We start from the raw sequence: 144,179 nt of genomic DNA, 5'->3' as shown, positions 1-144,179 counted from the left end.
CTGGTCCCCAAACTCAAGTACACACATTCAATATGGTCTGATACCCTAAAAGGGACCCTGGTAGGGGACATGTTATCCTTATAGGCCACAGCCACTCCACCTCCCTGCCCACGTTCCCTCACCTGCTCCTCTACAAAGTGTCCTCTGTATCAACGGGTTTACCGTTGCCAGCTCCCATGCAGTATGACATGATGCCTTTCAGCATCTTCCTATATTGCTACTGCCCAATCTAGGTGTCTGGGAAACATACCAGTGGAGATTCAAACTGGCAATCTCTTGCTCCATAGGCAAGTTACTTCCCTGCTGTGCCATTAGGTGGCTATCTCAATACATTCATTTTATTCCTTTCCTTATTTCCCTGTCTTCTCCACCCTGCTTTTCCACAAACCTCTTCCTCTACTGAAACATTACACTGTTCATGCATGCAGTGTCATCTTTTTGTGTGTATATGCATTCATTTTTTAAAAAATGATTGTGGGTACAGGACTCCAAACTGCCCATTTCAGGTGATTTGTTTACGAAATGAATCATCCTCCCACCCGCAAAATGTTTTGGACCCAAAATGAATCACCCCCATTTCAGCTCTGAATTATTTGTAGTTTCGGCCCTCAAATTTGTGGCCAATAAAGTGCTTCTTCTTCCTCCTCCATTTTGAGTTCTGCCGTCTACTTGAATTTCCCGCCCTTTTGCCTCCCATTGACTTCAATGCAAAAAGGTCCGATCTGACGTCTACTTGAATTTTGGGTCCCATGGCCAAAAGAGTGGGCTGGGGTGGTAGTGCCTAATGGGTGGAGGCTACTACCCAAATTTCAGAGGAATTGGGCAAAGGGCTGCTTTTTGGTGAATTGTTGAAGTTTAAGTGTTTGGGGGGGCAGATTTGGGGCATAAAGTGGGATCTGGGGTGGAAGACTGGGGTGAGGTGGTAGTGCCTAATGGTTGGAGGCTACCACCCAAATTGCAGAGGGATTGGGCAAAGGGCTGATTTTTAAGTGATTTTAGAAGTTTTCACGTCATTAAGGTTTTTCCCCCCATAAGGTCAAAAGGCCCAGAGTGAGTGGCAGTGTAGTGCAGAGAGGGTGCCAACCACCCCCATGGGTTTCTAACCCATGGGGTACAGGGTTCTGTTGTTTCTGAGGTGTTCTGAGTGTAGATTCTCTGGTAGCAAATGAGATTTTCAATACAAACCATGAATCCACTCTCATTTGCCCAGCAGTGATTTATACTGTCTTCTTGCATCCTTTATAATCTGGTTACACTCAGATGATGGATCACTCCTATGGTGAATAAAAAATATCAGTTAACTCCCTCTTTGTAGGGCAACATTCAAAGTCAAACCATCCTTTGGATCTGAATCTGTTCTGTGGTGACTTAGATGTCCTTCTCATAACGAATACCTGCAACTTTTCAATCAAGGTTTCATAGACATCCAAGGTAGAACCCAAAGGAGGGTCTGCTTCAGTATTCACTGATGCTAAATGCAGTGAGGAACCCTCCTCTGCGTTCAACCAACTGCTCACCAGTTGGCTAATTTGTCCACACCACCTAATTCTAAGGGGCCCCCCTTCCTCTAAAGCATTAAACTGTTGATTGTAAGTAGCTTGGAGTGCACTGGAAAGTTGGACTGACTTGTCATTATTTCTTATAGACTGGGTTATGCAAATCATGTTTCCACTCTTCCTTCAACTTTGAGAACTGCTAGTATTAAATAGGCTCAAAGGTTGCTCAACCCTGAAACTGTTGGAACAGAAGAGCCACCCACAGAAATCCTCTGAGCAGCATCATGGAGTTTGGATTAAAGCTCTTGTTCATCATTGCAATACTTAGAGGTGATTTTGCTCTCTGCCAACAATTAGGGTGCGAGGGATGGCTAACTTTTTTTAATCCCCACAGTCCAATTCCAACAGGTCTCCAAGTGTGGTTTGTCTTTCAGGTGTCCAGATGCAGGTTCAGCTGGTGGAGTCAGGAGGAGGCAGCCGAGAGCCAGGAGAATCCCTCCGCCTCTCCTGTAAAGGCTCTGGCTACACCTTTGGGAGCTTTGTGATGAGCTGGATCTGACAAGCTCCCCAGAAGGGGCTAGAGTGGGTTGCCTATATTGATGTCACTACTATATACTATGCTGACTCAGTCAAGGGTCGATTCACCATCTCCAGGGACAATTCCATCAGCACGCTCTACCTGCAGATGAATGGCCTGAAAGGGGAAGACACGGGTATCTACTACTGTGCCAGACACACAGTGACTGAAAAGCCAGCTACCCTGTTTCCCCAAAAGTAAGACCTACCCCGAAAGTAAGACCTAGCAGTAATTTCTGATGTACCGCTAATATGCCCTAGTGCATTTTAGGGGGCTAAAATTAATATAAGACACTGTCTTATTTTCAGGGAAACACGGTATGAAGAGACAAAAACATGAAACTGCAAGATTGCACTTCTCCCGAGCATGGCAAGGGGGCAGCAAATGCACAGGCAAAAATAATGGGCAACAGAAACAATTCCTGAAGCAGAGCTTGGCATAAAAAACAAGTGTCATCTTATGAGGCAGCATAATCGGTAGATAAATCTGTAGCAGAGAAATGTAGGGCAAGATACCCTTTCTGAACTGCTGGATCTCCCCTGAAAAGTGCTCCCAGCAGACCATCACGACCCACTGTGACTTCTTCCTAGTCCTGGGAGCCTGGAAAAGGTATATAAAAAGCAATTAAATATCCCTGATCCCTGAGGGGTCTTTGCAAAGGAGAAACAGTGAGGAGAACTGGAATTCAGCATAAGAACAGCCCTGCTGGATCAGGTCCAAGGCCTATCTAGCCGATCTAGTTTAACCCAAACCCTAACTAAAACTTTTTTAAAAAATCATGTAAAAACAAATTCAAATTATTATCAATAAATCTTTAAAACACCATAAATGAAAAGCCTGATCAAACAGGTATGTTTGCAAAAGTCATTTACAAACAACCAGAGATTCAGATTTCAGTTCACTCAGGTTTCGTTTGCGAGTGTGTTCCAGAGCTTCTCCAGGGCAACCCTTGCGAAGGCCCAATTTGGGGTTGCCACCAACTAGCCAGTAACTGCAAAAGGACCTTCCTCGATTATCTTAATAGGTGGTGGGGTTTATGAAGAAGAAGGCACTCTCTTAAATGAAGAAGGAACTCTCCTTATGATTTTGTCTGACTCAGAGCTGTTCTATTTTGAATTCAAAATAGTCATCTTAGGCAGTTTAGGGACATTTTGGCTCCTTTTAAAAATCACCCAGGTGCCCTAATTGGTCAAAAAAGGCAACAAAATAGATCAAATTGATTCAAATCCAAATCAAAGCAAAGCAAATTTGAATCAAATTGGCCGGTTCAGGCCTGTATAAGTGTAAATAGCCACACTATTTGTGGGAATCCCACCTTCCATGAACTCAAAATCCTCTTTTTCTTTTAGCTTGTCCTCTCCATATGTAGTGTTAGTAGTCCCACATTCAGAGCTGTGGCGTCGCCTGCGAGTCAGTGTAAAGATAAAGATGTTACTTCTATTTTAGAAAAGAGCCCTTCTACAGCAAAGATCCTTCTACATGACTTGTTGTTTAAGAGACAATCTGCCTTCCTATGGGATATGGTCTCTCAGGAAGTGTTCCTTGGGACTTGCTTCTTTGAGACCTGCTTCCATTTTCTGTGCACTAAGGTGCTTTCCAGATTGCCCGGGAGGAAGTGGTGTAAAATCCAAAGCCCTAACATTTTGAAGTCAGTTAGAATTAGTTGCATTAGATTCTACATCATCTCCTCCCATGCTGAGGCTTTTAGGGGAGGGAGAGAGAGAGAGAGAGAGAGAGAGAGGAGGGTGTGGGTAGCTGATGGCTTTCCCTCCCCTCCTTTTTTGCTTGGTTCCTTCTCAGTGAATTTGCACAAGGGCAAAGGACTCTTGCCAAAAAAAGAAAAGAAAATGAAAATGGGCGATTGACACACACACACAAACCTCTAAAAGCAAGCCACACTTCTACAGCTGCAATCCTATGTACTCTTACTTAAGAGGAAGCCTATTGAATTAAATTATTTCCTTCTGAGTAATCCCAGCAACCCTGAAAACAGTTCTCAAAACTCAGAAAAACTGCCACTATTTCAGGATGCACATACAACCTGTTAAGCCTGAAACATCAAGATAAGATCCAAAACAGGCTGTGGCTGTGTGAAGGGCACCCTATGCAAGATGGTGTCAAAACCCAGATCATATGAATATAGCAAAGCAATTTCAAGGTGCCATCTGGAAAGTCCCTTGCAGGAAAAGTCCATAGGGTATAGCAACCAGTTGGCTGCAGGAGAGAGGAACAAGCACAATCAAGGACATTGATCCCAATAAGTGTGAAAGTAGTGGTGCTGTTAGATTTACAGGCCCCAGAACATATGTGAGTTAATAAGTTATCCTTAATTTCCCCAGGTTCTTGTTTAACCCCCCACCCAACAAAAACTAAATATTGTGCTAAAGTTTAGATCAAGAGTAACAGAGGCTCTCTCTCTTTTCCTTTCTCCAAGTGTTGTTTCTTAAACCAAACAAATAGAATGCAGTCCAGTAATAGAAAGGCCTAGAATCCCTAATTCCTGCTTCATTCCTCCACCTAGATCTTGTCAGCAATTGAATGAGGTTTCCAAACATCTACACTGCTCTTTTATGCTGATGGATATGTAAATTCTGGGAGAGTTCCTTTTAAATTCCATCTTTTGTTGTCACTGCCCAGTAGCAACCAGAGACAGGTTCCGGTATTTCTGTGCTCACATTTCTGGCAAGCTGCAAGGCTGAAATGATGTTTTGGTGTCAATTTCTTTTCTTTTTAGTAGCCTTCAGAGGTAGTTTTCCTTCTCTCAAACAAAGTGGACTGGCACGTTGAAGGTGTTAGTATTCAAGCCTTTTAAAAATTACTTTCTTTCCAGGTGCCCAGTCAGACGTGCAGCTGTTAGAGTCTGGAGGAGACGTGAAAAGGCCCGGAGAATCCCTCCGCCTCTCCTGCCAAGCCTCCGGGTTCAGCTTCAGAAACTATGCAATGAACTGGGTGAGAGAAGCACCTGAAAAACGTTGGGAATGGGTGGCGGGCATTAGTGCTGATTCATCTACCATTTACTACTTGAATTCAGTGAAGGGCCAATTCACCGTCTCCAGGGACAATTCCAACAGCCAGCTGTATTTGCAAATGAGCGGCCTGAAAGCTGAGGACACTGCTGTGTATTATTGCGTGAGATGCACAGTGTGAGGAAGTGACTCTGAAGCCTGGCAAAAACCTCCCTTTGCTGACTGCAGCTCTCGATTCAGTTGCAACTAGGGATGTGCACAAATCGATATTTTTTATTCAATTTGTGCCTTTAAAAAAATCATCCCCGATTTGTTTTGTGTCCAAATCGACCCTCCCAAATCACCCCAGATTCAATTTGTATTTGCTTCAATTTGATTTGGATTCTGACTGATTCAGACCACTGAGCAAGGTCCTAGGTGCACAATACAATATTGAACTGACCTGGTTCAAGGGCTCAACCTTGAGCTAAACCCGGCCCGGTTCAGTTCAGCTTGAGATTGAGCTGAACAGCCCTGGGCCAGTTTGGGGCAGGAATGTTATTATTATTATTATTTTTGGTGGGGGAAGGGTGGTTTAACACTGCTGAGGACTCCCACATACTCAGGAGTGTGTGGCTGCAGCTGTGGGAGGTCTCCAGTGGTTTCCCCTCCTCCCGTTGGCCTCCCCCTGCTCTCATGGCCCGTGCTCATATGTGGCAGCCTCCAAAATGGCGGCTGCATGCTCAGAGAAACGAGCCCAAAATTGGAGACTATGGGGAGACCAGGGGAGACCAGGGGGTGGGGGAGGAACTGCCAGAGCCCCCACTGTCCCACAGCCTCAGGAACACTCCCAAAGGCCGTGGAAGCCCTCAGCAGCAGTTATTTCACCACCACCCCCAACTGAAAAATTAAAATCCCTGGCACCCTCAAACTGGACCCAAATTCTGAACTGGGTTCAAATTTAAATTGAGCGGGGTTGCTCATTTGAGGATGCCAAAACCGAACATGCCTGGGCCTGTTTGTGACTGGTTTGGACTCAAACTGAACTGGTAAAATCAGTTATGTGCACATCCTTAGTTACTAGTTACTAGTCCCAACCGCAGTTCTGCTCACTCACCCAACCTCCCATTGAGTTCTCGGTTGTAAGTTTCACATACCGAACCAAGGATCCGGAGGCTACATTAAGACAGACATCCTTAAATGGAGTTAAGGGAGGAATCTCCTCCTGCTGCTGGAATCCCATTGGCTGGCATAGCTTTTCTTTATGGGTTGGAGGAAGACCGCACAGCCACCAGTCCCTCCCCACTTTGCAGTCTCCCAGAATGCAAATCATGATTGTTTAGGAGTCTGCCAGTGACAATGAGGGAAACTGCAGCTCCATTGGACCTGTGGCTTGAAGGTACATCCAAAGGTAGCCAATTTGTTTACAAGGCACCAGAAGACTCGTTGTTGTTGTTGTTGTTGTTGTTGTTGTTGTTGTTGTTGTTATTTTATTTTAATGGGGAAGTCAGAGACACACATTTTGGGAAAGTGATTTCTCTGTTATTGTCAATAGCAGGGATTCTTCCCCAACAGATTTGAGACTTCATGATGTTTGAGCAGCTTAATGTATCTTTGATTTTAGTGTATGGAAATGATATCTCCTTATTACAGCAATCAGAATACAAGTCACTATATTCACATGGTTTGTGGAGGATATTCTATACCAAGAAAAGCCTCCCGCATGGACACATTTATGAAGAGAATACTTCAACATTAATGTTGTGCTGCACATCACTAAAAGGAAACTTGCCTTTTAGATAGGCTAATTTTCCTTTAACCTGTTATCCTTCTGGAACATAGGAACACAGGAAGATGCCTTCTACCGAGTCAGACCATTGGTCCATCTATCTCAGGACTGTCTAAACAGACTGGTAGCAGCTCCTCCAAGGATGCAGGCAGAAGTCTCTCCCAGTCCTTTCTTGGAGATGACAGGGAGGGCAAGCATGCAGATGCTCTTCCCATATGATGTAATTATTTTTATAAAAACCAAACAACAGAATGATGAGATATTTGAGAAAATGAATAAAGGAGGGAGTATAAGGCTGACCATGGAAGAACCAGATAATCAAGGGTGGTTACCTTTCCTAGAGACAGAAATCTGCCTCGGGATGGGCTAAATGGTATAGGAAACAGACTAAATGGTATAGGAAATCAGCCAAAAAATATTTAATTATAAACAGTAAAATCTGCACACCGACAAACAAATAAAATACAAACTGTGAAAAATATTGTTAAAGGGGCAGCTGAAGTTTCTTCTCAGGAATATAGATGGCAGGCCATAGAAAGAGTGGGAAACCTGGCTCAGGTTAATGAGTATAAATTCCCCTTAAGCCTAGGCGACAGGGTCTCTTTCCCCATGTTACTCCTGCTGTGCTGCAGAGCAGAGTACTAGAAGGCAGGAAAGACAAAACTTGAACAAACAGCTGACCCTCCTGATTTTCAGCACAATGCCAAATGACTAAGTCAACTAGTTGCCTAGGCGACCACTTATCAACTACTTTCTCTCTCTCTCCATGAGATGCAGAGATGACTCAGTTTATTATCCAGCCCCTTCACAGATATAGCAGAAACATGTAGAGAGAAAGTTCAAGTCACTTCAGTGGTTCTTTCCTTGACAGCATGGTTGGTGTGCTGGACTAGGACCAGGGAGACGCAAGTTCAAATCCCCATGCGGCCATGAAACTCACTGGAATGACTCTCGGTGAGACACTTTTCTCTCAGAATAACCTATCTCATGGGATAATTGTAAGGACAATGCACACCACTCTTCCACCTTGGAGGAAGGGTGGGATATAAATAAAATAAACACTTGGACCTCTTCATGCCAGTAAAACTAGCACCTCCTTGTTCTGGGGATAGGGGTTTCTCATGTGAATCCCAAACATGGGAGTAAAATGTGGGATGGCATCACTTCAGAATAATCAGGCTTCTGAACTCTCTGCCTGCTTCTCACATGAGGGCAGAGTAGTGTGAAAATGAACAGAAAACAAAATGGTCTGTTCTGCTTCCATAGGGCCCATACGCCCCCTGGGAATGACGGCATAAACAGAGTCTGCCCTGTTTGCATTTGAATGGGAGACTACATGTGAGCACTGTAAGAAATTCCCCTTAGGGAAGGGGTGGGGAAGCTTGGCCCTCCAGCTGTTTTTGAACTACAACTCCCATCACCCCCAGCCACAATTATTGTAGTTGTAGCTCAAAAACAACTGGAGGGCCTGCCTTAGGGGATGGAGCCACTCTGGGAAGTGAAGAAGATTCCAAGTTCCCTCCCTGGCTTCTCCAGGGAGGGAACTCCTGCCTGCAACCTTAGAGAAGCTGCTGCCAGTCTGTGAAGACAATACTGAGCTAGATAGACCTATGGTCTGACTCAGTAAAAGGCAGCTTCCTATGTTCCTAAGGCATTCTCTTAAGTACCCTGGGCCCAAGCCATTAAGGGCTTTATAGGTAATAACCTGCAATTTGTATTTCACTCAGAAACATATCAGTAGCCAGTACAGTTCTTTTAAAATCGGTATTATACGGTCCCTTCAGATTGACCCAGAGACCAGTCTGGCTGCCACATTCTGTACCAATTGTAGTTTCCAGACTATATACAAAGGCAGCCCCACGGAGAGTGCATTACAGAGTCAAGCTTTGAGGTTACCAGCATATGCACCACTGTTTTAAGGACATTTACCTCCAGAAATGGGTGTAGCTGACTGTGGAGGAATGAGGACTAGACCTCTTGGTTTTTGTAAAACAAACCCTTGAATTGTAAATGAATTGAGTTGATATTCCCAAACCTATTTCTGTTGTAAATAAGCCCTTGTATTATTCCATTGATATTCCTAAAACACTTCCTATTGTAAACTAGCTGGGCCGGGTGCAGGGCATCTGCACCTCTAGTTTGCCACAGCTGTTTTTTCTCTCCCACCCACCCACCCACCACCAGCACTTATTTCCTTGGTCAGGAAGCCACCCAGCCACCCGCCCTCACATCAGCTTCCTCAGCCTGCTGGCCTGCCACCTCCTCCCACCGACCGGCCGACCAGCCCAGCCCCTCCGGCTGGCAGCTACCTCTTCTTGCCTGCTGGCCAGCCCACAACTTCCTCCCTGTGGCTGGCCTGCCACTTCCTCCCACCGGCCGGAATGCCACTTTCTGCTGCTGACCGGCCGGCCCGCCTGCCTCCTCCTCCGGCCTGTCACCGGCCGCCATAGCTATTTTCTTCCCTGTCACTAGCTGGACAGCTGCTCGCGAACTCTCGTGAGAGCTGCCACACATGGGATTAGCCACGGGTATGTCTTAGCGAATTATATATAAAGATAGTATGTATAAAACTCTTGCAAAGTCCCTATGTGGCAAAGAATGCTGGCGGGCTTAAGAGTTCATGCCTGCTTCGTTTTACTTTCACTTTGAGAAATAATTGTTTGAAAGTTTAATTTTGGAGGGAAGAGTCATTTTGAAAAATGGAGGGAACTTTCAAATGGATTGGATTGTTTGAAAAGAACTGTTGGAATAATTTGTGTACAAAAGGAGATTGTTTTTAAAAGAGTTCAGTGGAGTTTGGGAAGTCAGCAGTGAGAGTTCAGTTTTGGAAGTCAGAGTTGAAGAAGAGAGTCCAAGAGTTGAAGTTTGAGTCCTGGAGAAAGTCAGAGACAGAATCAGAGTCAAGAAGAACCAAGGAGGAGGAGGCATGGAGAAAGTCGGTGTGCCATTTTGGAAACGAGAGACAAGAGTCTCTCTGAGGACAAAGCTGGAGAATCAGAGTTGAAGAAGTAAATGTTGGTGAGTCCAGTCCAAGTGGAGGAGAGAAGGCCAGTGAAAGTTGAAGAATTGCTAGCCCAGGCTGAGAGAATCAGTGCTCTGGCTGTAGCAAGAGCTGAAATCACAAAGAACTGGGCTGGATTGAACCCCAGGCCTGTACTGTGACCAGGACAAGAGAATGAACAAGCCAGAGTTGCTAAAGTTGTTCATCAAGGACTCTAGGTTAGGGCTCAGTAAGAGTCAGGTTAGTGGATGTGTTTTGACCACATTATGAGGCTATTCTCATGATTGACAGCCTGCTTTCCATTGATCGTGGGAACCACCAGGCTTGCGGGCAAGCCCAGTGCTACCAAGGTGTCTAGCCCTCCTAGAACACCTTCCCCTTAAATTAGCTTAATAGAGTGAGCACTCTGTTAACCTCATTTCTCTGCTCGTGTGTCACCACGGTGCATGGTGACAGACAAGTAAACCCCTGACCAGGAGGCTTCAGCCAACCTCCTGGGCTTGGGGGTCTATCCAGGATGCCACACGCACTCACATGGGGCATCCTGGGACTTCTGGGAGCTGCGCAGCCGCCGATCCCTGCAGCCCCCACCAGCTCAGTGATGGAGACGGCAGTCGTGTGGGTGGCTGATCCGGCCACCCCAGGGCTGCCTTTTGATCGTCTGTGGGGAGAGCAGACTAAGCTCACTCTCCCCATAGACCCGACAGAAGCTCTTCTCATGGATCATGAGAAGAGCTTTTTTGTTTGATCCCTTTGCTGTTTTGGTTAATGGTTTTTAATACTAAACTTGTGAAGCAACATTTGATTTAAAATTAAACTATTTATTTACAATTAAAATTGAACTATTTGCAAAGTAAAATTACTTGTTTATCTTTCAAAGAGAAATTGTAACTTCTGTTTCTCCACTTCATGCCTATAGGCCTTACCACTCTACCAAGGTTTGTTTTGGCAACAGAAGCTTAAAAGGCTGTTGTGGTAGGCTCAGCCTAAAACACAAAAGTCTACTTAGTGGCAATGATTAAACCTGAACTATTGTCAGGGAGATCCATGTCTCATGGTAGAACACATGGTGGAAAGTGGTGGGATAGACAGCTGTCCCCCCACACTGACATATTAGCACAAGCTGATAAAAAGCTTTTGAGGCGAGTTTCACGATCCGTGAGACCTGCCTTTTTCCAAAACTATGGGGAGAGCAGGCTAAGCCCGCTCTCCCCGCAGACAATCAAAAGGCAGCCCTGGGGTGGCCGGATCAGCCACTCATATAACTGCCATCTCCATCATGGAGCTGGTGGGGGCAGCAGGGCAGGAGCCCTGGGTGGCCGTATCAGCCGGACACATGATTACTGGCTCCATGACGGAGCCGGCGGGGCCTGGGGGGAGCAGGGGCAAGTGCGCAGGGCATACTGGTGAGACCCCCGGAGCCGGGAGGCAGCTTTTCGCCTCCCCTCCGGGGTTTCCTCGTGAGAAGCTGCATCGCGGAGCCGCGTTGCAGAGCCGCATCGCGGCTACTCACGATCCAATAGCCTGGGTTCGCAGAGCCCTCACTCCACAAACCTGGGCTAAGGGGCGGGCTACTTGAGCAGGTTAGCCGCTCAAGAACCACCAGGCTCGGCTGCGAGCCCGGTGGTTCTTACGATTAGCAAAGATTGGGCTAGGCTCTCCTGGTATGATTTTTGCTAATCGTGTGAATAGCCCCTTTATCTGGCAGGAATTTCAAGCAGCAAATGAGACACCAGCCTCAGTGATTGAAATTACTGCCAGAGTGTGTGTAATTGAAACTGTGAACCATATAAGCAGGTGATCCACAGAACAACTAGGAACAACACTCAGGCTGTCAGGTGACGCCAAAACATCTGTTTTTATTATGCTTTTAACAACATTTTAAACAACTTTTAAACAAGTTTTTATCATCGGTTTTTACGCAATAAATTTGAGTTATTCTAACTAAATTCACCAAAGCGGTTAAGAAAACACATAAGTGATGGGAATTCTATGAATTATAATTAATAACAACAACAACAATAACAATATAATAATAAAACCAATCACCATAAAATCAAAGATTTTATTCTCCACTCTTTGGTATTAATTTGTCAAATAATGTCCATATTTGCTTTTCATATGTTATTAGAATTGAGTAGGTTATTAGAATTGATTCAAATATATATGATAATCTAAGCTGATTCCTTGAATATGGCCATTGTACTATAAGCCTGAAAGGTAACTGGACATGTAGACTGTTTAATTCTTCCTCCTTATTAGCAATTCTCTGTTGTTCAGCTCAGGCCTCATCATTATAATGTAGCATTTCGGGAAAAAGATACAACCCAGTAATCCAGCACTGGAGGCTAAAATAGAGAAGATCTCCATAGCCACCATGGATTTTCCCTTGGTGCTCAGGTAGGTTGGAACAAAACACAACCAGACACTGCAAAACATCAGCATGCTGAAAGTGATGAATTTGGCTTCATTAAAACTGTCTGGCAACTTCCTGGCAAAGAAAGCCACAGTGAAGCTGATGATGGATAGAAGTCCCATGTAGCCCAGGGCAAAATAAAACATGGTGGTGGAGCCTTGGTTACATTCTGCTATAATCTCTTCAGTTAGTGACTGCATGTCCAAATCTGGAAATGGGGGAGATATTCCTAGCCACACAGTACAAATTACTGCTTGAATAAGGGAGCAGGAAAATACAACCGAGTTGGCCAGTCTTTTCCCCACCCACTTCCTCATGCTGGACCCTGGTTTGGTGGCCATGAAAGCTACAACCACAGTGATGGTTTTGGCCAACACACACGAAACAGCCAGTGAGAAAATGATGCTGAAAGTAGATTGTTGGAGAATGCAGGTCACCTTTGTAGGTTGTCCAAGGAATAGCAAAGAACAGAGGAAGCAGAGGAGAAGGCAGACAAGGAGAGCGTAGGTGAGATTTCGGTTGTTGGCTTTGACAATGGGGGTATCTTTGTGCTTAATAAATGTTCTGAGGACCAGGAGTGTGATTAGAGAAAGTGAAACAGCAAACAAAGCTAAACTGATGCCTAAAGGCTCTTCATACGACAGTAAGCTTATTGTCTTGGGAATGCATTGATCTTGAATCTTGCTTGGATACTGATCTCCTGGGCATCTGAAACAGTCATTCATATCTGAAAAGAGAAAGGGAGTGCCAGTTCATACATTAAAACTGGGTTGATTCGCATGATTACCTTCGACTTTGCAATTGCTGCTCATGCTGGCCTGTACCTGCTGCTTCTGATTGTGGTCTTATGAAAGGTTTTGTATAACTATGGCTTCTGCTGATGCTTTATATTATTTGGTTTCTATCTGTGTTCTTACTTTTATTTAAAGTTTTTTGAATTGTTTGTGTGTGTGTGTGTAAATAAACACACACACACATACACATTTATTTATTTATTTATTTATTTATTTATTTATGTTTACCATAAGGCATAATCATATATGCTTTTCTTTTGAGCATGTACAAGGAAGCTTATTAACATTTTTAAAGTGAATCGCTAAATACACGGGAAGGCTGACAACACTTAGAGAATTCTGCACACATTGATTTATTATGTCACTCCATGGAGGGGTCTATGAGATGTACTAATATCATGGCACAGATCAAAATGAGAAGACTGCTTGCAACCACTCATAGGCACAGAGTTGGCAATCCAATTTCTGGCTGCCATGCTGGATACAATAATAATAAGCAACCCAGTTTTGAAATAATAGAGACAGTTTCTCTAGATACAGGGAGATGAGTCATTGGAAGAGGGGGGAAAAACCAATTTCAGATTCAGTGACAGAATCAGTGAATCAAGTCTGCCTTGGTAGGGATGTGCACAAATTGATTTTTGGGATTCAATTTGTACCTGAATTGAATCACCCCCAATTTGTTTGGGGTCTGAATTTAGCCAGCTGGCACAGGGGTGATGATTTGTCCACAAATCTCCCAAAACAGGTAGATTTGGGTACAAATAGTTTTGTACCCAAATCAGTGCGCACAGACAGCTAGAGCAGACAGTGATTATCTCAGCAGCAGGAAGGGGGCGGAACAAATTCTCTTCTCTTCTCTCTCTCTCTCTTCCCCCCTTTAATTAAACTTTATTAGAAGAAAAATTACAATGCGTAACAGAATTAATCCAAACACAAATGGCAAAACATCATACAACAAACCCCAATTCAAACAAACCCCAATTCAGCTACCCATCCATATTCATTAAACACATCACAGCAGGTAACTGATGACTCCAAATTCTGATTCAAGGAAGGCAGGGCACATACTAGCCCCCTCACGACCCTGACAACTCCACTGGATGAGAACTCACAGATGCAATACGGACAGAAAAGAACTGCTTCTTTGCCACACGTATCACATCTTTAAATGTGCTCTATGTCATCATCTGTTGGATTTGAGTCGAGTCTTTCTCCACTTGCACTCCAGTCACCTACCTTGCCACTTCTGCCCCCGTAGATCTTCCATATACCAAGGGGCTAATTTAGAAGTGGTTTGGGGCAATCGTGTCTTTTGCCCTAGTGAGCATGTTGTTCCAGTTCTCCACCAGGGCATCAACAGGATCACCAGCAGAGCCAACATTAAAACCCTCCAAGGTTTTTTGGAAGCCTATTGGTTCCAATAACCTCTTTGGGTGGACCATTCTAACCTCTGCAGAGGTGGGAAGTGGTTGTAAGTCCAACCTTAACCAGATGGTGGTCCGTCCATGACAATGGGGAAATCACAGGAGTCCCCACCCATGGAACACCACCCTGATCAGAGTAAAAGACCAAATCAAGCATGTGACCTGCAGCGTGCATCAGTCCAGAGACCACTTGGGATGTGCCCATAGTTGTCATGGCCACTATGAGCTCCTGAGCTGCCCCAGAAAAGTTGGCCCCGAAATGAACATTGAAGTCCCCCAGCACCACAAACCTGGGAGACTCCAACACAAGTTCTACGACCAAGTCTGTGACCTCAGAAAGGGATTCTGTTGGGCAGCGGGGCGATCAGTACACCAACAGAAGTCCCAGTTTATCTCTGATCCCCAAACTCAAGCACACACATTCAATATGGTCAGATATCCCAACAGGGACCCTGGTAAGGGAGATGCTATCCTTATAGACCACAGCCACTCCACCTCCCCACCCACGTCCCCTCACCTGCTCCTCTACAGAATACCCTGGAGGGAGAAGCTGGGACCAGACTGGGCCACTAGCCTCCCTCAACCAAGTCTCGATGAAGCACAACAGGTTGGCCCCTTCACCCACAATCACATCATGGATGAGTTCGGGTTTATTTTGGACTGACCTGGCATTGCAGAGGAGCAAGGTGAAGCTATGCAGGCTGTTGGCCACGTTCCCTGAGGTCAAAGAACTGGCAGGACAACCAGAGGGGAAGATAGCTATTACATGTCTGACTGCCCTTCCCCTGAAACAGCCTGCTGACCTGTCAACATTACTTCTATTCCCCACCACTACCAGAATAGCTGCCTCTGTCCTCTGGTGCCCTCTGTCTCCCCATCTCTAGATAAACCCACACACATTAGCAATAGCAACCAACTTCAACCAAGTCTCAATAACAAAGCTGCCAAACCAGCTTTTGCAGCTCCTAGAACAGCAAAATAATAATAATAATAATAAAATAGTATGCCTCAGCCCTCAGCTGATGGCAGCTGGCTTCAGCAGTTGCCTGTAGGCCAGCTGCTCCACCTGCCACAGCCCCCTTCCTTAAAAAGCCTCAAGAGTCCCTCCTCTCACAATCGACTCTGGGCAAGGCTGGTGTAATCAGTGCCTGCACGTGATAAAAGTCCGGCACGTGGAGGACGGGAGGTTCCCGGTCAAGGCAGCAGGGCTGTGCTGGTCTTAGCTGTTCCTCAGCAAATGAAGGGTGACAGGGGAGGCAGCTATAAATCTCCCAGCCATCCGGCAGCAGAGACTTGATGGCAAAAGTCAAAGCTCCCCCCACACTGGTCTTCTCAGATGTTCTAGAGCAACAAAGTGACAGGCACTGAGCTAGTGCAAAACTGTTGTATTAGCTAGTTGTGCTAAGTCTGGAGGATGTTGTGCTATCTCAAGGATGCTTGCAGTTGCCCAACAGTTGTTCAATGTACAGCATATCTCATTTCTTTTACCAGGGACTTTTAAGTGCACCATAACACAATTCTTCAAATTCCCATGTTAGTGTAACTAAACTCTATTACTCTGGTTGTCAGCTAGCGACCCACACGATGTGCCAAAGTACCCAGAGAAATTGCATCCATCTTCTGGAGATACTCTTTTGACTTCTCTTGGAAATGCTGAGATGTTACAGACCATTGGCCTTGCGCAGGAATTGCGGACACATCAAAAATGGTCCTCATAATAATCCTGTATTCCAGAATATTTGGTATACTAATATTCATCACTTACCCCTCTTGTCTGAAATCTTTCCTTTTGGACACGGACTACAATCATAGCAGCAAAATGCCTCCCTTTCCTTCTTTTTCTTCTGGTAGCCAGCACGGCAGGAGTCACTGCACACAGAAAGGGGAAGCACCTACCCATAAATATGGAAACAGATTAGGACAGATGACATTTTCTTAAAAACATTCTTCATACATTAATGAACAAAGAAACAAGATATAGTTCTGGAAAGTGATGCATGGCATTGACTTCCAAATGCCATTGAAAATCACGAAGCCTAGTCACCTAGTCATTACAAAGCCTAGTCACCCAGGAAAGGGCCAGTTCATGCAGTGAAGGAATCTTCTTTCCCCAGATCAAACCTTCTGATAATGTAGTGACTCCATAGATCCAAACCTGGTTAAAACGCCTGTGCCACACAATCTTATCCTCATGAATGATGAGTTGATTTCCTGCATTGGGATCCAGCCTTCCAACTTTCACTTGAGTGAAGGAATTGTTTGGAAACATTACCATGTTCATTATATCAAAACCAGCTCCCTTTCCCTTTTTATCGTCAAAAGATACTCTTTCTCCAGCTGTGTTGTTAAATGAAATGCCTTGAAGAACTGGGTGGAGCTAGTTGGGGAGAAAAAAAAAGATAACCCAATATACTGGAAAAGAATGTGTCAAAATGTAAAAACACATTTCATTGCTGATTTAAAAAAATGCATTTGCATATTGCAAATAATGGCTGTGCAATTCCTGGATAGTCTGTTGAGACTGAGCTTCAGTTAATTTGATCTTGGAGGAGAAAGTTGGCTGCTGCTTCACCTTGTACAAATGTGTTCATGACAATAAAGTGATTCCATTATGACATTACCTGCCAGGGCTGAAGATCTTGAAGTTCAGGTCCTTTTTTCCCAACCACCTGTCTGTGGCTAAATCTTGGTGAGGACATGACATGCAAAGCATATGCCACAACATAGACAGCATTATAGATGCTGTAGCTGTGCCCAGTCATGCGCATTTCAAAAACAGCCCCAGGAAGGCTCTCTAGTCTCTCCTCACCAGTGCATGTGTTATCAACAGCTGGAACCCTATGACTCGGAAATGAACAGTTGAAAGCTTGCTCCCAGAAGTCCTTCAGAAAACCATCTTCTGCTGTCCAGTAATGCCTTATGTTCTGAAGGTATGTCCTGAATCCTAGAGGCTCGTTTGAGTGAATTGCAAAGAACATTGTGCCTTCAAACATTTCAAAATCCCAACCCCTTATAAAGGCAGTTACTGCAAAATCAATCTGGGCTGTCATAATCCATACCTTTCCAACAGATGTATTTTCCTTATATTCAGGCTCTGCTACAACAATCAAAGCAATCAGCCACAGAACAGTCATTGTTTCGCCATAGATAACAAATGTTCTAGCTTTCTGATCCATGAAAGGTTGATAAATAATATGTGCCATGTCATTAAGTTCCTCAAAGCCATGGAAATGGCCTTGATTTGGGAGTCTTTCTGTGAATGCTGAGCAAACCCCGTACTGAGAAAGCAATGGCTCCAGGATCTGCAAAAAATGGTCTCCACTGTCATCATCCACAGCAAGGAGCCCAACCCAAATCCATCCAAAATACTGAAGTAAATGGATAATTCCCATATACTGATGGGTTTCATCGGGGACCATGCGATAAAAGGAAGGAGCCTGCATTGTGTCATTCTTTTCTGGGGCAAATGAGCCATATGTGAGCTAAAAGGAAATCAACAGATATTGTAAATAAAGGTTAGGAGGAGTATGTGAATGCACATGTAAGCCATTTTATGCAATGATATTGTGAAAGAGGAATAAAATTTTGCTTGAATTTCCAGCTTAGCTTAAGGTAAACAGTGACCCTGTTCTGATGTAATGAGGAACTACGGATCCAATGGACCCATGATTTCATGCCACTCTCCCATTGGCATTTGGCCGTTGGGGAGAGCTGTCTCTCTGCAGTCGGAGAGACTGTAGAGAGGCAGGGGAGCTGGTTGTGCAGGCTTCCTTCCTGGCAGAAGGACAGCCCATACAGCCAATCTGGCTGGATGGAGTGAGGAGCTTCCTCCCTCAAATCCAGTTCCGTGGGGCTGAAACTGTGGTGCCAGTGTTTGGCTGTAAACTCAATTTCCGCAAATTCAGATGTGCAGGTGAGGAAACCAGAGATGAAGAGACCTCCAGTTTCCTGTTACATCTGAATTCAGTGAGTGTTACATTTAATGACTCTTTGAATGAAATAGGGAAATTTGAATCAATGCCTGCCAGAAGGCTGACAAACAAATCTCCTAGATATTCTGGAAACTTCCCTGTGCTTCTCTGTGTGTCTAAAGCAACTATCAATTTGGCATTGTTCTTTAAACATCCAACAAAACTTTGTTATCAGACTTTCATACATTTCCCTTTTTCTGCAGCACATATTTCCCACAGCATGAAAATGTGTGAATTGTTAATGTGATCTCCAATGATCTCCTATGCAAATATGCCCTCATGCACAGAACATACCTGTGGAATCTTGTAGAGACTTAAGACATCTGCCATATGGAAGGAGATATCAGAGGCAAGTCCTCCAATAATGGCTATGAGGTTTTTCTGGGTGCCACATTCATAATTGGGGACAAATCCATGAAGTTTGAAGAGCAGATCCAGAGTAGTACGATAGGTCATTCTTTCATGGTAGTAGCTGTCATAGATGTGGAACCCAAGTGTAGTATTGGGCAAGATCCTGGGATTCTTATTGATCTCCTTAACGGCAAATGCCAAGGCCAGGACATGCTGATAGAACTTTGTCACCATACTGCAAATAGAGTTAGATGCTCTTTCACAACTGAATTCTACAATGCATGGACGTCTTTTATGACAGCGATAGACTATTCTGCCTTTAAACAAGGCAGTCTAACTTCTGAAGCATTCCTGTGCACACACAATGAGCTTTCACCATTGTTTGATGGAAGGAGAAAAACAATCATGATGGCTGTGAATGATGGGAGCTGGAAAGGTGTACAGAGACAGAAGGCAAGTGGGAACATTAAAGGCAAGAAGAAACAAGGAAGCAGGAAATTTCAGAAGTATAACTGGAAAAAGGCAGATCCTAGAAATCATAAATGTGGCACAGTAAAAGAGTTCTGCATTCTGCATCCAATTACTGATAGTAGTAAACAGGATCTTTCACAAACTTGGGACTTTAGAATCTCTGCACTTTTTTATTCTAGTGCATTCCTTCCCTTGATCTTCAGTCATCCAACTCTGTCATCTCCAGCCCTTCAGAGGTCTCCCATTCCTTCAAGTGACTCTTCCCTTTTCCCCATTCTGTCACTTATGCTTCAAACTACCTCTATGACACAGCCTCTCTTGCTTTCTTCAAAAATCTGTCTAGAACTCACCTTTTTGGTAAAGCCTTTGGCCCAGGCCCTTTCTGCCCACATTTTACTATATCCTACTATCCTCAATTTGACCTTGTGCTTCTTGATCGATGATTTCAAAGCTTGTGTGGCATGGGAGGGAGAGACCGGGGAGAAAGGCAAGGGTCCCCTTTGCTAACCAGGGAAAGTACATGTGAGCACTGTAAGATAGATATTCCCCTTCAGGAATGGGGCTGCTCTGGGAAGAAGACCTGCATGCATGCATTCAGAAGGTTCCAAGTTCTGAGGAAAGCATCTGTATGCTTGCATGCAGAAGGTTCCAGGTTCCCTCCCTGGCATCTCCAAGAAAGGGCTGAGAGAGACTCCTGCCTGCAGCCCTGGAGAAGCCACTGCCCATCTGTGTAGACAGTACTGATCTAGAAGGGCCAGTGGTCTTACTCAGTAGAAGGAAGCTTCCTATGTTCATGTGTAAAATAAAAGAAATCCTTACACTGGAAGATCAAAGCCTGGTCCCCGAGAAGGGTGTTCATTAAAGGCAACTTGGAAGAAAACAAAAAGAATCTGAGAGGTAATCCCGCCAATGAGGCAATCCCCAGGCTGGTACCACTCATGAGGAACTGGCAGGGGATCATTTCCAGGACATTTCATAGACTCGGTTTTGCATGCCATGGGGGACAACAGAAGCAACAGTATCACTAAAGCTGCCATCTGATGAGAAAGCTTCTTTAAGGATGCAGATATTGTTGTGTCCATCTGCAGCCTTCTTGTCCAGTTTTAAGAAGCTACACTGGATGGCAGTGGACACTGCTGATATCCTTCATGCAGAGAAGCATTGGCTTTAAGAGTGACAAGGTTAGAAAAGCAAGGCATACTGATTTGAAGACAAAGCTATAAAAGGAAATGGTGGAAGTACTAGAGTTCAAACTCCCCAAGTCTTACTGCCTGCTTTTTGCTCCTAATTCCAGCTCTCAGTGGCACAAGGGAAGGGGAAGACCCATAGAGACTGGTAAATAGGGTGCAATGCAGATAGGCTGCAAGTCAGTGGTACAGCATGTGCTTTGCTTGCAGAAGATCCCAGGTTCGGTCCCTGGCAGACTCCTGCCTGAAAATCGGATCGGTCCTTGGCAGACTCCTGCCTGAAATGAAAAGACTCCTGCCTGAAATCTTGTAAAGTCATGGCCAGTTGATGTCGACAATACTGATCTAGATGGACAAATGGTCTGTCAGTATAAATCAGCTTCCTATATAAGTACAGGAATTTATAAGCACATTCCACCTTGCTTATGCATTGTTTTCTGACTACCTCCCAGTGAGCTGCTGGAGATTGTCATGGAGAATCAGTTACTTTGGATAATTGCAGGGGAGATAATTAATCTTTGTAAAGTCTGGGTGGAACCATTTGAAGTAAATATTTTTTCCTCCATGCAAGCTGCGTTCACATGAACATTAACAGGAGAAATAAGTCCTTGGAGGAAACCAGAAGTACGGAAGACAACTTGGATCAGAGATGGCAAAAACAAAGATGGTCTCCTCCTTTACATTTATTATAAGATAGCAGGCGTCAACAGAAGTCCTTCCCTCTCTCCCTCCCTTCCTTTCATACCTCCTTTATTCCAAATGGAGTTAGGGTTAATTTGACATTTAGTTTAGTTAGTAGGGTTAATATTTTGCTTTAAAACAGATGTGATGTCAAGTGCTGATACTTCATGGTGTCTGTTCTTCAGGGGTCCCAACCCCATACCTGCCAACTTCTGTTTTCCATTCAGGTGAATAGGAAAATAGGGATATCTTGGCAGGTATGCATGCAACCCCTAAGAACTCTCTGCCATGCCTTTCTTGAAATCTGAAGTAGTGTTACTACTCAGGTTGCCATTATGTCAAGAAACAGAGAATGAATTGACTCCTTGAGGTTGTTCACATGACCGGGGGGGGGATGAGCAGGGGGGGAGGCTAGTAAAACTCACCTTCCCCCCAGACAATGGCTACAAAGTTGCTGGGAATACAGACTGCACTGCATGCAGCACGCAGCTCCAGAGGCCCCCTGGGAATCCCACAATGCACTGAATGATATGTGTGATGCATTGGGGGATTCTCTCAAGAGACAGGCACTCTAGGTGCCTGTCTCTGTGTCCACTGTGGCTAAACATAGCCCCAGTGAATACACAATCCAGTAGCCCAGATTAAGAGAGCATTCACTCTTTTAACCTTGGGTAACAGCCAGGCTAAAAAGCCAGGCTAGGCGGCACTGGCTTTCTGGGATTGGACTGAATCCTGGCAGTTCACACACACAGCTTAACCCAGGCTGGGCATCCCTAGCTTGGGTTAGGTTGCGTGTGAGAACAGTCTCCTTTATTTAGTCTACTTTCCAGTTGGCTTGGGGGATCACTGGGCATTCTGTGTGTCCGTGTGTGTGCGTGTGTCCACCCCATCAACTTCACAATGTCTGGACCAATATGAACCAAATCGGGAACACATAGGGATGCCGCGATGGCGTAGATTGTGATGATGTCATCCACCCTGATTCAAGATGGCAAATGTGTACATATTTGAGGAACACATGGGCTAACTTGTGAACCGTCTAACCCATTTAAACCAAATTTGCTACAGTTATAGTGAGGGAGACACAAGGACACCTCAGGGGTATAGTATGTGATGATGTCATCCATCCTGATCCAAGATGGCAGATGTGTAAGCATTTGAGGTGCAAGTGGGCTAACTTGTGAACCGTCTATCCAATCTGAACCAAATTTCTACAGCTGTAGGGACACATAGGAACACCTCAATGGTGTAGTTTGTATTGATGTCATCCACCCTGCCCCAAGATGGCAGATGCATGTACGTTTGAGGCACAAGAGGGCTAACTTGTGTTTCGCCTAACCAATTTGAACCAAATTTGGTACAGTTGAAATGAGTGATACACAGGGACACCTCAACGGCATGGTTTCCATTGAGGTCATCCAACCCAGTTCAAGATGGCAGACACATGAACATTTGAGTCATGATTGGGCTAACTTGTGAACTGCCTAACGGATTTGAGCCATATTTGCTACAGGTGTAAGTACACATAGAGATGGCTCAAAGGTATAGTTTGTAGTGATGGCAGGCATGTGAAGGGATTGGACGAAGATGATATACAGGTGATGATATCACCTTTCCTTGCGAAGGTTTTAGAGAAGGTTGTATGTGCCCACCTTGAGAGAGCTCTGGATGAAGCTGATTTCCTAGATCCTTGTCAGTCGGGTTTCAGGCCACGGCATAGAATGGAAATGGCATTGGTCGCTCTGGTTGATGACTTGTATCATGACCTTGATGAGAGTAGTGCCCCTCTCTTGGTCTTTTTAGATCTCTCAGCGGCTTTCGATACCATCAACCATGGTATCCTTCTGGAGCGCCTGCGCGGGTTGGGTATAGGGGGCACTGCTTTGCAGTGGTTCTGTCCTTCATTAGTGGGCACTTTCAGTCAGTGCACAGTGGTGGTGAGTGCTCTGCAGTGTGTCCACTCCTTTGTGGGGTGCCTCGGGGCTTTGTTCTCACACCCATTCTTTTTAACATTTACATGAAACCACTGGGGCAGGTCATCTGTTGGTTTGGGGTGATATTCCATCAATGTGCCGATGATACTCAGTTGTATATTGCCACCCCAGGCCACTCCAGAGATGCTGTTTTTGTGCTTCCCAGTGTCTGGAGGCTGTCAGGGTCTGGATGGGCCAAAACAAGCTCAGACTTAATCCCTCCAAGACTGAGCTGCTTTTGTTTATTCCTTGATCTGGCCAATTGCCGAATCAGAGTATCTCCCTGGACAGGGTTATACTGCCCCAGAAGGAGGTTGTCCATGACTTGGACTCATGTCTCCTGCTCAAGCAGCAGGTGGTGGCCGTGGCCAGAGGTGCATTTGCCCAGCTTCGGCTGGTCCACCAGTTGCAGCCCTATCTTGCCTGGCAGACCCTGGCAACAGTAACTCATGCCCTCATCACCTCTCATCTGGATTACTGTAATGCACTCTACCCGGGGTTGCCTTTGAAGATGACCCAGAAGCTTCAGTTGGTCCAGAATGCGGCAGACCACTTGGCACTAGGAGATAAGATAGTGTGACACCTCTCTTGTGGTTGCTGCACTGGTTACCTATTTGCTTCTGGGTCCAATTAAAAGTGCTGGTTCTCACCTTTAAAATCCTTCAGGGCTTAGCACCTACTTACCTGCAGGACAGCTTCTATCAGCCAATCCTGTTCCATCCTGTGAGATCTTCTCAGGTTGCCCTTCTTTCGGTCCCTGGTCTCCATAGTACTAGGGCCTGTGGAAGGGCTTTCTCTGTTGCTGCCCCTTCACTTTGGAATTCTCTCCCCCCGCCCCCAGATTTATATTTATTTTATTTATTTATTTATTTTTGCATTTATATACCGCCTTTCGTTAAAAAGATAACCCCAAGGCGGTTTACAAAAGTTAAAAACATACAATAAAAAGACAATAAAAACATCATGTTAAAAATATAAAAACATATAAAACAGGCATAAAAACAATACAACAAATACAACAAATAAAAACACAAAGAAGCTGCAGTAGAAAACGATCATGTAAAAGCCTGAGTAAAAAGCCAAGTCTTTAAAAGCTTTCTAAAAGCCGTGATGGAGTCCGAGGAACGAATGGCCACTGGGAGAGCATTCCAGAGTCTGGGGGCAGCAACAGAGAAGGCCCTGTCCCGAGTGCACGACAGCCGGGCCTCCCTCACTGTCGGCACCCGGAGCAGGGCCCCCTCAGATGTCCTTGTCAAGCGGGCAGCAACCCTTGGGAGCAGGTGGTCCCTCAGATACCCCGGGCCCAAACCGTCATCTACTACAGAGATGAAAGTTTGGGCGGTATATAAATGTGATGAATACATGCATACATACATACATACATACATACATACATACATACATACATACTATGAATATTTATATAGCACTCCTCGAGAAAAGTTCCCAAATCAGTTTACATAGAGAAATAAAATAATAATAAATAAAGCTGGATCCCTCTCCCCAAAGGGCTCACAATCTAAAAAGAATTGTAAGGTAGACACCAGCAACAGCCACTGGAATCCTTCCTGGATTCCCCTTTACAAGCATCTCAAAGTGGTCTAAACGGAGCTGAACTTGTTTGTTCTAAAATGGACTCAGTTTGGTTTGAACTCAGATTGGCCCAGTCCTTGAAATGCTTGAAATGGTCCATCTGGGCCAGTTCTGATGAGTTCTGGGCCAGTTCGAATTGAACCAAGTTAGATTCAAACTGATTCACACACCCCTAACCCATAATTCCATCCTGTGTTATTCTATTTCATAGATATAGTAAGCAATTGTTCACCAGCTCCCAAGTCATGTGTACTGTGAATGCAGAAAGAGAGAGAGGCTGCTGAAGAGCTGGTCTGTTCTTTTATCCTGAACTGTATGTAAATTCAGGGAGAACTCCCTGCTTAAATCACTCAAATGCTCCCTTTAAGAAGACACAAAGACAAGACTCCTGTATGATTGTGGCCATTTTCAAAGCAATTCCTCTAAAAGCAAGAGAAGGGGAGAAATGAGCTTGTGGCTTCGGTTGGTTTTCTTTTCAGTAGCCATCAGAGGTAATTATTTTGCTCATAAGCAGAAGATGATTATGTTCTAGGGATTAACATATGAATGAATGAATGAATGAATGAATTTATGGATCTTTTATTTTGATCACAGACCAGAGAAATAATTTAAAAGGAGCTTAAGGAGATCTCTTTATTTCCAGGTGTCCAATCAAGTGCCCAGCTGGTGGAATCTGGAGGGGCCTTAAAAAAAACCTGGAGAGTCCCTCCAACTCTCTTGTCAAGGTTCTGGGTTCACCTTTGGTGACTATGGAATGCAGTGGGTGAGACAGACTGCTGGGAAGGGTCTGTAATGGATCGCCCGGATATACACTGATGGGAGCCAACAATTTTATGCAGACACTGTGAAAGGGCGCTTCACTATCACTAGGAATAATCCATCAAACATGCTGTATCTGCAAATAAACAACCTGAAACTCGAGGATTCTGCCCGGTATTGTGTGAGGCAGCCACACAGTGAGAGGAAGTGACTCTGAAGCCAGACAAAAACCCTCAATGAATTTTTTTAAAAATCCAGGCTGACTTGGGTGCAACAGAAATTAGGAGAAGAGAGGTGGATAGCCCAGTCCTGTTGGGCTACATTTTTGAAATTGAGTCGACTTGGCCTAAGGGAGTTAAATGCAACATTATCACTTTCAGTGCATGGACTCTGTTCACTGTTATACTTTCTGCACATGTCAAATGGAGGCAGGCTCTCAAGGCAGTCCTACTGGGATTATTTTCCTTTCCGTGAGAGCAGGTTCTAGGTAGTCACCTAGGTCAGGGCTTCCCAACCTGTGGTCCTCCAGATGTTGCTAAACTACAACTCCCATCATCCCCAGCCACAATACATTGTAGTTTGGGATGATGGGAGCTATAGTTCAGCAACATCTGGAGGACTACAGGTTGGGAACCTCTGACCTAGAGCACAAAATCTTGGGGGGTGTAGGTGCCGTTGCCTAGGAGTGCACATGGAACCAGCTGGTCTGGTTCTGTTCGAGTCTGAACTGGACCCAAACTGGACCAGGCCAGTTTGGTCCAGCATCCAGTTTTGTCCACGCGCCACCCCCCTCCCCGGTCCGGTCCAGTCTGGGGGGGAGGTGCGTGAGCTTCTTAAAAAAACTCTAAAAAATAATTAGCCCCTCTGGGGGAGTTGCGAGGGGTCTGAAGAGGTTCCCCCACCCCTCCAACAGCCTCCCTTTGGCTGGTTTTTGGCCTCCCCCCACCAGCATAGTGGCCATTTCAGAGGCCACCACGCCTGCACAATGGGCATCTGTGTGGCCTGGATCTTGCAAATTTATGGACTAAAGTAAGCCAGCGGGGGGAGGGGGAACCTCCACGGAATCCCACACACACAGAGACCACCTCGGAGGGGGTAAGTGTTTTTTTTTTTCAAAAAAAAAAATTAAAAGCAAAAACTTGCGAACCCCCAGCAGGGTTTGATTCAAGGTTGGACTGAACAGGGTGTGGTTTGGTTAGACCCTGAACAGTCAAACCGAATCTGTTTGTACATCCCAGCCTCTGCCTGCACCATGAATAGCAGATCAAAGAGGCACCTGGGGAAATGGGAGCTGTGAGGGAGCAGATTATGCCTTTGAAGCTTGTTACGGTGTCCTGCTATTGCTGCCCACTCCACTTGCCACTGCCCTGTGCTTCATGGAGTACTGAGAGTTCATGCCTGGTGGTTCTGTTCGGACTAGGATAAGTCTGCTGACTTCACTAACTTGTGGTTCACTAACTTCTGTATATCAAAACCTTTTGAAAGTAAATGTTTTGTTCCTCCCCCTCCTTGCTAACTAGGCAAAGAAGCTCCATTGCAAGTGGTGGCTGCCTAATTTCTAGCAGGGGGAGATCAACTGCCCCCATTCAACGCATCTCTCCATAGGCTGTTGGTGGTGTCTACCAGATGGTCCCACTGAATACCCCACAGCTGCTGCTCAACTGGCCGATCACCATGTGTGGTGGCCATTTGCAGGGCCAGCCCAGTAAAAAGCATTGCTGGACTGACCCTTCAAATGGCTGCCAGGTGAGGATGGGGTGTGCAGACTCTTTACGATGATGGGCAGCAGTGCCGGATAGAAGCGATGAGAGGTCTTCCAAAACTGTATATATATATTTAAGAATAATAAAGGTATAATATGCTTATTCATCACTCCCTTTTCCCAGCCTAAATTTATATTTTGTATGGTACAGGATATAATTTTAACAGCATGTGGGGGGCACATTCTGCAGGAGAACGAAAGGGTGCCTGGAGGCGTCACTCAAACTTCACAGTGGACAAAAATATATCGCTTGTTAATTTAATGAACAGTGGTTGAGAGAGGAAGTGGTTGGCAGCTATTTTAAAGCATAAGGAAAACAGGAAGCAGGCACATACATCCCCAATAGACACACACAATAGACACACACACTCAGTCAACTGTAACAGCAAGTAAAAGGAGCAATGCAAAACTATCAGAACACAAGAATAGCCCTGCTGGATCAGGTTCAAGGCCTAGCTAGTCCAGCACACAGTAGCCCTCCAGATGCCTCCGCGGAGCCCATAGGCAAGAGGTGAGGGCCACCTGTACTTGTAGGCCAGTCTCACAGTATTTTCTGAGCTAATCCCAGTGTCTAATGCCCCACTGGTTCTACTATGATGCTTGGGGCTGGTTTCTAGCAAGGAGTCTGAGGAACACCATTCCTGAGAGTGAATAAGTGTCCCATATGCAGATGAAGCCACAGACCACAAGAGAGGGCAGGTAAACCATGGACGAAAGTCCACAGAGGATATCACTGCAGACAAGGGTAGCTCCAGAGAGAAGGGCAAGCACCCCCTAAAACAAGTAGTGTGCTCTCAGCTGCCTCCCCATTTCTGTTTCAGAAATCTAATATGTTCAACACAGCTCACTCACATATAAATGCACTTCTGCGCCTCCCTTCAATTGCCTTTCTGTTGCTGCCTCTGACAGATTACTCAAGCCAGTGAGCCAAGCCATACATCACAGGCAAAATGTCAAGACACATTTGTTCACCCAGGCTTTTAATTAGATACTGTTTTAATAGTTTGATGATTTTAAAAATAGTTTTAGCATTTTAAAAATTTAAATCATTGTACTGTTTTAACCTTTTTATTTGTTGTTTTTCTTGTTTTGTTGTAAACCGCCCAGAGACTTGTGTTTTGGGCGGTATACAAATATGAGAGATAGATAGATAGATAGATAGATAGATAGATAGATAGATAGATAGATAGATAGATAGACAGACAGACAAACTGGATTTCCTTTCTTTATCTTGGTGTCTGAGATTCTTGATTCTCAATTGTGTTGATCCCATCATAATACAATTTCCTCTTATGCTGAATTATTACAGTGATGCAAATAATTACAGTGGGAGATAATGACCTCTGCAGACTTTTGGCTCAAGGTAGCCCGATTGCTAGCATCCAAGTAGCATAGCTTGGATTACTGTAGAATGTCTGGCAGCCCAACCAACTCCTAAATTAGGCTCACTGTCTCATTTCCACAGATACCACAGGAGAAATACATACAATAAGAATCTGTAATTCTTTCTCCTTATTAGCTGTTCCCTTCTGTTCAGCTCTGGTCTCAGCACAATAATGTAGCATTTGGGGGAAAAGATGCAACTCAGTAATCCAGCGCTGGAGGCTAAGATAGAGAAGATCTCCACAGCTACCATGGCTCTCCCCTTGGTGCTCAGGTAGGTTGGAACAAAACACAGCCAAACACTACAAAACATCAGCATACTGAAGGTGATGAACTTGGCTTCGTTAAAACTGTCTGGCAACTTCCTAGCTAAGAAAGCCACAGTGAAGCTGATGGTGGACAGAAGTCCCATGTAACCTAGGACAAGATAAAACATGATGACTGAACCTACGTTACATTCTGCTATGATTTCTTCAGGCAATGATTGCATGTCCAAACCTGGAAATGGGGGAGAGGTTCCTAGCCATACTGCACACATGCATGCTTGAATAAGGGAGCAGGAGAATGCAATGGAGTTGGCCAGTCTTTTCCCCACCCACTTCCTCATGCTGGACCCTGGCTTGGTGGCCATGAAAGCTACAATCACTGTGATGGTTTTGGCCAACACACATGAGACAGCCACTGAGAAGATTATGCCAAATGCAGACTGCTGGAGAAAGCAAGTCACCTTGCTGGGTCGTCCCAGGAACAGCAAAGCGCAGAGGAAACAGAGCAGGAGGGAGACAAGGAGAGCATAGGTGAGATCCTGGTTATTGGCTTTTACAATTGGGGTATCTTTATGCTTAATAAAAGTACTAAGTACCAAAGCTGTGATCAGGGAAAAAGAAACAGCAACTGAAGTCAAGCTGATCCCTAAAGGTTCCCCATAGGAGAGAAAGGTTATAACTTTGGGGATGCATTGATCTTTCTTCTTGCTTGGATACTGATCTTCTGGGCATTGGGAACAATCATCCATGTCTGAAAATAAATGGAATAAGGTACATCAGAGTGCCAGTTCAAATGAAACACGAGGACAATTCTCACACCTATTTTTGAAAATGGAACTGCTGATTATACTAACTTCTACTCACTGCTTTCATATGTGGCTTTTCTTATGAAAAGGATGTTAGTGTTCCGTAATTATGAACCTGTCCATTGTAGTTGTGGAATTATTATTTGGGGGCTGTGCTTATATTCTTCATAATTGTATTCAAGTATTTTTTTAAAAAGACATCCTCACCTTTTTTTTTTTTAAGGAAGGCCCTCATTCATATTTATGAATGTAGCTTTTCTTTATATATAGTATAGGAAAAGCCAATAATAAAATGACCACCCACCCCAGTTTTGTGCCCCAAGGTGCTCTACATAGGGAAGAATGGGCCGGTTTGTGTCCCTATTATACCCTATTGCAAAAATGCTAAATAAATAAATAAATAGGCATTAAATATCACAGGAGTGTCCAATTGCTTTGGAGTTTGGGTGTAAGTTAGCATCCATGGGTGCCTACCACCCCAACCCAGATTTGGAAGCTCAAAGCTTCGAACTGGTTCAAATAGAACCAAGCTCTGTTTGGTTTGAACTTAGACCATCATTGCCAATTCAATGCTGTTTGGTTCAAGTTCAAACCATCGAACCAAAATGGTTTGAATTCCAACCAGTTTGAATTAGAACCTTTTTTCACATCCCTACTCCACACTTATCTTTGAGGCTCAAATCAAGATGGAGAGGATCGGGTTCCTGGCACCAGCAAAGATGTCCCATGTTGTCCTGGTCCTATACTGCCGTAGGAAGCATCTGACACTTATTTCAGGAGTTTTCAAACTTGCCACCAGATGTTAAACTATAACACCCATCATCTCTATCTATTACCTTGCTATAATCTACTGGAAAACTCATTGCTATTCAATCACACATCCATCCCCAGGATGGGAAGGGCAGCAAGGGGGAAAGAAGAGATGAACCTACTTCCTGTCCAGACCATTGATAGTGTACTGTGTGGAGCAAGGCTCACACTCCCTGGGGTGACTCTAGTGAGGATGTGGGGCTGGGGGCAAATCAGCATGTTCAGGGCCTCCTTAACTTTTCATATCATTACAGAACTATACTGATTGATAGCATACAGTATAAATAGTGCGAGTGAGGTTTTGGGACATGTCCAACCAGCTTGGATATATAATGCATTTCTAAAGAAATAGAAATAAAAAGCACAACACATGCTTCACAGTTCTCAGACCTTCTGGGTTGCAAATCAACTTGATCATAGTGCATTCATAAATAAATACATATATATTATATATTGTTTGTTCCAGGAGTTTTTGTAATTTTCTGCCATGCAACAAGCCACTTATAGCACTTTTTGGATGGGTTCATTTTAAAACAAAACCCAACAATTTGTCCAATCAACTTCAATTTAAATATACATATTCCTCCCACCCTGACCTACATCTCTGCTCAATACCAAAGCCATTCCAGGACCAATACCAAGTCATTCCAGGACAGGTGATCTAAAGGCTGGGGAAGAAAGGGGGGTGTTTTACCCTTTTTTATGAAGGCAAAGGGCATATTCTTCTATATGGGGGTGGAATAATGGGCGTGGGGGTGGGGCTTCAGTTCCAGACATTTTTATAATTTTCTGCCATGATGCAAGCCACTTATAGGACTTTTTGGATGGAGTTTTTTAAATTAAAGGGGGGGGGGGATTAAAAAGCAACAATTTGTCCAATCCACTTCAATTTAAATATACGTATTCCTCCCACCCTGCCCTACATCTCTGCTCACTAAAATGCAAGCCAATCTCTAAATATTCAAGAGGGGGGTAGATAACCACAAAAAGGGGATCACATCATACCTCCATTGCTTGGGCTGGGCTGGGCAGAGGGTCTGCAGAGAGCTCTGGTGTTGGACACTCTCTGCCTGCCTGCCTGCTTTTTCCTGACCTTCAGGGAGGCTTGCATGGAGGCCTCTCTGGAAGCCCTGCTCACCCACCGAACAGCTGAGAAGTGGGACAGGTGGCGCTCTAGCAGTTTGCCTGGGAGCCTTTCTAGCTGCACATAGGCACAAAAGATTGGCTCCGGCTGGACTGTGAGGAAAGATAGGAACATAGGAAGCTGCCATATACTGAGTCAGACCATTGGTCTATTTAGCTCAGTATTGTCCTCACTGAGTAGCTGGGACTGGGGGAGAGAGGAGGGCAGGCTGCACTGCAGTGTGCCCAGAGTGGGGCCTGTGCCAGCGCTGGGCTTGGGGCAATTGCCCCAGTCGCCCCAACCTAAGGATGGCCCTGCTCACACATGATCTGTGCTGTTTAAAAAGGTGTAGCTCTCTGGGAGCCTCGAAATAGAGTCCCAGCCTCTGGATATTCCACAATGTACCATATGACAAGTGTGGAGCATTGGGGAAAATCCCCTGTGAGTCAGGTGCTCAAGTAGCCCAAGCACACACACACACACACACACAATCCCAGCCCCAAGGCGTAGGGCTTGCTTGCATCCTCCAACCCAAGGAAAAGCCTGGGTAAAAAAACTTGAACTTGGGGCTGAGGCAGTGCTGGGATCAGGCTCAATCCTGGTGGTGCACATGAGCTTTGCTACTCATGTGCATAGCCTCAACATGTTACATTCCCAGATTCAGAGTAAGAAACTTCAACTCTCACAGTTCGGAATGATCTCCTTCCTTGGCTTTCCAATCTGGTATGGAATTCCAGCAAAACAGCCACTGGTTTACCAAATGATCATTCATGTGATTATTTACCATTGCAAACAATCTCTTGAGTTAGTTCTCTATGTTGGAATATTTAAATATAGCCAGTTCAACTATTTCACCTACCCTTTCGGCTAGAAACCTTCCCTTCTGGGCATGGAGCACAATCATAGCAGCAAAATTTCTCTCTTTCCTTTTTCCTCTTCTGATAACCAGCAGAGCAGGAGTCACTACACACAGAAAGTGGCAGGACCTACCCATAAACATGGAAATAGTTTTAGGATGGGAGACATGGAGACATAACAACTATGTTTTTATTATGCCTATGCAGTCAGATAGGGCCAATAGGCATATCGGACCGATAATGGCCATCGGGCTGAGAGCCCTAGATGAAAGTTTACTATGCTTCTGCAGGGGATACTGGCCATACCCCAATAGAGGAAAGTGAATATCCCCCATTTTGAGGGAGATATTCACTTTCCTCTATTGGGGTATGGCCAGTATCCCCTGCAGAAGCATAGTAAACTTTCATCTAGGCCCTCCAGAACTACTTGTCTTAGTAACCCACAGAAAAATGCTAGACACAATTGTTCAGTTAATGATATAGATGTACTTTAATACACTTACCACTGGTCAAGATGAATATAATCCTTTTTAGTGACCAGACCTTGGAGAGTTAACATGGTTTTATCTGGAGAACTGGCAACACCGCCCATCCTTTCCCTAGCCCTTATACCAATTTTCCCACAACAAAACCCTTAGAACACATTACCTGTGACCTTTAATTGTTTATCATAATATTGATTAACTAGAACCTTTATCCCATGACCTTCCCCTTATTCCTTGACCTTCCATATGAGTGGACATATGTACGTCAGTTGTGGGTACCTGTGCAAAGAATATATTTTGATGTAGTTGAACATCTCTTCTGTTATGAGCTAAATCTTTCTTGAACACACCTAGTTGGACACTATTGATAGGACAACTGAAAGCTCAGGGTTGAGCCAGAAGTTATGAACTTAGACTTTTTGTTAGAAGATGAGCTTGCTCAGAACCACGGAACATGAACATGTGTGGAAAATGGAACTTTAGGCATAGATGATAAGACTCTTACCTTTTGCAAATATATAGTTCAGAGGTTATACTGCTCTTTTAAAGTTTAAAAACCATACTCAAGCCAAGATAATACCTCACTTATGTGTGCTATTATTACTGATCGATTAATCCTAATAATATGCTCTATCGATAGAAAATATCAATATCAGATTGTACACCTGGTTAAATTGCCTGTGCCACACAATGATATCTTCATTAATGATGAATCTATTTCCTTTGTTGGGATCCACACTTCCAACCTTAGTTTTACGGAAGGAGTTGTTTTGGAAGATCACCATATTCATTATATCAACTCCAGCTAAAACTTCCCTGTCACCATTAAAAGACACTGTTTCTCCAGCAGAGTTGTTAAATGAAATGTCCTGAAGAAAAAAGTGGAGCTGTTGGAAAGAGAAAAAGGAAGAAAGAGATAAAAACACATTGGAGTCTACATATACATTTCCTTGTATTCGGAGGTCCTGCTCCAAGTGCCCCTGTAAACGAGGCAAGGAAGGTGGCTACTAGAGAGAGGGTCTTTTTGGTGGTTGCACCTTCTTTATGGGATAGCCTCTCCAGTAGGGTTCACCTGCCTTCATCACTTTGTTCTTTTAAATGCCAGGTAAAGACCTCTTTGTTCACTCAGGCCTTTTAAGTTTTGATTTTTAAATTTGATTTTAAAACTGTTAAGGGAACTGCCCTAGGGTGTTTAGTCAGCACCCCAATAATTGGGCTGTGAGGGGGGAGTTAGCTCTAAAAGTGGGGTAGCTCCACATCAGTTTTAATTTGTGCAAATGTTTGGATTCCAGAAATGACTGGACAGAGACAAGGTTATAGTTTCAAAATTAAAGGGAAGGATTTATTGTGGGAGGGGGTATAGACAAGAGAATTATGTGATTAAGGCAATCCTATCAAAAATACATTTCTAAATAGATCAACTACAATGAGGCTTTTTAGCTTAGAATTCTAATTGTGCAAGTCCCCAGGAGGGCAAGAGAAAGAGGCTTGAGAGAGAGATGGAAGGTAGCTTTAATCTAAGAAAGGGATAGAGTGAGCCCGGATGCAGGGCAAACTTGTGATATCACTTGTTCTGGATGAGGAGACCTCAAGAATCTTGCTCCTCAGGGACAGTGTGGTTGGAAACAGGAAGGTTGCAGGGGTTAGAGGAGAAAAAGGTGCCCATGAGGAGCAGAGGCGTAACTAGGGAAAATGGCGCCAAGGGCAAGCACTGAAATTGTGCCACTGTCCAAGCAGGAATGATGGGACTTGTAGTCAGCAATATCTGGAAATCCCCGATAAAAGGAACACTGTACCATCTAGACATGGTTGTTGATCAAAACCTGAAAACATGAGCCATCTCTGTAAAAGACTTAGAACAACAGTCAGGAGTTATGCGAGGATTCCAAGTGTCATTTTCTCTGTCTCATCTCATTCTTTTTAAAAAACATGACTTTGTCCTAGAGGATCACCTGCCCAAATAGCCACTAGCAAAATAAGGGAAGAAGAAGGTGGTGGTGGGGTGTATGTGTCTATAAACCAGTGAATGATTCCTGCCAGCCTTTGTCTTATGATAACTGTTGGCTCATGATGGGGTATATGTGCATTCACCACACTAGTGCTTACTTTGACACCAAGAGGGAGGAGGATACATTAGTTTGCCACACTAGACAGAGGAATTTGCAACAGGAGCAGATAGCCAAGTTCTTCCAGGGCCAAAACCAGCCCCTGCCAAACTAAGAAATCATTGTAATTTGCCCCTTCCTGTCACAAGCAGTGTGCTGTTCTTTTATTATTGACTCTAACTCTCAGATATCCCAGTCATGGATGGAAAATTCAGGGTCAATTTACAAGAGACACATTTTCTACATGGAAGTTTCTTCTGTGCAGGTGCTGTGCAGAAACCCATGTGTAGTGATCAATACCGCCAGGGGCATATTCCGCCAGGGGCATAGCAAGGTTGGAATGGGTCCAGAGACAGGATTTCAAAATGGCGCCCCAGACCCTCAAAGTCCAGGGCCTCCACACACCCCAGGCCCCCAAGGATTTAAGTCTGATATTTCAAAATAAGTATGCTACCTGGAAATACATTTCACTGAATACACGCATGCACACTTCACAGTATATAGTGATATACATTGAGTACTAATATATATTTGTGCTACTTTTAATGCCTAGAACACACTAGCAATGCTAATTATTAAAATGGACCCCTTGCTGCAGATTAGCAAATGATACTTTCAACCATGCAGGGTGAGCCTATGTTTGTTTTCTCAGAATTCTGAACAAATTCAGTAAAGTTTGATTGCAGGAGTCTTTTCACACCAGGCTTTTAAAGCCCTTTAACACACATCTCCTCTGGAATAGAGGTGCTGCATTCACACGTTAGCCAGATTTACCCTGAAGTCCTGCAAGTTATTGGGGAGCAGTTCACACACAATAAAAATAAAATAAAATAAAATAAAATCACAACACATGCTTCACAGTTCTCACTCAGACCTTCTGGATTGCAAAACAACTTGAACATAAGTGCATTTATGAATGAATGAATGAATGAATGAAAATAAATAAAATGTACTTGTTCCAGAAGTGTTTGTAATTTTCTGACATGAAACAAGCCACCTATAGGCCTTTTAAGATAGTTTTTGTTTTTAAAGCCAGCACATTTTCCAGTCTGTTTTAAATTAAATATTCAGAGACTTCTCAGTCTCGCCCCACCCCGCCATATCAAAGCCCTATGGCAAGCAGATCCCTATATATGGGGGTAACCACAAAAAAGAATTCACAGCCTACCTAGCAATAGCTGTTCTGGATGGTCTGGTCTGGGCAGAGGGTCTGCTGCCTGCTTCCTCCTTCCTTCCTTGCTTGGGGCCTACTTGAGTTCAGGCTTCAGGGAGGCCTACTCGGAGGCCTCTCTGGAGGCCCCACCTACCCGCCGATCAGCTGAGGGGGGGAGAGAAGAACTCTGCAGTTTGCAGGCCTTGCCGATCCTAGGCCTCTTTGCCGATCAGCCAGAGCTGGAGGCAAGTGGCTGAGGGGCCCTGGGGCTGGGCAGGTGGGCAATGGGGTGGGGGTGGCAGGGGCTGGTATGGCACCCCCACCTCAATGGCACCCGGGGCACGTGCCCCCCCTGCCCGCCCCAGTTACGCCTATGAGGAGGAGGCTTCCTCCGTACGTCCAGCTTCCCATGGTTGCAGGGAAGGCTGAATGGATGGGCAAAAGGACCGATCTGAAAAGGGGTGTGAAAAGCTTTTTTTTTTTCCAAATTCAATTTTTATTAATTTTAACAATAATAATATTGTCATTGATTACAAATAGACAAAAGTGGACTTCCCGCACACATCTCTTCGTGAATCATCAGCTATAAAGTTTACCTTTGCTATAATAATAATAATAATAATAATAATAATAATAATAATAATAATAATAATAATAATAATAGCAATAATAGCAAGGTGTGAAAAGCTGGACATTGCCTGGCATAATGGCCTGTGAGCAGCAGGTCACCCACATGGATTGTGACTCCAATGTGTGTCTAGGATAGATGGGATCCAAAGAGTGGGAGCAGGAGCACAGTGGCTCATGACAGTAGGAATATTTATATCCAGATTCATAACCTGGGGCAGAATTCTGCAGCTAGTGCAAAATGCGGCAGCGAGGGTTTTATCTGGAGCTGCCCGGTGGGAGCACATCACACCCATTTTGAAAGAGCTGCGCTGGCTACCAGTTTGGTTCCAGGTCCAATTCAAGGTGCTGTTTTTGACCTTTAAAGCCCTTAACGGTTTGGTCCTGGGATACCTGAGGGACCGCCTGCTCCCAAGGGTTGCTGCTCGCTTGACAAGGTCAACTGAGGGGGCCTCTGCTCCAGGTGCTGACAATGAGGGAGTCTTGGTTGTCGTGCACGCGGGACAGGGCCTTCTCTGTTGTTGCCCCCAGACTCCGGAATGCTCTCCCGGTGGCTATTTGCTCCTCGGTCTCCGTCACAGCTTTTAGAAACAGTGTAAAATCTTGGCTTTTTGCCCAGGCTTTTATTTGATTGTCTCTGCTGCTGCTCTTTGTACTCTGCATTGCTTTTATGCTTTTGTTTTAAATTCTTAATCAGATTTGTTTTATATTTTTAGCTTAATATTTTAATTGTGTCTTTTTTACAATCTTGTTTTTAAATTTTGCTGTAAACTGCCTTGGGATTGTTTGAATGAAAGGCGGTGTATAAATCTAACAATAAAAATAAATAAATAAATACATACATACATACATACATATATACTTACATACATACATACATACATACATACATACATACATACACAAATTCATTCCTCTTGTCCTTTCCTTCTGTTTAGAAATGTCAGGATGAACCTGCACAGAATGCATTGTTGCTAATCACTCTCCCTGAGTGTAACAATGAGGCGCTTCACAAAATCAGTGTGAAGCGCCGTTCAGGGTAGTGCAGGGAGCCGTCCCTGGGGAGCCAGATTGGCCGTCCACATGACTGCCGGCTCCGTCACGGAGCTGGCAGGGGCAGCGGGGATTGGGGGACAGCCGGCCCCCAGGAGTTCCAAGATGCCCTGCGCAAGTGCGCAGGGCATTCTGGTGAGACCCTTGGGGCTGGGAGGCTTGTTTCAGCCTCCTGGCAGGGGTCTCCTCATATGTTGCCATGGCGTGGAGCCGTGGTGCGGCAGCACACGATCAACAAAACGGGGTTAGCGGAACTTCATTTAAGGGGAGAGGGAGTTTTCGCGACTTGCTGCTGGGAGCCGTGCAGCTCCCATGGCAGTAGATGACCAGGGACTATTGGGCTGGGCTCCCTTAGCCCGATTTCCCCTGGTCGTTAGAATAGCTTCAATGTGTGAATTGCTGAGGCACGCCAAGGCTGATCTCATGAAAACTAAGAGTACATAGATGTGCAAAGAGAATGTCTGCCTGGACAAACTACCCAGTAATCCCATCCGTATTTTTTAATAGGTGCATCTCCAATTTCATATCCCTGACTTATCCCTTTTGTGATCGGGAGAGAATTGCCTTTGCTACCTTATCTGCCTCTTCCTGCTAGGCTAATTGGTGTGTAAATTTTTTGCTATCCATTGCAAAAAGAGGGGGAGGTTAAGGCAGCTCAATCTGAGTGCAGAGTGGTCTTGGCAGGAAGTTATACTGCATTAGTTAATCCTGGGGTCTACTTAGGGGGTTCCCACATAGAGAGAGCATGCATCAGCTCCATGTTCCAATTTGCTCAGTTGTAGGCCTGTAGACCTGTAAGCCTCACAGAGGCTTCTGAGAGCCTGACAGGGAAAGCATAGCTGGTAACAAAACTGATTTCAATGAAAAGTTTTAAAATGGTTTGGTATTGTATTTTGTAATGTCCCCCCTTGCATTCTTCTGTGGAGAGGAGCACCAGTTTCCTGTTATTCCAGGAAGGGATCATGATGACTTTCTAGGAAAGAATATGTATATGAGGGTAGGCAAAGGATCCTGGGATTTGGTCTACTATGACATTATTTGATGTTTTAATGCTATATTGTGAGCCTCCCAGACAACAATTTGTGGTGGCTAACAAACACAGTTTATTTATCATCATCATCATCATCATCATCATCATCATCATCATCTTACTATTGTTCCAGCTAATAAAGAACCACCCTAGTGGTTTCTCACAATGGAGTTTCCTATAGTGGTGCGGCAGATACATCTGGGAAGCCCACAGACATGAGATGAAGTTGTTTCCCCTCTCCTGCTGTTGCTGCCCAGCAACTGGTATTCAGAGTCATCCTGCCTCTGACCTTGGATGCCACCATCACAACTAGTAGCCATTAGTAGACTTGTCCTTCATTAATTTGTCTAAGCCCCATTTAAAGCAATCTAAGCTGGTGACCATCACCACGCCCTTTGGCAAAGAATTCAGTACATTAATTATGCACTCTGTGATAAAGTGCTTCCTCTTGTCTGTCCTAAGTTTCCTAGTGATCCATGGATTGACCTCTTTTTCTAGGGTTGAGAGAGAGAGAGAGAGAGAGAGAGAGAGAGATCTCAACACCATACATAATTTTACAAGCCTTTATCAGGTTGTTAACCTTAGTAACCTTTTCTTTTAACCTAAAAAAACACCCCACAAATGTTGTAGTCTCTTAAAGAAGGTGCTCTAGGCCCCTGGTTATTTTGGTCCCCTTTTCTGCACCTTTTTTAGTTCTATAATATCCTCTTTGAGATATGGTGACCAAAACTGTAAACAGTATTCCAAATGTAGCCGCACTCTAGATTTATATAAAGGCATTATAGTATTAGCAGTTGTCAGTCACCTCCCTAGCATAGAATTTGCCTTTTTCACAGCTGCTGCTGGACACTGTGTTGACACTTTCAATGAAATGTCCACCAAAAATGCAAGATCCCACTCCTGGCCAGTTACTGATAGCTCACACCCATCAGTGTATATGTGAAATTGGGGGGGGGGGGTGCCCCAGTGTGCATCATGTTACATCATCTTACATTGGACCACATTTGCCACTGTTTGCCCACTCACCCAGTTCGAAGAAATCTTTTTGGAGCTCCTCACAATCTGTTTGGCATTTCACTACTCTAACTACTTAAATGTTGTCTGAAAATCTGACTGTCTCATTTATTATACCAATTTCTATATCATTTATGAATAAATTAAAATGCACTGGTCCTAGTACAGAACCCTGTACTGGGATCAAGAAGTAGTGACCTCTCCATTATGAAAACTATCAGTTTAATCCAGGTCTCAATTTCCCTTTCAACAGATTACCAATCTACAAATGAACCTGTCTGTTTATCCCATGACTCCTATGTTTACTCAAGAGTCTTTGATGAGCAACTTTGTCAAACACTTTTTGGAAGTCCAAGTATACTATGTCAAGGGGATCACTTTTATCCATATGTCTGTTGACACTCTCAAAGAACACCAAGAGGTTAGTGAGTGAATAAGTAAGGAAATCCTTTATTGTGGCCTTTGGTCAGAGGTGCAGTTAGTGAGGCAAGACAGCTTTCCAGATGCCATACTTGTTCTCCATACATCTAACAATGTATGTTACTTGTTCTTCCATACATACTTGTTCTTCCATACATCTAACAATTTTATCCTTAACTATGTTTTCCATCGAATTATCTGGCACAGAAGTTAAGCTAAGTAGCCTATAGTTTCCCGTTCCCACCCACTCCCACCCCCGGATCCTTTTTGAAAATTATAGTTACTTTCCAGTCCTCTGGTATAGAGCCTGACTGTAGAGACAGGTTACATATTTTTGCTCAGAGACCAGCCATTTCACATCTGAGTTCCTTCAGAACTCTTGGATGGATGCCATCTGGCCCTGGCTGGGAGCATAGCAGCACCCAGCTAGAGTTCCAGTAACCTGCCACCTAAGTTGACTGACTCACCTTGCCTCTTGAAAGGGCTGTCCTTTATATAGATGTAGATATTGAGGCTCTTCTCACGATCGGTGAGAAGAGCCTGGATGGGGTTTGTGGAGAGAGTGGGCTTAGCCCTCTCTCCTCGCACATGAGCAGGCAATCTGCTTCGGGTGGCCGAAGTGGCTGCCCACACAATTGCCGGCTCCGTTATGAAGCCGGGAGGGGCTGGGAGGATCTGGGGCCACACGGCCTCCGGAAGCTCCAGCATGCCCTGCACGAGTGCACAGGGCATGTTGATGAGACTTTTTAGCCTCCCGGTTGACGGTCTACTCATGAGTTGCCATGGTGCGGAGCCACACCACAGCAATTCACAATCAAGCAGAGCACTCGTTCCTCTAAACTGGGCTTAGGGGAGGGTTGCTTAAGCGGGTGACCCGCTTTCGTGAGACCGGGCTCGGCTGCGAGCCCAGTGGTTCTCACGGTCCTGCAAAACTGGGCTAGGCTCCCTTAGCCCGATTTTGCATGTCCATGAGAATAGACTTATTGTTGGTTTATAGCTTATCTTTTGCAGGCCTCAGTAGGGAAAAACTGTCCCTGCAATGAAAATGTCTACAGCACCAGTTCACCACTTATTGATTGAGCACAATGCTAGGCACAACCTTTGATACTGTTTCATGACAATTAAGCCAATTCCATGTAGAGATATTACCTGCCAAGGCTGAAGGTCTGGAGGTTCCACCCTTTTATCATTCATCATTGTTCTGTGGTTGTATCTAGATGAGTCCATGGCATGCAATGCGTGGGCCACAGCATAGACAGCGTTATATACACTGTAGCTGTGGCCAGTCATGCCCATTTCAAAAACAGACTCAGGAAGCCCCTCCAACCTTTCATCCCCATTACATAGTTTATCCAACTGTGCTGGCACACAGTCAAAAACCTGTTCCCAGAAATCCTTGAGAAAACCATCCTCTTTGGACCAGGTAAGTTTTATGTTCTGAAGATATGTCTGGAATCCCAGAGGTTCATTTGAATGAACTGTGAAGAAAATGGTGCCATCAAATATTTCATAGTTCCAGCTCCTAATAACATATGTTAGTGCAAAATCAATCTGGGCTGTCATAATCCACACCTTACCAACAGATAGGTTTTCCTTAAAATTTGTTAGAAGCATTAAGGTACATAGCCACATAACAGTCATAGTTTCTCCATAGAAAAGAAATGTGTTGGCTTTCCTATCCATGAAATGTCTATTAAGTTTTGAGATCACAGCATTTGCTTTATCACTGATATGCCCATGGCCTTGGTTTGGGATTCTTTCCATGAAGGATAAACAGATGCTATTGTGGGAAAGCAGGGGCTCCAGAGCTTCTAAGAAATGGTCTCCACTCTCATCATCAACAACAAAGAGTCCAACCCATGTCCAGCTGAAATGCTGAAGTAATTGGATAATTCCTGTGTACTGATAGGCTTCATTTGGGACCATGCGGTAAAAGGAAGGGAACTCCATCATATCCCTCTTGTCTGGTGCAAATGAGCCATATGTGAGCTAAAAGGAAGTGTAGATATATTGGAGAGGAGTATCTGCATACATGTATATGTCAGTTCATTTTGAACCTTCATCCAGATTTTGGGATAGATTCCCAGCCCAGCTGCATAAAGGTGCATAAATGAGCAAACCACTGCACCCCACACTCCTTTGTTTCCAATCAATCATACATCTTTCTCTTCATGAACCATATCACCCTAGTTCCCATAATGAGAGCAGAAAAGTAAGTTACATGTGATAGTGGTTAAGCATTCCAAGTCTACCCACACAGAGCTTACCTGTGGAATCTTGTAGAGGCTTAAGATGTCCGCCATGTGGAAGGAGATATCAGAGCCACGTCCCCCAATAACGGCTATGAGATTTTTCTGGGTGTCACATTTGTAGTTAGGGGAAAATCTACGCAATTTGAAGAGCAGATCCAGAGTCGTACGATAGGTCATCTTGTCATCATAGTAGCTGTCATAGATGTGGAAGCCTAGTGTGACATTGGGCAAGATCTTGGGATCCAAATTTATTTTATTTATAGCAAACACCAAGGCTAGGACATGTTGGTAGAACTTTGTCACCATGCTGCAAATAGATTGTCACATTCTTTCATGGATGAGTTCTAAAATGCATGCATCCCCCCCCCACACACACACTTTTAAAAGTAAACATTCCACACACATTCAATCATTTTATCACAATGTTGGACCACTCTGTCTTTACATGTCAATTGGAGATTTTTGCCCAAACAATATGCTATCACTATTAGTGGAATGAAGAAGAAAAATAAATTACAATGGCTAAGAAATATAGAGAGAAGTTTTAAAGTGTTCAGGGACATAGTGAGGGGGTGCAGTGAAGAGGCTTAGAAGAAGTGATAGGAAAGATTAAAAGAGCGCACTTGTGAAGTAGTCACAAAAGACGCATAATCTAAAAATCAATGGAAGTATGGTTTTTGCTGTTGCTATGAATATTTACATATTATCTGTCAACAAAAAGTTCACAAAGTGATTTGCATAGCAATAGAAATAAGAAAAAGATGGAGAAAACAATTCTCTGTATCAAAGGGGCTCACAAAAACAAATAGAGATACACCAGCAACAGCCACTGATGTGAAGTTATGCAGGGTTGAATAGAGTCAGTTGCTCTGGGTTGAATAGAGAAACTGTCTGCATTCGCACATCATGTGGAACAGCGGGTCCAATGGACCAGAAGTTCTGCATGCCTCACCCCGCCCCCCACTCTCCCATCCACATTTGGACATACTGGAGAACATCCTCTGTGCAGTCAGTGACTTCAGAGAGGAGGGGGAACTAGCTGTGTGGGCTTCTTTCTTGCTTAATAGACAGCCCACACAGTCAATCATGGAGGCAGAGAGGGAGGGGCTTCCTCTTCCAACTCCAGTCCGGCTGAATATAGCCTCCAGTGCTGCATTTGCATGTAATGGAGGTTCCATGGACCCTCGGTTTTGAGCAACAAAACTCATTACAATCCAAGGGTTCAAATTGGAGTCTCGGGTCATGCAGGTGACAGGACCAGAGCTGCATGCATTCAGATGTAATGGTAAGGAATCCATAGGTCCCTGCAACTCCGATTCCCTGTTATGTACAAATGTGGACAGCTGCTCTCTCTCTGTCAAACAGAACCACTACTTGCGATGGTTCCCATATCCACTGCCACTATTTTATTTTCAACAGTCTTCTTCCAGAATATTCACTGCTTTCAATAGCTTTCAATAGGCATGGTATGCTACTCTAATAGAGAAAGTCCATATTCTTTGAAGAGTAAAAGGATTTAACACCTGGGATTGAACTGGGGAACTGCAGCTCCAAAGCACGTGTTCTATCACTGAGTTATTGGCTTTCCTTTTTTCTAGCAGGCTACATGCAATTGGGTTTCAATTAAGCGAGACACTAAATCCCACCAAGCAAGGGAAAAAAGCATTAGATGCATAATAACAACAAAGAAGGTGTGCTGATGCTGCCACAGCTCTTACATACTATTTGAAAACTCTTATTTCATGTCTTAAACATTGTCAGATTTCTAAGCTCATGTGATATGGGAAAGCAGGAAGAGAAAGAATTTCTTACATTGGATATTCAAAGTCCGTTTCCAGAGAAGGGGGTTTCTTGAAGAAAATTTGAGGAAGAATATAAAGGATCTGAGAGGCAATCCCCCCAATAAGAAGGTCCCCTGGCTGGTACCACTCATGTGGAACAGGGAGAGGATTGTTCCCAGAGCATTTCATGGTCTCTGCTTCATACTTCTTGAGAGGCAGCAGAAGTATCAGCACTACTAGCCACACTAACATTTCTGCAAGTCTTCTCTCCAGACACAGAGTACCCTATGTCCATCTATAGTCTCTCCACTGGCATCAGCCTAGTTTAGACATGCCACAGGAGCATGGGAGCATAAGAACTTTCCCAGTAACATCAATAAAGCTAGAAAGTCACGCCTTGATTGACAAGGATGATGGAACAATTTGAAGGCAGATCTGTTCAACTAAGGAAGGAACCTGACAAGTTCAAGATAATAAAAGATTCCCCACCCTTTGTCCACCATCTGAGCTGTGGATGGCACAAGCTGAAGGTTTATAATTGCATTCAGACATGCCTATTGACTGTGTTTTGAGTGCCTTCTGGAAGGTTTCTGGAACTCTGGCAGACTAAACCAATTACAGTTATTCAGTTAATTACAGGAGGAGAGAATGACCTCTGCAGATTTTTAGCTCCAAATGCAAGCAGATCGTCTTCTGTTTTTGAGATCTGATTCCAGTTTTCCTCTGCTCCCCAGTGAGATAACAAGATGGGTCCAAGAGAGGTCCACAGTCTGCAGACACCAACAGGAGAACACGGCCCATTGGCAATGCTGGACAGAGAGAAGGCAGCTTTCGACTGGAAATGGCAAGAGTGCCATTTGTTTCCTCTGCCCCATGATAAGATAATGGCCAATATCCTCATGAACACACTGTGTGCATTCAGCAAAAAACAAACAAAGAAAAACCATGCAGGCAGCACTAACAGTGGTGCTTTTGAAGCACAGACCATCCTGTGCCTGGAGGAAGGGGTGATTTTCACCAATGTCCCTCCCTTGTGGGGGTGAGCTGGAAGTGAGTACCTGAGGGTCATATAACCCTCAGGGATCCTGGTCACACAGAGCACTTCTGAGAGGAGTGGTAATTCACAAAAACCACTCCCCTGCATGTAGGAGAACCCACACTTCAGAAACACCAACACTAGTGCTCCGTGTGTGCTTTTCTTATTGCATACATGCAGTGTTAAGCAGCGGCAGGGTGTTGGCCACTGTATATGAATCAAAGGCATTCCCTAGAGGGGGAGTGAATGATTCTTGGGATCCTGTTCAGGTCTCTGTTGTAGTCCATTATCATTTCATTGAGAATATACAGGTGAAACTCGGAAAATTAGAATATCGTGCAAAAGTCCATTAATTTCAGTCATGCAAATTAAAAGGTGAAACTGATATATGAGACAGACGCATTACATGCAAAGCGAGATAAGTCAAGCCTTAATTTGTTATAATTGTGATGATCATGGCATACAGCTCATGAAAACCCCAAATCCACAATCTCAGAAAATTAGAATATTACATGGAACCAAGAAGACAAGGATTGAAGAATAGAACAATATCGGACCTCTGAAAAGTATAAGCATGCATATGTATTCAGTACTTGGTTTGGGCCCCTTTTGCAGCAATTACTGCCTCAATGCGGCGTGGCATGGATGCTATCAGCCTGTGGCACTGCTGAGGTGTTATGGAAGACGAGGATGCTTCATTAGCGGCCTTCAGCTCTTCTGCATTGTTTGGTCTCATGTCTCTCATCCTTCTCTTGGCAATGCCCCATAGATTCTCTATGGGGTCAGGTCAGGCGAGTTTGCTGGCCAATCAAGCACAGTACACTGTATACTTTTCGGAGGTCCGATATTGTTCTATTCTACAATCCTTGTCTTCTTGGTTCCATGTAATATTCTAATTTTCTGGGATTGTGGATTTGGGGTTTTCATGAGCTGTACGCCATGATCATCACAATTATAACAAATTAAGGCTTGACTTATCTTGCTTTGCATGTAATGCGTCTGTCTCATATATCAGTTTCACCTTTTAATTTGCATTACTGAAATTACTGGACTTTTGCACGATATTCTAATTTTCCGAGTTTCACCTGTATTTGTGCTACCATATTTTATCCATGTGAGGATCACTCCTAGTCTGGCATACATAGAATCTGGTGTCCTGCTTATAAATTGTCTCTAGGATATTGACATGGATTTTCTAATCTGAAGGAGTATTTTTCACATACAAAATCCTTTCATGCAAGTCTGTAAGACTTAGCCTTCTCAAGCAACCCTATTAGAAAATCCCCAATTTCCTAATGGTCCAGGGCCTAATCTGAATGAGGGCTCAAGCAAGTGGTCTGGGGATGTTGGCGAATGCATATCAGTATCAGTTCTAGGCCCTATCCCCTCATGATGGGGGCAACTGTGGGAGGAGCTTATTGTGATGCATAATAGACATAGACACTGGGTGGTCCTGTAGGTCCAGACCTGAAATAGTTGAAGACAACTCTTTTTGGCCTGCATCCCTTTGGCTTAGAAAGTCAGAGGAACCAGGAGTCCAGGGACAGGGAGGTCCATTACCTCTCTTATTCACTTGTGCATATGCAATTTAACAGAGCCTTTTGTCTCCTGCTCAGTTCCTGCCACCAACACTTCTATTACTGGGCAAAAAAAAAGGGGGGGGGAGCCTGAGCCCTATTATCCCTCCACCCTGCAATATTGCTAGAGAGATGATACTTGGTTGAACCTCCTTTTCATTGCAGATCTCAGGTATTTTCCTCTCTCCTCTGTTAACCCCAAGGAATGTGAACTGGAATGGGTGCTGTTGTGCCTGGAGGCTCCCTCTGCCTCTCTGGTAGAGATGTACAAAATGATTCGAGCTCGAAATGATTCAAGATCGAAATGGCCATTTTGAGTATTCAGAGCTCAAAATGAAACACCTTTACAATAGAGTGCTTGTTTTGCACATGAAACAAAACTACCCCATTTTGAGCTCGAATCTTTTCAAGTGTTTCGAGCACCATTTTGGAGACCTAGTCTACCGATTTGGTTTGGAGGGTAGACCAGTCCTCTAAGGTGGGGCAATGCACTAGGTTTGGAGTGGAGACCTGGCCTACATGCCTTACAGAGTGGATAGACCAAGTCTCCTCTCTGGATTTAGTGCATTGGCCTGGTCAAAGGACTGGTCTACCCACTGACCCCAATTGGTAGACCAGCTCTCAAAATTTTAGAAACCTTCAAACACTTGAAACATAAATATTCATTCATTCATTCATTCATTCATTCAACTACTACTTCAGTCCTTCCTCTGAAGCCTGTCAGATGAGCCATTTCATCCAACAGCTAGCAAAGTTGAATCCGGAATCTTTACCAGAGAGTACAGGTGTTCATGAAACCGATTTTGTGTTTCATTTTGAGCTTGAAATTAAATGCAAAATGCTCAAAATGTTTAGAGTGTCATTTTGGAGAGCTGGTCTACCGATTGGGGTCAGTGAGTAGACCAGTCCTGAGGCAGGCCAACGCAGTAAATACGGAGTGGAGGTATGGTCTACCCACTGCACACTGTGGGTAGACCATGCCTATGCGCCAGATTTCTAACCTTTCAGTAAATGAGGAAGGAGTGCGGGTGCCAGAGAGCAAAATTTGCTCCAAATACATGGATTATGCTATCACTGTTTTTGTTTAAAGCTATATGCTCTCTTTGTGTATCGTTAATAGCTGTTTAGTTTTTTGGTTACTTTTTATTGCTTTCATTGATTGTTTTAAATATGATTAAATAAACATCTCCAGAATCTCCATTTCATAAAGGAAAGGAAGGGTATAAATTGTGAATTCATAAAAGATCTATAATCAAAGGGCAAGAAAGATGGACAACTTTAGCTGATGAAACTGAATTGCATAGAGCAAAACAAAAAGGTTTTTTAATTAATAATTTTTGACAGAATGTACAATTTTAATACACATACATTAAGACAATAAAAACTGATAATATCATCTTTCAGCATAATACAATATTCCCCTCTCAAATTTATATAGTGCAGTATATAACAATCCAATTTATTAAAACATCCTCCCCATTAAATAAACAACAATATAAAAAGACTCTAGTCATATAATCACTCTGATCACCACTTTCTACAAAAATGTCCTTCAAAATGCATACAATTCAAAGAATAGTTTCCAAATTACCTGAAATTTGTCACAAGCTTCTCTCTTAAAAGAAGCCATTTCTTCATCAGCACCCAAATGCAATAAATCTTAAACTGACTGTTCTGTCTCAGGAGCATCCTTAGCTGTCCATTTCTAAAGTATACAGAGTTTAGCCAGAACTGGTACCTGCAGTAACCATAGTTATTTGCTTCTAGATAAATTCCAGTCCCTTGGAAACAGTCCAAGTATTGATGTAGAAGCTATAAATTCAAAATTAGAACCTAATAATAATAATGTACAGCCAAAGACCTCCTTCCAGAGGATGGTAACAAACTTACAGCTCCATAAAAGATGTACTAATCCTGTATCACTTGTATTACACCATCAACAGTTTTCGGTATTCGCAACGTCAAAGTGATGAATTATTTTTGGAGTCCAGTGTGATCTTGATAAAAGGTTTTGATGGATTAGTCTTAATCAAAAATCCAGTGCTGACTTGCTCATATTTGATATTCCCATGGCCCAATCAAGTGAAACAAAACTTGAGGTATTGGATACACACGCCTTTGAATTCATTAGCAAATGGGAGGTGTTTTACAACTACTCATCTGCATCTGTGATGTTGGAGTGCTTGTCATTTAAGAGATCGCTTTACAAATGGGGTTGAGTAAACTGGCCTCCTGTAGAACGTCATATTTTGGAGAATTTTGAATATTGTATTTCAGGCAGAGCATGGGATGTTCAGCTTGAGAGAGTCAATTGAGCACTCAAGTGTACATGGATTGTGCACCTGAACAGGGGTGTAGCAAAACCTCTAGGGGGCAGGGGATAAAATCTTCTTTGCAGGCCTCCCCATTGCACATCCCCAGCCCCCTAAGCCATGCCCCCTGCATCTGACATCAGATGCAGGGGGCAGGGCAACAAATCTCTGCACCACTGCAATGGCCCCGCCCTGCCATTGCTATTGGTTTTGGCTTGGGGTGTGTGTGTGAGCCAAGCAGTGGCATGATATCACGGGCCTGCGACATCCATATCGAAAATGCACAGGTGCACAGTTCAGATGGAGAGTCCTGTGGAGAAGCTAGCTGGCCACAGTACCTGCTGCTGCCTCCACCCAGCTCACCCACCACCAACCCCACAGGCCAACACAAATAGTGACGGCGGGGCAAGGGTGGAAGGCATGCATTTCAGCTGGAGAGGCCAGCAGAGAAGCCAGCCACAGCGCCTGCCACTGCCACTCAGCTCACGCCTGTGACTCACCCCCCACCCCCAGTGGCCAACACAAATAGCAGTGGTGGTTGTGGGGCATGGCTGGCCTGCTTGGTGGCCCCTTGAGGGGGCCCTGACCCTCTGGGCCCAGGGACATTTGTCCCTGTTTGTCCAATGGCGCTACGCCCATGCACCTGAGGCAGCTTCAAGGCTATAGACTCTGTGCTCTTTTTAGAGCACATCCCCTCCATAAACCTTTCTGCTCCTCCTTCCAACTCACTTAACACATTGATAATAGGGATGTGCACAAATGAGGGTCGTGCACTGGCTCAACACCAAACTGGTTCAGATGAGGTCCAAAGCAGTTCAGTGCAGCGGGGAGGGGAGGGGAGCGGCGAATGGTGCATGGAATCATTAAAAAGAGGAGAGTAGATCCTTACCTGCCCTCTGCCACCACATGCATCTTGCTGCGGCAGTGCCCATCCCATGAAGCCATGTGTGGCACTGGCATGCACACAGCAACTGCGCATGCACGGGTGCCATTTGCGTGGCCACCATGGTGCTGCATGTGGGTGCTTGGGATGAGTGCCACTGCAGCAGGAAGCTGAATGCAGCAGTGGAGAGCAGGTAAGGAGCTAAACCTAAGCCGGGCATTGTTGAAATCAGGAGCTGCCAGCATGGAAAGTCCTCTGAGACCTATGAGGCCTTCCCAGCATGCTTTGCACTGCCAGGAGACTGGAAAGCCTTGAGACATCAGTAGCTGCCCTCTGATTGGCCACGAAGGAGCAGGAGGCAGACCCAGTCCTGCTGAAGCATATCTACCTAGAGGATCATAGAGTGTGCTTTGCAGAGTGGCACAACCATGGCAGCCCCTGTGGCCACTGCTCTTTATTGTTTCTAGACCTGCTGGTTCCCGACAACTCTACCAAAAAGGTAAGTGCACCCACACAACCAGAAAATCCTGGTAGAAGAGCTATCTCCTCCTCCAACCTTGTCTGAGAGAAGGGTACAAAGGCTGGGCAACCCTGATTTGAGCAACCTGGGATGGAAGGATTTCCATCACACAAATATGCAATCCAAGGTAGAATTCATCCTACCTTAATTTTGACAATTGTCTGAACAATCCTATTATTTATTTATTTCCTCCCCCTGCCTTAGGGGATTGGGGCCATAGCTCAGTGGTAGAGTATCTGCTTGATATGCAGAAGGTCCAAAGTTCACCCCCTGTCATCTCGAGGTAAGGCTCGGAGAGACTCTTGCCTGAAGCCTTGGAGAGCCACTGCCAGTAAGTGGAGAAAGTACTGGGCTAGATAGACCAATGGTCTGACTCCGTATAAGGCAGCATCCTATATTCCTATATTCTTCTTATTAGCTGATCCCTGTTATTCAGTGTTGGCCTCAGCACAATAATGTAGCATTTGGGCAAAAAGTTGCATCCCAGTAAGACAGCACTGGAGGCTAAGATGGAGAACATTTCCACTGCTACAATGGATTTCCCCTCAGCACTCAGCAAGCAGGCTGAACCACTCAACCAAATACTGCAAAGCATCAACATGCTGAAGGTGATGAACTTTGATTCATTAAAAGTGTCTGGCAACTTCCTGGCCAGGACAGCCACAGTGAAGCTGATGATGGACAGTGGTCCATTGTAGCTCACAGCAAAGTAAAGCACCATGCTAGACTCATAGTTACATTTTGCGACCATCTCTCCAGTCATTGACTGCATGTCAAAATCTGGGTAGGCGGGAGATTTTCCTAAGCACACTGCACCAATGACTGCTTGGATAAGGAAGCAGGAAAGGACAATGGAGTTGGCCAGTCTTTTCCCCAGCCACTTCTTCATAATGGACCCTGGTTTGGTGGCCTTGAAAGCTACAATCACAGTGATGGTTTTGGCCAGCACACAAGAAATCGCTACTGAAAATATCAAGCTGAATGCATTCTGTTGGATACAGCAGGTCATCTTTGTGGGTTGTCTAAGAGAGAGGAAAGACAAGAGGAAACAAAGCAAGAGGGAGACAAGGAGAATGTAGGTGAGATCCCGGTTGTTGGCTTTGACAATGGGGGTGTCTTTGTGCTTAATAAAAATCCCTAGCACCAAGATGGTGATTAGGGAAAAAGAAGCAGCAGTGGCAGCTAAAGTGATCCCCAAAGGTTCTTCATAAGAGAGAAATGTTATAACTTTGGGGATGCATTGATTTTTGTTCCTGCTTGGATACTGATCTTCTGGACATTTGAAACAATCATCTGCGTCTGTAACAAGAAAGAGGGGCCATTACAGGGTTTGAAGTGTTCATTTTTCTTTGCTAAGTGCTTGTATTTTCAGTGGGCCATGCAGTCACTGCTGCACTCCCTTGGAGTGAAATGTTAAATTATTGTGTGTTCTGTGGTCTGAAAATGTTGGGGGGGCATCCAATATAACCAATGGGACTACTCTGGTGTAAGAAGTCCTACTCATGTGTAAAAAAAATCATGACTCCAGGTAAGAGTTAACCAAATGTTCAAGTTCATTACAGCACTCACAGAGCTCAGCAGGCATTGATATTTGCACAGCATTCTAAGCAGAGTTTTGCAATTACTTGCAGCAGTAGAGTAGAACTCAAGATTAGAAAGCTGTGGACAACTTTCTCTACACACATTTCTGGTAGCTAGATCATACAATCTAGTCTATGACTGCAGTGCCAGACAACGTCATGAGGATTCCCTAGAGTTAAAACAAGGCTCTGACTTGTACACGAGCACTGTTCTATTTTGTTTTTGTTTTGTTTCATTAGTTTTATTTTCAACCCCCTTCCTAATGATTCTGCCCCTCAGTCATCTTTTGTGCAGAATTAAAATTATGCAGGTGTTGTAGTCTTTCCTTGCAAGGAAATCTATGGCAGAAGTGCCAGACAACTGAATGAGGATCACTCTAGATGAAAACCAGGCATTTACTTGCAGCAGTGACTCGTTGGACTCATCTGCAGACCCAAAGAATGGCAGCACCATTTAGATTTCTAGATAACTTAATTCTATCATCAGCTAAACACTGGCTCACATTTGTATACAGAGCACACATTCTCACCTCTTGGACACTTGCAAAAACATTTATGAACTAACCCCTTTTCATTGTTTCTCTTCCAATACACAAGTATGCACACTCACTTTTAGGTAGATGTGCACCTGCCATCTTACACTCCTCCCCCAGTGAGGGCTTTAATGTGTGCAATAGCCCAGGCAGATCAGAAATGCTGACATTGCCTCGTGCATCAATTCAGCCATTGTTTCTGAAGTGAAGTTTCTGAAGTGATCTTCATCATTAGATTTCCCACTAGGTGTGCAAAGGCAGCAAAAATGGTAAAACCAAACAGTTACATGATTACCTGGCACTTACAGGTACTTTACATTAACTTGCCACTTCAGTCTAAAATGCTTCCAATCCTGGAATATTTAGTGTCTGGCATCACCTACCATTCTGGTTCGAAACCATCCCTTCAGGGCATGGAAAGCAATCATAGCAGCAAAATTTCTCCCCTTCTCTCTGTCTTTTCTGATTTCCAGCCTGGCAGGTGTCACTACACACAGAAAGGGGCAGCACCTGTCCATTGAAAGAAAGAGTTGAGTAGTTAGAAACCTGGGAACATTTCCAACAAGGAAATGTTTAAGCATTTGGGGCACATGGAATCGATCTATGGCATTATCTGCTACAGTATGTGGTGATTAGGGATGTGCAGATTGATTTGAATTCGAATCTGGATTATTAGATTGATTTGAATTCAAATTGAATCACCCTTTAAAAGGGCAATTTGATTTCAGAGCCATTTGGCACTATATAAAACCATTCATTCATCCAAGGGTCAAATCAATTTGAAATTGATTTGAATTCAAAACAAACTTTTGGACCATATTCAAATTTGATTTGAATTTGAAGCAAATTTTCAGAATTTGGTTTGAATTCAAAATGAATTGAAAAATGCATTTTGTGCCCATCTCTAGTGGTGATGGCCCCTAGCTTGGATGGCTTTAAGCAGGGCTTCGGACCTATCCAGACATTATGCTGTATCCGTATTCAGATGCCGCATGCAGATGTGGGTACACACAAACATGTTTTTTGTGTGAATGACCCTACCGACTTTCATTTTAAAAGTGAGCCTGGGTACAGGCCCTCTCAAAAACAGGATACTGCTGCGCTTGTGTTCAACATAACAGAAAATTTGTTTGCAGAGTTTCCCCATATTCTCTGTACACAGATTGTACAGCTGTTGAACATATTTTGAGACCAGGGCTCCAGTTGTACCAATGGAACACTGGTCTGGAGCACAAGCTCTTGACTTAGCTGAACTACCTAGCACACCATCCTTACACTGGTGAAACCTATTTGCACAAGTACAATCTAAACCCAGGCATCAGCCATGGCCCCTTCATGCAGACAAGGAAACTTGCATCTCCCAAGTCCCCCATCCCAGGATCAGGAGAGATCTCAGCACTCCACATGAGCAGCACAATCCACACTGGGCTGCCCTAGTCTGGGTTGGGCTGCTCGTGTGAAGAGCCGCAGGATGTGTTGTACCTGCATCCAGATGTCTGTACGCATGTCCCTGCATTCATTTTAAAGGTGAACCTACCTGGGTTCAGATGCAGAGCCCCTCAGATGCAGAATACAGGGAGGAGGTGCACTGCTGTACTTGTGCGCCACATAGCATGTGACTTTCTGCGGACAGATCTGTGTCTGTGTACACGAAGCAAGGACTGGATTGGTGTTGAGCACCTGTGCAACACTAATTGGGCACACAGATTCCTGACGTAGCAGAATTCCTGACGTAGTTGGCACAGCATCCTTGCACTAAAGTAACATGTTTGCACTACTAGAGGGTTAGCCTCGTCTGGATGCCAGGCACTGACATTTTATGTAGCAAAATAAACTTGCATCTCCCAGGTTCCCGGTTCCAGAAACGCCCCCGTGTCCACACCTGGTTAAAACTCCTGTGCCACACAATCTGGTCCTCATCCATGACCAATATTTTTCCTTCACTGGGATCTACCCTTCCAACTTTCACACTAAGGAAAGAATAGTTTGGCCGCATGTGGAGGTTCATGATATCGAATCCAGTTCCCATTTCCCACTTTTCATTAAAGGACACTCTTTCTCCAGCAGAGTTGTTAAACGAAACACCTTGAAGAAATGGGTGGAGCTGATGGAAAGAGAACAACATGTTCAAAGCGAGAGCAAAGAAACCCAAAGCCTTAAAAACTTTAATACTTACTTATTAAAAGCTTATACAGTATATCCTATCCTACCTTTCACACAACATGTTTTAATTGTAAACCACCCTGAGCCATTTCGTAAGGGTGGTATAAAAAATGATTGAATGAATGAATGAATGAATGAATGAATGATAACATGGGTCAGAGAATGCTGTTAATACAGCAACGTGAGAAAAGCCTTACTAAATGACTACTTAACACACTCATAGAGTAGGAGGAAGGATAAAATTCTCAGCAGAATCACCACAGTGTCCAGCTAAATGCTACTTGGCAAGATGTTGTAGATAATACAATAGTTTTAATAATAAATTTTATTATGATCATAAATCGGACAACACAACACAAAACATTACATAAGACAGCATGTAATACAAACTATGTAGCAAAACCTAGCCACATTGAAAGTGATCTCTTTGCAAAAGTTAAATAACAAAAACTATAATAAAATTCATCAGAGTAACTCAGAAACTTCCCCCAAAGTGGAGAAATTAGTTTTGAACGAGCATAACTATAAAATTTACAGTATAAAATAACATGAGGGGTAGTTTCTACAGCACCCATTCCACAGGGGCAAATCCTTAAGTTAAACATAATCCCTTTATATCTACTATCCCTAACAGCCATCAGAAGGGTGTTTAGGCGGGCAAGTGTTAATGGATGCCTAAATTTAGGGATAAGAATATTATCTAAATATTCTGTCGGTTTGGATTTAAAAAGTTGTTTCTCCAAATAGATACCACTCCTTTGACAGTCTGTATCCACTTGTAATTCTGTATCGGCAATACGCTGCCAAATTGAAGAAGTTTATTTTTAACCAAGGTCTTCCACTTTTGATTAAAATCATCAATCATTACCAAGGAAGCCAGGCTTACATTGGCAAAAACCAGTTTTAACCAAAACTTTATTATACAGGTCCAGTAACCCGATTCAACCCTAGTGAGACCTACCTTTTATCTGGTAAGAGAATTGGGAATGCAGGGGGGAACTTGAAGAATAGCTCTTATAAATTTAGACTGTACAGCTTCCAGAGGTCCAAAATTACTAGGAGGCCCCAACTGAGCACCATAAAAAAACAAGGGATAATTTTTTAGTGACAAATAACTTAATTGCTGTTGGAATAAGAATAAAATAGTTTTTACAGCTTTTTAAAGCATGCTGGAAGGGGCCTTTATGATGAGGGCATTCCACAATTGTCACACCACCACAGAAAAGTCCCTGTCCCTAGTCATTACCAAAGAATTCTGAGCAGTGGTGTAGCTATGATTGAGTGGATGGGTTCAAGAAACCTGGGCCCCCATCTCCCGAGGGCCCCTAGCTCCACCCACCCCTATTTTCTTCATTATCTCCCTTGCTCTGAGGGGCCATCAGGATAGGGGCAAACACAAGCCCCTTCTCCCCTAGCTATGTCCCTGATTCTGAGTCAATGGCTGGCCAGATAGGAGACTATGAGGCTGATCTTAAAGCCCAGAGTCTTGGATATTCCTTGGAGATGCTGGGATTTCACCAAAACACAATTCCTTGCTGATTTGGTTTTAGGTAGTTTCATCCACCAAAGACTTGGCATGAAAACTTGATATGTTTTTGAGTAGCAGAGCAAAGGAAGTACTTTTTCACAAAGCACATAATCAATCTATGGAATTCTCTGCCACTGGATGTAGTGTTGACCATGAGCTTGGATGACTTGAAAGGGGACTTGTAGAACTGGAAAAAGTGCAGAAGAGGGCAACCAAAATGATCAGGGACCTGAAGCACCTTCCTTATGAGGCTAGGCTACAGCATCTGGGGCTCTTTGCCTTGGAAATAGGTGACTAAGGGGAGACATGATCGAAGTGTATAAAATTATGCATGGAGTGGGGAGGGTGGACAGAAAGAAAATTTTCTCCCTCTCTCACAACACTAGAATCAGAGGTCACCCCCGGAAACTGAAGGTTGGGAAATTTAGGACCCTGCTAACTTGGCAAAGAGGCACCTTTTAACTTGGCGATTCTCTTTATTTAGCAGGGGGAGAGTAACTGGTCCAATCCACCCCCAGCACAGTACTTCCAGTGACTGTTGCCGGTGCCTACAGCCACACCATCCTGAAAGCACCCAATCCCGTCCGATCTCGGACATTAAGCAGGGTCAGGCCTGGTTAGTACTTGGTTAGTACTTATTTATCTTATTTATTTATTATTTCTCTGTATAAAATGCCCTGAGTCATTTTTGGAAGGGCGGTATAGAAATCATATAGATAAACAAACAAACAAACAAACAAACAAACAAGCAGAAGTACTTTTTGACACAGCACATAATTAATCTATGGAATTCCTTGCCATGGGAAGTGGTGGTGGCCATTAGCTTGGATGGCTTTAAAAGGGGCTCAGACAGATTCATGGAAGACAGGTCTATCAGTGGCTGCTAGTCTGGTGGCTGTGGGCCAACTCCAGCCTCAGAGGCATGATGCATTTCAATACCAGTTGCAGGGGAGCAGCAGCAGGAGAGAGGGCATGCACACACCTCTTGCCTGTGGGCTCCCCAGAGTCATCTGGTGGGCTACTGTGTGAAACAGGATGCAGGACTAAATGGGCCCTGTGTCTGATCCAGCATGGCTGTTCTTACATTCTTACGGCTTAAACAAATTCAAGGAGACCAGGCCTTTCAATGCCCATAAGTCTGGATGCCTATCGGCCACCTCCCAGCTCAGAGGCAGGATGTCTCTGAATACCAGCTGCAGGAGAGCTATGGCAGGACACGGGGCATGTCTTCATCTCCTGCTGGTGGGCTTCACAGAGATATCTGGTGTGTCACTGCGAGAAACAGGTTGCTGAACTAGATAGGCCTTGGGCCTGATCCACCAGGGCTCTTCTCATGGCCTTACATAATTAAAATCTACCAAGAATAGGAGAAAATGTGAGTTCACAAATCTTTGTCAGTAGGGTGAAGGACACTAAAAATAAGGTTAGATGGTGTCTATTTTTCTGCTTATTGGTCCACATAGCGGGTGGGCACCATTTCATTGTGGAGACATTACCTTCCAGGGATGGAGATCTTGAATGTCAAGACTTGGACACCTCAACATTGCTCTGGATTTGGATCCAGATGAGTCCATGGCATGCAAAGCATGTGCCACAGCATAGACAGCATTGTAGATACTGTAGCTATGGCCAGTCATGCTCATTTCAAAAACAAGTCCAGGAAGGTTCTCTAGCCTCTCATTCCCAGTACAAGCTCTATCATCTTTCATCAGAATCCTGGGATCTGGCAATGAGCAGTTAAAGGCTTGTTCCCAGAAGGGCTCAAGAAAACCATCTCTTTGAGACTGATTAGGGTTTACATTCTGCAGATATGTCTGGAAGCCTAAGACATCATTTGAGTGAATCCGGAAGGAAAAGGCACCTTGGAATTGTTGGAAATCCAAGTAACTATGGATATTTATAAATACAATATCAGTGTTGGCTGTTAGAATCCATACCTTTCCAATGACATTATTTCCTTTATACCCAGCAACTTTGAGCTTCATTAAGTACCACAGCCACATAAAGGTGAATGTTTCTGCATAGAAGATAAATGTACGAGTTTTTATGTCTGTAAAGCGTAGATATCTATCTTTGTTCATTCCATTTATAGTTAGCCAATTGACCTGTTTGGGGATCCTTTCTGTGAAGGCTGAACAGATTCCATTCTGGGAGAGCAGTGGATCCAGGGTGTGCAAGAAATGTTCTCCACTGACATCATCCACAGCAAAGAGCCCAACCCAGGACCATCCAAAGTACTGAAGCAAATGGATTATTCCTGTGTGCTGATGAGCTTCATTTGGGACCATACGATAAAAGGAAGGATGTTGTAATGTATCATCCTTTTCTGGAGCAAAAGAGCCATAAGTGACCTTTAAAAAAAAAAAGAAGTATAAAATTTTGTGTGATGAAAAAATTTACAAAATGATCAGATATATATTTTATAACTTGGAATGATATATGTACTTGCTGAGGGGTGAATGGGATTGCAATCATGAACCTATGCGCAGTATTAGGCACTGTACCAAATGTGTACTTGACATGGATTAATTCATTTCTCCATGTTTCTCCTTAAAAAACAACAGTAAAATAGATGAAGATATAACAGCAATGAAATATACATGACAACATTTCACAAAAGTTACAAAACAACCCCTTTAATGCACAAAAACAGGATGTTAAAGTAAACTTACAAACTTACATACATGTGTGTTACAAACTTATAAACTTACATATATTTGTGTTACATGTGAGATTAATCAAAATGCCAACATCCCCATGCATAGCTCCTACCTGTGGAATCTTATAGAGATGTAAGATTTCTGCCATGCGGAAGGAGACTTCAGAGGAAAGACCCCCGATGATGGCTATGAGGTTTTCCTGGGCATCACATTCATAATTGGGGAAAAACCTTTGAGATTTGAAGAGCAGGTTCAGAGTGGTATGATAGGTCATTGATGCATCATTGTAGCTGTCATAGATGTGGAACCCCAGAGTGAGATTGGGTAAGATCTTGGGGTTCTCATTGATCTCCTTAACGGCAAATGCCAAAGCCCGGACATGCTGGTAGAACTTTGTCACCATACTGCAAAGAGAGTATTATGTGCTCTTTCACTAGAGAATTCTTCATCTTTCTTTTATCACAGTATCAATTCATTGTGCCCTGGTTCAACTGTATGACTCAAATGCGATTGTTCTATTGTTACTCTTTGAAATAATCTATAGCTCCCTTTGTAGCCCAAATATAACATTTATGATGCATCAGGACACCAGTACTGGGAAGATATTACACAGATAGGGAAACATTGTTTTATCTTACTCTGAGTTTCATTATCTTCAGTGATTTGTCTCCAAACCTGCAGTTATGAATCTGGAGAATTTTGGAGCAGAATTTACTAAGGCCAGGCTCTAGAGATGTTGGTAGATCCTGATAATAACAGACACTTGGTCAACATCAACCTGTGTAAGGTCATAATATGTGGCTGCTGTTCAAGAACTAATTACCCCTTTCTGCTGCTGGAAGCACCTCTGCTGGATACACCATCAGCCTAGCATTAGGATCTGTGGAGTATGCAGCAGTGAAAAAGAAAAAGTGCATCATACTGCAATTTATCCAAGGGATAAATGAGACATTTTAATTTTGAGGCTGATCCACAGACATCTGAGCTTTTATCCTTGTTAGAATGTAGGAATAGAAGCAGGATCAGTGGTGAAGATCTATAGAAAAAATTCACATAGATTATCGGGGAAGATGTGCTAGGGGAAAAGCATAGAGATATGAAATAGTGCAGAGATAAAGAAGGGAGGCAAACGATGAGAGAAATACTCACCAGAAATACTCATACAGATAAAAATGACAGCACTTTTGAACAAAAGAGAGTTTCAGATAAAAAAGCATGATCAGTAAAGGTTTCCTGAAACCCATTGCATTTTTGGAGCTATGCTTTGAAAAGTGCACTCCAATGGTGACTTAAATAAAAAAATTCTATCATTAGCAGCTCACAAACTGTACAATTAACTGTCCTATAATCAGAGGTCTGCTCTGTTTCGAGGATACTGACATGTCAAAATTTTTACTATTTTTAACTGCTACCAACAAATTTCCACAAATAATTGCACACCTAGGTCATCGTCCAAAACTGATATTCACCTTGATTACAAAGCAATATTCTTAATACAGTTTTCCCCCTCTATGTTTAAAACCCAATTCTACAGTTCTTCACATTTCTAAGTTAATACACAGACTACTATCAGCCTTGCCTTTTTCTCTGCTCCTTCTGAAGTAGTAGGTTTGGCTGCCTGTTCCTAGAGGTGACTTTTTCCACATATATATATTTTTTAAATTATTCAGATATAAACCTGAAAATGATAGCACCATATAAAACTATAGCTATGAAGTTTGGTTCAAATATGATGCAAAGTTAGAAAACAAAAATGTCTTCTACCTAACAAATTGTTCTTAGGGAAGGAGAAAGTTCATTGGTATTTAAAGCAGGAGATAATATATAAAATAAATAAATGTGCTGGAAAGGATAATATTTAAACCTGCTGGTCCTTCAGCTTTCATATATCTATAATATATTTGGAAGAAACTTGTTGGTTGGTTTATATGAAATAATGTCATATTTTTTGATGACCAATGCAAATTTTGCAAACACAATCCTATCACTGAGATTAGCAGAATGCACCACGTTTTACACTGGAATATACTGGTAGTATGACTTAATTCGTTTTATTTTTTATTATTTTGTAAAGGAAAGGGTGAATAGGAACATAGGACTATAGGAAGCTTCCATATACTGAGTGAGACCATAGGTCCATCTCGCTCAGTATGGTCTACACTGACTGGCAGTGGCTTCTCCAAGGTTGCAGCCATGAATCTCTCTAAGCCCTATCTTGGAGATGCCAGGGAAGGAACTTGGAACCTAGATGCTCTTCCCAGAGCAGCTCCATCCCCTGAGGAGAATATCTTACAGTGCTCACACTTCTAGTCTCTCTTTCATATGGAACCAGGGTGAAGCTTGCTTACCTAAGGAGACATGTCATGCTTGCTACCACAAGACTAGTTCTTTTGCCACAATATTATCATCATATTTTAACTATTACAGCTCAACATATTTTTAACACTCAGTAATCAGAACAATAATTCCAAAATGGCATCATGTCCAAGAAAAGCAGAAGATTTTTCTCAGATTCAGATTTGCTATGATTCAAATTTACCATAATTAAATAAAATGAATTGAGTTTGAAGCTGAAATCCTACAAGTTTCAAAATGTACTTTAACTTCCCTTTTGCAAGTAGATGAATTCAAAATTCTATGACAAATACAGGTGGCCTTTGAAGAATAGCAGTTCTATCCATTCATGGGCCAAATACCTGCATACCAAGTTATTGCAGGTGGGAGGTAGTTTTGATTGTTTTGCAGTTTCCTGTAATGTTCCTAATGGAGTTCATTTTTGAATTTTCCTAGCAGTGCAAATGGCAACAAATGACTTTGCCCAGTCATCCACGGGTCTTATGTAGTCGCTTAAGTTATTTAGGGTTTATGATCTGGCCAAGTTCATGCTGGGAGGGCAAACAATTACTTGCTTACAATTTGATATTCAAGAATTCCAACAAAGGATGGTGCTTAAAAGAAAGTGCAAGGGACGTTTCAGTATACTGAGAAACAAGACCACCAATGAGGAGATCCCCTGACTGATATGTCTCCTGTAGAATACGGAAGGAATAATTCACTGGGCAGTCCATGGCATCTGTTTCACACACCATGTGAGGCAGCAGCAATAGCAATGCCACTAGCCTCACCATCTCGGTATCAAAATGTCTCTCTTGGCCCAGAAGGTCCTATGCCACTTGCAATATTAGGGCAGCCTAAGTAGGTATCATGGATGGCCATCGACTCTGCCAATATCAGTATAGGGCAACTCATCAGCCTTCTCTTTAACATCTGCAAGGTGCAAAGTAGATGCTCCAGAAAGCCAGGAGAGTGGGTGAAGACACTGACTTAAAGTCAGGCCCATTGCATGGGAAGGAAACGCGGTCTGAGATGCTGACTGAAAGGGACAACTCTGCCTCTTCCATCCCTGAACCCCAACTTGAAGCAGTTCAGAATCCTTTTATAACCACTTTCAGGGCTGCTTCTTGTTTTCTTGTGCCTTCTGAAACTAACAGAAGTTGCAGGCAAAATAATTACTGTGATTTAGATAATTACAGGGAAGATTATAAGCTTTCCTGGGAATGAAATCACCATTGAGAGTAAGGATGTTTCTTCAGAGCTGAACACAAGCCCCCTCTGATTCAAGGCTGATGTCCGCGTTTGGGGTCCCCAGGGCAAAGACTTCTGCTGGACCCATGATGGTAGTGATGCCACCTGCAACTGAAGTGGTTACAACACTTTGGATCTCTGACATACATGTTGATGCTTCATTGTGGCGGGCAAGGTGTCTAGGAAATCTAAAACAGCATTACCATCTATAAGTGGTGGCTCTAAATGCTAGGAGAAGTGTCCACTAGTTTGTTTTTTTGTTTGTCAAATTTGCACACCATCCCAAAATTTTATCTCTGGGTGGTTAACAATAATATAAAACAAGTGAAAACGTACACAGAAATCTTAAAAACAATTTAGTCAATCTAAGTCAAAACAGATTAAAAGTTAAAAAATTTAAAAGCTGAAAATGCGTGGGTGAAGAGGTGGGTTGAATTTTCCCCATGCTTCTGTAATTCTTATGGGGGATTTTAACTCCAGATGTGGTACCGATGATAAAACGTTGATGGCCTCACGTTTTTGGAAATGGGGAGATTGCATAGATGGTGCTTCTCTCACTAACCGTTATTCTAAAGATAAATGTATCAACTCATCAGGAGCCCAATTGCTCTATTTAACTAAGATACATGAGTTGACCATTTTAAACGGTACTATACCCTCAGATATTCCTGGGGAATATACGTTTCTTTCCTCCCGGGGAAATAGTGTAGTGGACTATGTTATGGTTTCCAAATCGATCCTTCCCTATGTATCTTCCTTTGAAGTGGGTGAGCAAATTTTTAGTGATCACTTACCCATGAACATCTATTTAGATCTTCCTCAAGAAAGGAGGGGTAATTTGTTCCCCTGTGCTTTTGAGGAAAGTTCTGCCAATCTTAGCTGCAAAATTAAATGGTCCAAGGAGGTAGAAAATGAGATTTCCAGGTTTCATTATTCTCCCGAAAGTAGAGATTTATTTGATTCCATTGTGCAAGCTCACCTGGGACCTCAAACAATTGTTGCTTACGGAAAATTAGAAACTGCTTTTATGCAAAAGCTCCTACATTGTAGTAAGCTACATTCTACACAGACCTATAGTAAAAGAGCAGCTAATAATTGGTTTGATCTGCGTTGCAGGGCATTACGTAAACAACTGCTGAATATCTATAGAGAATATAGATTGGGTACAGAACAAACAGTCCCACCAATCTACTATCAGATTAAAAAGGCATACAAAAGTAGTCTTAAATATGCTAAACAACAAGCATTGTGAAATGTCTGGAACAACCTCATTATGGCCACTACTAATAAAGATAGCCACACTTTTTGGAGATTGGTTTCGGCAACCGTATGGGTTAATATGCCTTGTAGAATTCCGGCTAGATTGTGGGAATCTCACTTTTTTGCTGTCTATAATGATACCCAGCCTAGCCAGATCTTTGTTCCCCCTCTGATTGGGGAGTTGCCCCGTTGGCCTCCTGTTACGCCCGCTGAAATAACGGATTTAATAGGTCACCTTAAAAATGGAAAAGCTCTTGGTCCTGATCTTCTTCTTCGTCCCGAACTATTAAAATCTAATATAGAATGGTGGGCTTTAGTTCTAGCTAATTTATTTACATCTATCAATAGTTCAGGTGTTGTTCCAGAGCAATGGAAAACAGCAATAGTTGTTCCCATATTCAAAAATGGTTCCCATTCAGACCCATCCAATTATCGACCCATTAGTTTGCTGTCAGTGGTTGGCAAATTATATGCTCTGTACCTTTTGGAAAAGCTTGAGGCCTGGATTTCAGAAAATCAAATTCTCAGGATTGAACAAGCAGGCTTTAGAGCAGGCTGCTCTACCCTCGATCATTGTATGATCCTGCACCATCTAGCAAAGAAATACTCTAGCGGCCCCAAATGCAATTTTTTTGTTGCCTTTATTGACTTAAAATCCGCGTTTGATTCCATCTCCAGATATTTATTATGGTCCAAACTTGAAAAAACAACAATAGATAAGAGATTGCTATTTTTGATGATGCAGCTTTAATCCAATTCCTCATTACGGGTTAGATATGCGATCAATGGGGCCCTAACTGATTCTATCCCCTCTACTCAAGGGGTTAGACAGGGCTGTGTCTTGGCCCCAACACTGTTCAATCTCTTTATCAATGATTTGGCTCCATTTCTAGAGAGTGTGGACTCCCATGCCCCGAAGCTGGCTAACAAACGAGTGCCCATTTTACTCTACGCCGATGACGCAGTCGTGCTATCTCAGTCCAGATTAGGTTTACAAAGACTGTTGCGTACTTTTGCCAGCTACTGCAATGACAACAAACTAACAGTCAACTACAAAAAAACAAAGGTCCTGGTTTTTTCTAAATCCAGGAAATTATATAAATGGGTAATAAATAAGAACCACATTGAGCAGGTTTACAACTATAAATATTTAGGCATATCATTTCAATATAATATAAACTGGAAAACCCATAGGCTGTCTTCAATTAATAAAGCCCGCAATACCCTCAGTGCCTTTTTGCGATTTTACTGCTCTAAAGGGGGCCAGTTTGTTCCCATGGCACTCCAGGTATTTCGTGCTAAGATTGTGGCCCAACTGCTTTTTGGAATCCCGTTATGGGTTCAGGGAGTAACAGCTGAACTGGAGAGAGTATAGTCTATTTTTCTAAGAGCAATTTTTGCAGTGCCTAGGTGTGTGCCTTATTCTGCTCTGTGTTTGGAATCTGGGTCTTTCTCTATTGTCTGTAAAGCCTGGGAGCTTACTTTCGCTCGATGGAGTAAACTCTGTTCTGAGATTCAGGAATTTTCTTTTTTCCAATATTTATGGGTGGATCCTTATCCTAACCCTTAGATAACATTTGTAAATAATAAAATTATCCAACTGGGCCTTTCTCCTTCAGAACTCCTCACTTGGGAATATAATAAGGTGAAGGAAATATTATTTCTCCGGTTGCACGATATCGAACGGCAGGAACTTACGTCTTCAGCCAATAGGACTTGCTCCCCTTTACATTTTGGGATTTTGCCACCTTGGGGAGATAGAGGTGCTAGTTACTTAACAACGCTGCATTTTTCCAAATTTCGGGTTGCATTTGCCTGAGCCCGGTTTAATGTGTTGCCCTCTTCTCTGTTGGAATGGAGGTTTGCAAAAGATAATCCTGTTGCAGTTTTCTGCCCTTGTGGCGTTGGCCTTCTGGAAACTGTCTCCCATGTGCTGTTGTACTGCGCTTTGTATCAGGATGCTAGAGAAGAACTCATTTCCCCCCTGTTACTCAAGTTTCCCGGAAGGTGTGATCTCTTTTATACTTATTACTGCCTCACGGATTCGAGCCCTGGGACTACAGCAGTTGTGGCTAAATTTTTCTATATTGCCATTAGGTTGAGGTCCCTATTAAGTGCCTAACTGCAAGAGTTGTCTGTTGTTTTTAAATAGTTTATTATTACTGATTGTAATCGGTCATATTGTGTTTTAGCATTGTTTTATTGACATGTTGAGTATTTTTATTGCTGTTATTTTTGCTGGCCAATGGCCATAATAAAACTGATGATGGGGTTTTCAAGTGCTTTTGAAAAAATGTCAGAGATGGGGAGGCTCTTATTTCAGTAGGTAGCGTGTTCCAAAGCACCAGTGCAGCAACAGAGAAGGCCCATCCCCGAGTAGCCACCAGATGAGCCGGTGACAACTGCAGACGGACCTCTCCTGATGATCGCAATAGGCGGTGGGGTTCATGACAAAGAGAACATTCTCTTAAATACCCAGGGCCCAAGCCGTTTAGGGCTTTATAGTCAGTCAGTCAGTCATGTTTATTTACGGTCATAGACCAAAATTTACATACATAATAATACACGTAATAAAGTAATAATATATACATAATATAATCAGGAACATGGACTCATCCTAATCAGCAATTTCCCGTTAGCATAATCTGATTTACCATCTGTTGTCTAGCCTTCTTAGCTGCCTCACAGAACTTAGCAACTTTAAATGTTACTTCCTCCTTCTGATCTGAGAGCAGATAGTTGACGTAAAATGCATCTGTATGCCCTGGGAAATCAGTCAGTAAGGAGGAAATATAACAAGTTCGTAAGTCCCTATAAAAAAGACAGTGGAGTAAGATATGGAAGATAGACTCCTGTTCTCCAGAGCCACAAGGACATAGTCTCTGTTCTTTTGGGATCCCTCTAAATTTACCTTCTAATTCAGCTGAAGGTAGCACATTAAACCTGGCCAGTGTAAACATCCTGCGATATTTAGTGATAGTAATCTTACCCAGGTAATTCGCAGGTTTAGTATTATACATTTGTAAACCTAGGAAAACTTCTTTAGAGATTAAAGATCGATCAGTCTGCATTTCCATATCATAGATCCACTGCTTTAATATCAGTCTTGCATGACAAAAACCCATTTCTAATAAACCATCCAGGCTAAAGCCATATAAACTTATTTGGCGAGATATTGACTGCTTCCAGCTAGAATTAAATTTATCAATAAAAATTAAGTGAGCAAGGCCTGTAGAAAAGAAAGACAATCTCAACCAGAAGCTGAGAATGGAAAACCACATCCGGGCTTCCATCTTAGGCATGCCAGTTTCCATCCTCAATATTATATTGGGAACACATCTAGGGATCTGTAGAATAGATCTCAGAAACTTTGTCTGAACTATCTCTAGTGGAGTGCAGTTAGTATACGGGCCCAACTGTGACCCATAAAGCAATTGAGAGCAGACTTTAGCTGTAAATAACTTAATCGCGGCTGGTACAAATTGAGCCCCATCTTGGTGGAAATATGATTGAATGGCCAATGCCGATTTACGTGCATTTTGGGTAACGTATTGCAGATGTGCTTGGCATTTCGTAGAGGCCTGGAAAACAACCCCTAGATATTTAAAGATCTTAACCTGTTCTAGTTTATGTCCAGCCAAAGACCATTTCAAGGTCTTTGGATGTTTAGCAAAGGCCATAATTTTGGTCTTGCTATAATTGATTTCCAGAGCGTATTCATGGCAAAAATTAGCCAGAGAGCAAAGCGCTCTACGGAGGCCAGCAGGAGTCCGAGATAAAATTACTGCATCATCTGCATAAAGCAAAATATTAACCTGTCTATTGGCCAATTTAGGTGGATGGAAAGATGGATTAGTAATAATATCCACAATGGGGTTAATATAATAATTGAAAAGAGCTGGGGCAAGTATACAGCCTTGCCTCACTCCTCGAAAGGTAGGAATTTCTTTAGTGAGGATTCCAGCTGAGCTACATCGAACCTTCAGACATGAGTTCTTGTGGAGTTTATATATTAAAAGTAGCAGACGTCGATCAATAGAGGAGTTAAACAGTCTTTCCCATAATTTATCTCTGGATATGGAGTCGAATGCTGATTTAAAATCCACAAAGGCAGCAAAAAGAGTGGAACGGGGTAGATTAGAATATTTCTCCACTAGATGTTGTAAGACTAAAGCATGCTCAATAGTAGAATGATTGGCCCTAAAGCCTGCCTGCTCATCAGCCAGCACCTGCTCTTTGTCCATCCAGTCCTGGAATTTGTTAAGTAGGTGAAATGCATACATTTTGCCAATAACATTAAGAAGGCTAATAGGGCGATAATTAGATGGTAAATGTCTTTGGCCTCTCTTGTATATAGGAATTACAATCGCCAATCCCCATTCACTAGGGGGTGAGGTTGTCTGATCAATTGCTGTAAACACAGAGGCTAATACCGGCAGCCACCAATCCATATTATTCTTGATGGCCTCTACCGGCAAATTATCTGAGCCAGGGGCCTTACCAGTTTTAAACTGATTCACTATTGAAGCAATCTCTGTACATGTTACTGGGGTCCACTCAGGTAATAGGTTAGGGTCCAGTTCCTGTTCTATTTGTAAAAATGTTGTAGTTGCTCCCTCTCTAGCATATAGAGCACGGAAATATTCAGTCCATTCTCCAACAGGTATATAAAAAGATGGCGGGGAAGGTCTGAATTTAGAAGAGAATGATACCAAAGACCAAAACAAAGACACGTTTTTAGCCTGTGCGGCACAGATAAGATGCTGCCAATCTAGCCTTTTGGCCTCCCTTTTTTTTTTTGCAAGTAAAATTTTGTAAAATCTTTTTTTGACAATCAGATCTTGAGGGCTTTATAGGTTATAACCAGCACCTGGTATTTTGCCCGGACACTTATCGGCAGCCAGTGCAGCTCTTTCAATAAAGGAGTAATGTGGTCTCTCCGAGATGACCTGGAGACCAACCTGGTTGCTGCATTCTGAACCAGCTGTAGTTTCCGGACTAAGTACAAAGGCAGCCCCACATGGAGCGCAATACAGTAATCCATTCTGGAGGTTACCAGCAGATGTACAACTGTCCTGAGGTTGTTTATCTCAAGGAATGGATGAAGCTGGCATATCATCTGAAGCTGATAAAAGGCACCTCTGGCCACCGCCTCAACCTGAGATACCAGGGAGAGGCTCGGATTCAGAAGCACCCCCAGACTGCGCACCTGTTCCATCCAGGGAAGTGTGACCCCATCCAGAACAGGCAGTTCAAACTCATCTCCTGAGTTTTGAACCCACGCAATAAGTACCTCCAACTTATCTGTATTCAGTTTCAGTTTGTTACCCCTCATCCAGCCCATCACTGCCTCCAGGCAGGCATTTAGGGAGGTTATGCTTTCTCCCGATGAGGTTGACATGGGGAAAAAGATTTGGGTGTCATCAGCATACTGATAACATCCTGCACCAAATCTCCTGATGATCTCTCCCAGCGGTTTCATGTAGATGTTACGCAACATCGGAGACAATATGGAGCCCTGAGGGACACCATACAAAAGTTCAGATTTTGAAGAGCAGTCTCCAAGGGACACCATCTGGAACCTGCCTGAAAGGTAGGAGCAGAACCACCGCAAAGCAGTGTTCCCAACTCCCAACTCCCTCAGACGCTTCAGAAGGATACTATGGCCGATACTATCGCAAACCCCGAGAGGTCCAAAAGGACCAACAGAGTCACACTTCCTCTGTCAAATTCCTATTGGAGATCATCCCTCAGGCCGACCAAGGCAGTCTAAACCCCATAGCCCACCTGAAAGCCAGTCTGAAATGGGTCTAGATAATCAGTTTCTTCCAAGACTGTCTGGAGCTGGGGAGCCACAACCCTCACAATTACCTTGCCCAACCACAGAAGGTTGGAGACAGGCCTGTAGTTACTCAACTCGGAGGGATCCACGGCAGGCTTCTTTAGAAGTGGTCTAATAATGGCCTCCTTAAGACAAGGAGGCATCCTGCCCTCCCTCAGAGAAGCATTTATGATCTCTACCAGGCCTCCTACAACAATCCCCGTGCTAGATAGTATAAGCCATGTCAGGCAAGGGTCAAGAAAACAGGTGGTGTGCCGCACTGCTCCGAGCAGCTTGTCCACATCCTCAGGAGTCACAAACTGGAACTGATCCAACCTAACCAAACAAGAGAAGTTGCTGGACTCCTCCACATCAGACACTGAAGTAATTATGGAGTCTTAAGTCTAAGTCGGCCTGAATACAAGAGATTTTCCACACAAGGAATTCATTAAACACGTCACAGCAGGTAATCAATGGTTCCAGATTCTGATTCAAAGGAGGAGGGGCATGTACTAGCCCTCTCACAACCCTGAACAACTCCACCGGATGTGAACTTGCAGATTCAATACAGGCAGAAAAGAATCTCTTCTTTACCACATGTATTGCCTGAGCATAGATCTTCAAATGTACTCTGTGTCACAATCTGTCGGATTTGAGTAGAATCTTTGTTCACTTGTGCTCCAGTCATTTACCTTGCCGCTTCAGCCCCTGTTAATCTCTGAATATAATAGCCAAGAAGGCGTTTCATTCCACTCTTGACTTAAACATTAAATTGTCTTCATTAAACTGACTTCATTTTTTATCTTCCCACCATGAGATTTTGCAAGTTGTAGGCTCTCCATTGATCAAATTGTTTTGTTTATTCTTCTCTATGGAAATATATATTTAATATCGAATATCATTAATAATTAAATGGGAAGATGGAGCAGCTAGAAGTATTCTCAACAAATATAAATGGACTAAATAGTCCATTCAAAAGGGGAAAAAAGAGGGTGTGGATATTATTTGTCTTAAAGAGACTCATATAAAAAAGGATAATATAAATTTGTGGGAATGTCACTGACTTGGTCAAATGTTTGCTGCATGAGGGGGGGAAACGGGGAAATGGGGTTGTGATATATATTAAAAACTCAACATGGACTTTAGAGATGCAGACTCAGGACAAGTAAGGTAGATATATTATTCTTAGATTCCAAACACCAAGTAACAAATTGACAATATCGAAACGTTGCTCAAGTTCAAGTTTTATAAAACTGATTCAAAAACAAGGGAGAAACACTTGCACCTCACATGTTTACACATCTGTCATTTTACATTGAGATGGTGGACATCCTCACAAACTATATCTTTGAGGTGTATCTATGTGTCCCTACAACTGTACCAAATATGGTTCAAATCAATCAGGTGGTTCAAAAGGTAGCCCACTTGCACCTCAAACATAAATATGTCAGCCATCTTGAACTGAGGTGGATGACATCATCACAAACTATGCTCTTGAGGTGTGCCTATATGTCCCTACAACTGTACAAAATTGCACCAGCAGCCAGTGAGGACAGCACCAGGGGGCGGCAAAGAGCACCTTTAAAAATAAATTAAAAACATGTTTACCAATGTTATGGCAGCACTTAGAAGCTTTTTGAACCCCTCCTAAAGCCATCCAGGTTGTTGGCTGTCACCCCATCTTGTAGCAGAGAATTCCACAAGTTGATGATGTGTTGTGTGAAACAGTACCTCCATTTGCTGGTCCTAGATTTCCTGGCAATCAATCTCATGGGATGACCCCTGGTTCTATTGTTATGTGAGAGCAAGAAGAATTTCACTCTGTCCACTTCCTCCACACCATGCATGATTTTATAGACCTCTATCATGTCTCCCCACAGTCGTCTTTTTTCTAAACCGAATAGCCCCAGGTGTTGTAGCCTTGCCTCATTAGGGAGGTGCTCTAGGCCCCTGATCATCTTGGTTGCCCTCTTCTGCACCTTTTCCAGTTCTACAATGTCTGTGTTTAGATGTTGTGACCAGAATTTTATGCAGTATTCCAGGTGTGGCCGCACCATGTTGGTAAGCAATCCGTTAATTTGTTTTTAAAGGTGCCTCTTGCCGCCGCCCCCCCACCACCACCACCCACCTGGTGCTGCCCTTACTGGCCTCTGCTGCCAAATTGAATAAAAATTGGTCCAGGCATTGTGAAGTTGTTAGGTATACACAAACACACACAAACATGGATATAGATGCAAAGCACTTGGTGATCTCATAAGGTTACCTTCAGTGAGAAAAGTAGGCTTTAAAAGACTCTAAACAGATATTATCATTCTGATAAGACAAACATATGTCTTCACAAATATTTATCATATTGAATGTATAAATTGGTGCAGAAAAGACTGTAAATTTTATTGACATTTCTTTTACCACTGGCCAGTTTGGAACAATGCCTGCCCTCACAGCTGCAGTGTTCAACTCTTGAGATAAATTCTGCTGTAACCATGAGCAGTGCAGAAAGCAGGGGTGAGTGATTCATTCAGGGCAGCAATTCCAAAATGTTTTGTATTGCTAAGTGGCCTTCAAAACTTGACATAGCTTAGGGCCTTGACATGCCACAATCCCACCCTGCATTTCATGAATTAGCAAACTGTGCTGCAAATAAACCTTATTGTTCACACTAAGCGGATATAGGAAAGGTGATTAACCATTACGTGACTGAAGCAATGTGCCAGGTGACAGCACTCACAGAACTCTGCAGTCATTGATATTCGTACAGCATTCTAATCAGGGTTTTAGATGTACTCTCAGCAGCAAAGTAGAGCTTAAGATAAGAAGGCTGCACACAGCTATTTCTACATACAGCACTGGAAGCTAGATCTAGCACACCTTCGGATGTAATGCAGAACCGTGTGTCCAATGGGCCCATGGTACTGTGGTTCCCCTCCCTCTACTCTCCCATCTGTATTCAGATGTTCGGTAGAGCTTCCTCTCTGTAGTAGGTGAGACTGCAGAGAAGCAGGAGAAGCTGGCTTGGTGGGCTTATTTCTTGACAGAAGGGCAGCCCACACAGCCAACTGGGCTGAACTGTCGGAGGAGCTTCATCTCAACTCTAGTTCTTTGGGATCAAAACTGTCGTGCAAGCATTTGGATGTAATGCTGGTACCACAGAAATGGAGTTTGCAGTGGTGAAACTCCATTCTGAATGGAGTTCAGACTGGATTTCATGGAGGGAAATTGTGGGTCCCTTTCCACTGAAAACTCCATGTTGGATCTCCATTTTCCTGTTACATCTGAATTTGGCCCTGGTCTCAAGTTGGTTGCAGGCCTTCTGAGGGCACTAGAACCAGTGTTCCCTGTAAGAGGGATTTCCAGATGCTGTTGACTACAACTCCGATTATTATTTCTTTTTTACACAGTCAGACAGGTGTTATTGACTGGTTTGTTTTATCCAGACATTGAGTCCTTCCCAAGGACCTGGGATGGCTGAATTTTATCATCAATACTGTTGGTTATTATAGATATCGTTGAAAAATATAGGCTGTTCCCAGTAAAGTTGCTTTTTGTAATTGGCTGATGGTGATTTCAGTGGCCCCTATGGTGTTGAGGTGCTCTTCAAGTTGTTTTGGAATTGCACCTAGGGTGCCAATTACCACTGGGATTATTTTGGTCTTTTTCTGCCACAGCCTTTCAATTTCAGTTTGTAGATCTTTGTATTTGGTGATTTTTTCTATTTCTTTTTCTATTCTGCTACCCCCTGGTATTGCTATGTTGGTTATTTTAACTTGTTTTTCTTTCTTCTCAACTACAGTTATATCTGGTGTATTGTGTGGCAGATGTTTGTCTGTTTGTAGTCAGAAGTCCCATAATATTGTTGCATCTTCATTTTCGACAACTTGTTCAATTTTATAGTCCCACCAATTTTTGGCTACAGGTAGCTTGTATTTTTTGCAGATATTCCAGGTTATCATCCCTGCGACCTTGCCATGCCTTTGTTTGTAGTCAGTCTGTGCAATCTTTTTATAATAGCTGATTAGGTGGTCCACTGTTTCATCTGCTTCTTTACAAAGGCAGCACTTGCTGTTTATTGTTGACTTTTCTACTTTTGCTCTTATTTCATTTGTTCTTAGTGCCTGTTCTTGTGCAGCCAGTATTAAACCCTCGGTTTCTTTCTTCAAGTTGCCATTCTTAAGCCATTGCCAGGTCTTGGTGATGTCTGATTTTCCACTTATATTGTGCAAATTTTGACCATGCAGTGGCTTATTTTTCCATTTTTCTGCTCGGTTCTTGGCTTGTTCTTTCTTGTAGGCCTGCTTTGTTTCATTGGTGTTTAATAGTTTCTCATTATTGACCATTTGAAGTGCATCTTCTTCACTGTCCTTTATATATTCTTCAAGGCCTCTTTTCTCCTCCTCTACGGTTTGATGGACTTGCAGCATTCCTCTTCCACCTGAGCTGCGAGGGGGGTATAGCCTATCGACATCACTGCGGGGGTGCAGAGCATGATTGATGGTCATGATTTTCCTGGTATTACCATCTAGCGTCTCTAGCTCTGCCTGGGTCCAGTCTATTATTCATGCAGAGTATCTGATAACAGGTATAGCCCAGGTGTTTATGGCTTGTATGGTGTTCCCGCCATTGAGTTTGGACTTGAGGATTTTTCTAACTCTCCTGTTGTATTCACTTCCCATTTTAATTTTAACTTCAGCGCGTGCAATGTTATCAGTCTGGAGAATGCCCACGTATTTGTAATGTTCTTTCTCTTCCAGGTTCTTGATGTTGCTTCCATTGGGCAGTTCTATTCCTTCTTTTTTTGTTATTTATCCTCTGTTCATTATTAATGCAGCACTATTCTCGGATTATTATTATTATTATTATTATTATTATTATTATTATTATTAAAAATACAGTTTCTATACTGCCCTTTCGCTCAGGACAGTTTACACAGAGAAATAATAAATAAATAAGATGGCTCCCTGTCCCCCAAAGGACTCATAAACTAAAAAGAAACATAAGATAGACACCAGCAACTGTCACTGGACTGCTGGGGTTGGATAGTGTCAGTTACTCTCCCCCTGCTAAATAAAGAGAATCACCACTTTAAAAGGTACCTCTACCAAGTTAGCAGGGATAAAACAAAGTCCACAGGGGTAAAATCCCCTGACAAAAGCCACTGCAGTCAAGGAAGTGGGGAGTAGTCATCAAGAACAACTGGGATCCTATTATTTCTTTCTTCTTTTCAGCAGATCTCTGTTATTCAGTTTAGGCTTCAGCACAATAATGTAGCATTTGGGAGGAAAGATGCAGCCCAGGAACCCACCACAGCTGGATAAGGTGGAGAAGGTCTCCACTGCTACCTTGGACTTCCCCTTAGCAGTCAAAAAAATTGGAACACAACAAACAAAAATACTGCAAAATATCAACATACTGAAGGTGATGAACTTGGATTCATTAAAAGCATGTGGCAACTTCCTGGCCAGGAAGGCCACAGTGCAGGTGATGATGGAGAGAAATCCCACATGGATCAAACAAAAGAAATTCAACAAGACGGACCCTCTGTTACATTTTGCAGGTATCTCTCCAGTCATTGACTGCATCTCCAATTCTGGGAAGGGGGGAGATGTTCCTAGCCACACTCCACAGATGCCTGTTTGAATAAGGGTGCAAGAAAGAACAATGGAATTGGCCAGTCTTTTCCCCACCCACATCCTCATGTTAGATCCTGGTTTGGTGGCCATGAAAGCTACAATCACAGTGATGGTTTTGGCCAGCACACAGGAAATCGCTACTACAAAGCTTGTTTCAACAGCAAAATAACGGAGATAGCATGTCATCCTTGTAGGCTGTCCAAGCGAGAGCAAAGATGAGAGGAAGCAAAGCAAGAGGGAGACGAGGAGAATGTAGGTGAGATCCCGGTTGTTGGCTTTGACAATGGGGGTATCTTTGTTCTTAATAAAAATTCCTAGCACTATGATTGTGATCAGGGAAAATGAAGCAGCAGCAGAAGCTAAAGTAATCCCCAAAGGTTCATGATAAGAGAGAAAGGTTATAGCTTTGGGGATGCATTGATCTTTGTTCTTGCTTGGGAACCGATCTTCTGGACATTTGAAACACTCATCTGCATCTGAAAAGAATGAGGGGTCATTACAGTACCAAGTCATATGCACGAAGAGGTCTAGTCACACTAAGCAGATAATATGGGGAAGATGAATAACCACATGTTTCAGGACATGGGTGAATCAGTGTGCTATCTGACAACACCCACAGAACACTGCAGGCATTGATATTTTTCCAGAATTCTGAGCAGTGTTTTGCATTGGATTATATCAGCAGAGTAGAACACAAGATAAGGAGGCTGCACACATCTATTTGTACAAGTAGATCTAGTCTCGGGTTGATTGTGGGCCTTCTCATGGGTCTAGGGTCAGTCTTCCATGTAAGAGGGATTCCCAGATGTTGTTTACAACAACAACTCCCATATGTCCCAACCAAAAGCAATTCCAGCTGAAGATGGTGGAGGTTGTAGTCAATAACATGTGGAAACCCCTTACAGGGAACACTGCCTGGGTTCCAGAGCAATTGCCCATAGTTGCCATCTGTTCATGTCAGGCCATCTCTGCTCAAATTCACCATTTTCAAAAAGAGGAGAGTCAACATCTCTCTCGATTAAGATTCCTTTGAACATTTTGTGGTGGGTCTGACAGTGCGAGAGGTCAACCTTAATTTCATTGCTCAACCAAGACTAGGATTTGGTGTGGGCTGTAATTAGTATTGAACTTAGAGCTAATGCAACATTATCTTACAGATGGTTTTCTCAAAATTTCTCAGGTGTTTCAAGGGAGTGTCACAATGGAACAGAAGATCTTGGAATGCTTTCAAAAGGCAACTTACCAATGTTAATTGTTTTTTCAGCAAGAATTGTTTTCTGTTTTCTATTTTAACGTTTATTCAATTCATGCTCAACTTGTGTCCCTTCAGACCTTGCAGACAACTCCTACCATCCCTAGCCATAAATGATTGTGGCTGGGGATGGTGAGAGTTGTAGTTCTGCAACATCTGGAGCAACAGATTTTTAGATTGTGAGCCCTTTGGGGACAGGGATCCATCTTATTTATTTATTATTTCTCTGTACAAACCACCCTGAACCATTTTTTGAAGGGCGGTATAGAAAACGAACAAACAAACAAACACAAGTTGAGAACCACTGGATTATTCTATGCTTTTGCAGGTGGTTGCAAAAATGCTCGTTACAACTTAGGATAAATCTGACAGGGCCCGTTCAGGTATCCCGGCTGCTCCTCAGTAGTAAACCCACCAAGCCAGCCAGCCACCCTCTTAAAGAGGGTTCCAAGGGCTAGGCTTCTCTTAGCCCTGTCTTTTGGATTGTCTGCCCGACCAGGCTGCTTGCAGCCAGAGGCATACCTAGGGAAAATAGCGCCTAGGGCAAACACTGAATTTGTGCCCCACCCCCGGTCCAAGCATCTGACACCCATCTTTCAGATAACGTTACCATAATATCAGCTCAAAAATACAAGTCAGGCTCATTAATTTTTTAATATTTCAAAAACTATTTAGCAGTGGATGTAGCCAGACCAAAAAATTCGGGAAAACTACAAATTTCAGTATGCTGGGGCTCATGAAATACCCTAATACTATGTGGAGGTGTACTTGGAAAACTAAACAGAAGCGTCTGTCTAATTCTCTGCTGTGCATTGTAGCATCAATCCTCTGCTATGCATTGTAGCAAGTTTTAAAAATAAATGGAGAATTTGACTTTTCCCAGATATTCTGTAAATAATTAAAGGATATGCAGAGTAAACTGTGTCACTACTTGGAATATATTCTAGTATTTCAGAAAGACAGTTAAAATAAGAGAAAGAGAGCAAGAAACTCCCTGTGGGCCTTAATATTAAGGATTTCACACTGAGTCAAAGACAAACTCACCATTAATAGCCATATTAGCAAGACATCACGTTTAACTCACATCACAAGAAGCAAAGTAAGAGCAAATGAATACAATCCTAGCTCATAAGCATCAGCTCAGTATTCACAAGCCCTGATTCTCTATACATAGTGCCAATGTGAATATGTGTACAGTGTCTTATATTATATATTTTAATTTTTTTTACCTGTAGCCCCTTTGCGGGGCTTCCTAAATGCTGTGGGAGGGATTTGCAAAGGTTCCCCCTCACCCTGCTGGCCTCTAGGGCCTCGCAGGTACCATTTGAGCATGTGCGGTGGCCATTTAAAAAAATAATCTTTTTAAAAAATGGCCATTGAAAACCAAATGGCCATTGCGCATGCTCAAATGGCCTCTGCAAGGCCTGGCATGACCTAGGGCCTCACAGAGGCCATTTGAGCATGCATGGTGGCCATTTTGTTTTTGGCAGCCATTTTTTATTTTTTATTTTAATTTTACAAAATGCCCCCCCCTTCAAGTGGTGCCCGGGGCACATGCCCTGCCTGCCCTGCCCCTAGATATGCCCCTTCTTGCAGCCCAGGCTGGGGGAGTGCGGGGCTCCTGGCCAGTATTGTGGACTCCTCATAATGAGCCACACGTTCCTGTGATGCATTATGGGAATTCCAGGTGTAAAATGAAGCAATCTGCCTGTGCGGGAAGAGAAGAGACATCCTCTGCTGGGAAGTAATAAGCCTTCCTCCCCACTTTCCCTTGAGGCCTTTCTCACCTATCGTGAGAACAAATCATTCTGATACCATTTACTCAAACAATTTAGATCTAATCTTGACTGCTGCTGCACAAAATTTAGCCACATTAAGTGTTATACTTTCACTACAGTCTGCTAAAATAAAAGAAACATACCCATCTTCAGTTCTACCAGAGATATTCAATAAAAGAGGGGAAATTAGTTCAGAATGACTAGCCTTATAAAATGAAGAATATAATAAAACATGAGTCACCATTTCTACACCTTGGCCACAAGGACAAATCCGATTGTTAATGGGAGTTTTCTTATACCTGCCCTCTACAACAGCTGATAGTAGTGCATTAAATCGTGTAAGGGAGAAGTCTTTTCTCTGAGACTTGGTAACTAAATTAAATAAATATTGCGTGGGTTTTGGATAATTTGTGGAACTACCTAAAAAATTACCTACAGAAATTTGTGCAAGATCATTCTGTTTTTCAACATATGCTATATGCTGCCTAATAAACCTCTTAGCGTTATCAGGACCCAAAGATCTTAATAGCTGTGCTGAGAGACCATACTTGCCTAGCATATCACCTTAAGTGGCGCATTGGGGAAATGCTTGACTAAAAGTGGAAGACTGCTGGTTCGAATCCCCGCTGGTACTATAATGGGAAGCAGCGATATAGGAAGATGCTGAAAGGCATCATCTCACACTGCGTGGGAGGAGGCAATGGTAAATGCCTTCTCTATTCTAACAAAGAAAACCACAGGTCTCTGTGGGCACCAGGAGTCAAAATCAACTTGACGGCACACTTTACCTTACCCCCAGAGCAATCTGCATCCTCTTGGCCTTCTAAATAAGCCAGACGCTGACCTTGTCTGAAGAGGCAGATGTGGAAAATAACACTAAGTCTGGAGACACACCAAGATGGAGAGATGGAGAATATAAGATCTAGCTGTGTTTGCTTATCACTTAAGGGGTTTGAATTGGTGAGACCCTTATATTACAGAAGGTTGGAAGGGACACTTCAATATCTTTGAATTTAAACCCTGAGAAAATTAATGGAGAGTTTGGGTTATTGGCTCTGGTGGAGTGACTTGGAAGAAGAATCAATAGCTTTTGTTGTTCTTCTTGTCCCTTTTCTGCCGGGGTCCCCCCCTCAAAAATTACATTTGGAGTATAATAGATTTAAGTTCGGATCGGATTTTCCCTCCCCCCCTTTCTCCTTAAATAAAGCATTTGGATTACTTTGAATTATTTGGATTACAAAATATCAAACATCAAACAAAAAGGATTATAATTTATCTAGGAGTATCACTCATTTGGATTAAATTTGGATTATAAATGGTCATGTTTTAAACCATTGAAGTAACTGATTGAGTCAGCTTGGGAAGAATGAAGAAGACTTTAAGAAGATCTTAGAAAACTGGCAGATTCTGGGGTTTGTGAAAGAACTTTCTAGACCTTTTGCATAGAAATGTGAATTTATGTGCTTCTATTTTATTTCCTTTTTCTCTGTGAATAACTGGACAACTATGTCAACTTTATTATTCAATGATTGTGGCTATCTGATGCTCTAGAAAGAAAGAGGTCTTGAGATTTTGAGGTTTAGATATTGAGGTTCAGGTGTTTTGAATTTTAGAAATTAATAATTTGTTTGTAATGGTAATTAGATAATTGTAACTGTCTAATTGTAAAACTTAAAATTTGGCAAAAAAGGGGGGGGGTTCACTTAAAAATAGACATGCGTAGCAGATTTTTGGAAGTGACAAAAAGACTGGATAACTATGACCAAGAGATTAATAAGATATCAAAACAACAGGAAGTGCTATTATCTGGTCAGAACTCACACGCTGTACAGATTGACAAGTTGAAGAAAAAAGTGGAAATTTTAGAATTTAAGAGTTGGAGTGCCAACTTAAAGTCTCATGTAGTGGGGAAAGATACTGGGAAATACAATTTGAGAGAAGAAGTCAGAAAGATTTTGGCAGAATTTCTTGGAGGGGGCAAAGGAGAAACTCCGGAAATTGGAAAGAGTTATAGAATTAATTTGGCATAACTTGGCAAAGAGGCACCTTTTAATGTGGTGATTCTCTTTATTTAGCAGGGGAGAGGAACTGGACCTATCCACCCCTAGCACAGTACCTCCAGTGACTGTTGCTGGTGTCTACCTTATATTTCTTTTTAGATTGTGAGCCCTTTGGGGACAGAGATCCATCTTATTTATTTATTACTTCTCTGTGTAAACTGTCCTGAGCCATTTTTGGAAAGACAGTATAGAAATCAAATAAATAAATAAATAAATAAATATGGCCGGGAAAGGAAAGTATCTCGAGATATACTCATCAAGTTTACTTACAAGTAAACCAAGGAAGAGATTCTGCAGGCCCAAAGACAGAACCCACTGAGAGTTGATAATAATGAAATACAGATCTATTCATTCATTCATTTGATTTCTATACCACCCTTCCAAAAATGGCTCAGGGCAGTTTCAACAGATGTTACCAGAAATTTTAGCTGAGCATTGACCACTGTGTGAAACAGGATGCTGGACTTGATCAGCCTTGGTGCTGATCCAGCAGGACTGTTTTTATGTTCTAAATGAAATTTTTAATGGCCATCTTGCAAGAGAGAAAGATTAAATATAGATGGGTGGTACCATTTTGTTTAAAAGGTTTTTTTGGATGGATGGAAGGCCTTTGTCTGTACGCTGGAAAATGCAAGGGCTATGTTGGAGTCTGTAAAGATGACAAGACAAGAGAAACTGCGGAGGAGGAGAAGGAAGAAGATGCCAAAATGGATTAAGCAGCTGCTCATTAATAATTAAATGGGAAGATGGAGCATCTAGAAGTATTCTCAACAAATATAAATGGACTAAATGGTCTGTTCAAAAGGGAAAAAAGAGGGTGTGGATATTTTTTGTCTTAAAGAGACTCATATAAAAAAGGATAATATAAATTTGTGGGAATGTCACTGACTTCATCAAATGTTTGCTGCATCAAGGGAAAAAAAGGAAAATGAGGTTGTGATATATATTAAAAACTCAACATAGACGTTAGAGAAGCAGACTCAGAACAAGGAACATAGATATATTATTCTTAGATTCCAAATACCAGATATGAATGCAGTCCTTTGCACAATGCAAGACAAATTGGGAAAATACAAGAGGAGTTCTGGCAAAGTATCTAAACATGTAGAAGATTATATATTTTTGTTCTTGCTTGGATTCTGATCTTCTGGACATTGGAAACAATAATCTGCATCTGCAACAAGAAATTAGGTTTGTGCAATTTGGATTTTCTGTGTTTCGATTTGTATCCAAATCAAAACAGCCCTGATTCGATTTGGATCAAAATCTAACAAATCCAAATCAGCCCAGATTCGATTCGGATCCAAATTGTGGCTGATTCGATTTGAATCCATTCAGGTTTCAGATATCTCCAATTAATTTCCCCAGATTCCCAGCTTTCATTTTAAAAAAAATCTAAGCTCTAGCCCTTATAGAAGTGGAGTTATGGAGCAAAATGTGTGGTCACTATTTTTCAAGAGTTCGGATTCTTTGGTGTATAATAACTTTCACTCAATGAATCCTTATGAGGATGCATTACACACCTTCATTTCTTCTATTTATTTTTACTCTCTTTTTGATGGTGCCAATTGTCAACTGCCATGTGCCAACTACACCCTACTCCCACCCACAAGGTACAACTCAGTTTAAGTTAAGGGCCTAATGGGTAGAGGGTACTGCCCAAATTTCAGAGGAATTGGACAAAGGGCTGATTTTTGGTGAATTGTTGAAGGTTTAGTGTCTTTGGGGCAGATCTGGGGCATAAAGCGAGATCTGGGGTGGAAGAGTGGGATGGAATGGTAGTGCCTAATGGGTGGAGGATACCACCCAAATTGCAGAGGGATTGGGCAAAGGGCTGATTTTTGGTGCATTGTTGAAGTTTACATATCTTTAAGGTTTCCCCCCATAAGGTATAATGGAGGTTTCAGCAGCTGCATAAGTGCACTTGGGGGGTGCTGGGGTGGCCCAGAGCAAGTGGTGGTGTAGTGCACATAGGGTTCCAGCCACTCCCATGGGTTGCTAACCCCATGGGGTAGTACAGGGTTCTGTTGTTTCTGAAGTGGTCTGAGTATAGCTTCTATGGTAGCAAATGAGAGTGGATTCATGGTTTGTATTGAAAATCTCATTTGCTACCAGAGAATCTACACTCAGAACACCTAAGAAACAACATAACCCTGAACCCCATGGGTTAGAAACCCATGGGGGTGGCTGAAACCCTCTGTTCACTACACCACCACTCACTCTGGGCCACCCCAGTGCCCCCCAAGTGCAGTTATGGGGCTGCTGAAACCTACATGATTCCCTGTGGAGAAAAACTTTAAAGATGCGTAACTTCAACAAATCACCAAAAATCAGCCCTCTGCCAACATCCTTTGAAAAAATTCTGGTAGCTTCCTTGCCTCCACCCCCCCCCCCGGCACTATCACCAACCCCACACCACTCTAGGCCACTCCATTCCCCCCAACGTGAAGCAATACACCTCCATTATACCTTATGGGGAAGAACCTTAAAGATGCGTAAACTTCAACAATTCACCAAAAATCAGCCCTTTGCCCAATCCCTTTGCAATTTGGGTGGTAGCCTCTACCCATTAGTCACTACCATATCACCCTACGCTTCCACCCCAGATCCCGCTTTATGCCCCAAATCTGCCCCAAAGACACTAAACCTTCAACAATTCACCAAAAATCAGCCCTTTACCCAATTTACTGCAATTTGGGTGGTAGCCTCTACCCATTAGGCATTTAACTTAAACTGAGTAGTACCCCACTACCTTGTGGGTGGGAGTGGGGTGTAGTTGGCATATGGCAGTTGACAGTTGGTGCTGTTGAAATGATAGTAAAAATCACTAGAAGAAATGAAGTTGTGTAAGGCATCCTCATAAGGATTCATTGAGTGAAAGTTATTATACACCAAAGAATCAGAACACTTGAAAAATAGTGACCACACATTTTGCTCCATAACTCCACTTCTATAAGGTTTAGAGCTTATCTTTTTCTTTTCTCTTTTTAAATGAAAGCTGCGAATCTGGGGAAATTAATAGGGCAGATCCAAAACTGAAATTGATTCAAATCGAATCAGCCACAATTTGATTTGTACCCGAATCTAGCCAATGGACCACAGGGGTGATTTGTTTTTTCTCCGAATCACCTGAATCAGCTAGATTCGGGTACAAATCGATTTGTATCTAAATCAATTTGCACATCCCTACAAGAAACAGCGGCCATTACAGTGCCAGGTCATATGCAGCTAGAAGTTGATTCTCATAACTACCTTCATGGTGAGAATTATTGCTCATGTTGACCTCTACTTACTGGTTCCCAGTGTAAGGTTTGTACTGTGAAAAGGCATTTCATCAGTGCCAGATTTACGCACAAACTCAGTAAAATACAGCTTTGGGCCTCATATTACGAGGAGCCTCTACATATCAAAACGTTGCTCAAGTTCAAGTTTTATAAAACTGATTGAAAAACAAGGGAGAAACACTTGCACCTCACATGTTTACACATCTGTCATTTTATATTGGGATGGTGGACATCCTCATAAATGATATCTTTGAGGGTTCCCTACTATGTGTCCCTACAACTGTACCAAATAGGGTTCAAATTAAACAGGTGGTTCAAAAGGTAGCCCACTTGCACCTCAAACATAAAAATGTCTGCCATCTTGAATCGTTGTGGATGACATCCTCACAAACTATGCTCTTGAGGTGTCCCTCTATGTCCCTACAACTGTACAAAATTGCAGCAACGGCTGGTGTTGACAGCACCAGGCAATTTCCTGGCAATCAATTTCATGGGATGATGCCTGATTCTAGTGTTATGTGAGCAAGCAAAGTTTCTCTCTCTCTCCACTTTATCCACAACATGCATGATTTTAAAGTCCTCTATCATGTCTCCCCGCAGTCGGCTTTTTTCTAAACTGAAAAGCCCCAGGTGTTGTAGCCTTGCCACATAAGGAAGGTGCTCTAGGCTGCTTATCATCAGGGTTGCCCTCTTCTGCACCTTTTCCGGTTCTACAAAGTTCTTTTAAAAATGTGGTGACCAGAATTCAATGCAGTACTCCAAGTGCGGTCGCACCATAGTTTTGTATAAGGGCATGATACCATGTTGGTAAGCAATCCATTAATTGGTTTTTAAAGGCGCCTCTTGCCGTAGCCCTCACTAGCCGCTGCTGCCAAACTGAATAAAAATTGTTCCAGGCATTGTGAAGTTGTTAGGTACACACACACACACGCACACACACACACAAATACACAAACATCCAAAGCGCGGGGTGATCTCATAAGGTTACCTTCCTTGAGAATTGCAGGCTTAAAAAGACTATAAAACAGATTTTATCATTCTAATAAGACAAATATATACTTACATGGCTTCACAATTATTTATCGTATTGTAAATTTTATTGACTTTTTTTTTCCACTGCCCAGTTTGGAACAATGCCTGCCCTCAAAGCAGCAGTGTTCAACTCTTCAGGTGAATTCTGCTGTAACCATGAGCAGTGCAGAAAGAGGGGTTGAGTGGTTCATTCAGGGCAGCAATTCCAAAATGTTTTGTAATGTTATGTAGCTTGACATAGCTTATGTAAACTTGACATAGCTTAGGGCCTCGACATGTCATTATCCCACCCTGAGTTTCATGAATTAGCAAACTGTGCTACAAATTACCCTTACTGTTCACACTAAGCAGATATAGGAAAGGTGATTAACCATTACGTGACTGAAGCAATGTGCCAACTGACAGCACTCACAGAACTCTGCAGTCATTGATATTTGTACAGCATTGTGTGCAGAGTTTTGCATTTACTCACAGCAGCAGAGTAGAGCTCAAAATAAGAAGGCTGCACACCGCTATTTCTACATATAGCACTGGAAGCTAGATCTAGAACACCTTCAGTTGTAATGCAGAACCATGGGTCCAATGGGCTCATGGTACCACAGTTTGCCTCCCCCTACTCTCCCATCTGCATTTGGATGTTCCATTGAGCTTCTTCTCTGTAGTAGGTGAGGCTGCAGAGAGGCAGGAGAAGCTGGCTTGGTGGACTTACTTCTTGACAGAAGGGCAGCCCACACAGCCAACTGGGCTGAACTGATGGATGAGCTTCCTCTCTCAACTCCAGTTCTGTGGGATCAAAAGTGTGGTGCCAGCATTTGGATGTAATGCTGGTGCCGCAGAAATGGGGTTTGCAGTGGTGAAACTCCATTCCCAACCTTCAGTTCAGATTGGACTTCAGGGAGGGAAATTGTGGGTCCCTTTCACTGCAAACTCCATGTTGGTTCTCCAATTTCCTGTAACATCTGAATTTGGCCCCAGTCTCAGTTTGGGTGTGGGCCTTCTGAGGGCACTAGAACCAGTGTTCCCTGTAAGAGGGATTTCCAGATGCTGTTGACTACAACTCCCATAATCCCCAGCCAACAGCCAGTGCGGTTGAGGATGGTGGGAGTAGTAGTCAGTAACAACTGGGATCCTATTATTTCTTTCTTCTTTTCAGCAGATCTCTGTTATTCAATTTAGGCTTCAGCAGAATAATGTAGCATTTGGGGGAAAAGATGCAGCCCAGTAACCCACCACAGCAGGCTAAGGTGGAGAAGGTCTCCACTGCTACCATGGATTTCCCCTTAGCAGTCAAGAAGATTGGAACACACCACAACAAAATACTGAAAAATATCAACATACTGAAGGTGATGAACTTGGAGTCATTAAAAGCATGTGGCAGCTTCCTGGCTAGGAAGGCCACAGTGCAGGTGATGATGGAGAGAAATCCCACATGCATCAAACAAAAGAAATGCAACAAGACTGACCCTTTGTTACATTTTGCAGCAATCTCTCCAGTCATTGACTGCATCTCCAATTCTGGGAAGGGGGGAGATGTTCCTAGCCACACTGCACCAATGGCTGTTTGAATAAGGGTGCAAGAAAGAACAATGGAATTGGCCAGTCTTTTCCCCACCCACATCCTCATGTTAGATCCTGGTTTGGTGGCCATGAAAGCTACAATCACAGTGATGGTTTTGGCCAGCACACAGGAAATCGCTACTATAAAACTTGAGTCAACAGCGAAATAACGGAGATAGCATGTGATCCTTGTAGGCTGTCCAAACGAGAGGAAAGATGAGAGGAAGCAAAGCAAGAGGGAGACGAGGAGGATGTAGGTAAGATCCCGGTTGTTGGCTTTGACAATGGGGGTATCTTTGTTCTTAATAAAAATTCCTAGCACTAAGATTGTGATCAGGATAAAAGAAGCAGCAGCAGAAGCTAAAGTGATCCCCAAAGGTTCATGATAAGAGAGAAAGGTTATAACTTTGGGGATGCATTGATCTTTGTTCTTGCTTGGGAACCGATCTTCTGGACATTTGAAACACTCATCTGCATCTGAAAAGAATGAGGGGTCATTACAGTGCCAAGTCATATGCAGGAAGAGGTCTAGTCACACTAAGCAGATAATATGGGGATGATGAATAACCACATGTTTCAGGACATGGGTGAATCAGTGTGCCAGCTGACAACACCCACAGAACGCTGCAGGCATTGATATTTTTCCAGAATTTTGAACAGTGTTTTGCATTGGATTGTATCAGCAGAGTAGAACACAAGTTAAGGAGGCTGTACAAAGCTATTTGTACAAGTAGATCTAGTCCACACACACACACTTGCACCTCACATGTTTACACATCTGTCATTTTATATTGGGATGGTGGACGTCCTCACTAATGATATCTTTGAGGGTTCCCTACTATGTGTCCCTACAACTGTACCAAATAGGGTTCAAATTAATCAGGTGGTTCAAAAGGTAGCCCACTTGCACCTCAAACATAAAAATGTCTGCCATCTTGAATCGTGGTGGATGACATCCTCACAAACTATGCTCTTGAGGTGTCCCTCTATGTCCCTACAACTGTACAAAATTGCAGCAGCGGCCGTTGAGGACAGCACCAGGGGGCGGCAAAAAGCGCCTTTAAAAACATATTAAAGACATGTTTACCGGTGTTGTGGCAGTGCTTGGAAGCTGCTTGAAGCAGTGGCACTCCACTCACGAGGCTCCACTCACATGCAGAGGCCTGGGGCATGCTGCCACCCCACAGGGATTTCGGGCAGGGTGCCACGGGACACCTGAGCAAAGTACCACTGCATGAGGCAGCTTGCAGTGCTTCAATAAGAACATAAGGACAGCCCGGCTGGATCCGGCCCAAGGAGGCCCATCTAGTCCAGCATCCTGTTTCACACAGTGGCCCACCAGTTACCACTAGAAGCCTACAGGCAGGAGCTAAGGGCATGCCCTCTCTCCTACTGTTACTCCCCTGCAACAACTGGTACTCAGAAGCATCCTGCCTCTGAGACTGGAGGTGGCCTATAGCCCTCCAACTAGTAGCCGTTGATAGACCTCTCCTCCATGAAGTTATCCAAACCCCTCTTAAAGCCATCCAGGTGGCTGGCTGTCACCTCAGCTTGTGGCAGAGAATTCCACCAATTGATTACGCATTGTGTGAAAAAATACTTCTGTTTGCTGGTCCTAGATTTCCTGGCAATCAATTTCATGGGAAGATGCCTGATTCTAGTGTTATGTGAGCAGACAAAGTTTTTCTCTCTCTCCACTTTATCCACAACATGCATGATTTTAAAGTCCTCTATCATGTCTCCCCACAGTCGGCTTTTTTCTAAACTAAAAAGCCCCAGGTGTTGTAGCCTTGTTTCATAAGGAAGGTGCTCTAGGCCGCTTATCATCTGGGTTGCCCTCTTCTGCACCTTTTCCGGTTCTACAAAGTTCTGTTAAAAATGTGGTGACCAGAATTCTATGCAGTACTGTGGTCGCACCATAGTTTTGTATAAGGGCATGATACCATGTTGGTAAGCAATCCATTAATTGGTTTTTAAAAGCGCCTCGTGCCGCAGCCCTCACTGGCCGCTGCTGCCAAACTGAATAAAAATTGTTCCAGGCATTGTGAAGTTGTTAGGTACACACACGCACACACACACACACACACACACACACACACACACACACACACAAACACACAAACATCCAAAGCACGGGGTGATCTCATAAGGTTACCTTCCTTGAGAATTGCAGGCTTTAAAAGACTATAAAACAGATTTTATCATTCTGATAAGACAAATATATACTTACATGGCTTCACAATTATTTATCGTATTGTAAATTTTATTGACTTTTTTTTTACCACTGCCCAGTTTGGAACAATGCCTGCCCTCAAAGCTGCAGTGTTCAACTCTTCAGGTGAATTCTGCTGTAACCATGAGCAGTGCAGAAAGAGGGGATGAGTGGTTCATTCAGGGCAGCAATTCCAAAATGTTTTGTAATGTTATGTAGCTTGACATAGCTTATGTAAACTTGACATAGCTTAGGGCCTCGACATGTCATTATCCCACCCTGAGTTTCATGAATTAGCAAACTGCGCTACAAATTACCCTTACTGTTCACACTAAGCAGATATAGGAAAGGTGATTAACCATTACGTGACTGAAGCAATGTGCCAACTGACAGCACTCACAGAACTCTGCAGTCATTGATATTTGTACAGCATTGTGTGCAGAGTTTTCCATTTACTCACAGCAGCAGAGTAGAGCTCAAAATAAGAAGGCTGCACACCGCTATTTCTACATATAGCACTGGAAGCTAGATCTAGAACACCTTCAGTTGTAATGCAGAACCATGGGTCCAATGGGCTCATGGTACCACAGTTTGCCTCCCCCTACTCTCCCATCTGCATTTGGATGTTCCATTGAGCTTCTTCTCTGTAGTAGGTGAGGCTGCAGAGAGGCAGGAGAAGCTGGCTTGGTGGGCATACTTCTTGACAGAAGGGCAGCCCACACAGCCAACTGGGCTGAACTGATGGATGAGCTTCTTCTCTCAACTGCAGTTCTGTGGGATCAAAAGTGTGGTGCCAGCATTTGGATGTAATGCTGGTGCCGCAGAAATGGGGTTTGCAGTGGTGAAACTCCATTCCCAACCTTCAGTTCAGATTGGACTTCAGGGAGGGAAATTGTGGGTCCCTTTCACTGCAAACTCCATGTTGGTTCTCCAATTTCCTGTAACATCTGAATTTGGCCCCAGTCTCAGTTTGGTTGTGGGCCTTCTGAGGGCACTAGAACCAGTGATCCCTGTAAGAGGGATTTCCAGATGCTGTTGACTACAACTCCCATAATCCCCAGCCAACAGCCAGTGCGGTTGAGGATGGTGGGAGTAGTAGTCAGTAACAACTGGGATCCTATTATTTCTTTCTTCTTTTCAGCAGATCTCTGTTATTCAATTTAGGCTTCAGCAGAATAATGTAGCATTTGGGGGAAAAGATGCAGCCCAGTAACCCACCACAGCAGGCTAAGGTGGAGAAGGTCTCCACTGCTACCATGGATTTCCCCTTAGCAGTCAAGAAGATTGGAACACACCACAACAAAATACTGAAAAATATCAACATACTGAAGGTGATGAACTTGGATTTATTAAAAGCATGTGGCAACTTCCTGGCCAGGAAGGCCACAGTGCAGGAGAGGATGGTCAGAAATCCTACATGGCTCATACAAAAGAAATGCAACAAGACTGACCCTCTGTTACATTTTGCAGCAATCTCTCCAGTCATTGACTGCATCTCCAATTCTGGGAAGGGGGGAGATGTTCCTAGCCACACAGCACCAATGGCTCCTCGAATAAGAAAGCAGGAAAGGATAATGGAATTAGCCAGTCTTTCCCCCACCCATTTCTTCATGCTGGACGCTGGTTTGGTGGCCATGAAAGCTACAATCACAGTGATGGTTTTGGCCAGCACACAGGAAATCGCTACTACAAAACTTGAGTCAACTGCGAAATAACGGAGATAGCATGTCATCCTTGTAGGTTGTCCAACCGAGAGCAAAGATGAGAGGAAGCAAAGCAAGAGGGAGACGAGGAGAATGTAGGTAAGATCCCGGTTGTTGGCTTTGACAATGGGGGTATCTTTGTTCTTAATAAAAATTCCTAGCACTAAGATTGTGATCAGGATAAAAGAAGCAGCAGCAGAAGCTAAAGTAATCCCCAAAGGTTCATGATAAGAGAGAAAGGTTATAACTTTGGGGATGCATTGATCTTTGTTCTTGCTTGGGAATACATAAAGAGGGAAACACCGTGGTCTACATCTATGAAAAAGAAACATAATGGAATAACAATGCCAATCATAGAGGCTATTGCCACGATCGCCCAAAAGTGGGCTAAGGGAGCCTAGCCTGATATGGGGCAATTGTATGCTGCAACGGGAGCCATGTGGCTCCCAGCAGCTAACCTCATTAAATCCCCCTCCCCTTAAATGACATTAACGGAGCGATTGCATCTCCTTTCTGCTAAGCCAGTTGACCAGGGTGTTGAGAGATTCACTGACATGAAGGGCTATGAGGGAGGCCAAGGGAGTCTCTGAACAGTGGATTGGAAGTGTTGCTTCCCGGTTGAGAGATGTGTGCCTTTGCTGTAACATTGTCTGTTCTGACTAAGATGTGTTGGTTCTTAAATAATGGAATGCCTGTAGCACAAAGCGGACAGCTCTGAGCTGCAAACAGTTGAAGTTATGGAATCATTCTTGAGGGGTCAAGATGCCATGGGCTGAGTGTTGTAGGCAGTGGGCTGGCATCTGATCTGTCATTAGAATAATTCTGGAGTGGTCCTGAGATTCAGGATGAACCTGAGTGCCCAAGAGATTCAGGATGGCTGAATTATCCAGTGAAACAAATGAATGATGTGGGGTGGCAGTTGGTAAGTTGGTTTGTTTAGTAAGGAAGGAAGAACCACTGTAGAGTGAATAGGTGGAAGTGGGCCAATGGAACTGCTTCCACGGATGTCACCATAAGACCTGGGGGGTCTGACCAGATGTATTGTAGTTGCAGAGGTGACCTGTCCTATCAACTGTAGAAGTTCTTGAATGTGGTCAGGAGGAACAGTGAGGCCACCTTGCGATGTGTCAGTGATTACCCCAAGATGACGTATCTGCTTGGAGGGAACATTGAGACTCTATTCAGCTAAATGCAGTTTTGTGTCTGCTGGGCCAGTTGGCCTGGATGAGAACTCTTGGACTTGTTCACAAGGCAGAATCTTGAGAATCATACATGGAAATGTATGGAGAATGTATGTGGGTCTGGAGAATGATACATGGAAATGGCTGAGGAATTTGATGGGCAAACTCTTGGACCTGTTCACAAGGAAGCTGTGGTCTGAAAGCACCTATACAAAGCAACCTTTATGATTGACTGTTCTGCTGCAAGGGAAGGAGACTTGATCAGAAGATCATTCAAGACAGCAAAGATTCTGATTCCCCTCAGCTGGGGGTGCTCTGTGAGGTGGGTGAGGAGCTTTGCAAAAATCCTGTGGGCTGAGGAAAAGGACGAACAGAAGTATTGGTACTAATGGCCGCCTTTCAGAAGGAAAGGAGGGGGCAACTCATTGGGTGCATCAGCACACGTAGGTACTCTTCAATGAGGCCTTCTGAGGCCATGAAATCAGAATGTTGTAGGCATTCTGTGACAGACCATAAGGTTTCCATTCTGAACTTGCTGTGCTTGGTGTACTTGTTGAGAAATTCCAAGCTAGCACTGCCCTGAGGGAGCCATCCTTTTTGGGTACTGTGAATAAGATTCACCCTTCTCTCTTTGATGAAATGGCATTCTTTCTTTGGCATTGATTGATTCCAGATGGTGAATTGCACTGAGGAGACCCGCATGCTTGGTAGGCGAGTTTGACTGCTGCAGTTGGGAGGGCTGAAGGTAATTCTATCTTGTACCTGTTTTGGATGGTGTGATGGACCCATTGATCAGACACAGTGGCTTCCCATGTGTGGAAGAAGTCTGATAGATGATCTCCCACCAGGGTGGCAGTGAGTCAGGAGGATTGCTTGGGCTTGGATTGATTAGTGAAGGGTTGGTGTGGTTGGTTGGAAGGCTGGAAGATCTATTGCACTTTCTGTTCCAGAAGGAGCGTTGAGGTCTTAATTTTCTATCTCTGGAAGTGAAGCCGAAGGCAAACAGTACATAAGGACTGAAAGGGTCTTCAAGGAAGTCTTCTTTCATCTCTGTGAGGAGCTGAAGGAAGCTCTTTCCTCTTGTCCTTCATTTCAATAAGTAACTTTTTAAGCTCCACATCTCCAAATCATTCTCCCTCCTCTCTAGAATCTGCCTCCAGATCAAGGTCCTCCCTTCCTGGATCCAGTGTGGTGGGATCCTCAGGGACTGTATCAGGATTAAATGTATCCAGAATGGGTCCCAGGTTAACTGGGACCAGCCCAGGTCTCCTGGAGAGTGGGTCTGGAAAATCATACATGGAAATGGCTAAGGAATTAGATGGGGAACAATAGGTGCCCCTGGATTTTTCATTTTTCTAAGGTTTCTTAGACCTTGAAGTCTTGGATGATCTCATATGCTTATATTCTTCTTTGCTTTTAGCATACATGTCATTTAAGGGAAGTGCTGTGCATTTGAGAAGTATCAGGAAGAAGTGGATTACCAGTTAGAATGCCCAATAAAGTGCCTATTAGGTGCCTAAGTGATGTATCAGGAACCTCTTTAGTAAATGATCAGGGAAGCTGCATGTGAATCCTACCCCTTACCCGCACCCAGCCCAATGATGAGGGGGGGAAACTGCTTTTGAAAGCCAACTATATATGTAAGAAATGTGCAAGGTATGCAGTGAAAATTCCTAACACCCTAATTCTCATCTTAAATGGAAGAGGACTGATATTTTAATGCTGTAACTTCTAAGACTTCACTTCCGTACTAGAAACAGAGAAAATCCAGTGCTCAAACATTACCAGCCATCTTATAATCACAAATTATGGGTTTCATTCCGAGTCACAGTGCTCAGCCTTCTTTGGCCCACATTTACACAATGCTACAGATTCTCTCCTAGGATAGAAGTGGACTCCTACAGTAAGCCCACTGCAACTGTGAGATACATACAGTAGCAAAGTTAAATTATTTAAGGCTTTTCCTCCTTATTAGCTGCTCCTTGTTGTTTAGTTTAGGCCTCAGCACAATAATGTAGCATTTGGGTGCAAAGATGCAGCCCAGTAACCCAGCACTGGAGGCTAAAATGGAGAAGCTCTCCACAGCTACCTTGGATTTCCCATTGGTGCTCAGGTAGATTGGGAAAAAATAACACATCCAAACACTACAATACATCAACATACTGAAGCTGATGAACTTGGCTTCATTAAAAGTGTCCGGCAATTTCCTGGCTAGGAAAGCCACAGTCAAGCTGCTGATGGACAGAAGTCCATTGTAGCCCAGGAGAAGGCAAAACATCATGACAGATCCTTTGTTACATCCTACAACAATCTCTCCATTCATTGACTGCATGTCAAATTGTAGGAAGGGGGGAAATACTCCTAGCCGCACAGCATCAATTGCTGCTCGGATAAGGGAGCAGGAAAGGACAATGGGGATGATCAGACGTTTACCCACCCACTTTGTCATGCTGGAACCTGGCTTGGTGGCCATGAAAGCTACCACCACAGTGATATTTTTTGCCAAGATCGAAGACATCACAACTGTGAAGATCATGCCGAAAGCAACCTGTCGGAGATAGCAGGTCACCGTGGTAGGCTTCCCAAGATAGAGCAAAGTCAAGTGAAAGCAAAGCAGGAGGGAGACAAGGAGAATATAGGTGAGATTGCGATGGTTAGCTTTGACGATGGGGGTATCTTTGTGCTTAATAAAAATTCCTAGCACCAAAGCTGTGATCAGGGAAAAAGAAGCAGCAGTGGAAGCTAAAGTGATCCCTAGAGGTTCTTCATAAGAGAGAAAAGTTATAACTTTAGGGATGCACTGATCTTTGTTCCTGCTTGGATACTGATCTTCTGGACATTGGAAACAATCATCTGTGTCTGAAACAAGAAAGAGGGGCCATTACTATGAGGAGTCACACAGCTAGGGGTTGGTTCTTATGACTGTCTTTTCTGTGGGAGTTCCTGACCTCCACATACTGATTCCAGATGTAGAGTTTTTTCAGCAAAAAACAAACATCTTATTATTAGTGAATTGTTCTACAACTTACTCTTATTGTTCAAGCAGAGCAAATAGAGATGAGATTAATCCAATGTTTTAGTACAAAACTGAATATTGGTGCCATCTGGCAGGACTCAGAGAACTCTGCAGGCATTGATATGTGTACAGCATTCCTGAGCAGGTCTTAGCATTTCCTTGTAGCAACACAGGAGAGCACAAGATCAGAAGTATGCATACAACTCTCTCTACACACAGCTCTGGCAGCTAGATCATACCATCTCAGAACATAAGAACAGGCCTGCTGGATGAGGCTGAAGGCCTATCTAGCCCAGCTTCTTGTTTCACACAGTGGCCCACCTGATGCCTCTAAGAAGCCAACAAGCAAGCTGTAACTGCTTTTTAGAGGCATCTTGCCTCAGAGGCTGGAGATGTTCTATAGCCCGCAGAATAGTAGCCGTTGATAGCCCTCTCCTCAATGACTTGGTCTAAAGGCTTCTTAAAGCCATCCAGGCTTGTGGCTGGCTGCCACCATATTTGGTGGCAGAAATTCCATAGGCTAATTATGCATTGCATGGGAAAGTATTTTCTTTTGTTGATCCCAAATTTTTAATGTTTTAAGGTTTAATTTATTTTAAGGTTTTAATTGTAAGTTTGACAGAATTTTATTTTAGTTTACCTTTTGTATCATACCTTTGTAAACTGCCTTCAGATGCTTTATTGATTGATTGATTGATTGACTGATTGATTGATTGATTGATTGATTTGTATACCACCCTTCCATAATGGCTCAGGGCAGTTTACAATTAAAACAAACCACTAAAACAGTAAAGAGCTAAAACAAATTTTAAAACAACATAACAATTAACAATTTAAAACAACAATTAAACAATTACAGCGATTAAAATCCCAAAATTGGGTTTTGAATTTTAAAATAAACCAGATATTAAAACCCCCAAAATTTAGGAAGCTGAGAAACTCGGGTTAAAAGATGGATTTTCAGGTGTTTTTTGAACATTGCCAGAGATGGGGAGTATCGTATTCCACAACAGGGAGTGCATTCCACAATCTCGGGGCAGCAACCGAGAAGGCCCGTTTCTGTGTAGCCACCAAATGGGATGGCAGTAACTGGTGACAGACCTCCAAAGATGACCTCAATGGGTGGTGGGGCTTGTAATTAAGAAGATGCTCTCTTAGATACCCAGGGCCTTAGCCATTTAGGGCTTTGTACGTTATAACTAGCACTTTGTATTTTGTCCGGGAACCTGTTGGCAGTAACATGGTCTCTCTGAGATGACCCAGAGACCAACCTGGCTGCCGCATTCTGAACCAACTGAAGTTTCCGGACTATGTACAAATGCAGCCAAATGTAGAGCGCATTACAGAAGTCAAGTCTAAAGGTTACCAACAAATGTACGACTGTTTTGAGGTCATTGATCTTGAGAAATGGGTGAAGCTGGCGTGTCAGCCGGAGCTGATAGAAAGCACCCCTGGCTACCACCTCAACCTGAGAAACCAGGGAGAGGTGTGAGTCCAGAAGTACTCCCAGACTGCGAACCTGTTCCTTTTGGGGAAGTGTGATCCCATCTAGAACAGACAGATCAAAATCATCTCTAGAGTTCTGACCTCACACAATGAGTACCTCCATCTTTTCTGGATTCAGCTTCAGTTTATTCTCCCTCATCCAGCCCATTACTGCTTCCAGGCAGGCATTTAGGGAGGATATGCCAGCTCCTGAAGAAGTTGACATGGAGAAATAGATCTGGGTGTCATCAGCACACTGTTAACACCCAGCTCCAAATCCCCTGATGATCTCTCCTGGTGGTTTCATGTAGATGTTAAAAAGCATTGGAGAAAGTACAGAGCCTTGAGGAACACCATACTTAAGCTCCGATTTTGAAGAGCAACAGTCTCCAATCGACACTATCTGGAATCTATCCGAGAGGTAGGAATGGAACCACTGTAAAACAGTGCCTCCCACCCCCAACACCCTCTGATGTTCCAGAAGGATACTATGGTTGATAGTATTGAAAGGCTCTGAGAGATCCAAGAGGACCAAGAGAGTCACACTTCCTCTGTCAATTTCCAATTGGAGATCATCCATCAGGCCGACCAAGGCAGTCTCCATCTCATAGCTCACCTGGAAAACAGTTTGAAATGGGTCTATATAATCAGCCTGGAGCTGAGAGGCCACCACCTTCTCAATTACCTTGCCCAGCCATGGGAGGTTGGAAACAGGGCTATAATTGCTCAACTCTGAGGGATCTAATGCAGGCTTCATTAAAAGTGGTCTAATAATTGACTCCTTAAGACAAGGAGGCATCCTGCCCTCCCTCAGAGAAGCATTTATGATTTCCACCAGGCTGCTTAGAACAACGTCCCTGCTAGATCGAACAAGCCATGTTGGACAAGGATCAAGAGGACAAGTGGTAGGCCGCATCACTCCAAGCAGCTTGTCCACATCCTCAGGAGTCACAAACTGAAACCGATCCAGTCGAATCACATGAGGAGTCATTGGGCACGTCCAGCTCAGACATCCAATTAATTGTGGAGTCTCCATCTAGGTCTGTCCAAATCCAAGCGATTTTATCTGTGAAAAACTCTTTAAACACATTACAGCAGGTAACTGATGACTCCAAAATCTGGTTCAAGGGAGCGGGGGCAGATACTAATCCCCTCACAACCCTGAACAACTCTGCTGGACGTGAATTCATGGAGGCAGTAAATAACCGCCTCTTTGCAACACGTATTGCCTGATCATAGATCTTAAAATGTGCTCTATGTCGCAATCTGTCCGATTCGAGTCGAGTCTTCATCCACTTGCGCTCCAGTCCCCTACCTTGCCGTTTCAGCCCCCGTAGATCTTCCATATACCAAAGGGCCTGTTTTGAAGCGGGTTGGAGGGGACACTTGGGAGCAATCGTGTCTACTGCCCTGGTGAGCAAGTTGTTCCAATTCTCAACCAGGGCATCAACAGGATCACCAGCAAAGCCAACATTAAATCCCTCCAAGGCTTCTTGGAATCTTATAGGATCCAATAACCTCTTTGGGGAGACCATTCTAATGAAATGACCTTTCTTATGAAAGGCAGTACAGAAATTGAACAATCAATCAATCAATAGATAAATAAATTATTGGAAATCAGCACAAGGGGATCACCCCAGTTCTATTGTTATGCAAGAGGGAGAAACATGTATATCTCTCCACTCTCTGCATGATTTCATAGGCCTCTATCATGTCTCCCCTCTGTAATCTTTCTTCTAAACTAAAAGGCACCTTGCCTCGTAAGGTAGGTGCTCTAGGCCCCTGATCATCTTGGGGCCCCTCTTGTGCACCTTCTCCAGGTCTATAATGTCCTTTTTGATCTTTAGTGACCTGAACTGTACACATTATTCCAAATGTGGCCACAACATAGTTTGGATAGGCCCATAGTTGTCATGGCCGCTATGAACTCCTGAGCTGCACCAGACAAGTCAGCCTCACAATGGTTATTGAAGTCCCCCAGAACAAAAAGTCTGGGCAACTTCAACACCAACTCTGAGACCGGATACGTCAGCTGAGTTAGGGAGTTGGTTGGGCAGCTGGGTGAACGGTACACCAACAGAATCCCCAATCTATCCCTTGTTGTCAGCCTCAGAAAGACACACTCAATATATATCAACTGTTCCATGGGAGCCCTGGTAAGGGATATGGTATCCTTATGGACCACAGCCACTCCACACACACCCCACTTTTTAACCCCTTTCCTAATTATTCTGCCACTTAGTCATCTTTTTTTCCAAAATTAAAAAGCCACAGGTGTTGAATAGCTGTGGCCTTCTGGGACTCTGCAGTCGCTTCTGGGCAGGCTACTCACACATCTCTGGAGGCTTCCCCCAATGCTTGCTTTGCCTTTCCAGAAGTAGCAGCAGCAGATAGTACAGGCTATCCACCCGTCTTCCTGCCTGCTCAGGCTGCCCACAGATCTTGTGGTTTGGATGACGGTCCTGAGCAGATAAGAGCAGCACAAGGAGGTACTAGTGACGACTTGAGAGCATTGTTTGGGTCTGCATTACAAGCTCACCCCGCCCCCAGCACATGTGGGTAAGGGGGCAAAAACCAGAGCAGCTGTGTGCTCAGATATTTAGCAAGGCAGCTGGGTGGAAAGAAGCAGCTGCGCACGCACGCACACACACACACACACACACACACACACACACACACACACACACCAGTGCAGGAGGAGAGCTGGTCTTGTGGTTGCAAGCATGACTATGGTGAGGCTCATCCATTGCACTTTAGGTGTTCTGACCCCTGCGATTTCCCCAAATGTGGGAAACCCGACTGCATAATTTTTGGACGCTTTAGCTAAGCAGGGTCTGCCTTGGTTGCATATGAATGGGAAACTAGAAGTGTGAGCACTGTAAGATATTCCCTTTAGGGGACGGAGCAACTCTGGGAAGAGCAGAAGGTTTCCTCCGTGGCATATTCAAAGTAGGGCTGAGAGACATTCCTGCCTGCAACCTTGGAGAAGCTGCTGCCAGTCTGTGTAAACAATTACTGAGCTAGAAGGACCAATGTTCTGACTCAGTATATGGAAGCATCCTATGTTGACATGTTTGGCCCAAACGTTGTGGGTCTCTCCTCGGTAGTAAGCACATGGCAGATGTTTTGGTTAGGCGGCATCTGGGGCTGAACCCATTGTCTCCAGTCTGCATGGATCTGGAGACTACACAAAACTCTAGGAAGGGAGTGTGAACTTTTTTCCAGGGATGATGGGATTGTGGGTGCACCAGTTTACAATGGAGGACAGAGGAAACGTGAAGGAGAGTGAGCTAGGCAGGCAAGTATCGGGTGTGCTTTAAGTAGCAAAGCCAGGGCAAGTGTGGAGGTTGCCTCCTACTCCAACACCAATTATGGGTTTCATTCCGAGTCACAGTGCTCAGTCTTCTTTGGCCCACAGTTACACAATGCTACAGATTCTCTCCTAGGATAGACGTGGACTCCTACAGTAAGCTCACTGCACTTGTGAGATACATACAGTAGCAAAGTTACATTATTTAAGGCTTTTCCTCCTTATTAGCTGCTCCTTGTTGTTCAGCTCAGGCCTCAGCACAATAATGTAGCATTTGGGTGCAAAGATGCAGCCCAGTAACCCAGCACTGGAGGCTAAAATGGAGAAGCTCTCCACAGCTACCATGGATTTCCCATTGTTGCTCAGGTAGATTCGGGAAAAATAACACAACCAAACAATACAAAACATCAACATACCGAAGCTGATGAACTTGGCTTCATTAAAAGTGTTCGGCAATTTCCTGGCTAGGAAAGCCACAGTCAAGCTGCTGATGGACAGAAGTCCATTGTAGCCCAGGAGAAGAGAAAATATCATGACAGATCCTTTGTTACATCCTACAACAATCTCACCATTCATTGACTGCATGTCAAATTCTAGGAAGGGGGGAAATACTCCTAGCCAAACAGCATCAATTGCTGCTCGGATAAGGGAGCAGGAAAGGACAATGGGGATGATCAGACGTTTACCCACCCACTTTGTCATGCTGGAACCTGGCTTGGTGGCCATGAAAGCTACCAGCACAGTGATATTTTTTGCCAAGATACAAGAAATCACAACTGTGAAGATCATGCCAAAAGCAACCTGTCGGAGATAGCAGGTCACCGTGGTAGGCTTCCCAAGATAGAGCAAAGTCAAGTGAAAGCAAAGCAGGAGGGAGACAAGGAGAATATAGGTGAGATTGCGATGGTTAGCTTTGACGATGGGGGTATCTTTGTGCTTAATAAAAATTCCTAGCACCAAAGCTGTGATCAGGGAAAAAGAAGCAGCAGTGGAAGCTAAAGTGATCCCTAGAGGTTCTTCATAAGAGAGAAAAGTTATAACTTTGGGGATGCACTGATCTTTGTTCCTGCTTGGATACTGATCTTCTGGACATTGGAGACAATCATCTGTGTCTGAAACAAGAAAAAGGGGCCATTACAGTGAGGAGTCATATGCAGCTAGAACCTAATTTTCTTGACTGCCTTCACTGTGAGAGCTGCTTCTCTGGAGAACATCTCAACTGCTATTGTGGATTTCCCTTCAGCAATCAAGATGTTTGGGACACAACACAACACAACATACTGAAAGTGATGAATTTGGATTCATTTAAAGTGCCTTGGATTTTCCTGGACAGGAAGGCCACAGTGAAGGTGATGATGGACAGAAGTCTATAGTAGCTAACAGCAAAATAAATCACCACAACAGACCCTTGGTTACATTTTGCAACAATCTCTCCAGTCATTGACTGTTTCTCAAATTCTGGGAAGTGGGGGAGATCTTCCTAGCCACACAGCAAAAATGTCTGCTTGAATAAGAAAGCAGAAAAGGACAATGGAGTTGGCCAGTCTTTTCCCCACCCACTTCTTCAGGCTGGTCCCTGGCTTGGTGGCCATGAAAGCTAAAATCACTGTGATGGTTTTGGCCAGCACACAGGAAATCACTACTGAAAAAATCATGTGAACAGCAGATGGTTGAAGACAGCAGGTCATCCCTGTAGGCTGTCCAAGAGAGAGCAAAGATAAGAGGAAGCAAAGCAGGAAGGAGACAAGGAGAATGTCGGTGAGATCCCAGTTGCTGGCCTTGACAATGGGGGTATCTATGTGCTTAACAAAAGTCCCTAGCACCAAGAGTGTGATCAGGGAAAAAGAAGCAGCAGTGGCAGCTAAAGTGATCCCCAAAGTCTCTTCATAAGAGAGAAAGGTTATAACTTTGGGGATGCATAGATCATTATTCCAGCTTGTACTATACTGATCTTCCAGACATTGGAAACAATTGTCTGCATCTGAAACAAGACAGGGGCCCATGAAAGTGCCAAGTCATATGCAGGAAGAGGTTATGTTCACACTATGCAGATATAGGGAACAGGGGTGTCACTGTAACTGAGCGGATGGGTTCAAAGAACCTGGGCCCAGAGGCACTCTTATCCCTGGACTTCTGGGCACAAGTCCAGGGACTCCACACTCCTTGCCCCCTGCATCCTCTTTAGTCTCTCCTGGGTGGTGTGGTCATTGCACCACTGGCCCGTATTGTGCCAGGCGGCCAATTATGACTGTGACCTGTCCCAGGCGGCCGGGGATGACCCCTGCTTTAGAGACAGAGTAGGGGAGGGGAAGAAATATGTGGGATAGGGATATGTTAAGTGGCCCATTGAAATATTTCTGCAGATGTATATTTGCATAAATATACATGTTTTATGTTCTTACATTCTTGTGGATTCACTTGCTGTTTGTGCCCTCAAGAAGACATGTGTAAAAATACTGCATGTGTCATGATGTGTGTGTGTGTGTGTGTGTGTGTGTGTGTGTGTGTGTGTGTGTGTGTGTATGTGTAGAGGGATGATGCTTAACTTGCAGCTGGGGTGAAAGACCTAAAGGCCTTTATGTCCAGGCTCCAAAATTACTTAGGTGCACCTCTGCCCAGCCCCACCCCCAGCTCCTGGGGGCCCCCAGCTCCATCCGGCCCTATATTCTTCATTATCTCCCTCACTCCCGGGGGCCACCACAGACAGGGGTGAATATGGGCCCTCTCTCCCCCAGCTACACTCCTCATGGGGAAGCTGAATAACCAAATGTTTCCGTTCATGAGTGAATCCATTTGACAGCTGACAGCACTCACAGAACTCTGCAAGCATTGATATTTGTAGAGAATTCTGAGCAGCGTTTTGCACTGGATTGCAGCAGCAGAGTTGAACTCAAGATAAGGAGGCTGCAGAGAGCTATTTCTACAGCTAGATCTGGTCTTGGGTTTATTGTGAGCCTTCTGAGGGGTCTAGGATCTGTGTTCCCTGTAAGAGGGATTCCCAGATGTTGTTTACTACAACTCTCATAATATCCAGCCAGAAGGAATTGCAGCTGAGGGTGGTGGAAGTTGTAGTCAATAAGATCTGGGAATCCCTCTTACAGGCAACAGTTTTTAGGACTCATAGTGCCCTAAGTGCCCAAATTCACCAACTCGTTCATGCCAGGCCTGCTCTGCTCAATTTCACCATTTTCAAAGAGAGGAGAGTCAATATCTCTCTCAATGATGATTCCTGAGAACAGTTAGTGGAGAGTCTGACAGTGTGAGAGGTCACCCTCAGTTTCATGTGAATGAATGAATGAATGATGTAAGATAATTCTGAGAGGGTCGGTGTCAAAAATTTGGTGGCTCCAGTAGGCTGAGACATTCAGGTGAAGCTGCTGCAAATGTTGAATTTTTGTCCCGACATTTACTAGAGTACATGTCATTTGGGAGTGCATTTGAGAAGCATCATGAAGGATTATCAGTTAGAATGTCCAGCTGAAGAGCCTATTCAGTGCCTAAGTGATGCATCAGGAAGATCATTAGGAAAAAAACAGGGAAGCTGAAAATAAATTTCCCCCGCCACCCAGCCCAATGTGGATACCTAAGATGAAGTCAAAGTGTGGGAGCATGGAAGCCAGCCAAATATAAGCGAGTGTGCAAAGTCTTAACTCAACGATACAGTGGAAATTCCTAACACCCTAATTCTCATCTTAAATGGAAGGGGGACTAATATTTTAATGCTATAACCAGAGGCGATCTTTACGCTGGACTTCAGGGCCGAAGTCCAGGCCCTCCACAGCCTACACCATATAATCACAAATGATGTGTTTCATTACAAGTCAGACAAAGTGCAAAGGACTTGTTGGCCCACATGAGCACAATGCTACAGATTCCCTCCTAGGATAGCAGCGGACTCGTACCGTAAGCCCACTGCACTTATGGGATACATACAGTAGCAAAGTCACATTATTGAAGTCTTTTTCTCCTTTTAAGTTTCTCCTTGTTGTTCAGTGCAGGCCTCAGCACAACTATGTAGCACTTGGGTGCAAAGATGCAGCCCAGTAACACAGCACTGGAGGCTATGATGGAGAAGCTGTCCACAGCCACCTTGTATTTCCCCTTGCTGCTCTGGTAGGTGGGGAAATAGCACAGCCAAACAATAGGAAACATCAACAAACTGAAGCTGATGAACTTGGCTTCATTAAAAAGATTTGGCAACTTCCTGGCCAGGAATGCCACTGTGTAGCTGACGATGGAAAGAAGTCCATTATAGGCCAGGCCAATGTAAAATATTGTGACAGAACCTTTGTTACATTTTGCCCCAATCTCTCCAGTCACTGACTGCATGTCAAATTCTACGAAAGGGGGAGATACTCCTAGCCACACAGCATCAATGGCTGCTCGAATAATGGAACAAGAAAGGACAATTGGGGTGATCAGTCTCTTACCCATCCACTTTGTCATGCTGGACCCTGGCATGGTTCCCAAGAAAGCTACCACAACAGTGATATTTTTTGCCAAGATACAAGACATCACTACAGTAAAGAGTATGCCAAAAGCAAAGCGTTGGAGATAGCAGGTCCTCTTTGTAAGTTGTCCAAGAAAGAGCAAAGTCAAGAGGAAGCAAAGCAGGAGCAAGACAAGGATAATGTAGGTGAAATTGCGGTAGTTAGCTTTGACAAGAGGGGTATCTTTGTGCTTAATAAAAATTCCTAGCACCAAAACTGTGACCAGGGAAAAAGAAGCAGCAATAGAAGCAAAACTGATCCCCAGAGGTTCTTCATAAGAGAGAGAAGTTATAACTTTAGGGATGCACTGATCTTTGTTCCTGCTTGGATACTGATCTTCTGGACATTGGAGACAATCATCTGTGTCTGAAACAAGAAAGAGGGGCCATTACTATGTGGAGTCACACAGCTAGGAGTTGGTTCTTATGACTGTCTTTTCTGTGAGAGTTCCTGACCTCCACATACTGATTCCAGATGTAGAGTTTGTTCGGCAAAAAACAAACATCTTATTATTAGCTAACTGTTCTGCAATTTACTCTTATTGTTCAAGCAGAGCAGATAGAGATAAGGAGATTAATCCAATGTTTTAGTACAAGACTGAATATTGGTGCCATCTGGCAGGACTCAGAGAACTCTGCAGGCATTGATATGTGTACAGCAGGGGCGTAGCAAGGATGGATTGGGCCCAGAGACAAGATTTTTAAAATGCCCCCCCCGCCACTGAAGCTCAGCACATGAAGTAAAGAAATCTTAAATGAGGCTGGATAGTGGTAACAAAAAGCATGCACGCATATATATAGTTCTGGTAGCTCCAGGTCTTGACACTCACATCAATTTCGGAGGATGAATACAACTGAAGGAAGCCTGGGTGGGTGCTCGGCTGGGGGAATCAGTCATGTGACTTGCCTCTGGGGGCCCCTCAAGGCAGTGGGCCCCGAGACAACTGTCTCCCCTTGCCCTATTATAGTTACGCCCCTGGTGTACAGCATTCGTGAGCAGGTCTTAGCATTTGTAAGCAACACAGTAGAGCACAAGATCAGAAGTATGCATACAACTCTCTCTACACACAGCTCTGGCAGCTAGATCATACCATCTCAGAGCATAAGAACAGGCCTGCTGGATGAGGCTGAAGGCCTATCTAGCCCAGCTTCTTGTTTCACACAGTGGCCCACCTGATGCCTCTAAGAAGCCAACAAGCAAGCTGCAACTGCTTTTTAGAGGCATCTTGCCTCAGGGGCTGGAGGTGTCCTATAGCCCGCAGAATAGTAGCCGTTGATAGACCTCTCCTCAATGACTTTGTCTAAACGCTTCTTAAAGCCGTCCGGGCTGGTGGCTGTCACCACATTTAGTGGCAGAGAATTCCATAGGCTAATTATGCATTGCATGGGAAAGTATTTTCTTTTGTTGATCCCAAATTTTTAATGTTTTAAGGTTTAATTTATTTTAAGGTTTTAATTGTAAGTTTGACAGAATTTTATTTTAGTTTACCTTTTGTATCATACCGTTTGTAAACTGCCTTCAGATGCAATATTTATTTATTTATTTGATTTGTTTTGATTTGATTTGATTTGATTTGATTTGTATACCATCCTTCCATAATGGCTCAGCGCGGTTTACAATTAAAACAAACCAATAAAACAGTAAAGAGCTAAAACAAATTTAAGAACAACATAACACTTAACAATTTAAAACAACAATTAAACAATTACAGTGATTAAAACTCCAAAATCGGGTTTTGAGTTTTAAAATAAACCAGATATTAAAACCTCCAAAATTTAGGAAGCTGAGAAAGCTTGGGTAAAACGATGGATTTTCAGGTGTTTTTTGAACATTGCCAGAGATGGGGAGGATCGTATTCCACAATAGGGAGCGCATTCCACAATCTCGGGGCAGTAACTGAGAAGGCCCGTCTCTGTGTCGCCACCGAAAGGGATGGTGGTAACTGGAGACGGACCTCGTCAGACGACCTCAATGGGCTGTGGGGCTTGTAATGAAGAAGATGCTCTCTTAGATACCCAGGGCCTTAGCCATTTAGGGCTTTGTACGTTATAACTAGCACTTTGTATTTTGTCCGGGAACCTATTGGCAGCCAGTGTAACTCCATCAGTAAAGGAGTAACATGGTCTCTCTGAGATGACCCAGAGACCAACCTGGCTGCTGCATTCTGAACCAACTGAAGTTTCCGGACTATGTACAAAGGCAGCCCCACATAGAGCGCATTACAAAAGTCAAGTCTGGAAGTCACCAACAGATGTACGACTGTTTTGAGGTCATTGATCTTGAGAAGCGGGCGCAGCTGGTGTATCAGCCGGAGCTGATAGAAAGCACCCCTGGCCACCACCTCAACCTGAGAAACAAGGGAGAGGTGTGAGTCCAGAAGTACTACCAGACTGCGAACCTGTTCCTTTTGGGGAAGTGTGATCCCATCTATGAACAGGCAGATCAAAATTGTCTCTAGAGTTCTGACCCCACACAATAATAAGTACCTCCATCTTATCTGGATTCAGCTTCAGTTTATTCTCCCTCATCCAGCCCATTACTGCTTCCAGGCAGGCATTTAGGGAGGATATGCCAGCTCCTGAAGAAGTTGACATGGAGAAATAGATCTGGGTGTCATCAGCATACTGGTAACACCCAGCTCCAAATCCCCTGATGATCTCTCCCAGTGGTTTCATGTAGATGTTAAAGAGCATTGGAGAAAGTACAGAGCCTTGAGGAACACCATACTTAAGTTCCGGTTTTGAAGAGCAACAGTCTCCAATCGACACTATCTGGAATCTATCCGAGAGGTAGGAGTAGAACCTCTGTAAAGCAATACCTCCCACCCCCAACACCCTCTGATGTTCCAGAACGATACTATGGTCGATAATATTAAAAGCCGCCGAGAGATCTAAGAGGACCAACAGAGTCACACTTACTCTGTCAATTGCCAATTGGAGATCATCCATCAGGCCAACCAAGGCAGTCTCCACCTCATAGCACGCCTAAAAACCAGTTTGAAATGGGTCTATATAATCAGCCTGGAGCTGAGAGGCCACCACCTTCTCAATTACCTTGCCCAGCCATGGGAGGTTGGAAACAGGCCTAGAATTGCTCAACTCTGAGGGATCTAATGCAGGCTTCTTTAAAAGTTGTCCAATGATTGCCTCCTTAAGACAAGGAGGCATCCTGCCCTCCCTCAGAGAAGCATTTATGATTTCCACCAGGCTGCTTAGAAGAACGTCCCTGCTAGATCGAACAAGCCATGTTGGGCAAGGATCAAGAGGACAAGTGGTAGGCCTCATCGCTCCAAGCAGCTTGTCCACATCCTCAGGAGTCACAAACTGAAACCGATCCTGTCGAATCACATGAAGAGTCATTGGGCACCTCCAGCTCAGACATCCAATTAATTGTGGAGTCTCCATCTAGGTCTGTCCAAATCCAAGAGATTTTATCTGTGAAAAACTCTTTAAACACACTACAGCAGGTAACTGATGACTCCAAAATCTGGTTCAAGGGAGCGGGGGCAGATACTAATCCCCTCACAACCCTGAACAACTCTGCTGGACATGAATTTTCAGAGGCGATACGGGCGTAGGGCAGTAAAGAACTGCCTCTTTGCCACACGTATTGCCTGAGCATAGATCTTTAAAGGTGCTCTATGTCGCAATCTGTCCGATTCGAGTCGAGTCTTCATCCACTTGCGCTCCAGTCCCCTACCTTGCCGTTTCAGCCCCTGTAGATCTTCCGTATACCAAGGAGCCTGTTTTGAAGCGGGTTGGAGGGGACACTTGGGAGCAATCGTGTCTACTGCCCTGGTGAGCAAGTTGTTCCAATTCTCAACCAGGGCATCAACAGGATCACCAGCAAAGCCAACATTAAATCCCTCCAAGGCTTCTTGGAATCTTATAGGATCCAATAACCTCTTTGGGGAGACCATTCTAATGAAATGACCTTTCTTATGAAAGGCAGTACAGAAATTGAACAATCAATCAATCAATAGATAAATAAATTATTGGAAATCAGCACAAGGGGATCACCCCAGTTCTATTGTTATGCAAGAGGGAGAAACATGTATATCTCTCCACTCTCTGCATGATTTCATAGGCCTCTATCATGTCTCCCCTCTGTAATCTTTCTTCTAAACTAAAAGGCACCTTGCCTCGTAAGGTAGGTGCTCTAGGCCCCTGATCATCTTGGGGCACCTCTTGTGCACCTTCTCCAGGCATATAATGTCTTTTTCGATCTTTAGTGACCTGAACTGTACACATTATTCCAAATGTGGCCACAACATAGTTTGGATAGGCCCATAGTTGTCATGGCCGCTATGAACTCCTGAGCTGCACCAGACAAGTCAGCCTCACAATGGTTATTGAAGTCCCCCAGAACAAAAAGTCTGGGCAACTTCAACACCAACTCTGAGACCGGATACATCAGCTGAGTTAGGGAGTTGGTTGGGCAGCTGGGTGAACGGTACACCAACAGAATCCCCAATCTATCCCTTGTTGTCAGCCTCAGAAAGACACACTCAATATATATCAACTGTTCCATGGGAGCCCTGGTAAGGGATATGGTATCCTTATGGACCACAGCCACTCCACACACACACCCCACTTTTTAACCCCTTTCCTAATTATTCTGCCACTTTGTCATCTTTTTCGCCAAAATTAAAAAGCCACAGGTGTTGTATAGCCTTGCCTCCTAAGGACGTCTATAGCCAGGAGAGCGTTAATCCATAGGCAAACTAGGCACTTGCTTACAGAGATGCATTTTTAGGGGTGGCAAATAAGCCCAGCCCCAGAGCTGAGACAAGCCTGCATTTTCAAGCCTGTCCCCAGAGACAAGAGAAACAGACGTTCCCCTGGGAAGGCAGGGAAGCTGGGGAGCGGAGCTGAAGTGGCAGTTCAGGCCACTTGTCCCAGGCTTCCAATGGAGAGGAATAGCTGTGGCCTTCTGGGACTCTGCAGTCGCTTCTGGGCAGGCTATTCACACATCTCTGGAGGCTTTCCCCCAATGCTTGCTTTGCCTTTCCAGAAGTAGCAGCAGCAGATAGTACAGGCTATCCACCCGTCTTCCTGCCTGCTCAGGCTGCCCACAGTCCTTGTGATTTGGATGACAGTCCTGAGCATGTAAGAGCAGCCCAAGGACCTACTAGTGAGGACTTGAGAGCATTGTTTGGGTCTGCATTACAGGCTCACCCCACCCCCAGCACATGTGGGTAAGGGGGGAAAAACCTGAGTGGCTGTGTGCTCAGATATTTAGCAAGGCAGCTGGGTGGAAAGAAGCAGACACACACACACACACACCGGTGCAGGAGGAGAGCTGGTCTTGTGGTAGCAAGCATGACTATGGTGAGGCTCATCCATTGCACTTCAGGTGTTCTGACCCCTGCGATTTCCCCAAATGTGGGAAACCCGACTGCATAATTTTTGGACGCTTTAGCTAAGCAGGGTCTGCCTTGGTTGCATATGAATGGGAAACTAGAAGCGTGAGCACTCTAAGATATTTCCCTTAGTGGACGGAGCAACTCTGGGAAGAGCAGAAGGTTTCCTCCGTGGCATATTCAAAGTAGTGCTGAGAGAGATTCCTGCCTGCAACCTTGGAGAAGCTGCTGCCAGTCTGTGTAGACAATACTGAGCTAGAAGGACCAATGTTCTGACTCAGTATATGGAAGCATCCTATGTTGACATGTTTGGCCCAAACGTTGTGGGTGTCTCCTCGGTAGTAAGCACATGGCAGATGTTTTGGTTAAGCAGCATCTGGGGCTGACCCCGTTGTCTCCAGTCTGAGTGGAACTGGAGACTACACAAAACTCTAGGAAGGGAGTGTGAACCTTTTTTCAGGGATGATGGGATAGTGGGTGCACCAGTTTACCATGGAGGACAGAAGAAACGTGAAGGAGAGTGAGCTAGGCAGGCAAGTATCGGGTGTGGTTGCCTCCTACTCCAATACCACTGCTGGAGCTGTGGGCACTCTCAGGTCCTTCTTGGTGTCTTTGGAGCCTCATCCTTGCATTTCATTGTGCAGCCCACACAGTCTGGCTGCAAGACTCAAGAAGAGGCAGGCAGCCAGAGACACGGCCTGGCACCTTCCCGCTTGCTGCCTGGCTCCATCTCCAGGAGTGGGGTAGGAATGACACGGGATGGGAAACATCTACTACATTGAGAGACCATTTCTTGTTGGGAGGGGCGGCATACCTTTGGTTTCCTATTGGCGGCAAAAAGCATAATCTGCCCCTGTCTATAGCAGCAGTGTCAGACAACTGATTGAGGGTCTCTGAAGAGGAAAACCAAGGCACTGACTTGCAGCAGTGACTCTTTGACTCTCCTGCAGACCCAAAGAATGGCAGCACCATTTAGAAGTCTAGATAGAGTAATTCTATCCTCAGCTCAATGCTGACTCATGTTTGCATAGATAACATTTTAGTTCTCAACCCTTGAGTAGTTGCAAACAAATATATGAACTTATCCCTCTTCATTGTTTCTACTGGAAATGACAATATTTCTGAAAATAGCATGCATGTTTGTACACAAATCAGTTATACGCAGCTGTGCAAGTGCCATCCTTAACTTGGCAGGTACAGATACATCACAGTAACTTGCCATTAAACTCATTGTGATCTATGTTGTTCCATATCCTCAGCATTTTTCACACAACAAGATATTTCAAGCTGAATTTAAGTTGGGCTACACTCTAATGCACAATGAAAAACCCAAATCGTGTGTTAAGTGGTCCCTGGTAGTTCGCAGGGACTTTGGGGTAACTCTGGCCAATATAGGAACACACCCTCTCCATTCTGGAGGAGATGTGAGCTAAAAGTCCCGTGTGAAAAACACCCTGGAATATTTGGTCTCTGATACCACCTACCTTTCTGGTTTGAAACCATCCCTTCAGGGCACGGAACACAATCGTAGCAGCAAAATTTCTCCCCATCCCTCTTGATCTTCTGATATCCAGCCTGGCAGGAGTCACTACAGACAGAAAGGGGCCACATCTGTCGGATGAAAGAAAGTTGAGAATGGGAGACATCAGAACCATGGGAACTTTTCCAACATGGAAAGGCTTAAGCATTTGGGGCACTTTAGTTTTAGAAAATGCAACTGAAATGGGAACTCCTTAGACATGTATAGGATGTATCTAAAGGATGTATAGGGGAAACCTTGTTACAAAGTTGGGGGATAATATGGGGCAACATCCAGACCAAGGCAGTTTCAGTGCAACAAAGATGCAAGAAGGTCACACAGCTGAGTGGATGCTCTAAATCCTGCAATCCCTTGTTGTGCTCTCAGTTGGCTTGCCCAACTTCTGCTGCTGCTGCTGCTGCTGCTGCTGCTGCTGCTGCTACTACTACTACTACTACTACTAGAAAGGTTTCCAGAGTAGTTTACAAAGAAAAATAAATAAACAAACAAGATGACTCCCTGTCCCCAAAGGGCTCACAATCTAAAAATAAACATAAGTCAGTCACAATGAACAGCCTCTGGAGGGAGGGGTGCTGTGCTGGAGGTGGATAGGGTCAGTTGCTCTCCCCCTTCTAAATCAAGAAAATCACCACTTTAAAAAGGTACGTAGGGGACACAATTCCAAATGTTGTGCTTGTGCAGCAACAATAGTGGATATCTTTGCATCATTCTTTGCATCATGTAAGGGTTGAGGAAGATGTTTCAGAGCAGGAGGGAGGTCACAAGTCATATGAGCACAGCACACCTTAGCCCTATTCAGTGAGTGAAGTCATGCACACTACTTCCTGGCCAGCACTCTGGAGGACTGTGGAGAAGGTGGGAGTTCAACTGCCATCCCAACAGATGAACAACAGCCATTCTTGACTTTACCGCGCCATAAGTCGACATGAGCAATACTGTGGTGAAAGCAGGAGCTGGGAACAGGAGGACTTCCTCATCCCGCATCCCTCCCACATCTCCGTGCCACAAGCACAGCAGCTACTTGCATCAGACTGGCTGCCACACTAAGTACGTCAGTTGCTCCCCTCTGGCTTGCTGCGGAAATGGTGGCAGGCTGGGGCAGAACCTTTTGACCCGGCAGCGATTATGCACTTGATTGCCTGCTGAGAGTAAATGAACCCCAAGTTTGTTTAACCTTGTGAAACATCCAGGTCAAAAGTCAGGCTACCCGGCTTTCAGTGACGGGATCAGGAGTGATCCCGGCACTCCACATCGGCAGCCCAAACCAGGCCGGGCTGCCATAGGCTGGGTTCAGCTGCTCGTGTGAATAGCCACAGGATGTGTTGTACCTGCATCCAGATGTCTGTATGTCGGTACATGTTGTTGTGTGAATGCTTGTCCTTGCATTCATTTTAAAGGTGAACCAACCTGGGTACAGATGCAGAATACAGGGAGGAAGTGCACTGCTGTACTTGTGCACAGCATAACATGTGACTAACTCTTTCTGTGGACAGATGTGTATCTGTCTACACAAAAAACAGTCTAGATGGGTGTTGAGAACCAGTGCAACACTAATTGGGTGCACAAATTCCTGACTTAGCAGAACAATTTGGCACAGCATCCTTGCACTAAAGTATCAGGTTTGCACTAGTAAAGGGTTAGCTTGGATGTCAGTCACTGCCATTTTATGTAGCGAAAGAAACTTTGCATCTCCCAGGTCCCTGATAATAGAAATGCCCCCGTGTCCACACCTGGTTAAAACTCCTGTGCCACACAATCTGGTCCTCATCCATGACCAAAGTTTTTCCTTCACTGGGATCTACCTTCCCAACTTTCACACTAAGGAAGGAATTGTTTGGCAGCGTGTGGAGGTTCATGATATCAAATCCAGTTCCCAGTTCCCACTTTTCATTAAAAGACACTCTTTCTCCGGCAGAGTTGTTAAACGAAACACCTTGAAGAAATGGGTGGAGCTAATGGAAAGAAAAGATATTTAAAGAGAGAGAGAGAAAACCCAAAGCCATCAGATTTTAAATTATTATTTATTAAAAGCTTTTCTACTCTACCTTTCAGGACTTTGCTTTCAAAATGCTACTCTCACCCAACATGCTGTTTAAACAGCACTATGGGAAGAAGATGCTGCTTAAACTGCATTATGGGAATATCTGGTTAAATGATTATTTAAAGCACTCATGAAACAGGGCAAGTACAAAAATTCTCAGCAAGGATGAGATAGGATCCACTTGGCAAAAAATCTTAATGGAATAAATTTACAGATTTTTAAAGCCTACTTGAGGGGAACTGATTAGAAGAGTCGAGGACTTGTGAAAAAAAACTTTTAAAAAAGGAAAATTCAGGAGAATTTGGTTCCCCCCTTTTTTCCCTCCTCCAAAATTCTGATTCTAAGAACTCCTGGAATTATTTTTTTTTGGGGGGGAGGAAAAGAGATGGTTAGAATTATCCTGATTTTTACAGGCCCCGCCCCCACCCCAATCTTCATCTTCCTAAGGCTTATGGACATTATGAGGAGGGCATTCCATGGTTGGGGCACCAGTACCAAAAAGTAACTGCCAAAAGAACATGATGCAATGGCAGGCCATAGAGGGGACTGTTAAGTATTTTTTTAAAATAAACTCAGAGGCTCAGATGTTTCTTGGAGATGCAAAGATTTCATTAATCTAGTGCTCCTTGAATATTTGGTTGTATAGGTAGTTGCATCCACCAACGACCTGGCATGAAAATGCAATGTTTTTAAACGTAGACCCAAGGAAGGGTGTTTTCAAAATGCAGTACTTTTTCACACAGCATTCCCAAAAAGTGGGATGTGGTGATGGCCACCAGATTGTATGGCTTTAAAAGGGAGGGCAGGTCTATCAATGTCCCCAGTTTGCCGCCAAATACCTATCACAGTGAAAACACACCACTTCACTGTGGAGACATTACCTGCCAGGGGTGGAGATCTTGAATGTCACGCCTTCTACCCCCCACCATTGCTCTGGATTTGGATCTAGAGGAGTCCATGGCATGCAAAGCATGTGCCACAGCATAGGCAGCATTATAGATACAGTAGCTGTGACCAGTCATGCTCATTTCAAAAACAGGTCCAGGGAGGTTCTCTAGCCTCTCATTCCCAGTACACACTCCATCAACCTTCATCAGAATCCTGGGATCTGGCAATGAACATTTGAAGGCTTGTTCCCAGAAGGGCTCAAGGAAACCATCTCCTTGGGACTGCTTAGGTTTTACATTCTGAAGATAAGCCTGGAAACCTAAAACATCATTTGAGCGGATCTGGAAGGAAAATGCACCTTTGAATGGTTGGAAATCCAAGACACTTTGGAATTTGGTGACTACAAAATCAGTGTGGGCTGTTAGAATCCACACCTTTCCAAGGAAATTATTTCCTTCATACTCAGCAACATTAAGCTTCATTAAGTACCACAGCCACATAAAAGTCAGTGTTTCTGCATAGGTGATAAATATATGAGCTTTTCTGTCTGTAAAGCGTAGAAACATATGATTGTTCATTCCATTCATGGTTGGCCAATTGACTTGTCTGGGGATTCTTTCCGTGAAGGCTGAACAGATTGCATTCTGGGAAAGCAATGGCTCCAGGGTCTGCAAGAAATGATCCCCACTGTCATCATCCTCAGCAAAGAGCCCAACCCAGGACCATCCAAAATGTTGAAGCAACTGGATAATCCCCATAAATTGATGGGCATCATTTGGGGCCATATGATAAAAGGAAGGATGAGGTGATGTATCCTCTTTAGAGGCAAAAGAGCCATAAGTAAGCTATAGTAAAAATAATAACAACAATAATAGTATTAATAATAGAATAATAAAATAAATAATGTATAAAATGTATAGAGAATAAGTTGGGGGGATGTCTTGAGGGAAAAAGTATATAGTTACTAATAAAAGTTAATAATAAACAATAATGAATAACTTTATATTATTTTATATAATGATAAACATTTTTCTTAAAATAAGAATAGTAAAATAGATGGATCAATTATTGGAAGATGTACAGAAATGACTGAGGGGGAAAGTCTATGCAAAAAATATTTTAGGAGATAAAATCCTGTTTGACTGTTTCAATTGAAAAATGTCAGATTCATCTGGATTAAACATAGGAATGCAAATCCTAGGAAAGATTGGAGTGATGCACAAGGTGGAGGGATGCATAAATCCTGTTGCATCACTTCACTCTGTGCTTTGTTACCCCTGTGTAACAACCACCCATTTCACTTGGTTCATTAAACAGTTGACAAGTCCTGTTTTTCAGCTGTCCCTTTCTATGAACCGTAATAAAATCAGGGCCAGATGAGCAAGCAAGGAGTGAGTTACATGTGAGATCAATCAAAATGCCAACGTGCTCATGCATAGCTCCTACCTGTGGCTTCTTATAGAGATGTAAGATTTCTGCCATGCGAAAGGAGACATCAGAGGAAAGACCCCCAATGATGGCTATGAGCTTGTCCTGGGCATCACATTTATAGTTGGGGGGAAATCTTTGGGATTTGAAGAGCAGGCCCAGAGTTGTATGATAGGTCATTGATGCATCATTGTAGCTGTCATGGATGCGGAACCCCAGAGTGACATTGGGCAAGATCTTGGGGTTCTCATTGATCTCCTTAATGGCAAATGCCAAGGCCAGGACATGTTGGTAGAACTTTGTCACCATACTGCAGAGAGAGTTAAATGTTCTTTCACTAGAAAACTCTACAGTGAACAATCCTTTGACCAGAGTAATAGTTTGTTGTGCCCTATTTTAAATGTCTGACTCAAATGCGGATGCATCAGGACACCAGTATTGGGAAGGTACTACAGAAACAGGGAAACATGGTTTCATTTCATGATCTTCAGTGATTCATCACCAGACCCGCAGTTTGGAATCTGGTGGATTTTGAACAGAATTTGCAAAGGGCACGCTTAAGATTCTTGCTAGATCCTCCTCATATCTACACACACTTGGTCAGCAACCTGTGTAGTGCTACAACTTGATGTTACAGTCTGAGAAATATGTACCCCTTTCTGCTGCTGGAAGTGCCTCTGCTTCATAAACCATCTGTCTACCATTATGTCTGTGAAGAAATGTTTTGTGCAATTGCTTGCAATTTCTCTTCATTAGAATGTCAGATTGCAGTAATAGTGAGGTATCATTGCTGACACCTGAAATTAAAGACACATGAAAAGGAAAATATAGTTTTCAGTAAGAAGACAGCTAATGAGGATATAGAGGGGGAAGCAATGCAATTGCCAAGGGGTGGAAACCTTCTAATTTGAAAGCCATTCCATGGAAACTTGAGCTTTTCTCCTTGATAGAATGCAGGAGGGAAACAAGTGACAGTGGTGGAGATCTATCAAAATAGAGGGAGAAAGCAAAGAGGCATAGAGGAGTACTGAGATAGAGAAGGGAGGCAAAAGATGAGAGAAAAACTAAATGACAAACATGACAAAAATCTTGAACAGAAGGCAGGATCAGTCGATCCTTAAAAATGTCCTGTAAACTTGTACATTCTTGGAGATGTGTTTTGAAAGATGTTCTTTTTTAGATAGACATACATAAAGCTCACACACTGTATAATGCATAAAGTGTCCTAGATGGGGAATTCAGTTCAAATTCCCGACAACTGACATGGAAAAATTAGTTCTATGTTAAAAATGCTCTAAAGAAATTTCCACAAATCCTTCCACACCTGGGTGCTCATCAAAATGAATATGCACCTCGATTACAAAGTTAATACAATGATCTATTAAAAATACCCTCCACACACCAGTCTCTTTAATATAATTCCATAGTTCTTCCTATTAATCAGACAACACAGAGATCACTGTCAGCCTTGGCTGCTTCTCCAATCGTATCTCTCTCTGCATGTTCTCCATCTCCACATGTTTGGCTCCTCGTAGAGATCATATTTCACATATGTTCTGGGAAAACTGTACCTATCTGTGCTGGTGCAAAGCTGATGATGCCGCAAGGTTAAAACACACAAATCTTTTCCATCTTCTGAAAAAGTCTGAGGTGTCTTATTAAAAGAGGAGAAGCAAGAGAGAAAATGATAAGCAAGAAAGAAAAGATACAAAAAAGAGATGTGCAAGAAAGGACAGTATCTACATCTGCTGGTGATGATCATTAAGCTGACTTAGATTTCCGATATTTAGAGTTCATGGTCTTGTCAGGGCATTGAAGTGAGGGCAAACAAGTACTTGCTTACAATTTGATATTGGAGAATTCCAACCAAGGATGCTCCTTGAAAAAAAGTTCAAGGGGAGATTCAGTGAACTGAGAAACAAGCCCACCAATAAGGAGATCCCCTGGCTGATATGACTCCTCTAAAAGACGGAGGGAATAATTCATTGGACACTTCATGGCATCTGTTTCACACACCATGTGAGGCAGCAGCAGGAGCAATGCCACTAGCCTCACCATCCTGGCACCAAAATGTCTCTCTTGTCCCTGAAGATCCTATGCCATCTCCTATATCAGGCCAGCCTAAGCAGGTACTCTGGATTGCCACTGGCTCTGCCAATCTCAGTATAGGGCAACTCATCAGCCTTCTCTTTAATATCTGCAGAGTTCAAGATACATACTGCAGAAGGCCCGAAGAGAAGGTGAAGACACTGATTTAAAGTCTGGCCCATCGCATGAGATGGAAACTGGATCTGAGATGGTGAATGAAAGGGACAGCTTTGCCTCCTCTTACCCTGAACCCTAGCTTGAAGCAGTTCAGAATCCTTTTATAACCACGTTCAAGGGTGCTTCTTGCTTTTTCTTCTGCCTTGCCAAACTCACAGAAGTTACAGGCAAAGTAATCACTGTGATTAAGTGATAATTACAGAGAAGATGATGAGATCTGCTAAGCTCAAAATGACATCACCATTGAGAGTAAACATGTTTCTTCAGAGCTGAACACAAGCCCCCTCTGCTTCAGGGCTGAAGTTTTAGTTTGGGGTCCCTGGTGCAAAGTTCTCCGCTGGGGTAGGGTGTCTGGGGAATCTAAAACAGGACTACCACTCTAGCCATTTAAGGTGGCTCTAAATGCTAGGAGAAGTGTCCCCTGGTCTTTTTGCCCACTGCTTCCAGGAAAGTTGGCCATAAGCCAATATCTGGGCCTACTGAGCAGTGGTGGGCAGTTGCAGCGGTGGAATGGAATTTCTCTTCTGTGCCACCAGACGTGACTGGCATGATACATGTGCAGTTCAGGCACTGCCAGAAGAACCACAATGACAGAGCAACACATGTTGCCACTGAGCGAGTTGTTCTGTCTTCATCTCCTCCTGCCCTACTCATCCATCAACAGGCTGCTTCTGAAGAAGGCAGAGATGGCATTCTGAGTCTGAGAGTGCTGCAAAATTTTTGCTACCACAGAAAGATCAGCAATACAGAATGGTACCAGTGCCTGGTTGTGGTCCTTATAAGGGAACTAGGACCTGGGACAAGTGCCCCAATTCACCAACTCTTCATGCCAGGCCTGCTCAGCTCCTTTTTCAAGAGTGCTTCTGGATTTTTCTTTCTTTCTTTAACTTAATTTTACATTTATATACATGGCTATGTTTATTCTCGCAAGAACCCTGTGAGGTAGGTTAGGCTGAGAGACATCTGACTGGCCCAAAGGCACCCAGTGAGATTCATGCCTGAATGAGGATTTGAACTCAGGTCTCCCCGGTACTAGTCCAACACTCTAACCACAACACGGCACACACAAATAGCCATCAGCTGGAAAGTCAGGTCCAAGAATGAAGCCATGAACCTGATTGAGATCGTGATGAAGTACTACATGCTGAAAAGAAGACCCTGCCCCAATGGATCACTATCCAAACTATGAGTTTCAACCTTTCTCAGTTATGGCACCCTAGAACAGTTAATGATCAGACCAAGATAGAAAAGGTGACCCTTATTTTCTTGGTAAATATTAGAGATTTGCATTTGTTGGGAGCTGTAAGTAGCATTGTCAGTGAGCAGATCCAAAATAATCTTACAAACGTTCTCCTCAAAAAGTCCCTTCATCAGGCCAAGGTTTTGTAAAAGTTGGTACAAATCAATTAGAAAACTTTTGAATGAACACGCCATCATCAGTTTACAATTAAGCACAGAGAATGAACTCTTCTGTCCCCAGCTGTTACGTCCCTTAACCTGATAACGCTCTGTTTCTAGACTGGTGGAGAGAGAATGAGGGAAGAGGGAGGGAAGGAGGGAGAGCAGAGTCACCTGGTTTTTTCCACAGGCTAATGAACCTTATAGCATCAGCTAATGCTTCTTGAGCATTGACATCTGGTTTTAACTTTTCTATCAATTATGCTTCTTTTATTTTATTTTTTGTGAAGAGGAGTACTGAAGTGTCAATTTGTGCATTACTTCTTCCTACAAATCCATGAGCAAAATGGTATGGATTGCCACATAGGATAGCAGCTGACTCCTATTGTAAGCCTGCTGCACATGTGACATATATAGAGTAGCAAAGGGACATTATTCAAGTCCTTTTCTCCTGATAGGACTCTCCCTGTGATTCATTTCAGGCCTCAGCACATCAATGCAAAATTTGGGGCATGGGGCGTGGGGAGAGTGGCCTGGTAACCCAGGACTGGAAACTAAGATAGAGAAGATCTCCACAGCTACCAATTATTTCCCTTTAGTGCTCAGATAGGTTGGGGGAAAACAACACAACCAAACACTACAAAACATCAACATACTGAAGGTGATGAACTTTGCTTCATTAAAAGTGTCCAGCAATTTCCTAGCCAGGAAAGGCTCAGTTAAGATGCTGCTGGACAGAATCCCATTGTAGGTCAGGTCAAGGCAAAACAACATGGCAGATCCTTGATTACATCCTGCAATGATCTCTGCAATCATTGACTGCACGTAAAAATCTGGGAAAGATAAAACATTCCTAGCAATTCTGAGTAATTCTGAAGAGTTCACATAATCATGCATGCCTGGATAGAATCCCTCCCAAACTGTTTTTGACAATTCTACTCTTTCTTCCCTCGTATTAGCTGCTCTCTGTTATTCAGGAGAAAGAGAGAGACTGTGAGAGAGATTGCAAAGCCATAAGTTTTAAAATTATTCTTTATTAAATTATTTTCTACTCCATCTTACCCATGATGCTTTGTACCACCATTAAACTGAAAAGCCTCAAGTTATCTGATTGGCCATGAAAGAATAGCAATAGTAGACCCTGTTCTATTGAAGAACCTGCACCTACAAGATCTTATAGTTTGTTTGAAGAATGCTTCATTACTTCATTCATGGTTGGTAGCCTCTGTAGGGATAGCCCTTTATCGTTTCTAGGTCTGCTGGTTCCCAACGGCTGTGTAGAAAAGGTAAGTGGATCCACATGACCGGAAAGCCAGCTAGAAGAGCACATCTCTTCTCCAACCTTGTTTTGAGAGCAGGGTAAAAAAGCTAAGCTACCCTGCTTGGATCAACCAGGGTTGGAGAGATTTTTGTGAGTTCAAATAATCATGCAAGACCAGATAGAGTCCCTCCATCCCTGATTTTGACAATTCTGTTCTTTATTTCTTGTTATTAGCTGATCTCTGCTATTCAGTTTGGGCCTGAGCACTGGAAGATAGGCTGGAGAAGATCTCCATTACGACTATGGATTTTCCTTCAGCACTCCGGTAGGTTGAAAGACTACACAACCAAACACAACAGATCATCAACACAATGAAGGTGATTAATTTGGCTTCATTAAAAGTGTCCAGTGACTTCCTGGCTGGGAAAGCCGCAATGAAGTTGTTGATAGACAGAAGTCCATCAATCACCCCACAGCAAAGCAACATGCCAGTTGATTTTTTAAAAAACATATTGCAACAATCTCTCCAGATACTGACTGCATGTCAAATTCTGGGAAGTGGGGGACATCTTCCTAGCCACACAGCACCAATGACTGCATGAATAAGGAAGCAGGAAAGGACAATGGAGCTGGCCAGTCCTTTACCCACCCACTTCTTCAAGCTGGACCCTGGATTGATGGCCAGGAAAGCTAATATCACTGTGATGCTTTTGGCCAGCATGCAGGACATTGCAACTGTAAAGGTCATGTCAACAGCAGATAGCTGGAGATAGCAGGTCATCCTTGTGGGCTGTCCAAGATAGAGCAAAGATAAGAGGAAGCAAAAGAAGAGGGAGACAAGGAGAGTGTAGGTGAGATCCCGGTTGTTGGCTTTGACAATGGGGATATCTTTGTGCTTAATAATAATTCCTAGCACCAAAACTGTGAACAGGGAAAAAGAAGCAGCAGTGGAAGTTAAAGTGATCCCTAGATGTTCTTGTTAAGAGAGAAAGGTTATAACTTTGAGGATGCATCGTTCTTGCTTGGATACAGATCTTCTGGACATTGGAAACAACCATTTGCGCCTGAAACAAGAAATAGCAGCCATTACAGTGCCAAGTCATATGCAGCTAAAAGTTCATTCTCATGACTACCTTCATGGTGAGAGTTATTGCTCATGTTGACCTCTACTTATTGGTTTCCAGTCAAAAGTTGGTTCTGTGAAAAGGCATTTCATCAGTGCTTGATTTAGACCCAAACTCAGTAAATGACGACTTTGGGCCTCATATTACGAGGGGCCTCTGCATATCCAAAGGTTGCTCAAGATCAAGTTTTACAAAACTGATTGAAAAACAAGGGAGAAACACTTGCACCTCACATGTTTACACATCTGTCATTTTATATTGGGATGGTGAACATCTCCACAATCTATATCTTTGAGGTGTCCCTATATCTTTGAGGGTTCCCTACTATGTGTCCCTACAACTGTACCAAATAGGGTTCAAATCAATCAGGTGGTTCAAAAGGTAGCCCATTTGCACCTGAAACATAAATATGTCTGCCATCTTGAACTGAGGTGGATGACATCATCACAAACTATGCTCTTGAGGTGTCCTTATTTGTCCCTACAACTGTACAAAATTGAAGCAGTGCTAGTTCATGCTCCCTCTTCCTTGAATTTGAATCTGGAACCATCTGTCACTCGCTGTGATATGTTTAACAACTTTTTTGCAGATAAAATATCTTGTATTTGCCCTGAACTAGACTCCATGCTTACTGCAAATTTCATCGTAGAGGTGCCCAGCAACTCCTCTTGTAGGATTGTACTGGATCATTTTCAGTTTGTTACTTCTGATGATGTGGACAAACTGCTTTGGACTGTACGCCCCACCACCTGCTCTCTTGACCCTCACCCAAGTTGGCTTATTTCATCTGATAGTCATATTATCAGAGAGGGTCTGGTAAATATCATAAATGCTTCTCTGAGGGAGGGTAGGATGCCTCCTTGTCTCAAGGAGGCTATTATTAGACCTTATCTGAAGAAACCTGCATTGGATCCCTTGGAGTAAGCTAATTACAGACCCGTCTCTAATCTTCCTTAGTTGGGTAAGGTGATAGAGTGAGTGGTTACTTCTCAGCTCCAGGCAGTTTTGGAGGACACCGATTATTTAGATCCTTTGCAGACCGGCTTTCGGGTTGGCTATGGAGTTGAGGCTGCCATGGTCAGCCTGATGGATGATCTCCAATTGGCGATCGACCAAGGGAATGTCTGCCTAGTCTGCCTGGGAAGCTCCACTCACACACAGATGCCTGGGCTATGCTGCCACCCCACAGGGATTTCGGGCAGGTTGCCACTGTCTTGCATGGGATACTGAGCGGGTGCTGCAATGAGAACATAAGAACAGCCTGGCTGGATCAGGCCCAAAGCCTATCTAGTCCAGCATCCTTTTTCACACAGTGGCACACCAGATACCACTAGAAGCCTACAGGCAGGAGCTAAGGGCATGCCCTCTCTCCTGCTGTTACTCTCCTGCAACCGGTACTCAGAGGCATCCTGCCTTTGAGGCTGGAGTTGGCCTATAGTCCTCCGACTAGTAGCTGTTGATAGACCTCTCCTCCATGAAGTTATCCAAACCCCTCTTGAAGCCATCCAGGTTGTTGGCTGTCACCACATCTTGTGGATGATTATGTGTTGTGTAAAAAAGTACTTCCATTTGCTGGTCCTAAATTTCCTGGCAATCATTTTCATGGGATGACCCCTGGTTCTAGTGTTATGTGAGAGGGAGAAGAATTTCACTCTATCCACTTCCTCCACACACCATGCATGACTTTATAGACCTCTATCATGTCTCCCATCAGTCATCTTTTTTCTAAACTAAATAGCCCCAGGTGTTGTAGCCTTGCCTCATAAGGAAGCTGCTCTAGGCTCCTGATCATCTTGGTTTCTCTCTTCTGCACCTTTTCCAGTTCAACAATGTCCTTTTTAAGATGTGGTGACCAGAATGGTACTCAATACTCCAGGTGTGCAGTACCACGTTGGTGAGCAATCTATTATTTTGTTTTTAAAGGCCCCTCTTGCCACCGCCACCACCTGGTGCTGCACTCACTGGCCGCTGCTGCCAAATTGAATAGAAATTGGTCCAGGCATTGCAAAGTTGTAAGGTATACACAAACACACACACATACATACAGATGCAAAGCACTGGGTGAGCTCATGAGGTGACCTTCCTTGAGAAAAGTAGGCTTTAAAAGACTCTAAAAGAGATTTTATCATTCTGATAAGACAAAAATATACTTACATGGCTTCACAATATTTATAATATTGAATGTATCAATCGGTGCAGAAAAAAACTGTAAGTTTTATCGACATTTTTAGATCACTGTCCAGTTTGGAACAATGCCTGTCCGCAGTGTTCAACTCTTCAGATGAATTCTGCTGTAACCATGAGCAGTGCAGAAAGAGGCGGTGAGTGATGCATTCAGGGCAGGAATTCCAAAATGAGGCAGTTCCCACAATCAGTGGGAGCTGCCTGGAGAGGGTTAGCAGGGAGAGCGGGCGGACAACCAAGCAGTCTGCTCCAGGCGGCCGAAGCGGCCTCCCACACGAACGCCAGCTCCGTTACGGAGCCGGCGGGGGCTGGGGGGATCAGGGGCCACATGGCCCCTGGAAGCTATAGCATGCCCTCTGCAAGCGTGCGGGGCATGCTGGAGAGACCTCCGAGCTGGAAGGCTACATTTAGCCTCCCCGCTGGGGGTCTCCTTGTGAGTTGTTGTGGCACAGAGCCGTATCGCAGCAACTCGTGATCCAACAGCCGGGGTTAGCAGATTGCTCGCTCTGCTAACCTCGGCTAAGGGGAGGGGGAATTAGTTGGGTGAGCTAGGCTCCCTTAGCCCACTTTTTGTTGATCTTAAGAATTGCCTCAGTGTGTGGTAATGTGATGTGGCCTTTTAAAATTGACATAGCTTAGGGCCTCGACATGTCCTAATCCCACACTGCATTTCATGAATGAGCCAACTGTGCTGAAAATTACCCTTAGTGTTCACACTAAGTGGATATAGGAAAGGTGATTAACAACACACGTTTGCCCCCTCCAATCCTCATTAGTCTCTCCTGGGTGGTGTGGTCACTGCATCACTCGTCCATGTGGTACAGTGCTGGGCATCCGAGTGTGACTGTGACCTGTGCCAGGCTCCCGGGCATGACCTCTGCTTCAGAGACAGTGTAGGGGAGGGGAAAATGTGTCAGATGGGAATATGTTATGTCATCTTTTGAAATATTTCTGCTGATGAATATTTGCAGAAATACACGTTTGATATTCTTACATTCTTGTGAGTTCACTTGCTGTTTGTGCCCTCAAGAAGACGTGTAAAAATATCGCATGTGTCATGATGTGTGTATGTGTATATGTGTAGGGGGGTGATACTTAACTTGCAGATGGGGGTGAAAGACCTAAAGCCTCTTATGTCCAGGCTCCAAACTTACTTAGGTGCACCTCTGCCCAGCCCCCCCCCCACAGCTCCAGAGGGCCCCCAGCTCCATCTCTCCCTATATTCTTCATTATCTCCCTCACTCCCGGGGGCCACCACAGAGAGGGGTGAACATGGGCCCTCTCTCCCCCAGCTACACTCCTGATGGGGAAGCTGAATAAACAAATGTTTCAGTTCATGAGTGAATCCATTTGACAGCTGACAGAACTCACAGAACTCTGCATGCATAGATATTTGTAGAGAATTCTGAGCAGGGTTTTGCACTGGATTGCAGCAGCAGAGTCGAACTCAGGATAAGGAGGCTGCACACAGCTATTGCTACAGCTAGATCTATTCTCGGGTCCATTGTGGGCCTTCTGAGGGGTCTAGGATCAGTGTTCCCTGTAAGAGGGATTCCCAGATGTTGTTCATTACAACTCCTGTAATAACCAGCCAAAAGGAATTGCAGCTGAGAGTGGTGGAAGTTGTAGTCAATAACATCTGGGAATAGTGTTTAGGACTCAGAGCAAGTGCCCAAATTCACCAGCTCTTCATGCCAGGCCTGCTCTGCTCAAATTCACCATTTTCAAAGAGAGGAGAGTCAACATCTCTCTCAATGATGATTTCTGAGAACAGTTAGTGGTGGGCCTGACAATGTGAGAGGTCACCTTCAGTTTCATTTGAAACCAAGATTAAGTTTTAGTGTGGGCTGTAAATAGTATTGAACTTAGTGCTGATGCAAAACTATCTTACAGATAGTTTTGTCAAAATGTGGAGTGGCTCAAGTGTTTCAAGGGGGTTTCACAATGGAACATATGATCCATGTTTCCAGGAAACTTCTTACCAGTGTTAGGAGGTGGAGAGAGTGAGAACTGTATTTTTTTCTCTTTTACATTTTATTCCAGTGGTTCTCAAGACGTGTCCCTCCACATGGTGCAGAACTACAACTCCTATCATCCCTAGCCATAATTGTTTGTGGCTGAGGATGATGAGAGTTGTAGTACTGCAACAGATGTTGAGAACCACTGGTTTTTTTCCATTCTTCTGCAGGCAGTAGCGAGAACGTTAGTTATGATGTAGAATAATTATGAGAGGGACCTTGTCAAGAATTTGGTGGCTCCAGTAGGCTGAGAAATGTTTCAGAGTTTGTTATTCCTGCCCAAGAAATAGGTGAAACAACCCCACACATGTGAATACAGTTGAGAAAATGGGAGGGGGGCTTCACATCTCTCATAGCTTGGGGAAAACTCCACCTCAGACCTTAAACTCCTGTCCCGATGGAAAGTAGATTTGATGAACTAAGAATATAAGATCAGCCATGCTGGATCAGGCCCAAGAATATAAGAACAGCCCTGCTGGATCAAGCCCAAGAAGGCATGCCCTCTCTCCTGCTGTCAGTCCCCTACGACTGGTACTCAGAGGCATCCTGCCTTTGAGGCTGGAGGTGGCCTATAGCTCTCAGACTAGTAGCTGTTGATAGACCTCTCCTCCATGAAGTTATCCAAACCACTCTTAAAGCCATCCAGGTTGTTAGCTGTCACCACATCCTGTGGCAGAGAATTCCACAAGTTGATTATGCATTGTGTGAAAAATTACTTCCCTTTGTTGCTCCTAAATTTCTTCTAAATCAATTTGATGGGATGACCCCTGGTTCTAGTCTTATAAGAGAGGGAGAAAATTTTCTCTCTCTCCACTTTCTCCATACCATGCATGATCATACAGACCTCTATCATGTCTCTAGTCATGAATTAGGATCATTCTGAGGGAACAATCCTGTCCAAGACGTGTCAGGTGAAGCTGCTGCAAATGTTGAATTTCTGTCTCTACATTTACTAGAGTACATGTCATTTGGGAGAAGCACTGTACATTTCAGAAGCATCAGGAAGGATAGTTAGAATGCCCAATTGAAGAGCCTATTCAGTGCCTAAGTGATGCATCAGGAAGATCGTTAGGAAAAAAACAGGGAAGCTAAAAATAAATTTCTCTCGCCACCCAGCCCAATGTGGATGAGACCTAAGATGAAGTCAAAGTGTGGGAGAATGGAAGGTGATCCTGAAAGCCAGCCAAATATACGAGAGTGTGCAAAGTCTTCACTTCTTACCAGGTGTCAAAGATGGAGTAGAAATTCCTAACACCCTAATTCTCATCTTAAATGGAAAGGGGACAAATATTTTAATGCTATAACCAGAGGCAATCTTTCCCGCCTCCACACCCTAGACCATACAATCACAAATGATGTGTTTGGTTACAAGTCACACAAAGTGCACATGAGCACCATGCTACAGATTCTCTCCTAGGATAGCAGCTGACTCCTAACATAAGCCCACTGCACTTATGAGATACATACAGTAGCACAGTCACATTATTGAAGTCTTTTTCTCATTTTAAGTCTCTCCTTGTTGTTCAGTTCAGGCCTCAGCACAACTATGTAGCATTTGGGTGCAAAGATGCAGCCCAGTAACACAGCACTGGAGACTATGACGGAGAAGCTGTCCACAGCCACCTTGTACTTCGCACTGGCCATCAGATAGGTTGGGAAATAACACAGCCAAACAATAGGAAACACCAACAAACTGAAGCTGATGAACTTGGCTTGATTAAAAGGGGTTGGTAACTTCCTGGCCAGGAAAGCCACTCTGCAGCTGATGAGAGACAGAAGTCCACTGTAGGCCAGGCCAAGGTGAAATATAATGACAGAACCTTTGTTACATTTTGCCACAATCTCTCCAGGCACTGACTGCATGTCAAATTCTACGAAGGGGGGAAATACTCCTAGCCAAACAGCATTCATGGCTGCTCGAATAATGGAACAAGAAAGGACAATGGAGGTGATCAATCTTTGACCCATCCACTTTGTCGTGCTGGACCCTGGCATGGTTGCCAAGAAAGCTACCACCACAGTGATATTTTTTGCCAAGATACAAGAAAATGCTACAGTAAAGAGTATGCCAAAAACAAACTCTTGGAGATAGCAGGTCATCTTTGTAGGCTGTCCAACATAGAGCAAAGTCAAGAGAAAGCAAAGCAGGAGTGTGACAAGGATAATATAGGAGAAATTGCGGTGGTTAGCTTTGACAAGAGGGGTATCTTTGTGCTTAATAAAAATTCCTAGCACCAAAACTGTGACCAGGGAAAAAGAAACAGCAGTGGAAGCTAAAGTGATCCCTAGAGGTTCTTTGTAAGAGAGAAAGGTTATAACTTTGGGGATGCACTGATTTTTCCCCCTGCTTGGATACTGATCTTCTGGACATTGGAAACAATCATCTGTGTCTGAAACAAGAAAGAGGGGCATTACTGTTAGAAATCATACAGAGCTAAGAGCTGGTTCTCATGACTGTCTTTTCTGTGAGAGTTCCTGACCTCTGCTTACACATTACATATGTAGAGTTTGTCCTGCCAAAAAGCATCTTATTAGTAACTAATTGTGCTGCAACTTCCTCTTATTGTTCAAACTGAGAAGATAGAGATAAGGTGATTAACCAAATGTTTTAGTACACGACTGAATATTGGTGCCTGCTGGAAGGACTCACAGAACTCTGCAGACATGGATATTTGTATAGCATTCTGAGCAGGCTTTAGCATTTCCTTGTAGCAACACAGTAGAGTGCAAGATCAGACGTATGCATACAACTCTCTCTACACACTGCTCTGGCAGCTAGATCATACCATCTCAGAACATAAGAACAGGCCTGCTGGATGAGGCCCAAGGCCTATCTAGCCCAGCTCCCTGTTTCACACACTGGCCTACCAGATGCCTCTGGGAAGTCAACAAGCAAGAGCTGCAACTGCTTTTTAGAGGCGTCTTGCCTCTGAGGCTGGAGGTGGCCTATAGATCTCGGACTAGTAGCCTTTGATAGACCTCTCCTCCATCGATTGATCTAAGCCCTTCTTAAAGCCATCCAGGCTGGTGGTTGTCACCACATTTTGTGGCAGAGAATTCTGTAGGCTGATTATGCATTATGTGGGAAAATACTTTCTCTGGCTGATACCAAATTTTCAATTCTTAATGTTTAATTGATTTTAAGGTTTTAAATGTTTTACAGAATTTTATTGTATTCTACCTTTTGTATTTAACTTTCGTAAACCAGTTTGTGATGCATTATGAAAGGCAGTATAGACTAGATAGACAGACAGATAGATATTGCAAATCAACATGATGGGATGACCCTTGGTTCTATTGTTATGCAAGAGGGAGAAACATTTATCTCTCTCCACAACCTACATGATATTATAGGCCTTTCTCATGTCACCCCCTTATCATCTTTCTTCTAAGTAAAAAGCCCCAGGTGTTTTAGCCTTGCCTTGTAAGGTAGGTGCTCTAATCCCCTGGTCATCTTGTGGGCCCTCTTGTGCACCTTCTCCAGATCTATAATGTCCTTTTCCATCTATAGTGACCAGAACTGTATACAGTATTCCAAATGTGGCCACAACATAGATTTGTATAAGGGCATAGTGATGTTAACAATTTTATTTTTAACTCCGTTCCTAATTATTCTGCTGCTTAGTCATCTTTTCTCCAATATTAAAAAGTCCCAGGTGTTGTAGACTTTCCTCCAAAGGAGGTCTATAGCCAGGGGAGGGCTAATCCATAGGGAAACTAGGCACTTGCTTGCAGAGGCACATTTTGAGGGGTGGCAGATAATCCCGGCCCCAGAGCTGAGACAAGACAGCCTGCATTTTCAAGCTTGTCCCCAGGGACAAGAGAAACAGACCTTCCCCCCTCCCCATTTCTTTTCAGAACCCCATGCTAACATTTGTGGCCACTTTCTCAGTCCCTGTCGTCCACTTTCTCCACTTCTAGCCATTATGGAAGGCAGGGAGGGGAGGGAGACTGGCCGAGGTGCCAGGAGAGGACTTTTCAGCAAGGAAGATGAGGGGTGTGCTATGTGGGGATCTCCAGCTCTATTGTGCTGGTCCAGAGGTGCTTATTGAAAGATTTTTGCTTTCCCTGGGGTAGAGGGCTACAGGAGCTGCAGTTCCCCATGTGTACTAAGTAGGAGCACAAAGCAGGGGAGCAGAGGAGCAGAGCTGAAGTGGCAGTTCATGCTGCTTGGTCTAGGCTTCCAGTGGAGAGGAATAGTTGCAGACTTCTGGGATTCTGCAATCAGTGCTGTGCGCGGCCCACACACACATCTCTGGAGGCACGCCTTTCCCCCAATGTTCACTTTGCGAACTGGTAGTAGAGCCTACCCACCTGCCTGCCTACATTCTCAGGCTGCGCACAATCCTTGTGGTTTTGATGACATTCCTGAACAGGTAAGAGCCTTCCATGGAGCTACTAGCAAGGGCTTGAGAGCATTGTTTGGGTCTGCATTACAAGCTCACCCCACCCCCAGCATATGTGGGTAAGGGGGGGGTGAAAGACCAGAGAGCAGTTGTGTGCCCAGATATTTAACAAGGCAGCTGAGAGGAAAGAAACAGCTGCACACACACACACACATGAGGAGAGCTGGTCTTGCAATAGCAAGCGTGACTTGTCCCCTTAGCTAAGCAGGGTCCGCCTTGGTTGCATATGAATGGGAGACTAGAACTGTGAGCACTGTAAGATAGTCCACTTAGGGGATGGAGCTGCTCTGGGAAGAAGAGAAGGTTCCAGGTTCCCTCCCTGGTATCTCCAAGATAGGGCTGAGAGAGATTCCTGCCTGCAACCTTGGAGAAGCCACCTCCAGTCTTTGTAGACAATTACTGAGCTAGAGGGACCAAAGGTCTGACTCAGTATATGGATGCTTCCTATGTCTCTCCTCAATAGTAATCACATGGCAGATGTTTTGGTTAAGGTGGGAGCTGAAGCTGAACCCGTTTCCTCCGGTTTGCGTGGAGCCGGAGACTACACAAAATTCTAGGAAGGGAGTGCAGACCTTTTTGAGGGTACTATGGGATGGAGGGTGTACCAGTTTACAATGGAGGCCAGAGGAAATGTGGAGGAGACTGTTCTAGGCTAGGCAAGTATCGGGTGTGCTTTATGTAGCAAAGCCAGGGCAAGTGTGGAGGTTGCCTCCTACTCCAACACCACCGCAGGAGCTGTGTGCACTCTCAGGTCCTGCTTGGTGCCTTTGGAGCCCCATCCTTGCATTTCACTATGCAGCCCACACAGTCTGGCTGCAAGACTCAAGAAGAGGCAGGCAGCCAGAGCCACGGCCTGCCCCCCTCCTGCCTGCTGCCCGCCTCTTTGTACTGCCACCACCAGGGCAAGGAGGAGAAGAGAAGGAGGAGTGACATGGGATGGGAAACTTCTACTGTGTTGAGAAATTGTTTCTTGCTGGGCGGGACAGAAAATCCTTGGTTTCCTACAGGTAGCAGAAAGCAAAATCTGCCCCGGTCTATAGCAGCAGTGCCATACAATTTATTTAGGATTACTCAAGAGGAAAATCAATGCATTGACTTGCAGCAGTTACTCTTTGGACTCTCCTGCTAACCCAAGGAATGGCAGCACCATTTAGAAGTCTAGATATTAGTTATCTGCTCAGAGGCGGGCATCCTTAAATTGGAGTCCAAGGCATGGAAGTCATCGATAAACTACTGGATAAAACTGCATCTTTCCCCAACGGGATTAATCCCTACATTATTGCTGGTAGAACCACAAGCATCATGGTGTAAAGAAATAATGCACAAGCTTTGCTGGTGTGAATGATCCCCTACTCTTTTGCTGGAGGCTGGTGTGATTATGGCTCACAGACTGGTACAGCAAAGACTGACCAACAGTGAAATACAAAATGAGAAGGCTAGATTACCAAAATTTTATAAATCTGTGCAGCTCAAGATGGATTTAAGTCCAGCTTCTTATTTGTTTATGATTACTTCAAGTAATCATAGATGGGCCTTCTCTAGGGTGAGGTTTAATGCCTTCCCATCAGCACTACTATACGGGAAGTACAACAAATTGCCCTATGAAAAGTGTATATGTTTTTGCGGCCAGGAGGTTGAGTCAATGGCTCATATTCTATTAAAATGTCCACTTTACCATGATGTAAGACAGCAAAACATTAATCCTGTGTTAAATAATCTCATGGGGAAAACCGACGATTTCCTTGTAAAGTATTTGCTAGTCGACAAAGATTTAACAATTTCCAGAATAGTTGCTAAGTACTGTTAGGTGGTTTTTAGAATAAGAGCTCCAAAGGTATGAGTGATTTTTAAAATGTCATTTTGGGGTATATGATAACACTATGTTTTAACTTTAAGGATTTTATGCTATGTCATTCATTATTGTGTATGTCTCTTTTAGTCATCCACCATAAATAAATAAGTAAAGTCTAGATAGAGTAATTCTATCATCAGCTCAATGATGACTCACATTTGCATAGAGAACACTTGAGTTCTCAATCCTTGATTACTTGCAAACAAATGTGTGAACTGGTCCCTGTTCGTTGTCTCTGTGGGAAATGACAGTATTTCTGAAAATAGCATGCAGGCTTGTACACAAATCAGTTATACGTAGTTGTGCAAGTGCCATCCTTAACCTGGTAGGTACAGATACATCACATTACCTCGCCATTACATTCATTGTGATCTATGTTGTTCTCTATCCTGGGCATTTGGATATAAATCGGGCTACACTCTAATGCACTTTAATGCACAATGAAAAACCCAAATCGTGTGTGAAGTGGTCCCTGGTAGCTCTAGGGACTTTGGGGTAACTCTGGCCGATTAAGGAACAAACCCTCTCCATTCCGGAGGAGATGTGAGCTAAAAGCCCCATGTGAAAAACGCCCTGGAATATTTGGTGTCTGATACCACCTACCCTTCTGGTCTGAAACCATCCCTTCAGGGCATGGAACACAATCGTAGCAGCAAAATTTCTCCCCATCCCTCTTGATCTTCTGATATCCAGCCCGGCAGGAGTCACTACAGACAGAAAGGGGCCGTGTCTGTCCATTGAAAGAAAGAGTTGAGAATGGGAGACATTAGAACCACGGGAACTATTCCAACCTGGAAACTCTTAAGCATTTGGGGCACTTTAGTTTTAGAAAGGACAACTGAAATGGGAACTCCGTAGACATGTATAGGATGTATCTAAAGGATATATCGGGGAAACCTAGTTACAAAGTAGGGGGATAATATGGGACGACATCCAGACTAAGGCTGTGTCAGTCCCTTGTTGGGCTCTCAGTTGGCTTGCCCAACTTCTACTGCTACTGCTGCTGCTGCTACTACTACTACTACTAGTGCCACAAGCAGAGCAGCTGCTTGCAATAGACCAGCTGCCACACAGCACATCGGTCCCTTCCTGCTGGATTGTAGGGGTGTCCACGGAACTGGATGACCCAGTTCAATTTGAGTCTAGACTGGACTCGAACCAGACCGGCCAAGTTCGATCCATTGAACCCCGCCTCCAGTCCGGTCTGTTTTAAATAGAATTAAAATACCTGTAGCCCATTTGAGGGGGTTACAGTATGTCATGGGGGGGTCCACAAAGGTCCCCCTCCCCCCACTGGCATCTCAAATCACCGCCATGGCCAGGTAAATTGATTATTTTGGGTCCTTTCGGGCCTCCATAAAGGCGTGCGGTGGCCATTTTGGCCACTGCGGTGCATGCATACATGGCGTCTGCGAGGCCTGGCATGGCCTACGGCCTCACAGAAGTCATTTGCGCATGCACAGTGGCCATGCATGCACAAATGACTTCTGTGAGGCCGTAGGCCAAGCCAGGGCTCGCAGACACCATGTACGCATGAGCCGTGGTGGGCAAAAGTCCGCCGGGCACCTTTACGGAGACCTGAAAGGGCCGAAAATACTCCATTTACTCGCCCGCAGCACTGATTTGAGAGGCCGCTGTGGGGAGGGGGGACATTTGCAGACCCCCCACCCCAGCCTACAGGAAGCCCCCTGCAGGGGCTACAGGTATTTTAAATCTTTTTTACAAAATTAGTTCGATCCCGAACCCCTGAACCTCCGGACCGAACCTCCAGACTGCCGGACCAGTTTGTACACCCCTACTGGATTGCTGCAGGAAATGGCGGCTGGCTGAGGGGAAGCCTTTTGACCCAGAGGCAATCATGCAAATTTGTTTAACCTTGTGAAACATCCAGGTCAAAAGTCAGGCTACCTGGCTGTCAGTGACGGGATCAGGAGTGATCTCGGCACTCCACATCGGCAGCACAAACCAGGCCGGGCTGCCATAGGCTGGGTTCAGCTGCTTGTGTGAATAGCCACAGGATGTGTTGTACCTGCATCCAGATGTCTGTATGTCGGTACATGTTGTTGTGTGAATGCTTGTCCTTGCATTCATTTTAAAGGTGAACCTACCTGGGTACAGATGCAGAACGCCTCCGATGCTGAATACAGGGAGGAAGTGCACTGCTGTACTTGTGCACAGCATAACATGCAACTAACTCTTTCTGTGGACAGATGTGTATCTGTCTACACAAAAAACAGTCTAGATGGGTGTTGAGCACCAGTGCAACACTAATTGGGTGCACAAATTCCTGACTTAGCAGAACTATTTGGCACAGCATCCTTGCACTAAAGTATCAGGTTTGCACTAGTAAAGGGTTAGCTTGGGTGCAGAGGCGTAACTATAGGGGGGGCAGGGGGGGCACGTGCCCCGGGCGCCATATTTTCTGGTCACGTGGGGGGCGCTGCCATGACAAAAAAATTTTTTTAAATTTTTTTTAAAAAATTTGTTAATACAAATGTTTCCTGCTCAGTGCAGCAGCGCTGCAGCAGTCAAGGGAGCGTGTCGGCACCCCCTCCCCCACGAGCGGTCCCTTCCACGCCGCCCGCGCCCCCCCATTGTTTTGCTGGCGCCTGGTGGCCAGTCAGTGGCCTGGCTTGGCGGCGGCGGGGACTTGTGAGGAAAAACCTAAGTATAATGTAGTATGTTGGGGGCGGGGTGGGGGGCGGGGGGCGCCATTTCAGTGCTTGCCCCAGGCGCCGTTTTCCCTAGTTACGCCTCTGCTTGGATGTCAGTCACTGCCATTTTATGTAGCAAAAGAAACTTTGCATCTCCCAGGTCCACGATAATAGAAATGCCCCCATGTCCACACCTGGTTAAAACTCCTGTGCCACACAATCTGGTCCTCATCCATGACCAAAGTTTTTCCTTTACTGGGAACTAGCTTCCCAACTTTCACACTAAGGAAGGAATTGTTTGGCAGCGTGTGGAGGTTCATGATATCAAATCCAGTTCCCAGTTCCCACTTTTCCTTAAAAGACACTCTTTCTCCGGCAGAGTTGTTAAATGAAACACCTTGAAGAAATGGGTGGAGCTAATGGAAAGAAAAGATATTTAAAGAGAGATAGAGAAAAACCAAAGCCATCAGATTTTAAATTATTATTTATTAAAAGCTTTTCTACTCTACCTTTCAGGACATTGCTTTCAAAATGCTACTCTCACCCAACATGCTGTTTAAACAGCATTATGGGAAGAAGATGCTGCTTAAACTGCATTATGGGAATATCTGGTTAAATGACTATTTAAAGCACTCATGAAACAGGGCAAGTACAATAATTTTCAGCAGGGACGAGCTAGGATCCACTTGGCAAAAAGTCTTAATGGAATAAATTTACAGATTTTTAAAGCATGCCAGAGGGGGTCTGATTAGAGGTGCGAAGGTCTTGTAAAACAATCAAACAAATAAAAACAGGAAAATTTGGAAGAATGTGGTCCCCCCCCCATTTTTTCCACCAAAATTCTGATTTTTCCTAAAAACTCCTTGAAATGGGGGGGGGGGAATTGGGGGCAAGGGTTGGAATTATCCTGATTTTTACAGCCCTCCCTCCACAATCTTCATCTCCCTAAGCCTGACGGACATTTTGAGGAGGGCATTCCATGGTTGGGGCACCAGTACCAAACGGTCACTGCTACTGGAATATTAGGCAATGGCAGGCCTGAGTGGGGACTGTGAGGTATTCTTTTTTTGAAACTCAGAAGCTTAGATGTTTCTTGGACAGAGGCATACCATCCATTAGGCAAGGGGAGACAGTTGTCTCTCGGCCCTCTGCCTCAAAGGGCCCACCTCTCTAAGTTCAGCCCTGCTCCTTTGCTCAGCAGGTCCAAGGTTCTTCTTCTTCAACTGTAAAGGAAGGCAGGGGGTGGGTAGCCACGCCCTCCCTACCCGACTGGATTGCCTAGTCCAACTGCCGGTGAAGGAGCACCCGGGCAGGTGAAGTTGCCTTGAGGAGGGGCGAGGCCTTGAGGGAGCAGATAAATTGAATGAATTAACCCAACTTGACTAACTGAGCAGAGATGCACACCTGCCCGCTTTCCTTTCGCTCTGCTCTGCTGTTGGCTTTCTTTCGGCTGCTGAGTCTGCAGCCCACAGATCTCAGACACGTCACACCCCAGAATTGCTCCTGTTGGCAGCCATCAGCGCCTGTTTCCACGGAGGTGAGTCTGTTCCTCCTGCTGCATTCACTGGCCAGAGGAAGGCAGGCATGCCCGGTGGAGAGGAGGGGGCCCCCCAGTCCCGCCTGTCTCCAGGGTGCAGCAGCAGCCCCACTGTTTGGGGGATGCAGCCGCTGCTTGCCTCGGAGCTTTGGCAAGCGGAGGGCTGGAAAGCATTGATAGGTGGACCAAATCAAAGACACCGGGCTATGCTGCACAATCTGGACGGATCTATTGACCTCGGCTGTAGATGGTCACTGCCGCAAAGAGGCTCCTAGTCTTGCTTGCTGCTGCTTCACCACAAATATCTAGAGCTGGAAAGAGTGTCCGAAATGCCCTCTGGCTCTCACTTTCTCTCTGATTAGGGAAAGATGAAGGGTGGAAAGCAAAGGCTTGAAGCTAGTTGGTGGGAGAGTGTGGCATTTGGGCTGGGAAGGGGCCTGCTTGGCATAGCTGTTTTGCGCCATCTTCCAGCTCCTCTGAGGAACTTTTGCTCCAGGAGCAGCCTGATGTCTACTGCACTTTAAAAATAAAAAAAAATTGTTGGTCTTTCTGTCTTTCTCCAGCCTTGGGTGATTCCTTTTAAGACACAAGTGGGGACTGCTTGTCTAATTTCACAGTGGCCTTTCGCCTTTGGGGTGGCACCCCAGCCTAGCCCTATAGCTGTCTGGCAAAGCTCTTCTGAGTTTTTATATTTTTCCAAAGCAGCTTGTGAAATGCCCCCGCCCCGCCTGCACACAATGGAGGTTGCTCGTGACGAGTTTCCCACCCCCACACAACGGTCGTGTGCCGAGTTCCCAAGAAGACGCCCCATGCCGAGAACACACCCCGTGCTGGCGACACTCAAGGGGACAACTGGATCACCCCCCAGCAGCTATCCCCTCAGCTGCACAGTGGCTTAAATTTACAAAAATTCATAAAAAACACACAGAGTTTTGCGGCAGGGGGAGGCAAGCGACAAGTAGCGGTAGGTTCAGCGTGGCAGGGTGGCTCTTTCCATCTTTCATTCTTTTAAAACTCTCTCTCTCTCTCTCTCTCTCTTGGCAAACTTGCCCATCCTCTTACCAACTCTTTTTAAACTTTCTCTCTCTTTGTTTCTTTCCCTCTATCTCCCCTCAAGCCTGCACCATCCCCTTTTCCTTTTTCTATCCCTCTTTCTCTCTCTGGTCAAGCCTCCCCCACACCTTTTCTCTCTCAACTTCCATACAGGTGGGGTTTGTGTTGCAGGATCAGAACAGTGTGTGGTGAAGGATCAAGGTGTAATTTTAATCAAAATTTCAGAGAAAAACTTCTCTTATCCCCCCCCCTTGCAAATGTTCCATTTTAAGTGGGGTGATTTGTATGAATAATAAACTGTGAGACCATGGGGGCTTGCATTTCCCCCCCCCCCCTTACAAATGAACTATTATCACGTTTGTTTGTGAATTATCGAGAAGGCTGCGAATCCATGGAGGAGCCTCTGCTGTTTTTCTTTTTAACAAGTGCATTTCTGTATTTGATTAGAATGAAATTTAATTTTAGATTAATCTGAGCCTGCCAACAAAAGTTAAATTAATTAAATTCATTTTAATTTGAATTAATTAATTAATATTAAGTGTTACTTTAATAATCAGCACCCTGAAGATTGACCTTGGCACCCACATGCCAAGTCACAGTCAGTTTCAGCTGTTGGTACTGTTGAAAAGCAATGTATAAATATACCGCAAGGGGCTCATTTTAAAATCTCCTCTCTGGGCCCACTCCAACCTTGGTATGCCCCTGTTCTTGGAGATGCTGAGATTTCATTAATCTCAAGGAAATGCTGTTCCTTGCTTATTTGGTTGTATAAGTAGCTGCATCGACCAAAGACCTGGCATCAAAATGCAATATGTTTTTTAGAAATAGACACAAGGAAGCATGTTTGCAAAAGGAAGTAACTTTTCACACAGCATTCCCTTGCATAGGATATGGTGATGGCCACCAGATTGTATGGCTTTAAAAGGGAGGGCAGGTCTATCAATGCCCAAAGTTTGCCGCCAGATACCTATCACAGTGAAAACGCACCACTTCACTGTGGAGACATTACCTGCCAGGGGTGGAGAGCTTGAATGTCACACCATCTACACCCCACCATTGCTCGGGATTTGGATCTAGAGGAGTCCATGGCATGCAAAGCATGTGCCACAGCGTAGGCAGCATTATAGATACAGTAGCTGTGACCAGTCATGCTCATTTCAAAAACGGGTCCAGGGAGGTTCTCTAGCCTCTCATTCCTGGTACATGCTCCTTCAACCTTCATCAGAATCCTGGGATCTGGCAATGAACAGTCAAAGGCTTGCTCCCAGAAGGGCTCAAGGAAACCATCTCCTTGAGACTGATTAGGGTTTACATTCTGAAGATAAGCCTGGAAGCCTAAAACGTCATTTGAGCAAATTTGGAAGGAAAAGGCATCTTCGAATGGATGGAAATCCAAGACACTTTGGAACTTGGTGAATACAAAATCAATGTGAGGTGTTAGAATCCACACCTTTCCAATGAAATTATTTCCTTCATAGCCAGGAACTTTGAGCTTCATTAAGTAACACAGCCACATAAAAGTCAGTGTTTCTGCATAGGTGGTAAATATATGAGCTTTTCTGTCTGTAAAGCGTAGAAACATATGACTCTTCATTCCATTCATGGTTGGCCAATTAACTTGTCTGGGGATTCTTTCTGTGAAGGCTGAACAGATTGCATTCTGGGAAAGCAATGGCTCCAGGGTCTGCAGGAAATGTTCCCCGCTGTCATCATCCACAGCAAAGAGCCCAACCCAGGACCATCCAAAATATTGAAGCAACAGGATAATCCCCATAAACTGATGGACATCATTTAGGGCCATACGATAAAAGGAAGGATGCTGTAATGTATCATCTTCAGGGGCAAGAGAGCCATAACTAAGCTATAAAAAAAAGATGATGATGATGATGATGATGATGATGATGATGATGATGATGATGATAACTGAGCACATGAAACAAACAAACACCAGGATTCAACCTCCAGCTCTAAAAACAGTTGCCAAAAAACAACTTGCTCAGGCATTAAAACTAAAAGATGTCAATGCTGCACTGGCAGAAATAACAACCAATAATTTGCATGAAACAAACCAACTAATGTACAGTGCAGCAACAATAATAACACAAGAGCTTGGATATAAGATCAGTAGACCTTTTTAAAAAGAAAGTAGTACATCACCTATATGGAAGATTAGGTTAGAAAATAAAATTGCCAGGCTTAGATCAGACGTTAGTTAATTTGGAAGATATGAAAGGCAAAAAGCTGAAGAATGAAAACACCAAACAGTATCTGATCCAAAAATACCATCTAGATTCAAGGAAAATTAGAGAAGTCCTGGAAATTATAAAGCAGCAAATAACAGCAGTGTCAAAGAAGATTAGCAGATACGAAGCCAGAATTACACAACACAGGCAGAATCTCCAGTTCCAGTCGAATCAGAGATGTTTCTAACAAAGCAAAGAAGGAGAAACTGCAAGAAACCTAGAAACACCAAATAAAGAAGAAACAGTGCAATTCTGGCAAAAATAATGGGACAATCCAATAGATTATAATAGAATAATATATAATAGAAAAGCAGGCTTGGTAAAAGTGTTCAAAAATATAACCAACAAATGCAAGATCTAATAACAACACCAGAATTAATAAGTGAAAGAGCAAAGAAAATTAAAAATTGGACTGCGCCAGGCGACGATGAACTGCATGGCTTTTGGCTTAAACACCTAACAAGCCTTCATAAACAACTATTAAAACAGGTCAATCACATTTTGCAAGGAGATGACATTGAACAATGGTTAAAAACTGGCAAAACTCATCTCATAATGAAAGACCCAGCAATAGGTGCAGTTCCAAGTAATTATAGACAATAACCTGAATGTCAACTGAATGCCAATCATGTTCAAACGATTAACTGGAATAACAACATATGAAGTAATGCAACACTTATTAACTAATAAGCAGCTTCCAGTTGAACAGAAAGGAAAATGGCCGAATAACAGAGGCACAAAAGACCAGCTGCTTATTTGACAAAATGGTCTTCAAAAATTGCAAGAGAAGAAAAACAAATCTAAGTATTACATGGATTAACTACAAGAAGACCTTCTACACATTGACTCATACATGCATACTAAACTGTTAAGAAACAACTGGTGTCAGCAAAAACATTCAGATATTTATAAAAAAAAGCAATGAGCATGTGGAGTACACAGTTAACAATCAATGGCGAGACACTTGGAAAGGTTAGCATCAGAAGAGGTATTTTCCAAGGGGACTCACTATTATTATTATTATTATTATTATTATTATTATTATTATTATTAAAACTTTTATACCGCCCTTCCAAAAGGCTCAGGGCGGTTTACATTAAAACATCATTAAAATCAGTTAATAATTAAAACAAAAATAAGCATAAAACAATAATTAACAATTAAAAACATCGTAAAACAACAATTAAATAATCAGAAGAATTTAAAAACAAGTTTTAAAAAGCTGAGAAAGCCTGGTTGAAGAGATGTGTTTTCAGGTGTTTTTTGAAAATTGCCAGAGATGGGGAGGATTGTATCTCAGCAGGGAGCGCATTCCACAATCTCGGGGCAGCAGCTTAGAAGGCCCATCTCTGTGTAGCCACCAAACGAGTTGGCGGCAACTGGAGACGGACCTCCTCATGTGACATCAATGGGTGGTGGGGCTCTTAGCGAAGAAGACGCTCTTAAATACCCAGGGCCTAAGCCGTTTAGGGCTTTATAAGTTATAACTAGCACTTTGTATTTTGCCTGGAAAACTATTGGCAGCCAGTGTAACTCCATCAACAAAGGAGTAACGTGGTCTCTCCGAGATGATCCAGAGACCAACCTGGCTGCCGCGTTCTGAACCAACTGAAGTTTCCGGACTACGTACAAAGGCAGCCCCATGTAGATCGCATTACAGAAGTCAAGTCTGGAGGTTACCAACAAATGTACCAATATTTTGAGGTCATTGATCTCGAGAAACGGGCGGAGCTGGCGTATCAGCCGGAGCTGATCAAAAGCACCCCTGGCTCAACCTGAGAAACCTCAACCTGAGAAGCCTCAACCTGAGAAACCAAGGAGAGACATTGGTTTCCCCTGTCTCCTCTGTTGTTTGTAATCGCCATGACTCCACTTTCACAAATACTAAACAAAACAGGCCTTGTATAGCAAACATCTAAAACATCAAGTAAAATAAACCACCTACACTAAATGGATGATTTGAAGTTGTATGGAAAGTCCCAATCAGAAATTGAACCACTGCTAACGTGGTCCACATATTCATTAGCAATATTGCAATGGAATTTCGATTAGATAAGTGTGCCGTATTAATAATGAATGGAGGAAAAATAACAAAAACAGAAGCAATAGAACAGGCACTAAGAACAAATGCAATAAGAGCAGAAGTAGAAAAATCAACAACAAATAGCAGCAGATGAAACAGTGGACCACCTAATCAGCTGTTGTAAAAAGATCGCACAGACTGACTACAAATAAAGGCATGACAAGGTAGCAGGGATTATACACTGGAACGTCTGCAAAAAATACAAGCTACCTGCAGCCAAAAATTGGTGGGACCATAAATCTGAAAAAGTGGTAGAAAATGAAGATGTAAAAATATTATGGGACTTTCAGCTACAAACAGACAAACATCTGCCACACAATACACCAGATATAACTGTAGTCGAGAAGAAAGAAAAACAAGTCAAACTAATCGACATAGCAATACCAAGTGACAGCAGAATATAAGAAAAAGAAACAGAAAAAATAACAAAATACAAAGATCTACAAATTGAAATTGAAAGGCTGTGGCAGAAGAAGACCAAAATAACCCCAGTAGTAACTGGAGCCCTAGGTGCAATTCCAAAGCATCTTGAAGAGCACAGCAACACCATAGGGGCCACAGAAATCATCATCAGTCAACTACAAAAAACAAATTTACTGGGAACAGCCTGCATTTTGCAGTGATATCTATAACAACAACAATATTGATAATAAAATTCAGCCACCCCAGGTCCTTGGGAAGGACTCAATATCTGTATAAAACAAACCAGTCAATAACACCCCTTTCTGCAAACAAGAAATAATAATAACTAGCTGAACCCGCACAGAGCATCTGTGCGGTAGTTCACTTCCTTTTTGGGGTTAGTTGGGAGAATTTGTTTGGCTCATCCTCCCACAGCTTTCTCACTCGCTCTTTCCCCCCAACAACACCTCTCTTGCTCGCTTGCCCCCCCACACCACCTCTCTTGCTTCTCTCGCTCACTCTGTCTTTCCCCCGGGCGCCTCTCTCGCTCACTCTGTCTCTCCCCCACATGCCTCTCTCGCTCACTCTGTCTCTCCCCCGCGCGCCTCTCTCGCTCACTGTCTCTCCCGCGCGTGCCACTCTCGCTCACTCTGTCTCTGCCCTGCGCGCCTCTCTCGCTCACTCAGTCTCTCCCCCGCATGCCTCTCTCGCTCACTCTGTCCCTCCCCCTGCGCCTCTCTCACTCTGTCCCTCCCACCTCGCCTCTCTCGCTCGCACTGTCTCTCCCCCATGCGCCTCTCTCGCTCGTGCTGTCTCTCCCCTGTGCGCCTCTCTCGCTCACGCTGTCTCTCCCCCATGCCTCTCTTGCTTGCGCTGTCTCTCCCCCGTGACTCTCTCGCTGTCTTTCTCCCTGCCCCTCTCTCGCTCGCTCTGTCTCTCCTCCGCGCCTCTCTCGTTCGTTCTGTCTCCCCCCTCCCCACGCACCTCTCTCGCTCGCTCTGTCTCCCCCGTGCCTCTCTCACTCGCTCTGTCTCTCCCCCCTGTGCCTCTCTCGCTCGCTCTGTCTCTCCCCCCGCGCGCCTCTCTCGCTCACTCTGTCTCTCCCACTCCGCGTGCCTCTCTCGCTCACTCTGTCTCCCCTCCACCTGCCTCTCTTGCTCACTAGAGTCTGCGGCCACCACCGGTCGCTAGGCCAGGCCCGCCAGTGTGGGCCGGCCAATTCTCCTCCTCCTGGGTGTGCCAGCCAATCAGGAGCCTCCGCAGCCCAGCCAATCAGCTGGGCTGCCGGGACACATTTTCCCCAGGCACACCTAGGAGAAATATATATATAGATAATAGTATAAAATATACAGAGAATGTGTTAGGGGGTATTTCTAAAGGTAACAAAATGTATAATTAATAGTAACTAATAATAATTAATAATAAATAATTATGAATAAATTTATATGATTTTTTAATAATAAATGTTATTCTTAAAATATGAATAGTAAGATAGATGGATAAATTTTTGGAAGATGTTCAAGACCTGTTTTTCAGTAGTCCCTTTCTCTGAACCATAATAAAATCAGGGCCAGAAGAACAAGTGAGGAGCATGTTACATGTGCGATCAATCGAAATGCCAACATGCATTTCTCATGCATAGATCTTTGCATGCATAGCTCCTACCTGGGGAGTCTTATAGAGATGTAAGATTTCTGCCATGCAAAAGGAGACATCAGAGGAAAGACCACCAATGATGGCTATGTGCTTGTCCTGGGCATCACATTTATAGTTGGTGGAAAATCTTTGGGATTTGAAGAGCAGGTCCAGAGTGTTAAGATAGGTCATTGATGCATCATTGTAGCTGTCATAGATGCGGAACCCCAGAGTGAGATTGGGCAAGATCTTGAGGTTCTCATTGATCTCCTTAATGGCAAATGCCAAGGCCAGGACATGTTGGTAGAACTTTGTCACCATACTGCAGAGAGAATTAAATGCTCTTTCACTAGAGAACTCTGCAGTGAAAAACCCTTTTGATTAGAGTAATTGTTTGCTGTGCCCTCTTTTAAATGTCTGACTCAGATGTGGATGCATCAGGACACCAGTACTGAGAAGTTACTATACAAACACGGAAACATGGTTTTTTTTCATGATTTGTCGTGAGTGATCTCCAGACCTACAGTTTGGAATCTGGTGAATTTTGAGCAGATTTTACTATGGTGAGTGTCTAGATTCCGGCTAGATCCTGAAATTTGCACACAATTGGTCAGCAACCTGTGTAGTGCTACAACTTGATGTTACAGTCTGAGAAATATGTACCCCTTTCTGCTGCTGGAAGTGCCTCTGCTTCATACACCATCTGTCTATCATTATGTCTGTAAAGAAATGTTTTGTGCAATTATTGGCAGTTTTCTCTTCATTAGGATGTGAGATTGCAGTAATAGTGAGGTATCATTGCTGAAACCTAAAATTAGAGACACAAGAAGAGGAAAATATAGTTTTCAGTAAGAAGACAGATAATGAGGATATAAAGGGGGAAGCAATGCAACTGCCAAGGGATGGAATGAGCCCGTCTAATTTGAACGCCATTCCATGGAAACTTGAGCTTTTCTCCTTGATAGAATGCAGGAGGGAAACAAGTGACAGTGGTGGAGATCT

The 144,179-nt window shown here is 43.9% G+C and overlaps 4 protein-coding genes and 1 gene segment (V, D, J or C); 1 reads left to right on the top strand and 4 right to left on the bottom strand.

The window, feature by feature from the left end:
- The first annotated feature begins 1,780 nt into the window (after window positions 1-1,780).
- Window positions 1,781-5,220, top strand: LOC128329636 (immunoglobulin heavy variable 3-21-like). The segment is given in 2 exon segments: window positions 1,781-1,826; window positions 4,904-5,220. Coding segments are annotated over 2 exon segments (363 nt in total).
- Window positions 5,221-11,992: 6,772 nt separating this feature from the next.
- LOC128329810 (vomeronasal type-2 receptor 26-like) lies at window positions 11,993-17,864 on the bottom strand. Its single transcript, XM_053261544.1, has 4 exons — window positions 17,067-17,864; window positions 16,601-16,822; window positions 16,211-16,337; window positions 11,993-12,951 (listed from the first exon to the last, which is right to left on the bottom strand). Exons 1-4 carry the CDS (start codon window positions 17,862-17,864, stop codon window positions 12,050-12,052), a joined length of 2,049 nt encoding a protein of 682 aa, XP_053117519.1. The 3' UTR covers window positions 11,993-12,049.
- Window positions 17,865-28,255: 10,391 nt separating this feature from the next.
- LOC128329809 (vomeronasal type-2 receptor 26-like) lies at window positions 28,256-42,251 on the bottom strand. The gene is made up of 4 exons (XM_053261543.1): window positions 41,475-42,251; window positions 33,589-33,810; window positions 32,441-32,567; window positions 28,256-29,593 (listed from the first exon to the last, which is right to left on the bottom strand). The coding sequence occupies exons 1-4, from the start codon at window positions 42,249-42,251 to the stop codon at window positions 28,647-28,649; spliced, it is 2,073 nt and encodes a 690-aa protein (XP_053117518.1). The 3' UTR covers window positions 28,256-28,646.
- Window positions 42,252-103,261: 61,010 nt separating this feature from the next.
- LOC128329635 (vomeronasal type-2 receptor 26-like) lies at window positions 103,262-121,144 on the bottom strand. The gene is made up of 9 exons (XM_053261166.1): window positions 121,120-121,144; window positions 120,632-120,907; window positions 119,382-119,558; window positions 115,716-115,859; window positions 115,081-115,409; window positions 113,628-114,479; window positions 112,436-112,657; window positions 110,650-110,776; window positions 103,262-104,169 (listed from the first exon to the last, which is right to left on the bottom strand). The coding sequence occupies exons 1-9, from the start codon at window positions 121,142-121,144 to the stop codon at window positions 103,262-103,264; spliced, it is 3,060 nt and encodes a 1,019-aa protein (XP_053117141.1).
- Window positions 121,145-126,794: 5,650 nt separating this feature from the next.
- On the bottom strand, window positions 126,795-143,498 carry LOC128329634 (vomeronasal type-2 receptor 26-like). Its single transcript, XM_053261165.1, has 5 exons — window positions 143,208-143,498; window positions 137,824-138,675; window positions 134,419-134,640; window positions 132,174-132,300; window positions 126,795-127,702 (listed from the first exon to the last, which is right to left on the bottom strand). Exons 1-5 carry the CDS (start codon window positions 143,496-143,498, stop codon window positions 126,795-126,797), a joined length of 2,400 nt encoding a protein of 799 aa, XP_053117140.1.
- Window positions 143,499-144,179: the final 681 nt, after the last annotated feature.

This window comes from Hemicordylus capensis, chromosome 6, assembly GCF_027244095.1.
Source record: "Hemicordylus capensis ecotype Gifberg chromosome 6, rHemCap1.1.pri, whole genome shotgun sequence".
Lineage (NCBI taxonomy): Eukaryota > Metazoa > Chordata > Lepidosauria > Squamata > Cordylidae > Hemicordylus > Hemicordylus capensis.
Note: the sequence above shows the minus strand (reverse complement) of the source record. Positions and strands in the feature narration are given on the sequence as shown.

What these genes read in the sequence shown, in the direction of transcription:
- LOC128329635 (XM_053261166.1), bottom strand. Translation starts at nt 121,144, where the DNA reads ATGAGCAATAACTCTCACCATGAAG. An exon ending in AGCAAAGTTCATCACCTTCA is followed by an intron (nt 115,860 to 119,381) that starts GTATGTTGATGT and finishes CTTTAATTTCAG; the next exon opens with GTGTCAGCAATGATACCTCA. An exon ending in GGCACAGGAGTTTTAACCAG is followed by an intron (nt 110,777 to 112,435) that starts GTGTGGACACGG and finishes TTCATCCGACAG; the next exon opens with ATGTGGCCCCTTTCTGTCTG.
- LOC128329810 (XM_053261544.1), bottom strand. Translation starts at nt 17,864, where the DNA reads ATGGTCCCCGATGAAACCCATCAGTATATGGGAATTATCCATTTACTT. An exon ending in AAGATCTTCAGCCCTGGCAG is followed by an intron (nt 16,823 to 17,066) that starts GTAATGTCATAA and finishes CTCCCCAACTAG; the next exon opens with CTCCACCCAGTTCTTCAAGG. An exon ending in GGCACAGGCGTTTTAACCAG is followed by an intron (nt 16,338 to 16,600) that starts GTTTGGATCTAT and finishes ATTTATGGGTAG; the next exon opens with GTGCTTCCCCTTTCTGTGTG.
- LOC128329809 (XM_053261543.1), bottom strand. Translation starts at nt 42,251, where the DNA reads ATGGTCCCAAATGAAGCCTATCAGTACACAGGAATTATCCAATTACTT. An exon ending in CAGACCTTCAGCCTTGGCAG is followed by an intron (nt 33,811 to 41,474) that starts GTAATATCTCTA and finishes TCTTTCCAACAG; the next exon opens with CTCCACTTTTTTCTTCAGGA. An exon ending in GGCACAGGCAATTTAACCAG is followed by an intron (nt 32,568 to 33,588) that starts GTGTACAATCTG and finishes GTTTATGGGTAG; the next exon opens with GTCCTGCCACTTTCTGTGTG.
- LOC128329634 (XM_053261165.1), bottom strand. Translation starts at nt 143,498, where the DNA reads ATGGTGACAAAGTTCTACCAACATGTCCTGGCCTTGGCATTTGCCATT. An exon ending in ATCTCTATAAGACTCCCCAG is followed by an intron (nt 138,676 to 143,207) that starts GTAGGAGCTATG and finishes TTTTTTTTATAG; the next exon opens with CTTAGTTATGGCTCTCTTGC. An exon ending in AAGCTCTCCACCCCTGGCAG is followed by an intron (nt 134,641 to 137,823) that starts GTAATGTCTCCA and finishes TCTTTCCATTAG; the next exon opens with CTCCACCCATTTCTTCAAGG.